The 144,179-nt window shown below is 39.2% G+C and overlaps 6 protein-coding genes across 17 annotated transcripts; 3 read left to right on the top strand and 3 right to left on the bottom strand.

Moving 5' to 3' along the window:
* Nucleotides 1-14,431: 14,431 nt before the first annotated feature.
* On the bottom strand, nt 14,432-16,479 carry LOC105044123 (geraniol 8-hydroxylase). Its single transcript, XM_010921916.4, has 2 exons — nt 15,276-16,479; nt 14,432-15,198 (listed from the first exon to the last, which is right to left on the bottom strand). Exons 1-2 carry the CDS (start codon nt 16,167-16,169, stop codon nt 14,590-14,592), a joined length of 1,503 nt encoding a protein of 500 aa, XP_010920218.3. The 5' UTR covers nt 16,170-16,479; the 3' UTR covers nt 14,432-14,589.
* Nucleotides 16,480-23,262: 6,783 nt separating this feature from the next.
* On the top strand, nt 23,263-35,950 carry LOC105044122 (transcription initiation factor IIB). 4 transcript variants are annotated; one of them, XM_029264244.2, is made up of 7 exons: nt 23,270-24,366; nt 25,150-25,174; nt 29,015-29,144; nt 29,225-29,355; nt 29,537-29,625; nt 35,058-35,147; nt 35,218-35,950. In XM_029264244.2, the coding sequence occupies exons 1-7, from the start codon at nt 24,014-24,016 to the stop codon at nt 35,360-35,362; spliced, it is 963 nt and encodes a 320-aa protein (XP_029120077.1). In that variant the 5' UTR covers nt 23,270-24,013; the 3' UTR covers nt 35,363-35,950. The 4 variants fall into 4 exon arrangements, with proteins under 4 accessions (XP_073111535.1, XP_073111534.1, XP_029120077.1 ...); XM_010921915.4 differs by having other exon boundaries at nt 23,278-24,366; nt 35,058-35,134; XM_073255434.1 differs by lacking the exon at nt 29,537-29,625 and having other exon boundaries at nt 23,263-24,366.
* An 8,683-nt stretch (nt 35,951-44,633) lies between these two features.
* Nucleotides 44,634-51,402, top strand: LOC105044121 (uncharacterized). 4 transcript variants are annotated; one of them, XM_073255436.1, is made up of 16 exons: nt 44,634-44,761; nt 45,741-45,961; nt 46,181-46,416; nt 46,583-46,640; nt 46,960-47,099; nt 47,218-47,377; nt 47,509-47,809; nt 47,941-47,995; nt 48,076-48,157; nt 48,264-48,321; nt 48,405-48,510; nt 49,276-49,572; nt 49,804-49,887; nt 50,004-50,437; nt 50,553-50,778; nt 50,928-51,402. In XM_073255436.1, the coding sequence occupies exons 2-14, from the start codon at nt 45,817-45,819 to the stop codon at nt 50,379-50,381; spliced, it is 2,100 nt and encodes a 699-aa protein (XP_073111537.1). In that variant the 5' UTR covers nt 44,634-44,761; nt 45,741-45,816; the 3' UTR covers nt 50,382-50,437; nt 50,553-50,778; nt 50,928-51,402. The 4 variants fall into 4 exon arrangements, with proteins under 4 accessions (XP_073111537.1, XP_073111540.1, XP_073111539.1 ...); XM_073255439.1 differs by having other exon boundaries at nt 46,184-46,416; XM_073255438.1 differs by having other exon boundaries at nt 44,722-44,792.
* Nucleotides 51,403-53,509: 2,107 nt separating this feature from the next.
* Nucleotides 53,510-61,546, bottom strand: LOC105044120 (transcription factor bHLH121). Its single transcript, XM_010921913.3, is given in 6 exon segments — nt 53,510-54,365; nt 54,718-55,242; nt 55,338-55,465; nt 56,419-56,540; nt 61,215-61,238; nt 61,240-61,546. Coding segments are annotated over 6 exon segments (1,056 nt in total). The 5' UTR covers nt 61,338-61,546; the 3' UTR covers nt 53,510-54,206.
* Nucleotides 61,547-66,229: 4,683 nt separating this feature from the next.
* On the top strand, nt 66,230-78,373 carry LOC105044119 (translocon-associated protein subunit alpha). Of its 6 annotated transcripts, XM_073255444.1 has the most exons (10): nt 66,230-66,422; nt 68,870-69,031; nt 69,119-69,184; nt 72,461-72,549; nt 75,881-75,958; nt 76,079-76,154; nt 76,236-76,282; nt 77,203-77,283; nt 77,600-77,671; nt 77,924-78,373. In XM_073255444.1, the coding sequence occupies exons 1-10, from the start codon at nt 66,359-66,361 to the stop codon at nt 77,972-77,974; spliced, it is 786 nt and encodes a 261-aa protein (XP_073111545.1). In that variant the 5' UTR covers nt 66,230-66,358; the 3' UTR covers nt 77,975-78,373. The 6 variants fall into 6 exon arrangements, with proteins under 6 accessions (XP_073111545.1, XP_073111547.1, XP_073111541.1 ...); XM_073255446.1 differs by lacking the exon at nt 77,203-77,283 and having other exon boundaries at nt 66,238-66,422; XM_073255440.1 differs by having other exon boundaries at nt 66,239-66,422; nt 76,079-76,282.
* Nucleotides 78,374-135,372: 56,999 nt separating this feature from the next.
* LOC140857104 (uncharacterized) lies at nt 135,373-137,287 on the bottom strand. The gene is made up of 2 exons (XM_073255447.1): nt 136,947-137,287; nt 135,373-136,740 (listed from the first exon to the last, which is right to left on the bottom strand). Exons 1-2 carry the CDS (start codon nt 137,128-137,130, stop codon nt 135,725-135,727), a joined length of 1,200 nt encoding a protein of 399 aa, XP_073111548.1. The 5' UTR covers nt 137,131-137,287; the 3' UTR covers nt 135,373-135,724.
* Nucleotides 137,288-144,179: the final 6,892 nt, after the last annotated feature.

Genomic DNA, 144,179 nt, shown 5'->3' on the forward strand with positions numbered 1-144,179 from the left:
AGAGAGCTTGTTCGGTAACAGGCTCCCTCTGCTTCGGAACTGACATGTCTTTGAGTCGGTGGAAGTCCTCCCGGTCGTCCTCCTCGACCCGGCTGTTGTCGTTTGCTTCGGTTCGGGGCACGCCCCAGTGGGAAGGGAAGCCCCAAGGAGAAGGAGATGAGATGAAGAAAAATTGGTTCTTCCACCCATGGATGGAAGATGGAAAGCCAGTAATGAAGGAAAGACCCTTCCAGGGGTTGAAGAGCCACCACCCTCGGGCCTTAGGGTGGGGTCGGAGCACAAAAAATGCCCGGAAGAGCGAGATGCGAGGGTTGGTCAGCAGAAGCTGACACAACAGCGCGAAGCTGATTATCAGTCGGACGGAGTTCGGCGCCAGTTGCGCCGGACAGAGTCCATAATAATCTAGCAGATTCCGGACGAACTCCGAAATCGGAAGCCGAAGACCCGCGCGGAGATCTTCGACCTACAGCGCCAGTTGGCCCGACGGAGGGCTGTTAACCCGACCGCCAGCCCCTGGGGCGGAAAGTTGAAACTGCTCCGGGATGCGATACTGCTCCCGAAGCCGATCAACGTTCGGCCCCGAAAGCGAGGAAACCTCAACTTCCGGAGTCGACCGAGAGTCATCGGTCGGATTTCCCGATCGAGCTCTCCGAGACGGATTTTCGGCCATCGCACCAGAACCAAAGGAAAAGCAAAGAAGAAGGGGAAGGAAGAAGAAGAGGAAGGAAAAAGAGGAGATCACAAATCGGAAATGGACCCTTTGGGGAGCAGGAGGAGAGACGACTGCCGGCGACGACGGAGAAATCGCCCGGACAGAGTTTCTGCAGCAAAAACGTCAAGAATGGGGTCTTGGGTACGGATGGTCCTATATATATAAGGCCGTCCGACGGCCGAGATGCTCCCGCGCCGACCAAGGTCTCACGGATGTGCGACACTTGGCGGCCTTCGGGCCCTCCCTTCGGCCCGATGATTCGGCGCGCCCATCCCGGGACGGCCGCACCGTCTACATTTAATGCGAGGGGCGCCGCCCCAACCACCTCCAACACGTGGCGAAAGAGGCCACGGTTCCGAATTAAAGCGCCCGCGGCGATTCGCGTTCCCGATGGGACGCCTGATAGTGCCCCGCGCTCCCAGAATCGGCGCTGGGCGACGATTTGCGTTCCCCAGAAAGAATCGTCCGGCGCCCGACCACCTGACGCCGACGTGACACCTGACGCCGACGTGACACCTGATGCCGACTGGACGCCTGACGCCAGCGGATCGCAAGGCATTCATGGGACGCCTGATATCGCATCAACCCGCGGTACGGTCGGAATCGGGCACACGGTGATTCCACTCCTTGTCGCCCAGCGTCGCTGTCCAAGCAATGGCATCGGCCAGCTCACCGTCCGACTCAGGAGTGGAGGGGGGCAACTGTTGGGGAATACCGACCGACCCACCATCCGACCGACCCACCGACCGACTGCCGGAGGGTCCGACCGACCGACTGCCGGAAGGACCGACCGACCGACTGCCGGAGGGACCGTCCGACCAACTGACTGCCGGAGAGACCGACCGACCGACCGATCGATTAACGGCCCCTTTCCGTCAGTGGATGTGTCGATCGGGTTTCCACTCTCCGGGCCGACTGAACCAAGGAGTCTGAGGGCCGACTCTCGCAACATGACTCGCTGACCGTCAAAGGGGTCCGAATCTCCACCCGACGCCACACAGATGGCCACCGACTTAGGGTCGGTCGACTCCTCCGATCGTCGTACAGCCGCCAGAGCTTGTCAGTCCTGACAGCAACATGCGGCACTGCCACCTAAGGGCATTATCCCACCTAGGGCATTGTCAATCCTAGTGATTTGACAGCCCCACGGCGATATGACACTTTTACGGCGACTCTGACAGTCTACAGTGAGTTGATAATTCCTCAATTGTCCGCGCCATTAATGACGGCGCCATATCACGCTCCACTATATAAATCGGGGAAGGCAACAGTGCCAGAGGGACCTCCACTTCGACTTCGAAACCACAGGCTTGCTCCCTCTCTCTCTCTCGATTGAGCTCTCTGTCTTCATTTCACTGTTGCCCAGTCACCTCTCTGACTTGACCGTCGGAGGGTCCCCGCCGGAGCTGTCTCCGGTCAGTGTGGACTTCTCTTTTTACAGGCGCTCGTTTCCCGGTGATCAGACGACGAGGGGATCGGCGCAACACCACCATTATTTTTCCTGCCGGCAGACAAAGCATTTTAAACTCCTATGCAGATGGTTTACTTTGGGAGCATTTCTTCTTTTGGAACGCAGCGCTGGGAGTTTGCTCTGCTTGATCTGTTTCTCAGTAGATATTTTTGTGCTTTGCCTGGATCTTGGTTTCTTTTTTCCTGACCCTGATGCAAAGGGCTGCAATCCCTGATGGGGTTGGGCTTAGATGTATTTTGGGCTTTCTTTTTATCTTTCTTTGTTCCCTGAAACCCTTGTATTACCAAAAAAAAAAAAAAAAAAAGCCACAAAACCGAGATGGTAGAAATATATCGTTATCATTTAGGATGCGCATCATTTAATAAGCTAGCAAAAGCAGCACAAAATTGGGCCCACGGACTTGTCCCATGTGAGCTGGCTGTTTACATTTGACCCCACATACACCTCTCGCACAATGTATGGTCACCGTTGTAACAGAATGGTTTATCCTTAAGGATAAAAAGTTCTCGATGAGAGGTCTATGGTGAGCCAGCCCATCTACAAAGATGACGTGCGACAAGAACTGAAGTAGAATTCATGACCAGGCCTGGAGATAGACCCACCAATCAATATCTACCAATACATTTGGATGGAAGGTGGCCTAGATTCACGCCTTACACGTCTCTATCACAATTTTGGAATCATACACGTGCAAAATTTTTGGTTTAAATTTGAAGTGATGGACAAATGCACTTGCAGAATCACTTATTATTGTTTTTATCTCTTCATTTTTTTTTCTTTAATATCCTGACAATATCGCCTCGTCGCCCGATCGTCGGGAAGCGTGCACCTGCAAAAGGAAGTCCGCACTGACCGGAGGCGGCTCCGGCGGGGACCCTCCGACGGTCAAGTCAGAGAGGTGACTGGGCAACAGTGAAATATAGACGGAGAGCTCGAGAGAGAGAGAGAGAGAGGGAGGAGCGAGCCTGCGTTTTTGGGAGAGACGGAGCGGATCCATCCCTTGCACTGTTGCCTTCCCCGGTATATATAGTGGAGCTAGGTATGGCGCCGTCATTAATGGTGCGGACAAGTGAGGAACTGTCAACTCACTGTAGGCTGTCAGAGCCGCCGTGAAAACGTCGTGTCGCCGTGTGGCCGTCTAATCACCAGGGTTGACCCGGCTCTCGACGGGACAATGCCCCTAGGTAACTGCGCCGCATGTCCGTGTCAGAGCTGACGACGTCTGGCGGCTGTACGGTGGTTGGAGGAGCCGACCGACCTAAAGTCGGTAGCCAGCCGAGTGGTGTCGGGCCCCTCCATCGGTCGGCGAGCTTCATGTAAGTCGGCCATATAACCTCGGGGTTCAGTCGGTCGGGATGGATACGCCCGACATACCCCCAGTCGGCGATGGGCCGTTGGACGGCCGGTGGTTAGCCGCCGATGGCATCCGTCAGTCGGTTGCCCCGACCGACGATCGGTCGGTCTGTCGGCCAGTCGGAGTCGTCCAACAGAGGCGGTCAGGCCGTCAGCCGATCGGGCGGTCGGGCCCTCCGGCAGTCGGTCGGGCCCTCCGGTCGGTCGGGCCCTCCGGCAGTCGGTCGGCGGGTATCCCCCAACAGTTGCCCCCCTCCACTCCTAAGTCGGGTGGTGACCTCCCGGACCCTGACCCACATTTGCAACATTTCGCTGGGGAAACTCTGTCCGAGCGATTTTTCAGTCGTCGCGGGCAGAGTTCTTCTTCGCTTGCGGAGGGTCCATCCGGTTCGTGGTCCCTCCTTCTCCTTCTTCCTTCCTTTCTTCTCTTTCTTTTCTTTCGGCCCCTGCATAATGACCAGGAAACCGACTCAGGGAGCTCGGTCGGGGAACCCGACCGACGACTCCCGATCGGCTCCGGAAGATGAGGCCTCCTCGCTTTCGGGGCCGAATGTCGATCAGCTTCGGGAGCACTATCGCATCCCGGAGCAGTTTCGGCTCTCCGCTCCAGGGGCCGGTGGTCGGGTCAACAACCCTCCGTCTGGCGATCTGGCGCTATACGTTGAAGACCTTCGCGCGGGTCTTCGACTTCCGATTCCGGAGTTCGTCCGGAATCTACTTGATTACTACGGACTCTGTCCGGTGCAACTGGCGCCGAACTCTGTTCGGTTAATCATTTCTTTCGCGCTGTTGTGTCAGCTCTTGCCGACCAACCCCCGCGTTTCACTCTTCCGGGCCTTTTTTGTGCTCCGACCCCACCCTAAAGCCCGAGGGTGGTGGCTCTTCAACCCCCGGAAGGGTCTTGCTTTCATAACTGGTCTTCCATCGTCCATTCACGGATGGAAGAACCAGTTTTTCTTTGTTTCCTCCTCTTCTTCCTGGGGCTTTCCTTCTCGTTGGGGTATACCCCGAACAGAGGCCAACGACAACAGTCGGGTGGATGCGGACGACCGGGAGGACTTCCACCGACTGAAGGACATGTCGGTACCGAAGCAGAGGGAGCTTGTTACCGAACAAGCTCTCTATGACGCCGGCTTAAGTCTGGTCCCCCGAATAGGTATCGCCCGATCCTCCGGCTTTTCTTTTTGTTCATCTTTTGGTCGGCTTTTGGTCCAGCCTTTAACTCTCTTGTCGGTATTGCAGGGACACCACCGAGGATGAGGCCGACGGATGCCGAGATTCGGCAGTTCGCCAAGAGGAAGAGGCCAGCATCGGGGGCCGGCCCTTCGCGTCCTGCAAAGAAGCCAACCCCAGCCCCGCCGATCGTCGAGTCGTCGGCAACCGACCAGTCGGAGCCGGTCATAGCTCTTGCGGCTCCGACGGTCCAAGTCGAGGAAAGGCCGACTGAGGAGGCGGCCGAGGGAGTATCGGTGTCTTCGCCTATGCGGGCGGAGCCGGATGACGTTCGGGAAACCGAACATCGTCCGGCGGCGTCCGTTGGTGCAACGGGAGGCGCCGGGTCAAACTCCAGCGTCCCGTCGCTGCCAGTCCCGTCGGTCGGGGCAACTGATCGGGGGAAAGCCCCGATGGAGCCCGCGGAGGAAGATAGGTCGGAGAGCCGCTCAATGCCTCCCGGCGCATACTACCCCGAGGGTGCGTCGGCGTTGGCCGACCACAACCTCGCGAGGAGGTTGTGCCAAGGGATCCTCCTTCCAGCCGACGTAGAGTCGCTGCGGTCCCGGCAGGTGGTCGAGATGCTGTCGCGGTTCTACCCGACGATGGTTGAGGTAAGCTTCACATCACTTTTTCCTTTAACTTAGAAATTTTCCGGGTGATGCGATTCTGACGAGGCTTTTTGGTCGGCAGCTGATCTTCACAATGTCCGAATTGGAGGCCGGGTACCGAAGGTTCGGCAACGTTCGGGCGGCCTTCAAGGAGAAGTCGGCGGCGGCCGAAGCCGAGAGGGCAATGTTGGCCGACCAACTCCAGCAGTCGGCCGACCGGGAGGCCAAGTTAGTCGACGAGGTCTCCCGACTTGGGTCCGAACTCCGGTCGGCCAAGAAAGAGGCCAAGCACAAAGGTCGGGCCGTGCGTCGTCTTCGACGCGAACGGGATGGCGCAACTGCCGAACTCCAAGGGGAATGCGAGCAACTTCGGGTCAGCTTGGGGAAACTCGCGGAAGCCGAAGAGGAGCTGTCCATCGCCCAGATCGACGCCGAAATGGCGAGGGTCGAGGCGGAGTCGGCGAGGCAGGAGCTCGCCCGTGCTGAGGACGAGGCAAGGTCGGCGAGGGAGTCGGCCGATCGGGTGGTGGAGGACTTCCGGTCCTCCGACCAATACCGGGAGGAGATGCTCGAATCGGGCTTCGCCTCATACCAGGTCGGGTTCGAGGACGGTCGGGACGCCGTCCACGCCTTGTACCGGAGTTGGACGTCAGCCGCGTCGTCCCGTCGCTAGCCGAGGAGGAAGGAGTCGAAGGAGAAGGAACGGAGGAAATGGCCGACCAGCCGTCGGGAGGCGTCATTATGGAGGAGGCCGTCCCGGAGCAGGTGCCGACCGAAGTCCTTCTGCCGACCGAAGCCCATCCTTCGGCGACCGACCCAGCGCCGCTTATGGCCGAGACGTCGATCATCCCCGATCCTCCGTCGGTCGAAGAGATCGACTAGGACGGATGATCGGCCCTACCGACTATCTTTGCTTCATGTTTTCTGAAAATATATGTAATCGGGCCTCGACCCGACTTTGTAATTTCTTTTCACCAATGAATGAAACTTCTTTCTTTCTCTTCTTGTTTGTAATGTCGACCATTGCTGCGATGTGGAACCCTAGTCACTAACTTAAGCAAGTCGCCAACTTACGTAAGTCGATAGGACTTCGACAATTTGTGCAGTCCCGAAGGTAGGAGGCATCCCGATTTTAGGTCGGCTTCGGGTAGTCGAAGTTGTCAGTCGGGTCCATTTGTTGAGTCGGGAGCCGATCGAACCTGGTAAAGGTTAGGGAGTCGGACTTCCGTAGATGCGTTTAGTCGGTCATTTGCGTCGCAATGTCGGGGAACGATAGTAAGTCGGGTCCCACTCTCCTGCGTCGGGTCCTGTATCCTCCGACAGACGGTAGCAAGCCGAATGTCGTTCAGCCGGCCGAAAGTCGGTCGGCAAGTAGTGGGTGCGACTAAGGTCGCATCGTGTGATAGACGGTGGTAAGCCGAATATCCCTCGACCGGCCGTAGCCTGGTCGGAAGTCGCGATAATAGTCGCGTGGGCTTTTAGCCTCTCATCGGTCGGGGCCCGATCGGCCTGTCGGTCGATGGATTCTGCCCGAAAATTCGACCGTAGAAGGAGTATGAACTCCCGTCGCAACAGCTGCATCGGCCTTTGGGCGGATGTGTTGCCGAAAGTCGAAGGAGCGTAACTCCTGTTCATAAAAGTCCGTCGGCCATTGTGAAGGTCCGACGAGTCGTCGAAGGAGTGTCGACACCTGTCATTTGTAGGTGCATCGGTCCGTGTAAGGGCCCGGTGTATCGTCGGCGCCAGGTCTACGTCGACACGTCGGGGCTGAGCGTCGATTGCTAGTCGAAGAGTTAGAACTCCGATTTTTCAAACTGAACTTGTATTCCGACAATGGAGTTACAAAATTCACTGATAATACAGCTTCAAATTGTCGGCGTTCCAAGTTCGGGGAATGGGTTTCCCCTCAAGGGTCTCCAGCCGATAGGCTCTCGGCCCGAAGGTGTCTGCAACCTTGTAGGGTCCTTCCCAGTTGGGAGCCAGCTTCCCTTGGTCCAAGGGCTTCGACACTTCTGCCTTCCTCAAGACTAGGTCGCCAGGCCTGAAGAGCTTCGGTCTGACCTTGGCGTTGTAGTACCGAGCGACCCTCTGTCGGTACGAGGCCATTCGAATTCGAGCCTCGTCTCGCAGCTCGGGGAGGAGGTCTAGGTCGGCCCTCCGACTCTCGGAGTTGTCCGGCTCTTGGTACTGCTCGACCCTTGAAGAGGGTAGGCCGATCTCGAGCGGGATCATCGCCTCCGTCCCGTAGGCCAAGCTGAACGGCGACTCCCCGATCGGGATGCGGGGGGTCGTTCGGTAAGCCCACAGAACGGAGCCCAGCTCGTCGACCCAGAGACCTTTGGCTTCGTTCAGTCGGGTTTGAGTCCATGGAGCAAGGTTCGGTTGGTCACCTCAACCTCACCGTTGGACTGTGGGTGCCCGACTGAAGTTAGTCGGTGGCGGATGTGGAACCTGGCTCAGAAGTCTCTGAAGTCTTGGTTGTCGAATTGCCGTCCGTTATCGGTGATGATGGTGTGTGGCAATCCGAACCTGAAGATGACGAATTTTGGATGAAGTCCTCCATCTTCCGCTCGGTGATCTGCGCCAAGGGTTCGGCTTCGACCCACTTCGTGAAGTAGTCGATGGCGACAACGATGAACTTCCTCTGACCCGACGTCGGTGGGAATGGGCCGAGAATATCGACTCCCCACTGAGCGAAGGGCCACGGAGCGACAATGGGAGCGATTTGGCTGGCCGGTTGGTGCTGAATATTGGCATATTTTGGCATGGCTCGCACCTTCGGACCAACTCTGCCGCATCCTTCTTCATGGTCGGCCAGTAGTAGCCTTGTCGCAAGACCTTGAAGGCTAAGGACTTGCCCCCCAAGTGATTCCCACAAATTCCTTCGTGAACCTCTCGGAGAGCGTAGTCGGCGTCGGTTGGCCCCAAGCACCTGAGCAGAGGGAGGGAGAACGACCTTTTGTAGAGTCGGCCGTCCATGATCACATATTGTGACGCTGACCATCGGAGTCGCTTGGCCTCCGCGGGATCTTCAGGACTGGTCCCGTTGGTCAGGTACTGGACGATCGGGTCCATCCAACTTGGTTCGGACGTTAGCTGCTGCACCTCTTCGACCCGATCGATGCTCGGCTGCTGGAGATTTTTGACGAACGTCCGACCCAAAGAGTCATAGGCCGATGTTGCCAATCTGGAGAGAGCATCGGCGCGGGCATTCTCCGTCCTGGGGATGTGGGAGATCTCGAAATACTCGAGGCGTGCCACGAGGTCCTTCACCTTCTGAAGATACTTGACCATGGTCGGATCTCGCGCCTCGAAGTCGCCCTTGACCTGCCCCACGATCAGCTGAGAGTCGGAGAATGCCCGGAGGCTGTCGATGCGCAGCTCCTTCGCCATCCTCAAGCCCGCGAGGAGTGCCTCGTATTCGGCTTGATTGTTGGAGGCCTTGAAGTCAACCGGAGGGCGTATTCGGTGACTACCCCATCCGAATTCGTGAGCAGGAGCCCGGCCCCGCTTCCCTGAGCGTTGGAGGCTCCGTCGATGTGGAGTACCTAGGTGGAGATCGGGTCTGGCTCAGAGACCGAATCTCGTCCCGGGCCTTCAGCTCCCGACCCTCGGTCGGTCGTCGGGCATTCGGCGATGAAGTCGGCCAAGACCTGGGCCTTCAAGGCAGGCCTTGGCCGGTACTGAATGTCGAACTCGCTAAGCTTCATCGCCCACTTAGCGAGTCGTCCGGATGTGTCGGGTCGGCGCAGTATGGCCCTCAGGGGCTGGTTGGTGAGTACCACGATGGCGTGGGCCTGGAAGTATGGTCGAAGTCGTTGCGCGGAGACGGTCAGGGCGAAAATCATCTTTTCAGTCTCCGAGTATCTGGCTTCGGCACCGTGGAGTACTTTGCTGGTGTAGTAGATGGGCTGATGAGTTCGGCACTCGTTTTCCCGAACAAGTACCGAACTGATCGCCTCGGAAGATGTGGCCAAGTAGAGATACAAGGTCTCCCCGACTTGCGGCTTTACGAGCAGCGGCGGGGAAGTCAAGTACCTTTTCAGGTCTTCGAAGGCCTGTTCGCACTCATCCGACCAAGAAAAGCCGTTCGCTTGACGCAAAGTCTTGAAGAACGGGAGGCACCTTTCAGCCGACCGGGAAATGAATCGGCTAAGAGCGACGATTCTTCCGTTCAGCTGTTGGACCTCCTTCTTGGTGTTCGGATGACGCATGTCGAGGATCGCCTTTATCTTCTCAGGGTTGGCCTCGATCCCTCTCTAAGAAACGAGGAATCCGAGGAACTTCCCTGAGGTCACCCCGAAAGCACATTTGGTCGGGTTGAGCTTCATTCGGTGTCGTCGAAGGGTGCAGAAGGTCTCCTCGAGATCCTGAACATGGTCCGGGATCTGCGTGCTCTTTACCAGCATGTCGTCCACGTACACTTCCATGTTACGTCCGATCTGGTCTTTAAAGACCTTATTGACGAGTCGCTGGTAGGTGGCGCCGGCGTTCTTCAATCCAAAGGGCATCACCCGATAACAGTAGAGGCCCTTGGGAGTTACGAATGCGGTGTGCTCCTCGTCTTCAGGCGCCATCCGGATCTGGTTGTACCCGGTGAAGGCGTCCATGAAGCTGAGCAGTCGAAATCCGGACGTCGCATCCACCAGTTGGTCGATCTTCGAAAGTGGAAAGCTGTCTTTTGGGCAGGCTCTGTTGAGGTCGGTATAGTCGATACAGATCCTCCACTTCCCGTTGGCTTTCTTGACCATGACAACGTTGGCGAGCCAATCGGGATATGTGGATTCTCGGATGAAGCCTGCTTCGAGTAGCTTGTCCACTTCTTCGTCGATGGCCCTCTGCCTCTCTGGGGCGAAGGACCTTTTCCTCTGTCTCACCGGCTTCATCGTCGGGTCGATGTTGAGTCGATGAGTTATTGTTTCTGGAGGGATGCCCGACATATCTGCTGCCGACCAAGCGAATATGTCGGCATTGGCCGTCAGCAGCTCCGCCAGTCGGTGACGTTCGGTGTCGGGCAATTGAGACCCGACCCAAACTTTTCTGTCGGGATTTTCTCCAATCGGGGTTGCCTCGAGCCGCTCGGCGGGCGAACCCCGTTCTTCCTCCTCCCTTTGGTCCAGTTTGTCGATTGTCAGAGGATCCTTCGTCCCGTCGCTTTGGGCGGAGATTTGGAAGCATCGGCGAGCGAGCTGCTGATCTCCGCGCATCTCCCCGACTCTGTTCTTGGTCGGAAATCGAATAAGGAGATGGTACGTCGAGACGATCGTCTTGAGGGCGTTCAATCCGGGTCGTCCGAGTATGGCGTTGTAGGCCGAAGGAACTTGGGCGACCGCGAAAGTGAGGAAGACCGTGCTTTGCCATGGTTCGGTACCGACCGTCACGGGCAGAGTGATTTCTCCTTCTGTCGTGACGGCATCTCCGGCAAAGCCGATCAATGGCATGGAGACCCTCTTGAGTCGGTCAGTTGACAGTCGCATTCGGGAGAAGGTCGAGTAAAACAAAACATTTGTCGAACTTCCATTATCAACAAAAATTCATTTTACATCATAATTGGCTATTGTCGCCGACACGACAACAGCGTCGTCATGGGGAGTCTGGATGTCCCGAACGTCGTCTTCTGTGAAGGTGATTACGTCGTCCGGGCGCGGCTTTTTCGTCGGCTCCCCTCCTGTAGACGTCCCCGGTCCCAGCCGCTTGGAGATCATGTTGATGACTCCGGCCGTCGGCTGGTTAGTCGGCGCCTCTTCAGTCGGCTGGGGGCGTCGATCGGCAATCGGTTGGGTCGGCGGACCCTTCCGGAATTTGTCGAGATACCCCCGACGGATGAGATTTTCGATCTCATCCTTCAACTGGATGCACCGCTCGGTGTCGTGGCCGTGGCTCCGATGGAACCGGCAGTACTTCCGATGGTCGAGGCCCTTTGCCCTCAAAGGCGGAGGCCGTCGTAGGTATTCTTCTCCCTCAATCTCCATCAGGATCTGCGCACGGGGAGCGGAGAGAGGAGTGTAGGAGTCATACCTGGGACACACCGGCCTCGGAGTCTGCTGCTGAGGTGGCTTTTGGATCCGTCGGGGTGGAGAAAGCCGACTATCGGTCGGGGGCCGGCTTGGTTCGGCGGGCTCCCGATCTTTTCTCCGCTTCTCCTTCGGGCCTCTGGGCTCGGCCAAGCGTCGGTCGGACGCCCCTTCGTCCGCGCGCATGTACTTGTATGCGCGCTCCAGTAGCTCGGCATATGTTCGGGGGAGGGTCTTGTCCAGAGAATAAGTGAATCGGGACGCTCTCAGGCCCCGCTTCATGGCTGAGACAGCCATGTCTTCGTTGAGGTCCCGGACCTCGAGCGTGGCCGCGTTGAATCGTGCCACGAAGTGTCGGAGCGTCTCGTTTTCTCTCTGCTTGAGAGAGAAAAGGCTGTCCGACGTTCGCGGCGGCTTTCGGCTGGTGCTGAAATGGGCCACGAACGAGTGCTCGAGCTGCCCGAAGGAATGGCTACTTCCCGATCGGAGATCGGAGTACCAGGCCCTGGCAGCCTTGCGGAGTGTGGCGGGGAAGCCGATGCAAAAAAGAGCGTCGGTTGCCCCTTGAATCGTCATGAGAGCTTTATAGCTCTCGAGGTGGTCGACCGGGTCGGTGGAGCCGTCGTATGGCTCCATGTGCGGCATCTTGAACCGACTGGGAGTCGGTTCGTCGAGGAGCAGTCGGGAGAGAGGTTGGGCGGTCTGGAAGTCGACGTCGTTCGAAGATTTCTGACCGTCCGTCTGCAGTTGGGCGAGTCGGCGGTCGATTTCCTCGAACCGTCGCTCGTAGTCGTCCGCTCGTCGATGCTGGGAGACCCCAGGGGTGGAGCCTCCGGAAGATTCTGACAGAGAGGCCGACGGTGTGAGCGGCCGCTTCTCCTTCCTTGCCCGTTCCAACGGGGAAGGGGAGGGCCGCTGGGACCGTCGGTCGTCGCGCCGTGGTCGTCCCTCCTCCTCTCTGTGGGAGCGCCGCTGGGAGCGCTCGCACGGAGGCGACAGGGATCGGCGCGGTCGGCGGCGGCTGCTCCTGGAAGGCATAGGTCGGGCAGCCGGCTGCTGCTGGAGGCTTTTGACTGCGTCGGTCAGTACGGTCATCTGCCGTACGATGGCCGCAATATGGGCCTCCGTGGTCACTGCAGGGCGCGGAGAGCTAGGCTCCGCCGCCGGTGGTGGCGGGGAGGCCTCTTCCCGGCGGGAAGAGCGCCTGGCCGACCCAGTGACTCTCGATCGTTGAGCTCTTGTTTTTGTCATGCTGTCCCCTACCTGGCGCGCCAATCTGTTGCGGCCAATCGCCTCGTCGCCCGATCGTCGGGCAGCGTGCACCTGCAAAAGGAAGTCCGCACTGACCGGAGGCGGCTCCGGCGGGGACCCTCCGACGGTCAAGTCAGAGAGGTGACTGGGCAACAGTGAAATATAGACGGAGAGCTCGAGAGAGAGAGAGAGAGGGAGGAGCGAGCCTGCGTTTTTGGGAGAGACAGAGCGGATCCACCCCTTGCACTGTTGCCTTCCCCGGTATATATAGTGGAGCTAGGTATGGCGCCGTCATTAATGGTGCGGACAAGTGAGGAACTGTCAACTCACTGTAGGCTGTCAGAGCCACCGTGAAAACGTCGTGTCGCCGTGTGGCCGTCTAATCACCAGGGTTGACCCGGCTCTCGACGGGACAATGCCCCTAGGTAACTGCGCCGCATGTCCGTGTCAGAGCTGACGACGTCTGGCGGCTGTACGGTGGTTGGAGGAGCCGACCGACCTAAAGTCGGTAGCCAGCCGAGTGGTGTCGGGCCCCTCCATCGGTCGGCGAGCTTCATGTAAGTCGGCCATATAACCTCGGGGTTCAGTCGGTCGGGATGGATACGCCCGACATACCCCCAGTCGGCGATGGGCCGTTGGACGGCCGGTGGTTAGCCGCCGATGGCATCCGTCAGTCGGTTGCCCCGACCGACGATCGGTCGGTCTGTCGGCCAGTCGGAGTCGTCCAACAGAGGCGGTCAGGCCATCAGCCGGTCGGGCGGTCGGGCCCTCCGGCAGTCGGTCGGGCCCTCCGGTCGGTCGGGCCCTCCGGCAATCGGTCGGCGGGTATCCCCCAACAGATTGATTATGTGATATCAATTAGCTTTTTGTGCTTATTATTTCCTTTTTGATGCTGGATCATTCTCCTTCTAGGTTTCTGTGCATAAGAAATTCATTCAGGCTTTGCTCCAAATTGCATACGAACTTAAATTGTGAGTCCATATAGAATTATTTTCTTATCCTAACTAATATGACTAAAATATCTTAACAAATGGCACCGAAGGTTTGGGCCATTTTGAGGCGATTTGACTGTTGGAACTTGCTTGTTTTACATCTTTCATATGGAACCAGACTGGGCCTAACTTTTGTGCTCTTGTGTAAAAGCCCAAGCGTTGATAACTGCCCCCTAATCGTTGCGCTAGAACTAATAGCCATTTTTCAGTCTAGTCCAATTGTTGCTAGGGTTTTTCTTGAAATAATGTGTTATTACAACTACTCTTAGCTTAAGTAATGAAAAACATGTAATAACAGCAAATTAACGTTCCTTACTTGGAAATTTTCTTATATAATGGTTTTACTTTCTGTATTAATATATAAAAAATTATCTATAAATAATAAAGAGATCAAATAAATTTTGTTAGTAGTATTGAGGGTGCCAACTATTATAACTGATAGAGCTATTATTTTGGATGTCAATGACCAGCATTTGGATCTCGCGTTTACCTCAATCTCAGCTAGGCCTTTTGCTGTCCTACTCAAAAAATACAGCAGCATTTTATTAGTACTATATAAAGGTTTTTTTATAATAGAAAAGTAGCAATCTAATGGCCATTATTTAACCAAATAAGTTAACCCTAAAATATCAGGTTTGGCACCTCTGCGGCATGTGTAATTCTGCTCTTATTTATGTTCCTTGTCATCCATTAATTTGAGAATAATGGGAAAAAATTCTTAAATTAATGATTAATTCTCACTTGGTTGTTTTACTTGAGAACAATTCGAATAATTAATAACAAGATCAAGGAATAAATAAGTTTGGAGCAAAAGGTACAATAAAAACGGATAGTAGTTTAAAACTATTATAATGCATGTTTTGGTGAACATTGTTCCTACAGCACACTTTTGGTGGGTTTAGTCGACCTCAGAAGAAGTCTCTTTAGGTAATGACCATACTCTGAACTGGTTCAATTCTTAGATTGCCCTGGTTCAGCCGATGGAAACTGCAATGGCCCGGAGAGGGACAGCCTTGGCCAAGGTGACCCCAAAGCTCTCCGTCATGTCCACGTCCCTCGGCCCCATCCCATCGGGCAGTTTCCACTCAAATTTTTGGAGCAACGAAGCCAGCATCAAATGCACCATCCGGAAAGCCAGCGGCAATCCTGGGCAAATCCGACACCCTGCGCCGAACGGAATCAGCTCCATGTCTCGGCCCCGGAAGTCCACCTCCCTCTCCAAGAACCTCTCGGGTCTGAACTCATTTGGTTCCGGCCACGCCTCCCCGTCCCGGCCAAAGGCCCACACGTTCACCAGGACACGCGTGCCCTCCGGCACGGTGTACCCATCCAACTCCACCGTTGATTCTGCCTTCCGGGGCAGTAGGAATGGCACCGGCGGGTGTAGTCGAAAGGTCTCCTTGACCACGGCTTGGAGGTAGGGGAGCCGGCCAATGTCCGACTCTTCCACCTCCTTCTCCCTGCCAATCACTCTCTCAACCTCGTCGCGGGCCTTCGCCATGCACCTTGGGTTTCTCAGCACCTCCGCCATCGCCCATTCCACCGTGCTCGAGCTAGTGTCGGTACCGGCAGCAAATAGGTCCTAGCACAAGAAAAGCTCTTCATATTGAAAGAAGTAAAAGTTTGACACAAATAAAGAATCAACTTAAACGTGGTTACCATGAACAAAGATTTCATGACTTGTCGGTCCATCTTGAAGTTATCTTGCTGCACTTGGCGATGGAGGAGTACCTCCAGGAAGTCCTTGCTTGCTTGTTGTTCTTCTTTGCTCTGCAGTCGTCGGTTGATTTGTTCGTCAAGGATATCTTGCAGTTTCTCGAAAAGAGCCGTCAAGCGGCGCCGCCTGCCTTGCAGGTCTATTGGGGCGAGCCGTGGGAAGAAATCCGAGAGGTTAGAGCCCCCGGCTTCCTTCATTATCTCCAGCACCACTTGCTTGAATTCTTGGGAGGACTCCGAGTGTAGATCGACGAGGTCAACAGAGAAAATAGTGCGAGACAGCAGATTGAGCGAAGTTGTGAACACCACTCGCCCGATATCCACGGGCAAACCCTTCAGGGAACGGTCGGATATATAAGATAGCAATTCTTGTACTTTTTGGCGCCGGAGGGACTGGTGGGCGTCCAGTGTTTGGGAATTGAAAAGCTCTGTGTTGCAGATCCTGCGGAGGCTCCGCCACTGCTTGGCTGGTGGCTGCCATGCGACGGAGACATCGGCATGGCCAAGGGCACGGACGGCATCTGGAATCGAGCGGCCGGAGAAGACCGCATCCTTCATCTGAAGCACTTCTCTAGCAACCTCGGGGGAGGACACGACTATGGTGGTTACTTGGCCAAGGCGGAGGGTCATAAGAGGACCATAGGTCTTTGCGAGCCGGGCCAAGGATTGATGGGGCTTGTTGCCGATCTGGAATAGGCTCCCCACAACGGGGAGCGGCCTGGGTCCGGGTGGGAGCAGGGTTTGGGAGTGGGATCTGTGTCCTGCTACTAGTGCGAGGAGGCAGAGGAAGGGGAAGGTCACCGAAATCCATAGCAGCAGCATACCGCAGAACTCCATCTACGGCAGCTCCTCCTCGATTCACTTGGTTTCGAAATAACCAATATTAGATGGGACTGTCCGCAGTAACACAATTTTAAGTGATGGAAAGGGTTCGACGGACGCTGCGTCTCCCGTTCAACGAACCAGGAAAAGAAACAAATGCATGTAAAGCGTCCGGTAGGGCCCGTGGACGTTGTATACGTTTCTTCCGCGGACAATGTTTCGTGTGCGTTCGCGAAAGGGATACGCCGCTTGGTGGAGAAACCGGAGATTTTCTTCTTCGACCGACGAACTCCCAATTGCAGTTTGAGAGAAGTTTGTGCGCGGGAGTCCCGTGGCACTGCTCCTCCTGTACATGGAGACAAATGTTTAAAATTTATCTCCCATAAATGAGTATTATGAGTTCATTTTTAAAAAATCTCATGCATCTAATTGGACGAAAAAATCATGCATATCATGAAGCATCTTTAGTCACTGTCCGGGCTCCAACGGACAGTCTTATATGCAAGCAGTGACGTCAGGCTGATCTCGTTGCTTTGATAACCATATAATAGATTTTCATATGCATGGACTTATATATTTGATATAAGATATAATAAAAATAATATGTAATATTTGATGAGAGGTGTTGAGGTAAATCCTCATCACTTATCCGACGAGTCTTCTTTCTCGTCTCTCGACCGACTAACTATACTTTGTCAAACCAAGCTATTATGGTTCAACCCGACTTCGATCAAAGGACCTCATCCCAATCAGCTTTCGACCAACTAGGATCGACGATATGTGGCCGACCAAAAGCAACAGACTCAGCTGAGTCGGTTCTTGATTGATCTAATTCGATACACAGTCTACGCATAACCTACGAGCCAATTGATGATATTCGACATATAACCGACTACCTATCTGGTGTCCTAACGATTTAATTGACGACTGGATAGCACCGTTCAATGGACTCATTCGGCCTATTACCGAGTCCAAAAGTACGAACGTCGGTCGGGCAGCTAAACATCAAGCGTATCTGTCACGCTATCTCATTGGGTCATATCAAATCCCGTCACCCAGAAGCAGTCAGATCCTGCGCTGCCAGCTACGCATCGTGATAAAAAATTACCAAGTCATTAATTATGCCCACAAAGTCATTAATTACACTTCATGTGCAATAAGGCACGTAGCTGCAGCCACCTGCGCACCGAACGAAAGGCACGCCCATCGTCAAAATCAATAGGACGGTCTGTACTATTTAGTACGGTCAAAAAAACTCGAAATGGATCTTCTTTCTCTCTTCCTGACCTTGATCTCTCTATAGATAGAGGAAAGAAAGGATCCTCCAGATATGCAATGCATGCTCCAATGCTGAGACTCTGCTCCTCTTTCTGTTGAGTAACATCTCTAACTTGAGCATCGGAGGATCCTTATCGGAGCAACCTTCGATGAAACTTTCTTTGCAGATCTCACACCCTCGACGGCCCGATGCTCAATTAAATTTCGGCTGCTTCGGGTCATCATCAATGCACATTATAAGTCCTTGTTCTTATCCTCGACCATCTCTTTTGTACCTCCTCTTCGATGGATAAACTTTCTTCTCCGATTTTCTGCCGCACAGTGATTATATGTAGTGACTCGGCTCTAGACCAATCATCTACCGGAGACAGGCCGCAGCAAGCAAAATTCAAGAAGAGCGGCTATCTAGTGGCTTCCAATATTCGGAATGTGAGAAGAGTAACTGCACCATCCAAAATATAGGGATGATAGAAAAAAAAAATAATTACCATGCATAGTAATAATGGCCTACGCTAAAACTAGCAATGGCAAATATCAAATATAAATAATAATACCTAGCTCAATAGTTAATAAAAACCACTTGTAAGTATCCGTGGAGGACTTCTCATCTGAACACCAAAATTCATGATTTTTTATCCTTTTTATTCTCAATTAAGGTAATTTTTTTATACATCCCATGTAATGCAGCTTCTTAGCTACAACCCTTCTCTGAATGGATAAAATCCTAGCAATGGAAGTCCTTAGAGGTTCGGAATAATACGATCCACTATTTACGTATCCTTTCTGATCTGAATTGGTGGCTTGCTCGTGTATTTGTCCAGCCAGTACCTTGGTTGGTCTCTTCTGTTTGAAAAAGGGATCAACAGTCATGTATGCTTTAAGTATATTTTCTAAGTAAGATATTTGACAATTCTTCTAGTCAAATTCTTAACAATCATTATTGATTTCGAATGTTTTTTGATTCATCTAATCCATTTTGATTGTATTATTATTTTTCGTGTAATATGTTGAAGGAGAGGATAGAAACAAAGCATGGGTCTAAACAGCCGATGAACTTAATGGCTCCGTTCATATGCTTAGCTTCTTAATATCCTCATATTTTCTGCAGCCATCATTCACTTCTCAACCAACTTGACTACACAATCATGCATCATGACAATAGGCAATGTGGCTTCAATTTTTTTTTCCTACTTATCAATCTCAGTTTTGCTCCTGCAATTTAACCCAAAAAAAAAATGTTTGAATTACTGTAAACTGATCGGGCCAAAAGCAGAGCAAGGCTGACTCACATTTTAGTGCATGATTAATGGTAGCGGTTTATGGTAATTAATTGGGACATTTTCAAAGAATGATGGAGATTATACTACAAAATATTTTTTTAATTAAAAAGAATAATAACACAAAAGAACATTAAAAAAAAATCTGAAATGGTACCTACCCGTTGGTGGAGGGTTTGATCAAATCAATCCGCCCGATGAGGGAGTGGAAGTCGAGGCTGATAGGCTTGTAACAAGCATTTTAAAATATTTAAATCCAACAAAGAAAAATTTCAGAAAACAAGGCTGATGCGGATTTTAGCATTAATGTATCGGTTCGTCTCAGTATCGGCCATTCACCGATACGGGCCGCGATATGCCCACCACTAACCATGCCGCACTCTGATTCAATATAGTGAGGCCCGTCTCCTAGACGGGTTCGGATTGTGTCTTTTTTTCCTGAACTACGTCCAATAAATTTTTGCACAAATTTCAAAGCATATATTGTGCAATCCAACGATTGATGTAGGAAAATAACAGGAATCATTCTTCCGTGTGAAAGATACAACCCGAACCCCTCCTAGGCAGGTTTATCTGGAGGATGGCTCATTCTATGAGAGCGTCTCGCTTCTCCGAATTCTCGCTCGACTCTCTTGAAAACAGAGATGGGCAATGGACTGGATGCCTATGATACGGCCCGATCCAACACAAGATGGGCCGTGTTAGGCACGGCTCATTAGCTACAGTGTCATGTCATGCCGTACCGTATCTGACATGGCCCATAAAAAGGGGGCCGAATTGGACTCGAATTTTCTGACCCACGATCCAGATCCGACATGGCCCATTAGGACCTAGATCGGGATGACTCGTGGACCAAACACAGCACGGCTTGCGTGCTAGTCCAGCCCCCTTGAAACGGGCCGTGCCATGGCACGGCCCATTTGGATTGTGGGTGCGAACGTGGGGTGCAAGCGCAACGATCGGAAAAGGCAGAGAGGGTTCGGGAGGGGACGGTCGTCCACGCCGCACTCGCCGCCGTCCGTACCACACCCACAGTCCACCTCTAGCTCCACGTGACCATCACCCTCCCTCTCCTTTTCTTGGGGCCCGATGTCTGTCCGCATCAAAGCCGCCCCTCTCCCTCTTGAAACCCCCTCCACCCTCCTCTCTCTCTCTTCACGAGGCATCTACCGCGGTCCCATCCCACCATCGTTCACCTCTAACTCTACATGACCACCACCATCCGTCCCCTCTCCTTGGACTCCGATGTTCATTTGCATCAAAGCTGCACTCTCCTCGACCCCCTTCGTCCTTCTCCGATCGCTGTGCCCGCACCTCACTTTTGTAATGAACTGAAACGGATCATGCTGGATCAGAAACGAACTGTGCCAGATATGACTCGTCACCCACCGGGTCTCAGATCGTATCGGACTGAGGCCTAATGCTAATCATAACATGCCTGATACGACCCATTTAATCTCAGCTCCGGTGGACTTAGGTCGGGCCATGCCTTCACTATTTGATAGAGAAATTCTTAATGCATCGCGGGCAGTGCAAAACGTACCTACCGTCTATGATGGTTGGCTCATGGAGCCGAGAGACGGCGTTGGAAATTTTTTTTTTTTTCTTCCGGCTTTGCATGTGAGCGTATCATCACAGGCGCGCTGTTCTGCACCGTCCACGGTGCACAAAGAATTTCTCCTACTTGAAATCCTCTCCTCCAGGTTCTGGAACTACGGCTTTCGCTCGCCGCTTCATGGGGCCTCAGCAACCCTTCACCTCTTTCTCCCTCCCTCCCTTTGAAGCCTTCTTTCAAGCACCTCCCTGCTATTCCCGCAGCTTGTTGCGTGGTCCCCTCGGAAATCCTCGGACCGGAGCGGAGCTTGGCTCAGGAGGATGTTGTGATTCTTGGCATCGAGATCCGCTCCGATGGTACCGCCGCGGCCGTTGTAAGTCTTTCAGCCATTGTGCTCTCTCATTAGTCATTTCTGGTCCGTCCGTTTTCTTTTTGATGCTTTCTTTCTAGCATTGCTTCACGGTTTAATCAGAGTATTTTTCTGATGGATTTCTTGCTTCTAATGCCTTTTCTTTTTCTTTTTGTCTCCAGGTTGGAGGCAAAAGGAAAATTCCGAGTAAGGCCGTGTCTTCCCAGTTAAGGGCTCGTCCCTTTGCTAGTAATTTCCAAAAGAAAATTCATGTATTGATGAAATTTTGGAGTTTAATAATCGGTTTTCTTCAAATTTGTTTGATCGATGACTTTGGTCAATGCTTGTCTGAATTTCTGAAGGTAAGGGCTAATCCCTTTGCTAGTTGTTGTGCGCACGTGTCAAGCAGGTCGTCGGAGTCGCACGCTCCGTCCACGAAGTATTGCCCGCTTTGGCTGGGTCCGGACCGGGAGCGTGCCCAGTGGTCCCCACCGGGGGTTGTCCCCCAGCGTCACGCAGACGGCCTCACGGTTTTGTCCTTGGTCCTATGGGCAAAAGGCGCCTCGTGAAGGAAGGTGTGCTCGTATCCCTCTTAAGCACATGCACACACCAGAGTTGCCCGATGTGGGACTATTAAGGGAGGTCCCCCCACGGCCTGCCCACAACAGATGCCCCCACTCTGGAGGGTGCAGGTGTTGAGCGACAGGGGGCGGGTTACCCCTACCTGGCGCGCCACTGTTGTGCGCATGTGTCAAGCAGGTCGTCGGAGTCGCACGCTCCGCCCCACAAAGTATTGCCCGCTTTGGCTGGGTCCGGACCGGGAGCGTGCCCAGTGGTCCCCACCGGGGGTTGTCCCCCAGCGTCACGCAGACGGCCTCACGGTTTTGTCCTTGGCCCTATGGGCAAAAGGCGCCTCGTGAGAGAAGGTGTGCTCGTATCCCTCTTAAGCACATGCACACACCAGAGTTGCCCGATGTGGGACTATTAAGGGAGGTCCCCCACGGCCTGCCCACAACACTAGTAATTTCTAAAAGATTCGTGTATTGACGAAATTGTTGGAGTTTAATGATCGGCTTTCTTTGAGATTTGTTTGATCGAGGATTTTGGCCGATGCTCGTCTAAATTTCTAAAAAAAAAAAACGACATATTTGCTGGTCGGTATGCCTCTGTCTGTCTTCTCTTTCATGTTTCCACGTCGCTGTTAGGAGGTATTTAGTAGCATGTAATGGATTACATATAATTTTATAATAAATAATCAAATTATATTGTTTGTTTTATTATTTTCATAGATAATGCTGCATTACATATAATGCAATATTATCTCAAAAATATGTAATCTGATTGTCTATTAGGAGGTGGCTATATAATTATATGTAATCTTACAATTCTCCAATCTTGCAATAAGATAATTTCAAGAACAAAATATTTTTATTAAAATAAATCAAAATAAATTATGGATAGTCCCAGTCGATAAAAAAAGAAAAAAATATATAATGGATAATGTCATGAAAAATAATTGGTCTCAAAATTAAGTTGTCTCTCTAGAAAATAGACAATCAATAAGAAAGGATGAGGGTACTTTGAAAAAATTAGCTTATATTTCATGTAATTTAAATTGTATATCAAATACTGCAATGTAGGATTCACTGTAATTTTACAACAATATTGCTGTACATACCAAACACTATAATATAGGATTTTATGTAATTTTATCAGATAATCATATTTCCTCTGCAACCACATTATCATAGCAATATTTTCTATATAATGCACTAAATACTATCTTATTGTGATTATTATTGCATGAAGATACCAAGTATTATGGTTACGTTCCAAATTTCTATTTTCTTTTTATTTTGATAGGTTTCTTAGTTAGGTGAGACCTCAAGTGGCTTGGACCTTGTAGCCGCTGGTAGGAAGAAATGAAAAGGATGATTCAAATAATTGGCATGAGGCTTCTAGCAAATGATTCAGGTTCTCTAAAGACGATGACCCTCCATGCCGGACTCTTTCTTGGGTACAACAACGCAGAAACTTGAGGGGATAATCTTCAAATTGATTAAAAATATTTGCCCTGTACTTGGAGAAAATGCGCCCTTCATTACAAAAGACAGTTAAATATTAAAGACCATCTCTCTCAATGCAGTTAATGTAATATCCTTCTTGGCATTTCCACCATGGTCATGCTCGGAGGTGAAAACCTGAAGTAACTTGAATAGTAGTTTTAGACAAAGGATCGAAAAGGATAGCAATAGCATTGAGCGAGTATGTAGCCTTTAATATGAAATGATGGTGAAAGGAATCAGAAAATTGATCCGATAGGTTAGGGCCTACGGCCTTGTGTTGAGAGATTCATTTTCTGAATGATAATTTTCTGCTGTCTTATTTATTATTTATTTTACTGCTGTATTGTGTTCTAAGATGCATGTCCTAACTTCACCTCGGGAGATAATGTGACGCTTGTCTTTACATAACTGGCCTTGGTTTATTTAGCAGATAAAGTTTCTTTATGACCTGGTATACGGACATTATCAGACTCGATTATTTATCAATTGCATCTTGGTGTTTTCGCATTTTATTTGATATGCCTCAACAAACTTTGGTTATAAATTCTTGTATCAGGGAAAGATCATTCCTCACCTACACTTGATATTCAGCACGAGTGACATGATCATACAATATATTGAAGCTACCAGTTAAATCTGAAAATTTGGCCCAACTTAGTTATGACGTGAGATCTTAGGCGAAGTTCCTTCTTCCATAATGAAATATTTGAATCAGAATCAGATCTATATCTGCCGTTACATCACCTCCATCTGCCATTGCATTACTATTCGTGAGGTGGATCGCTGTACTTTGCTTGCTGGTTTCCTTCTCTGCTGTAGATATTTCTTGTATATGGGCCTCCAATACATCAATGGGGTCCCGATTTTGGTCTTCTGTCTTATTTTTATGTAAACATTTTATGTTCCTCTTAATCTAGTGTTTTATCTTCTTACCCCCACCCCAAAAAAAGGAAAAAAACAGAATCGAATTACCGAATCAAACCAAATTTGTTGGATTAAATTCAAGAAATTTTGTAGGTAGACTTTCGGTTCAGAAAATCGATTTAAATTTGTTCGGATTCAGACACATCTCCAAAGTCCAAATTGATCGAATCCAACATCCGCACACTCCTAATATTATCCCAAAAAGCTTCCGAGAACCGCATTTCCGTCCCTTATCCCTGCCTGCCGGTTAATGTCCCTCATCGGCTGCACGGAAGAAAGAAAGAGAGAAAGATTGCAGGAGAACTTGAGCCGGATCGGTGAAGGCAGCTTCCGAGGTGGTGGTAATCGCGCGGATCAAAGGAGTAAAAGGAAGAAGCGAAAGAAAAAGAGAGAAAGGGGAGAGAGAAAAAATGGCGGACGCATTCTGCCCGGACTGCAAGCGGAGCACCGAGGTGGTGTTCGACCACTCGGCGGGGGACACGGTGTGCTCGGAGTGCGGCCTGGTGCTGGAGGCCCACGCCATCGACGAGACCTCTGAATGGCGGACCTTCGCCAACGAGTCCGCCGACAACGACCCCGTCCGTGTCGGCGGTCCCTCCAACCCGCTTCTCACCGACGGCGGCCTCTCTACAGTCATCTCCAAGCCCAACGGCGCCCAGGGTGACTTCCTCTCGTCCTCCCTCGGCCGCTGGCAGAACCGCGGATCCAACCCCGACCGCTCCCTCATTCTTGCTTTCCGCACCATTGCCAACATGGCCGACAGGTCTTTTTCTAGATCCAGCTCCCCCTCATCTCCATCTACTTTCTTCTTCCTCTTTTCTTTTTATGGTCACTTCTTGGATGCTGTTGGGTTAGGTATCGACTTCGACAATGAGAACGATTACATGGGTTTGTGAAACTCTATTGTACATGATATGTGTGTTTGGGAATGAAGAAATGGATCGAAGAATTACAGATCTCTGTAATATTGTAAATCAACAAATAATGGCTAATTTCTGAACTGTAGATAGGATTAATCACTTGCATAATCTTAATTTAATACAATGACTCTTTTAATTATTAACTGAAATACATGACCTATGGTGGACGACGGGAATATTGGCAAAATCAATGGCAGTTTTTTTTGGGTCTAATGAAATGAAGTACTTTGTGTGTATTTTGTATAAAACTTGAAACAATTGGCTGTTTTCTTCTAGAGGGTGGATCAATATGTAAATGAGACACATAAATGACTGTAGGTGTTGAAAAAATTTGAACAGAAGTAGGAAATGTTTGAATGTTTTGAAGAAAATATTTGTTCCTCAAATGTCTTCTTTGCCCATCGTTATAAATTGGGTCATGAGCACTAGGTTTGTTTTATAGAAACCGGATAAACAATACTAACATGCCTTATGTTGATAATATTAATTACATATTGTTATCTGTAAGGGCATGATATACTTCTTTGGTTTCTGAAAAGATAAATTCAAATTGCCTTATTACATTTTATTTTATATTTCAAGTTCATTGTTAAAGCTGGAACTGATCTAGTGACCTTTTCTTTCAGGTTGGGACTTGTAGCCACTATCAAGGTACAAAACTAACCTGCATATGGATATGGTCGTTATTCTAAAGTTTTTATAAGAAAACAATAATTATTTCTTTGAGATGATTTTTTTTTCTTTTTTTTGAAAGGAAAGAACATGGTTGTAAGGTTGATTTTATTTCTTTATTGCTATTAGGCTGTATAAATCACATTGTTATTTTCTTAACATACTCTTGTTGCTTGGTCCTTCTGTCTTCTTTAGTATCAAATACTGATTTCCCATAGCTTATTAGATGTCTTTCTTTTTTTTTTGTAAGAAATATTTCTTCCATTTTGATTTTCTGATATTTTCTAATGATATTAATGGGAATGTCTTTTGGATTTTCTCCTATATCCTAAGATTTTTGCTGATTTATTTACTCTTTTCTTTTTTGCAAATCGGAAGTTTTATGTAGAGACTACTTGTTTCCATCCGTTCATTGGTAGTGAGTACTAACTGCTGGATTCTTTACTGACAATTAAAATTTATATGAAAATTACATAAAACATCTGAACCATGGAAGCTTAAGATGGAACATACAAGCCTTATCCTATCGGCAAGGGTTAGGTTCACAAGTCACAGCATTAGTCCATTTAAGTTCGTCAATGTTTTGCAGCCAGCTTCTGACTTGATAATTGCCCTTTGTATGTCCATGCTAAACTCTTTACCAAAGCAACAGTAGGCAAAAACAATGGCCTTAAATGAGTCCTTCAATACAAGTTGATGAGATCTAAATTCCACCTAAGGATTATGCAGTCCAGGCTCATGTTATTAGGGATAGCTCTTCAAGATTTTTGTAGACTTTGGAAGCAGTTTTGATGAAGAAGGAAGAAGGCAGGATTTGTTGCATGGAGATGCATTGCATTCTAACTTTTAACTCATAAACAAAACAGCCTAATCGAAACAGTATTAATAAATGTCTGACTATTCTTGGATGTTCAATGGGTTTCCATTGGCCGTCATTGCTTTTTCCTTCTCTTTGTTGTTTCTGTGTATGAAGGAGGGGTTAATGTGGTGGGTTTGACAATTGAGTATTAATGGATGGAAAGAATCATAAGATTTTTTAACACTTTTTAAACACCTTTTCATGTCTCAAGTTAGTGCTGCTATGCTAAGAGTGTTTGGATGCAGAACCACCCTTCCTTACCTTTGGACTTAATATTAAGGGAATCTGTCCTCATTATGGAGGATCTAGCTTAGTCTTAGAAGAAATGCTAAGGACAAGAAATGTTTAATTAGTACTGTGTTAATTGATTATAATCATTTTTGACAACAAACTGGCCATAATAGGATCTCCTCAGGCATGGTGGTTATCTTTCAGAAATTAAATCAGAAATAGGACCACAGGCTATGATAAGCAGATACCCTGTAGTTGATAAAACTGATATATCTGTATGTAATCTGACAGCATGTGTCTTTATGGTGCTTGACACCTGTAACACTGTTCATATTATATCATGAAAGTTCCATTCTTCTGTTAATGATGATCTAAATTGTCCGTGGGTTGGTGATATCAGGATGATGATAGAGACATCCTACTCTACTAGGAAGGATGTGCTTCAATCTTGCTTTGAGTGTTTAGTGTTTCTTTATTAACATCAGAGACAATTCTAAAGGATAAATTGTTGCCAAGGATAAGTGGTAGTCGCCAATGTTGTTAAGATCAGGATTGTACCATAAATTGCTTAGGAATCAGATCAGATCTCAGATTTGTTGCTTCTTTTCTCTTTGTTTTAGCATTTAAAAGTAAAGGATAAAATAATTTGACAAAGAAGAAGTATCATTAAATTGTAATTTGAATAAGTAATAAATAGGAAGTTCATCAGTAAGTATTGAAAGCATATTGGAAGTTGTATCTTCATTTTCAGTTAGCAAATCTTCTTCAAGGATGTCAGCGCCTAGGCAAATTCATAGTTACTTGGAAAAAGGTTCTCATCTCATCCAATATATTGATTTATATTGGTATTCGGGGCTCACGAATATGAATCAACCTATATCTTGACAGCAATTTTATTTGTCTCATGAATCAATATATTTCCATATACTGGCTAATATGATATCAAAATATTGGCTCAAATTTCCTACTCCATTTTTAGAATTTTAAATTACTTTTGAATATTAAATTTTTAAAACCAATACTTTAAATGGAAGTTAATCACTGGTTTATTAGCTGAGATTTCAATATTTTGGTTCCTAGTGGTATTAACTTTTTCTGAGACTAAACCAAACGTTTCTCAATTTCGGCAGTTTTGGTTGGTTTTAGCCTAGTTTTAGTGACTTTCGCCTGACTGAAACTAGCTGTAGATGCTTCATTTAAGTATTATTTTTGTATTTACAATTATATTTAGGTTATTTCTTTATTTTAGCACATTAGCTATATAATATTAATTTTCCACAATTTTCTTTCTTTGCTTGAGTTACAAAGCAAGATAGATAATGAATATAACCTTGATTGACCAAGGTGTACGAAAAAGGCCCTCGTTATAGCTAATTACAAAGACTAATTTGAACATCTAAATATGAGACATTTCAAAGATGTATCTCTTAATATATAAAAAAGATACATTCTCAAATTACATGCAAATGATTAAATAGCCACATAACTTGAAAAATATTAGAAGCTCAACATATTTGTGTGTCCTATTAGAAAATGAAAAAGATTTGAATGCACTTGGCACTAAAAGGTTTTACAATCGATAGTTATAATAAATTTTCAAACATCCAAGATCTAAGAAAGAAATTTGTACATTATATATAATATGTCTGCAACAAAAATTAACGGTATACTTATGCAGTTATACTCATATGCTATACTAATGTCAGCCTATGATTATCAAAACTAAACAAATAAAGAATCTGTATTAGCAGAAAACTTTCTGACATGTTATCTGGTAACTTTTTCTTGGGTTTTGTTTTTCTACTTTTCTTCAATTTCTCTTAGAATTTTTATCCAATCTTTTAGGCTGAAACTCTGAAACTTGGAGCAAAACTTCCAAAATCACTAAAAAATGCTGAAACCAAAACTCCATAAACCAAGGAAAAACCAAAACCCAAATGTTTTCAAATCATGGTTCCTACAATATCGACCATAATATCAGAAATCTTTATATCCTAGTTTGCCAGAATGTCCATTGTAGCCACGATGTTGTGTGATCTATGTAACTAAAAAACTCATGTGGAAGGCAAGTTACAAGCATGAGTAACTATGAACTTTGTTCATGTTATTTCTTGCTATAATTACATCTTCTACTTAATTCTTTTAGTTTTACCTTCAATTTGCTAATTGAGATTCTTAGCGTTCAAGCTTTTGTAATTCTAATTGATGGCAAATTTATCATCACCAAAATATAAGGTTAAGCAAAAGATCAAACTATCTAGGCAGACCTCTGATTCTTCCAAGAAGTATAAATTCTAATATATCCATGTGACAGGTCTTGTTAATGTACATAGGTTCATTTAGATGAATGCCTATCCCTTGCTGAATCTATGCTAATATTATGTGCAGTATAAGTGACCTGGATAAGAGTGGTCCCTGTCTTTTCTGAAATTTATAAGTTTTATTTCCATCCTAGAAATTATTATCATTAAAGATCTATCGTGTACATAATCTGCTACTCAATGGAAGTAGTGTCAGAGTATATTTGTGTTTTTGTTATGCCAAACTGTAACTTTACTAGTTGTTGTTGCTGCAATCATTTGAAGACTGGTTTGTGCTGTATTTGTACTTGGCTGGAGGATAGATAATGGTCAATCGTGCGTGAATGCTTTGACTAAGGTGCCCTTAGGGGGTTCATGTTGTTGGACTTTATCATCAAATAAATGATTGTAATGACTTGTTCTATAAAGGATAGAGCTAATGAGATATATAAGAAAGTGGAAGACCTGAAGTCCATTAGAGGACGAAATCAAGATGCAATTTTGGCTGCTTGTCTATATATTGCTTGTCGTCAAGAAGACAGACCTCGAACTGTAAAGGGTATGGCTGGAATCTTACACTAGTCTCATTTGAATGTATTATGGTGTGTAAACTTCCTCAAGTCTTGTATTTTCAAATAGAAATCTGTTCTGTTGCCAATGGAGCTACAAAAAAGGAAATTGGCCGGGCAAAAGAGTACATTGTAAAGCAGCTTGAAGTTGAGATGGGTCAATCAATGGAAATGGGCACTATCCATGCAGGAGATTTCCTGGTCAGTTTCAGTGTTATACCATATCTTCCATTGGCTAGATTTTTTTATGTACGACTCATGTTTTGCCTTTTGTTTTATACATAGCCTTTTTTGTAGTTAAGATGTCATATACCCCATTTTTGAAATTTGTAGTAGCCATTTTACTATAGTTTCTCAGCTTTGTTATCCTCCAATTTTGCAGCGGCGTTTTTGTTCACATCTTGGCATGTCAAATCAGGCAGTCAAGGCTGCTCAAGAAGCAGTCCAGAAGTCAGAAGAGCTTGATATAAGGTGCATATATGGAAAGTTGATTTGTAGAAATTTTTGACAGTTGCCTTTCGCTTTATGATTCCCTTTTTGTGGTCTAGGCGATGTTCCTGATGGGATTTTTTTTAAAAATAATATTTTTTTAATAAAATATTCCAAAAATATGGTGGATCGGAACTTATTTCCCAAACTACCGTCTACATCGAAATCGGGGGTTCAACCTCCGATTTCATGGCCACCGTGGCATGTGACGTGGCATCGTTGAAATTCTGGGTTGAACCGACGATTTCAAAGGAATCAAAAGTCTTGGATCCCACGATTTCTTCATCCCTTTCCTTTTTTTTCCTGCGAACGAAGGGCGGAGGACACGCAGGCGTTGTGGCGGGTGGGTGGCGTGGGCGGAGTTTTTTTTTCTATTTTTCTTTTTGCGAACGGAGGGTGGAGGACCTTCGGGCGCCGTGGCAGGTGGGATGTGCAGGCGGAGGACCTGGCGGTGCGCACTAGGGGGGGACTGCGTGTGGATGGGGGGCCGTGGGGGCGTGGAGGAGTAGCGGCCGGGCGTAGGAGCCTTTGGTGGCAGCACTGCGGTGGGTGGGGGGTGCGGACGGAGTTTTTTTTTTTTGCGAACAGAGGGTAGAGGACTTGCGGGCGACACAGCAGGTGGGAGGCGCGGGCGGAGGACCCGAGGGTGCGCACGGGGGTGGGGGGCACCACGTGCGGACGGGGGGCCGTGGGAGCGCAGAGGAGCAGCGGCTGGGCAGAGTTTTTTTTTTTTTTGTGAACGAAGGGCGGAGGACCCATGGGCACGAGGCGGGAGGACCGCATGAGAATGGGGGGTCGTGGGGGTGCGGAGGAGAGCCGGCTGTGGCGGAGAAGCCGCAGGAGGAGAATGGCGCTTGGGGGAGGCGGAGAGGAGAGGCAGCCCAGTGGAGGAGCTGCCGAGGGGAGGGGGTTGGGTGTGGAGAAAGCCGCAGGAGGAGAAGAAGAAACAAAAAAAATATTATTTTTTAATTAAGATCTTTGGTCCAAAGGAAAGTCTTTAGCATGGCACTGTCGTCCCTTCTCTCTTTTTTTTTTTGGGTGGGGGATTTGAAATCGTCATCCCTTCTCCTTTTTTTTGGGAGGGGGTGGGGGATTTGAAATCGTGGTCTGAAGCCGCGATTTCAAGAAAACATTGCTTGAGGCCAAGATTTCTATGCAATCGTGGCCTCAAGCTCTCCTTTTTTTTTTTTTTGTAGAAATTGTGGCTTCAAGCTCTCTTTTTTTTTTTTTCATGGGTGGGGGTGGGTTTGAAATCGTGATCTGAAGCCACGATTTCTTAAAATCGTGTCTTCAAGTCACGATTTCAAGAAAACGTGGTTTGAGGCCATGATTTTTTGATACCACATCGTTAATCAAGTTGGCCGTGAAATCGTGGATTCAACCCATGATTTCACACATGGCACACGCCAAACGGTATATTGGGAAATATGTTCGCATTGGGGGTATTTTTGGAATTAAATATTAAAAAAATATTTTTAAAAAAGTCCGTTCCTGATGTATCACACAATTTTCCTGATTGGTCTAACTAATCTCATAATTTCTCTTCTATGTGGCAAGCATCATCCTTGAAGTCCTTTTCCCTCTTCTGAACTGCCCTCATCATAAGTTTGAGGATGCTTTTTAAACCTCTTGTCTATCCAATTGTTTTGACACCTAGCAAGCTTTCTACTGTCTGCTTCTACAGTTGTGCAACTGAAGGGCTTTGGTTTGACATATAAGGCCTTAAGCCTGCCTAGAAGCATGCTATCCAATGACAAAATTTCGTGCTTTATGTGAATAATTTTTTTTTAGTACCTTGAATGTTTTCTTATATTAAAAAATTTGAATCTAGATGGTAAATTCATATATTGCTACCATAATCAATTACAATATTTATTGAAACAGTCAAGATACATGAACATTGATATACTTTGGTGACTATTACGATCTGCCAACTAAATACTCATCAAATAATTGGCATGGCAATAAATGCGCTATACCAATTTAACGAGTCAGTACGTAATGCGGCAATTGGACTCAAAAAGGCTGCTTGGTTGGCAGTTTTATCAAAATGGTTTTATTGAATTCCTAATATGAGTGAGGTTTATAAGATCGCCAACTTTTAGTTGCCTTTCATGAGATCACCCTGAATTGCGAAGAAATTGATTTGTCATGAAACCTGAAATGCTAGTTTTCTAAATAGGTTGGCCCCTTTCTATTTTTCTCCACCCTGTAGGAACTATGGGATCACCCAGAAGATGCCTTCAGCATCCAGGGGTCACAGACCAACCATAGACCCTGTTCAATCTCTAAAAGTTGGCCTCTTTCTGTTTTTGATGAAATCTGTTTTACAGATATCGTAGTTTATGATCAATCAAAACTTACAGGCAATTAAACAGGCCCCTTCTTTTGTTCATTTTACTGAAAGGAATTCTCATTTGTAAATTTACTTAATGTTTTACCAGAAATAATTTTTTTTCTGCATGAAGCATCTTAAACTGTTATATATGTTGCTTGGTTGGGTACACTGCTAACTTTCTAGGTGCTTGGGTCGATATAACTTCATGAAGCTGCAGTTGTCTAGGATTTCAGAGCCTTCAAACTCATTAAAAGTAGCTCTGCCTCCACTGGTGCTTATGCTGCACCATGTGTTACATTTATTCATCTTTTGATTGTCATAACATCATCAACCTAAATATTTGATTCATATGTCTAGAACATAGATTGTGAAACTGAAAAGAATCCGTTCTTTTTAACTGGATGTATACAAATATGAAAGGTCTTAAAATGAAGTCTAACTTTGTAAACATCAAAGTCGCAAACTGTACTCCTATTAATCAATGCATTGAGAATAGTTACTACTTACTAGAATGAACCTTATTGAAAACATCTTCCTGGCATTTGCTTTCATTTATGCTCAATGATGTCATTTTGCAAAATCTATGGACCTTTCTGAAAGAAAATCCTTTGGATTAGACTATGCAGGTGTATGGAACTATAGGTACATCATATCCACCTTGTCTACATCTCTGTCTTTGTTGTGTCCAGTTTTGCACTGGTTGAACTCGAGCTTTTGTAAATTGTAAAAGAACACCGTGCTACAGCCTGCTATTACACTATTTTAAGTTGGCTAGACCATTGATATGGCTTTCAATTTCCCTACTCAAGTTAGATACTAGATAATGTTGGCATTTGTCTTGGTGTTGGTGCCTTGTAGTCAAAGTCAAGTGCACTGCTTTTTGGTCATGCTAACTTGGCACAGTTGGCAGGATCAAGTGCCATTGATCCAATTAGGATAGGTGGTGTCAAAGCGTAGCTAAAGTGCATTATTAGAAGAATCTTTTGGTGCAGCGAGTGTCTTGTCTTAAACTTTTATCTTACTTTTCATGATAGCTCAGAGTCTAGATTCTTTCTTTGGAGGAGATTGGAGCAAGGATATGCAGAGCCCAATTGTTTCAAAGAGACATGTTTGACATGAGGAAACATTTGATGCCATAATTGTCAGTTCCTTTCTGGCATTGGTTATGGTGAAGAGAAACAAAGAGCCTCAATATTTGAAGATGACTGACTGCTGGGGTGTTGACTGTAATATCCTACTGTAGATTCTGGGCTTTTAGAGTGTCATCCTATGTTTAGAGAACTTGATATAGAATCTTTTAGAAGCAGTCAAGATCCAAGGTTTTGTATATACTTTTCAAGGAATGATCCTTCGGGAGAAGTTTGCTAGAAAGAAGCTAATTTTTTTTTTGGTAAGGCAAAAGAAGCTAATTTTGAGTGGATCTGAACGTTTTGCCTAAACGAATATGATGCTTAGCCTCCTATGCAACTTCTTGTGGATTTCCTGGTGCTAGTTTTTTTTCCGCTTAATAATCTAGGGCCGTGAGTTGGAGATGTAGTCTTGGGTGTCAGATGGGTTGGTGTTAAGACTTTAAAGATGCTAAAAAAGAAAGTTTGACATGCTATATGCTCTGAGATTTGGAACTCGAGGAATGAAAATATCTGTTTTGGGAAACAAAGTGCATCAAGGGAGTATGAAGAAAGTAGTTGTGATGCTGGTCTTGGGGCTAAGTAAGTGGTTTTTTACTAGCGTGAAAATGACTCAACTGGGACTTTCATCGCTATTTGTGTTTGTTTATTTTCCTTTTTCATTATTGTACTTGCCCTTTTCTTTTGTTGGATCCACTTCTTTCATTTAGTCTTGTCATGATAATTTAAAGGTTCCATGTTATCTCTTTAGACCTTTTCTACCCTTGATACTTTTGAATGGATACTTCTGCCGAAAAAGAAAGAGGTAGAGGAATTGTTGTTATATGAAATCTGTATCAACCAATTCAGACCTAATAATTCACAATGCAAAATTTATACAATGATATCCAGACACTACAACTCACAGGGACTTTGATGTGGATGAGTCACCTCATTTTTACTAGGCATTGGTTAATAGTGTGATTCACACTATTTTGAGAAATTTTGTAGTGATCTTATTCATGTCGTTATTGCTGAGATTGGGATAATACTACAGATTGTAGTATGTGGATGACAACCTCCACCTGATTTTGCAGTAGGTAACATTGCTGACAGCTGCAAGTCTGCAGCTATCATAATCCAAATCCCTGAACTGTTGACTTGTCTAATAACTTGATGTTGCATCTGGTTTCATCTCTTCCATATTCTTTAGTTTTGTTTGGTCAACATTTTATCTCAAAGCTGATGTGTGTCGGACAATGGCATTGGTGGATTTTACACTGCCAATATAATCATCTTTGACATCAAGTAGTTCAGTTATGGTCCAAGACATTGCGTTTACTGATAGTTTATCCAAATTTATACATTTTCACCAAGAAGCTCATCATATCAAAGTTAAGCGTTGGGCTATGAAGAAAAGCATACGGAGCTTGCCATGCCATCTTAAACCAGAACCCCTTAAAACTTTTACGTAGTGTTTAGCAGCCATTTTGGTATTCCTGGAATAGGAATACCAATTCCCCAGAATACCTATTCACCATCTCTATTCGAATTTTGTGTTTGGTTGGAAATTTGTGAGGCCCACCGGAATTATACATTATTATTTCCTAAACTAGAATAAGGTGAAATTATTTCTCATCATTTTTCTAGAATAAGATATTCCATGGTGAAACATGGAATCGCTTAAACCAGGTGCAGGGGAATAAGGTGCAATTAATGCACCTTTGACCGGAATTGTAAAACCCACGGCCCCCCTGCCATTTCATAGTGTGTTTGGGGGAATAAGGTGGAATAAGCCCTTATTCCACTTTGAGCTTATTCCTCTTTATTCCCAGCAACCAAACGCTACCTTAGAGATTGTTTGTCTCGTATACTGTTATTTTGCTACAACTGAAGGAATTTAAACTATGAATATGTTCCTTGCATTTCTAATAATTAATCAGGATTTGCAACAACCATTGCTTTTGCAGGAGGAGTCCTATATCAATTGCAGCAGCTGTCATATACATGATAACTCAGCTTTCAGAGGCGAAGAAACCTCTAAGAGGTTTAGAAACCATGTCATTATCATCTGTTATATCAGTGTGTTGTGTTGTCATCATTGAGGGTGCTAACAATGATATGTTACAGATATCTCATTGGCTACAGGAGTGGCAGAAGGCACTATAAGGAATTCATACAAAGATCTTTATCCCTATGCTTCGAGGATCATTCCAGCCTCATTTGCCAAGGAGGAAGATCTCAAGAATCTCTGCAGCCCATAGTTCATAATTAACCAGTTGTAGTAGGGCTACTTGAAAAATTCATGACTGGCAGGTAGCATGGTGTAACTGATGCATGCCATTAAAAGTGCTTCACTGCACCACTCTATTTCCTGTGCCAGTCCTTGCTACATGGTGATCGTTGGGATGGTAGATGGAGCTCGCCTTTCACCCGCTGAGCCCGTGTTCCATACTGATCCCTGACTGCTATGGGAGACTGCCGCTCTCAGCGGGGAATAGAGTGGTGCTGGGAAGCGGTACCTTTTGTATTTATACAAGGAGAATGCTCACGTTCTTGAAGATGGACCTGTGAATGGATTTCTGGAACGAACTTGAAGGAATAGTTTTTCTTTTGTTTTACTTTTCACTTTTTTCCCTGCTCAACGTATGAACAGCTTTCTAAAGCAACCGAACCATGTGGCTGTGTATAAAAATTTGATTGCCAGTCAGTCTGCGAAGCCTCTGATACTAGGCTAGGGTAATGATAAATTTATAACCTGTGATTTAATAGCTTTTACCATGCAATTGAGCTTGAATCATTGTAATTATACGAGTGAATCATGGTAATTATGCAAGTGTTCGACAACTCTCTGTATCTGAGCGTTTAATTCTTGAATAATTTTCTACTTAAAATATGAGATCGGATATCATGTTCTGGTATGTTGTTGCGATTATTCTCAGGGATCTTTGGTTAATACAAAATTGGCGTTACGTGTTCGTGCCAGCCTTTTATTGGCAGGCAATTAACACCCAGCCTTCTTCAATAATAGTTTCTGGTTTTCGTTCTACTATGGTTAAGGTAATTCTTGTGGTCATCCGAGTATGGTGACAGACCCCATTGCGGAGCATCAATTTGAATGGGAAAGTTTTCCATTTTTTTTAACTAAAAATGATGTATTCATACAATTTTCATGTGAATGTATCCAAAAAAGAGAGAAAAAAAAAACATTCCTAAAAAATTGAGGGACCGATTCTAGATAAGTTTAAAGAATATCTCTGCTATGATCAGCAACATAAGCAGTCATCTAGTTAGCCGCCGCATTGGTTTTTTCGAAATATGATGAATAGTGAGGTCGATGCAACTCTGCAGCCAAGTCGCAATATCTTGCAGGAGAGGATTTGTAGTTCTATTATCTTGCAGGAGAGGATTTGTAGTTCTATAGTCAGATCATTATAGTGGCTAAGTTCTTCTTGATAAAGAGACGGTCGGCATGCAAGGTCTGGTGTATATAAATGATTTTAGCCCATGCTACAAGGAGTTCTAACACTACCAATCTGCTCTTTCTGACCGCAACAAGGTTCGAACCTAATCCTCGGATTATAAAACCAGTATCACCCCGCATGTCTCTAACACTATCATCGAAATTAACCTTAACATTAATCAGGAGTGAGAGCTCTCAGGAAATGAAAACTCGTTGGATCGCTATACGAGTAGAATAGGAGTCTCAAATTTCTAGAGGCTTCGAGGTCATTTTCAGTCAATTCCATCGTCGAGATGAAGGTTTTCTCCAAAGTAATTCTTGTCGGACACCATCTGGACTCAAACACCATTCCGTTCTTCACCAACCAGATATGCTAAGCAATGTAAGCCACTTAAATTGCAATCACTTTGGTCGCCTCACTCCCAATACTCTACCTTAGAAGTTTTAGGAAAGTCTGGATCGAAACCCCAATATGAACACATCGATGATACTATCCGGTCAGATACTACACCTATCTAGCCATCAAATATTGAAAGAGGACATGCTCTACTATCTTATCCCAGACAATGTAGGATGGATATCTAGTCGGATGATCTAAGCTTCTATCCTTCAAAAAAGCTTTGGTCGGAAGTTGATTCCAAATCATTTTTTATAGGAACCGACTCATCTTTGGATGTATTTCTATCCTCCAAATTCAGACGCCTGATGGACTCTTGCCGAAATAGATTGGTTTGAGTACCGTCCGTGTGCTTGGTCGGAGCGCCGTTTCTCTGCTGTGGGTTCCGGTGCTAGCAGCGTTTCCCGCGTAGAGGACAACCGCTGGCTGATGAATAAAAGGTCCTCCTGCCGAAGGCAATGGCGAGACACCTCACCATTGTTTCCATGGCAAGCAAGAAAATCATCGGCGAACGTGGAGCCCTGCTGTTGGGCATTCCTGTTAATCTTTTGTACTGCCACTATAAAAGATGGCTGGTGTGGGAGCAATTGGAAAGGTTCAACATTAGTTGACTGTTTTTATTTTTTGACTGAAAATTTTGGGTTGCCAATTGATTTCGTCTGATAAGATTGTCATACTTGTATGTGGTTATTACTCTTGTAGGTTAATTTGATATTAAGTGGAGAGGTTAATCCCTATCCTTTCTTATCTGATATCCATCCTGTTGCGGCCAATCCCCTCGTCGCTTGGTCGCCGGAAACGAGCGCCTGTAAAAGAAAATCCACACTGACCGGAGGTGGCTCCGGCGGGGACCCTCCGACGGTCAAGTCAGAGAGGAGACTAGGCAACAGTAAAAAAAAACAAGGAGCTCAGCGATGAGAGAGAGAGAGCTAGAAAGGGAGGAGTTCAGGAGTTTCGAAGAGAACCCCCCAGCGTTGTTGCCTTCCCTATTTTATAGTAGAGCGCGGCGTGGCACCGTTATTAATAGCGCAGACAATGGGAGGAGTTGTCAAATCACCGGAGACTGTCAGAATTACCGCGGACTGTCAAGTCGCCGTGAACTTGTCACATCGCTGGGGTTAATCTATGTCCTTGGTAGGACAGCGCCCCAAGCCCTTGGCGATCGTACAGCACGCCCTTGGCAGATCAACTGCTCACTCGGCTGTACGTCTTTTGGACGAGTTGGCCGACTATGTGTCGGTATTCGGTCGTCGAGGCGTTGGGTGATGACCCGAAAGCACCGTCAGCTGATCGGGTGCCTTACGGAAGTCGGGCGTCGGCTGCCACCCTCGTCATAGAGTCAGTAGTATAGGTACAGCCGGTTGGTCGGGAATAGTGTGAGACTGTTCGATCGACATAGCTTCGACCCAGCATTGTCGGTAATTATCGTCGGGGTCATCTGTCCATCGGTCGGGTCGGTCGTCGTTGGTCAGACCATCCCAAGGATGAGTCGGCATCGGTCTCGTCGGTCGGTGAGTCGGCATCGATCGGTGGGTCGGCATCGATCGGTGTATCCCAACAGTTGCCCCCCACTCCTGAGTCTGATGTCGCATTAGCCCGCGTCACCATGTGGGCAGCGGCCTCGGGCGAAAGGAGTGGATTTCCATCACATCATACCCCGACTCTGCCGACGTCATCAACGAACGATCCGATATCAGACGTCTCATTAGGAACGCAAACCGTCGAAGCCGAGAAGGCGACGCTGGTGGAGCAGCTGAAGTCGTCGATCGACCATGAGGCCAGGCTCGAGGAGGAAATCTCCCGGCTCACCGATGGCCTGGCTGCCTCGGAGGCCGAACTTCAGTCAGTGGGACGAGCTACCGACGGTGAGGCGGCCCCTACCTCCAATGCAACTCCGACCCCAGCGGGTGCTCCGGTCGCTTCCGAGCTCTTCCCGATGCAAGAAGTCGATTCCGGCGAATAGTCGGGGTGTCCGTCATTTTCGTTTTTGATACTTGTAATCGAGCTTCGGTCCAATTTTATAAGTCTATTTTCAATTGAGTGAAATTGAAGATTTTTCAACTTTTTCTTCTGCATGTAGTCCGGAATGTATGTTTTGCCGAGACGCCTCCGAGTGTATAAGTCGTAGGTCCGACATACCTCGTTAGGACGTTCGGTGGGATCCCACGTAGTTAATCAGGACAGTCGGCAGTACGCGCCATGATAAGGGCAGAGCAAGCTCCGATCGTAGACCGGCATCCTGACTGTTGTATAGATTGCGTCGGATCCAATAATCGAGAGTGTGTGCCGAGCGTCCGTCGCCTAGACCCGGGTCGGGAGTGCATGTAGAGTCTTGTGTCGACCGACCTCCGGACATAGCTTGTTGGCACGATCACCCTGTAGAATCCAAAAGTCGAGTAGTGTCCAACGTATTTGACTAGGATAACGATGGCAAGTCGAATATCCGTTGTCCAGCCCTTGGTCGGACGTGTGCGTCGTGATGTATGATAAACGGTGGCAAGCCAAATATCCTTCGATCGGTCGTGACCAGGTCGGTACGTCGCGAATGTGACCTCGATTGCCTTGGCGTTTTGCCCTCTTTAGCCGAAGCCAAGTCGGCAAGTTAGCCTGTTGGATTCGATGGTCGAGAGTCGTTCGACGTAGTCGGGTTGCTCATCGATTGTAGAAGGAGTGTGACTCCCGTCAATATAGATATATCGGTTCTCGTAAGAGTCCGATGTGTCATCGACTGTAGAAGGAGTGTGACTCCCGTTAATGTAGATATATCGGTCCTCGCAAGAGTTCGATGTGTCGTCGATTGTCGAAGGAGTGTGACTCCCGTCAATATAGATATATCGATCCTCGCAAGAGTCCGATGTGTCATCGACTATCGAAGGAGTGTGATTCCCATTAATGTAGATATATCGGTCCTCGCAAGAGTCCGATGTGTCGTCGACTGTCGAAGGAGTGTGACTCCCGTCAATGTAGATATATCGGTCCTTTGATCTTCGCCATAGAATTTGATGTGTCGTCGGTGATCGAAACGTAGATTGAGCCGTTGGTTCGGCGATCGGCGATCAGTTCGACGACGGAGTCATAGATTCGACGATCAACGATCAAGCCATTGGTTCGACGATCGGACCGCATTGGTCGAGGCCTTTTGCCTTCAAAGGCGGAGGCCGTCGCAGATTCGGCGATCAATGATCGAGCCGTTGGTTCGGCGATCAGACTGCGTTGGTCGAGGCCTTTTGCCTTCAAAGGCGGAGGCCGTCGCAGATTCGACGATCAACGATCGAGCCGTTGGTTCGGCGATCGGACCGCGTTGGTCGAGACCTTTTTCCTTCAAAGGCGGAGACCGTCACAGATTCGGCGATCAACGATCGAGCCATTGGTTCGGCGATCAGACCGCGTTGGTCGAGGCCTTTTGCCTTCAAAGGCGGAGGCCGTCGCAGATATTCCACTCCTTCGATCTCCATCGTAGAATCTGTGCACGAGGAGCGGAGAGAGGGGTGTAGGAGTCATACCTGCGATGCGTCGGTCTCAGACTCCGTCGTCGGGGTAAGACCCATCTATCGGTGGGGGGCCTGCTGGGTTCAGCAGGGGCCCGACCTTTCTTCTGCTTTTCCTTCCGGCCCGTGCCCTAGGTCAGGCACCGGTCGGAAGCTCCTTCGTCTGCGCGCATATACTTGTACGCGCCCTCCAGCAGTTCGGCATACATTCGGGGGAGGGTCTTGTCCAGGGAGTAGGTGAATCGGGATGCCCTTAGCCTCCGTTTCATGGTCGAAATGGCCATGTCCTCATTGGGGTCCCGGACCTCAAGTGTGGCCGCGTTGAATCGCATCACGAAGTGTCGGAGCGTCTCATTTTCTCTCTGTTTGAGGGAAAAAAGACTGTCCGACGTTCGCGGTGGCTTCCGGCTGGTGCTGAAGTATGCCACGAAAGAGTGCTCGAACTGTCCGAAGGAGTGGATACTACCTGATCGAAGATCAAAGTACCAGGCCCTGACAGCTTTGCGGAGCGTGGCGGGGAAGCCGATGCAAAGGAGGACATCGATCGCCCCTTGGATCGTCATGAGAGCCTTGTAGCTCTCCAAATGGTCGATTGGGTCGGTGGAGCCGTCGTAAGGCTCCACATGCGGCATCTTGAACCGACTGGAGATCGGTTCGTCGAGGATGAGTCGGGAGAGAGGTTGGGCGGTCTGGAAGTTGATGTCGTTTGAAGACTTCTGACCGTCCACCTGGAGCTGGGCGAGCCGACGGTCAATTTTCTCGAACCTGCGCTCGTAGTCGTCGATCCGTCGATGCTGGGAGACCCCAGGAGTGGAGTCTCCGGAAGAGTCCGAGAGAGAGGTGGACGGCGCTCGCGGTCGCTTCTCCTTCTTCGCTCGTTCCAGCTGGGAGGGAGAATGCTGTCGGGATCGATGGGCGTCACGCCGCGGCCGCCCCTCCTCCTCTCGATAGGAGCACTGTGGCAGGTGCTCCCGTGGAGGCGAAGGAGATCGGCCCGGGCGTCGGCGGCTGCTCCTGAAGGGCATCGAACGTGCCGTCGGTTGCTCAGCCGGTGAAGGCGGCAGTCGGATCGGTTGTTGCTGAAGGCTTTTGACCGCATCTGTGAGCACGATCGCTGCGATCTGCGCCTCCGTGGTCACCGCGGGGTGTGGAGAGCTAGGTTCCGCCATGGGGAGTGGTGGAGAGGCCTCTTCCCAGTGGGAAGAGTGCCTCGCCGATCCGGTGGCTCTCGACCGCTGAGCCCTGGTTCTTGTCATCTCGGAGAGATTCTCCAGACTCTGTGGAGGTCGCGTGCCCCCCCTACCTGGCGCGCCAATCTGTTGCTGCCAATCCCCTCATCGCTTGGTCGCTGGGATCGAGCGTCTGTAAAAGAAAGTCCACACTGACCGGAGGTGGCTCCGGCGGGGACCCTCCGATGGTCAAGTCAGAGAGGAGACTAGGCAACAGTAAAAGGAAACAGGGAGCTCAACGATGAGAGAGAGAGAGCTAGAGAGGGGGGAGTTCAGGGGTTTCGAAGGGAACCCCCCAGCGCTGTTGCATTCCCTATTTTATAGTAGAGCGCGGCGTGGCACCATCATTAATGGCGCAGACAATGGGAGGAGTTGTCAAATCGTCGGAGGCTGTCAGAGTTGCTGCGGACTGTCAAGTCACCGTGGGCTTGTCACATCGCTGGGGTTAATCTATGTCCTTGGCAGGACAGCGCCCCAGGCCCTTGGCGGTCATACAGCACGCCCTTGGCAGGTCAACTGCTCACTCGGCTGTACGTCTTTTGGACGAGTTGGCCGACTATATGTCGGTATTCGGTCGTCAAGGCGTTGGATGATGATCCGGAAGCACCGTCAGCTGATCGGGTGCCTTACGGAAGTCGGGCGTCGGCTGCCACCCTCGTCATAGAGTCAGTAGTATAGGTACAGTCGGTCGGTCGGGAATAGTATGAGACTGTTCGATCGACATAGCTTCGACCCAGCATTGTCGGTAATTATCGTCGGGGTCGTCTGTCCATCGGTCGGGTCGGTCGTCGTTGGTCAGACCATCCCGAGAATGAGTCGGCGTCGGTCTCGTCGGTCGGTGAGTCGGCGTCGGTCGGATCGGTCGTCTTTGGTCAGACCATCCCGAGGATGAGTCGGCGTCGGTCTCATCGGTCAGTGAGTCGGCGTTGGTCGGTGAGTCGGCGTCGGTCGGATCGGTCGTCTTTGGTCAGACCATCCCGAGGATGAGTCGGCGTCGGTCTCGTTGGTCGGTGAGTCGGCGTCGGTCGGTGAGTCGGCGTCGGTCGGTGTATCCCAACACATCCCATTCCAGCGGCCCGACTCTTATCTGAAATTGAATCCCCAATCCTTTCCGGTTGGTAAATACTGTCCGAGCAAGTGCTTGACGGTTTATCTTGTTAAAAAAATAAAAACTAAATTTTTTAAAAGAAATAAAAAAACCGTTGGCATGCCCATTATATGAACAAGTATCTTGGTATATTGTTGGTTTACATTAGCTAAAGTGATGGAATACTATGCAGTGATGAGTGTCGCATGCTGGTACATAAAACCATGGAAACAATAAGGAAATATGGAATATGACTTGATAGCTGAAAATAAGAATAGTGAACTGTGAGGACCTATACAAATATATGTCTAATCAAATACTGTTTGTATAATAGAGGGATCTTGGATACTCACGCAAGGCAAGAAATCTCGATATTAAATAATTTCTTTTAAGCCGGGCTTTTTGGATAAGATCTTTGATTGGACCTTTGTTATAGCTCATATGAACATGAGGACACAGCATGGGCCCTTTTGGGCTCAACTACAAGCCATTATCGTGTGTGCTCACCTTCTTGCATATATTTTTGTGCGATGTCCTGGATCGATACAAAAAAAACGGATAAATGCACGTGAGATTGTCAAAGAGCATAGCTTTAATCAAGAATTAGCTTGATCAAGATTAGCGAAGATGAATTTTGACCTTGAAATCTACTCCATCGGCAGCAAATTCTCATGTGATAACGTGAATAAGCATGATCATGCTTGATTTCATGTTGAACGTTAGCCTTCTTCAAGTAGATCAACTCAATCCAAATTCTTTGATGCTGTTGAACTCGAAAGCTAGACCAAATTAAGCTTGAATTATACTTGAACTTGGTAATTTGCTATTGCACTGATTTTTGATTTCAAATAAATGATTATATATATATATATATATATATATATATATATATATATATATATATATATATATATATATATAATGTGTGTGCGTGCACGCGTATGTATGTAGGTATATATATTTTTTATATGTAATAAATAAAAAAATAGATCAACTTGATTAAATCTACAAGGTGGGTCGCAAATGGATTATGTTTAATTAACTTGCTCTAAGTTGCAATGCTATATTGATCCTAATGCCCTGCTTGCTATGCTAATATTTGGTCCATGGCTATAACTTAGTTATCTCTTGAATCTTCAATAGCTGCTACAGGCAAGAAGCTTGACATAAATGAAGCAAGGTAACAAATTTAAACAACAATTTTCCTCCATTAGAAAGAGAACATGAAATAATGCTCTAATTGGGCCTTATGAACCCTATCTATAGTGTGTAATCATCGACTTCCATTTCTCTATTTACAGCTAGCAAGAAAGATTAAGTTTGTATTTCTATTTTTAAAATATAATTAACAGGGTTCTACATGAAATTCATATTAAGGACACACCTTAGATGTTACATGCACAATTGCAATATATTGACCATGTACAATTATAATAGAAAAATAAGTTAGGGTAAGCAAACGGGTTGGGGTCCAACCCAAGTGGAAAGGATATATCTAGCAACAAGATAAAATGCCTTCGGTAAGGGGAAAGAGACGAAAAAGAAAAGCGCAAGGTCTTGGGCACACGTGGAGTAGGCGATCGGCCATCCGTTACCCGTGCCCGGATGAGTGACGTGCCCTTAACCGTTTCAATCAAAACAGCAGGGTCCATCAGAAATTATCAGACGGCGGAGAGAAGCCAGCGGTGCCGCACGAAAAGATCCGGACCGACCCAGCGGCCGCCGGTTGCGCGGGGCCGACGTGGACAAACACGTTGGACGCCGCTGCGGACGGTCCAGTGTGGATCGGACGGCTCGGAAAGAATGAAGCTTGACAGCCGTCGATCGTTGCTCGTTCTCGAGTTATAAAAGGCGAAAAATGTGGGCGACGGAGAGAGGGTAAGCCGTTTCGGGAAGCAGATAGGCACCGTTTCGCAGGGCCGGAAGCTTCGATCTTTTCGTTCGTCTGAGCTCCTTGTGAGCTCTCTCTTTCTTGCAGCAAAAAGGAGTACCTTTTTTCTTGGGTTTTAGGTGAGAGAGGGAGGTGGTTCCATTCTTGAAGGTGTTATGATCAGGAGTATTCTTTGTTTTTGCTTTGCTCTAATCTGTATTTCTTTTTTTTTTTTTTTTTTTTTTGTTTTGGTTTCGTTGGCACGAGAAAGAAAGAAGGGATGTTCTTGTCGAGTGGGTCGATCGGTGGATTCTTTGTATCTTCTCTTGTTTTCCATATCCTTTCCCATCTCTTATGACATCGATTCTTTCGGGTTTTGGAATTTTCGTCTATTATCCTACTGGTTTCTTTAATGGCTTCATTGTTTCTTCTTCAAATTTCTGGTCTTATTCTCGGATTTGTAATATCTGAGGGCAATAAAGAGACTAGCTTTTTCCTTCTGATTTTTTGTTTTCTCGGTTTTCTTGTGATTTATAATCTGAAATATGGGGATGGGGGATTCGAGAATTAATGGCTCGTTTTTACCTTTTTCTACCATATTGGAGAGGATCCACTGAATGTCCTGCATATTTTCCCCCTCAATCTCTCTCTCTTTCTTTTTTCTCTCCCTCTATATTCTTTTGTTAGTGGTGGTAGCAGAGCCCAGATTCTAGAGTCATCTTTCCCTTTAACCCGGGCCTTTCGTCTGCCTCTCTTCAGCGTTGGTATCTGGGTTTCAGCGGTGGAGTCGAGATGATAGCAGAGAAATCTATGTGCCAGATTTTCTAAAATTGGATGGAGTTTTCTTTCCTGGGGAAAAATCTTTAGAGGAGACAAAAAAGAAGCTCTTTATTTCTTCTGCCAACAATAGAAAGAGGCTAAAAAGAAAGACTTTCCTTCATGCAATTCTCTCTCATTACTCCTTGTCGGGCATTTCGCTTTTTTTTTTTTTTTTTTTTATCTCTTTCCCTTCCTCCCTTGAGTCTTTATCTCTCCCTCGCTCGCTTTATTGGATCCTTGATATCTCTCAGATACACTACACATCCCTCACTTATATTTCCTCTTGTCCTGTGGCCGCAGAGAGACAGAGAAGAGGAGAAGAAAGAAAGATAAAGAGAGGAATCGGTGAGTGCATGTGGATGTGGGTTAAGAGGATATGGACAGCGAGAGAGGTCGAGATTTGAAGCGGGGCGGCAGCTCGGGGGGTCAGTCTTCGCCCGCGAAGCGACAGCAGACAGTGTTATCTGGACGGATCGGCAGTAGCACCAAATCCATCTCTCCCATTTCCTCCTTTCCCTCTGGTACCAATCCTAACTAATTCCCCATCATCCCTTTATTCTCCCCACAACAACCCTCTTACCTAATTTAAACAAAGATCCGATCTTTTCTTGATTTTCTATATAAAAACAGGGAAGATTTTTGCTGCATCTTCCTTTTATCCTTCCATTGGGTTTGATCGAGATTTTTCTTCTTCTCCTGCGTTCTTGTTTTGATTTCTGAAAAAAAAAAAAAAAAAGAAGAAGAAAAAGAAAAAGTTGTAGTTTTGAGTGGTAGCAGTTATGGCGGCGACGGAGGAGAGGAGGAGAGCGCGATGGAGAGATGGAAGAAAGAGAAAGCCAAGGCTTTTGGCTGGGGCTCAGGCATCAACCAAGAGTACAGCAGGACTGGCGATAGAGGAGGCATCAGGGGCTCTGATGGAGGAGAGCAACCTCTTTCGCGCCCGCCGCTTTCTCGGAGTGTTGGACTTCAGTCAAAGGTTCGTTTCTTTTTCCCCTGCCCCTTGTGTCAGCGGGGGCTTGCCATCTTTTAGCTAGCGTTTTTATTTTGTTTTATTTATTTTATTTTCTGTTTTCTGTTTTAATTATGATCTATTCTTCTCCTTTTTCTTTCTTTCTTTTTTAAAAAAAAAACTTTAATTATAGGCATCTGAGGATTGCAATGCTGTGGGTCCTGCTGTGGTGCCTAGGAAATTACGTTCAGGTATAAAGAATTCGGATGAAATGCTTCTGGGTTCCTTTTGTTGAAGTACCATTTTTTTTACAAAATAATACTGAATAAATAAAATTATTTTCCTTATATGTAGTATGATTAGTATCTTATTCTCCTTTTTTTTTTTTTTTTTTCTGGTAAATAAAAGATGACATTGTGAATCCGAATCTGGAGTTCCCACTTCCCACTTTTTGGTCCTGAGTTGGATTAGACTTTTTTTTTTTTTTTCCATGGTCATTATTGGAAAGGTACCGATCTGATTGAAGTGCCATCAATAGGACTTATGTTTGCTTACCATTTTCAACTTCAGCGATGAACAAACGCACCAGCTTATCAGCATCTCCGCCGTTGCCGGATTTGAAGAACAAATTATCAGCATCTCCGCCATTGCCATATTCGAGGAACAAATGCAATGCCTCCAATGGTGCGAGGAGATGTAAGAGAAACCAGGTTGGTTATTGGCATGCTTCGTTTTCTCTCTCTCTCTCTCTTTTTATTTATTTTTTTTCATGAAAGACTTACTGTCAGCTTGTGGCTCTTGACAACTTCTGGCCTTCTGTTTAAGTAGCTAAACGAACCAGTTACCAAAGATGAGGAAGAAGCTGCTGAGATATTGTCTGCATTGGCTAGTATGATTTCTGATGGCAGGCCAGTTAAGATCGGTGAGGATGGTAGAATGCCGGAGGAGAATTCACAGACAGCAGCAACTATTGTTTGTCATTTAGAAGGTTGGTAAATTCAACTAGAATCCGTATCTTTTGTATTTACTTTAAAGTTGCATGGTGCCTAGGATTCCAAAATAACCCTTTTTTTTTAACCCAAAAGAAGTTCCTGCTCCATGTTATATCTGATTCAACAGCTTCAAAGGAAGTGAGTACTGAAATTTTGCTTCCAAGCACCGGTCCTGTAGCCACAAATCCTTCTTCTCAGATAGAGGAGTCAATCGCAGAAACTGCAAAACCTGAGCCTTCTGCTTTGGAGCAGCCTACTCTTACCAGTAGAAACCAAGAATTGGGTCCAGGATCAAATGGAACAGCTCAACCTGATTTTCAAAGAACACCTCCATCTAGGAATGAACAGGCAAAGAATTCAATCTTAAGGGATTCTTCAAACTCATCAAATCTCTTGGAAGCTTCTCTTTATTCTTACTGTGGGAACAGGTTACACTGTTTAGTGTGTATTGTTTGTTTTATTTTTTTAAAAAAAGGGATTAGCTGGTTATTGCAGTTTTTTTTTAAAAAAAAAAAATTCACCCTGGTTTCGGTTTCTGTTCCCGTTGATTGACTTGCAGATCAGCACAATCCAATGCCCTTGCGTTGCACAAACCAGAGATTCGTCCTTGGCCGGTAATATTTCTATACAAGATCTGATCATAATTTTTATTGCACATTCATAAATTTTTGAAATGATACCCCTTTTTTTCCAGTTTGGATCTGCTTCAGCAGAACACCAAGTGTGGTCTTTCTATCAGAAAGCTGACAATCCTACACATTATATGCATGGGGAAGGTCATCGTTTTGTACCTTGCTAAAGACATTTTACATGTTGAACTCATTAACCGTGTTTTATTACGATGTGCTCCTCTCTTACTGAATATTCCAAAATCTTGATCAGCTACAAGTCATGCTCTGCAGCCTGGTTTGCCAAGCGGTGGTAATGGAAATTTAGCAATGTAATTTTTCACCCACCTGCCACTCTTGATGTGGAATCCTCTGGTTCCTTAGAATGCCATCTGATTTAAATTTACCTTTTTAGGTCTTCTTCCAGTAAAACTGCTCTCTGGCCAGACTCTGCTACAGCCGGTTGTAGAATTAGTTCAAACGGAGTAAGCTCCAATGGAAGTGGCCTTCCAACTGGAAAGGTGTACCACGACCCCCTTGTCAATGCTCTTTTTACTATCGCAAGAAAATGCCTTTTTACCTGTATCAGTGGTCAATACCAATTGTTGATTGTCTTATCTTGAAGTTAATATGCCTGATGTACTTCTCTTGGATGGTGTTCAATCCTGCCTTGTTTGAGTTTGTTGGTAATTTTACACTTTACAGGTGGTGTTATTTTTCTGTCTGCATGACATATACCTGGTGTTGCTAATAGGTCATCAGGAATGCATTCACTTGTGATGCATGAAATTGGGTGGATGAGGACCTTTACTTCTTATTAGAAGAATGTCTTTGTCTATATTATCTCGAAATATGCAATAATGATGAGCGCTAGATGGTATATACCAGTTTCCATCTGGATCTGGATATAATGAAAATGAGCCTGCACCATGTGAGTTGGGCCCTGCATGAATTTTGGGACGAGTTTTTAGTTGGGTGCTCGTGCAAGCTTTTGTTGGAAGGGAATTTGTTTCCTTGTAGGCCTGAAACCTATCTAAATATCCTTAATTTATGTCCCTGAGAGTTATGTGTTTAATGAATTCTTTTGTTGCACAAGTTTTTACTGACTGGTAGCAAATCTTAAAAGTGTATTTCTTTAATGAAAGAGGTATTCCTATCCCCACTGTAGTTGCTTATGATATTTGGATACAATCTGTGTATTGTTCTGCAGCTTCTTTGATTAACAATGTCAGCGCACAGCAGATTTCATTATTAAAAGTTTGAGTTTGTTAAATTTTTGGGTGCAGCTTCCACAGGTTTCAGCTGATAGGAGATCGTCATGGAAAAGGTGCACGACTCACGTGTACGTAAGCCATATCATTCAGCGTTATCAGAAAACAGAAATAAAGCATCAGTTTCCATTCCTGACTAACCAATCAAAATCCAAAGAGGGAATGAATTCTGATGTTCAAGAATCCAATGAAGCAATGGGGATAAGTAGTCTGAACAGCAGGACATCTGGTGGAAATAGTGGTTCCATAATGGAGAGTACAGACGAATCTAGAATTCAAATGTTATCTGGTTCCTGTATGAAGCAGCAACAGGTATTTGTCATTCTTCTGGTTTGTTTATCCTCTCCTCAATTTCTTGCTTGTTCTGAATGCTGAGTCCTGAGTCCTGTCACTAGGGTTTTCATGTGTGTGGGCACATGCGTGTATGTGTCAGTGACTGTATTTTTGTGTGTGCGTCTTTTGGTTGGCCACTAGTGAAATTAACCACCTCTATAAGGGGGTGCAATCATCTGAGCAGCTTCACATTCTTACCTCCATTTTCAGGCTCCACATCATTCCATTATGCCGGTCTCCTTCTCTCAGGGTCCTTCCCTGTGTCCAGACCAGCTTGCAGCCATGACTCAACAGGTGCGTGCATGTGTGCGTGTCGTTGTTGCTTTGGCTGTCATGAAAAACATGTTTTGGATCTGTGTTTCCTCTGTTTTTTGGATTTTGTAGCTGTATGGTTTATTTCTTTTTGACAGCTACCACACCACATTGGTAACTCACTTTATGGACACCATGGACCCCAAATTGTTGTTGCTGGAGGCAAAGTACAGCACATATGGCAAGCAAATATAGCCCAATACAGACCGTCTCTTGGTATTCCCACATGGCAAACCATGAGGCTGCAAGACCCATCCCTGCTTCCCTGTGCTCAGCCTCCGTCCACATTTCCTCAACCTTCCAGAGAGATGCAGGTTAGATCCTATCAATCTTCTAGTTCACAGGAGCTACAAGAGCTCTTGCCCATTCCCTCATCATCATCATCATCCTTGAGAGCTAAGAAGCCACATGGTGGTGGGTTTGGCACTGAAGGTGCACCTCAACTGCAGCTGCTATGTCATGCCCAGCGCATGTAAAGACAATTATAGTGATGGATGGCTCAGATTGGTTCATTGTTTTATTCATTCAAATGGTGGGTGGAGCATATTGTGTTTCTTCTTCGTCACCAACTATATAAATTTCTTGTCAGTGTTTGCTTCACGTGAAATGGCATTTCTAAACTCCAGAGGCTTTTTGATGAATTTCAGAGAATCACAGGTTCAAGGGGAAGATGTAATGAAGATATTTTTCCCAGAGGATGACAATGACATTATACCGGCCATGCTGTGTGTAGCACAGCGGCACTCATCTGTGGTGTATCGGTACTCTCCCATTACTTGATACATGTAGGAAGAACGTCCTGTACCCATAACATGTTATTACATCTAACAAAGCAGCCCCTCCGACCCCAAAGAATAAAGGAATTAGATGAAGGTATATACTGGAATGAAAAGTGAGGGAGTTCTTTTTAGCTTACGGTTTCCAATATTTTTACTGAGTAGTTTTGAGTGTAAAATATTATGTGATTAGGACTTCAATAGTTGTCCGTAGGATAAAGTGGATTTCTGAAAGGTGTCTTGCAGGTGTCTGGAATGCCGCTCTGCCATGTTGATTTTGGTTCATGGCACAGCAGCTGCAATGGAAGCTGCTTAAATGGAGCCCGGATTCTCTGGTACGCGGTTCCCTTCACTGTTTCACCTGTGCGCCGCAGCAGCGGCACAGTGAGCCAGTGTGCATGATCCCCATCGCCCTATTGTTGCAGTGCATGGGCATGAGCATTGCATGCACAGCAGAGAAGCCACCGTCGCTAAGGCAGGGTGGCAAGTGCTAGCCTTTGTCGATCAACATACCATATTGAGAGCCATTGCTGGCACAAAGTACTAGATCGGTACTGCTTTTTATCAGCCTAGTGGATTGAATGGTTGGTTGGACAGCACGACACATTTCGGTGTGATATTGTGATATGGTGTATATGTTGCTGCTGTTTGGTGCATCGTAGCAATAGAATTAAATATTTAATGAAAGATTTGGTTGGGGAGATGCTAGCATTTTTTATTTTTTTTAAAAAAAAGAATAAGAGAGGCCCATCGTCCATAATTATCTAGGTTCATAGAAATTCTTTGTGCACCATGTGCGATGTAGAAAATTTGATGTGAAGTATATTATTTCATTCTATTGGATCACGTAGCCATCACTTTCTAACACGTATTAAATATCTGCAGTTCTATTTTTTCATTTAAAATTTTGAATGACGATAATATTTTTTTTAAAAATTATACTGTCTTTCTTTAAAAATTATGATATTTTTTTATAAAAATTATGAAATTATGATATCTTATATTGATATTATGGCATCCTGTTGAAATTATGATTTTCTGTACAGCATGTCATAATTTTTATGAAGAAATATAATAAATTTTATAAAGAGGTATCATAATTTTGTGAAGGGATGTCATAATTTTTCGGAAGAAAAAGGATATCATAATTTTTAAAAAGGGATGTCATAATTTTTAAGAAGATATTTTCATCATTCAAAATTTCAAACGAAAAAAAAAATGGTGGCTACGTGATCCAACAGGGTGAAGCAGTGCGCTCCACATCAGATTTTCTACACCGCGGGTGGTGCACAAAGAATCTCTCTCTAGGTTCAAGTTTATTGTTTATAGGCCATTTAGAAATTATATCTAGAATCTTTAATTGCACTTGCAGAGTAGAGGGGTACGATTGTTGGAGCAATCTCAATTCATAAAGGGGATGTTTGGTTCGTAACTGAAATCGAAATGAAAATGAAAATCGAAATGGTTTGGAATTGAAATCGGAATGGTCAAATCCTCTGAAGCATTTGGTTCATGATCGGAATCGAAATTGGAATGAAAATTTGAATCTATAGAGAAGAGTAAGGATTGAGTTTTATATATATTGAGTCATTCTTATTCCATCTTAGAATCGAAATGAAATTTTTTCCAATCAAATGGTTGGAATGGGAATCATTCATTTTGATTCTGATTTCAGACCCCCCTAATCAAACATCTCTGAAGTGGAATCAACATTGTTCCTAAAATGATTATTTAGCTTGGACGTATCTGTAGCATCTGCTAGTAGCATGCTCAAGTGGGTTTGGATCTAAAATCAGGTATATAAACCATCTCTGATCTGCTAGTAACAAAAATGCTTCCAAAAATTTACCAGATCCACCATTGCTGAGGATTGTTTGTCTGCACACAACAGTAGCCCGTAGCTTTGCTCCAAAAGCAAATGTCATTTGTGGACTCCATGCATTTAAGGGGCAAAAGGGACAGATAACTGCCCATAAAACCCCGCGCTCACAGCAGACTCTAACCAAAAAAGTGTTTTCCCTGATGACTTTAAATAAGGATGCGGTTTAGCGTGCAGGTTTCCTCACCATTTGATCGCACCAGGAGACGTGGAACAGCGCCAACAGTCCCAGCAAATCTCATCCGCACACAAGCGGCAAGGTCCGTAAAATTAGCTACGTCCTCAATAACCACCAAGACACATGTTACGTTTCCCCAACTTTAATGCGGACGTGGATCCGACATGATGTTCTAGGTGAGTGTCTTGATTGTAGCACCTGCAAAATTTATGCCGCCTGCATATGCTAGAGGTTTCAAGCTTTGACAACTACTAAGAAATTAAAAATCAGAAACAACTCATTTTGATTTAAAGTTCATCATCTTTTTTTTTAAAAAAAAATAAAAAAAAAGGTTCAACGTCCTTAAAATGAACAATCTTGTAAAGATTTTCTAAGAGGGAATAGGATCGCAAAGAGGCCAGAAAACGGATAATAGGAAATTCTTTTAACAAAAAAAAAAGAAACTCGATTATTACTCGATATGACCCTAATGAAATATTCACAAAATATAGTCATCAATATAAACATCTTCCTGTAAAGATCACTTTTTTCAAAGATTACATTAAAATTTACTGAGGTTTCGAGTGAATAGAATAATTCTACCAGTCATTGGTGAAATAATCGTAGTAGACCCAGAACCTGCTTCGCCTACCCTTCTTTACTCCAATAAGGATAACCACAGGGTAGTGTATAGTGTTGCAGCAAGCACTGCAGAAGATACTTCAATGCAAAATACACGAGTGAATGGCACATTTACTCGAACAAGCGAGCCACAGCATCTGGCATGTTGCATTAGCACAGAAACAGAACTGAGTATTACGTAGATAATTATATGTAAACAAACAGCTGGGGAACATAGTGATAAACACGATTAGCCATTTACAAAATAAAATTACAAACAAATTGCCTATTCTTAAAGGTTCTGGATATGTTTGGAGTTTCCTGGCTAGTTCAACCCGCAGCCTGGGACCGCTGTAATGTTAGCCTGATCAATGTAACTTTACTCGTGAATCATTCTATTTCTGCCTGATTTTTTTGAAAATCTATGTTGCATTAAAAACATCCAGAGCATTCGAGTATCATGACTAAATCTCTGGTCGGATCTTTCTGCATGCATTCAGTGTCCCCAAGTTAGTTCTTGGAGACAAGAATACAACTGCCAGCAAAATTAAACAGGAAATCATCTAACAAACTGCAACTGATTTTGTAAGCCATCCGCGCTTTCACAGTCTGAATTACGCATGATGACTTTAGCTGTTAATGTGTAACTACAAATATTTCAGAATGTGAAACTGGAAAAGCCTCTTTAAATCAGCTGCAGTTCATTTGATGGTTTTCTTGTTGATCTTGCCAGCAGTCATACACTTGTCTCAAAAAATCAACTTGCGAAACACAAAGCACACAGCAAGAGGGCCCCACATCCAATGCTATAGTCATCATACCAGAATTTGCAGGCAGCAAACCAGGATCATCTGCAGACCAGAAAGTATTAATTTTTAGATACTGAGCTATCTGCAACACTATTGGAAGAGCTGTCTGGCACAACACCACAGGAAGAACATCTGCTTGAACTGCTCCCATCAGAACAGCCACTTCCCTTCCTCTCTGATGGCCATTGCTTCCCTTTCCTTACTTCAGAAGACAAATCCTGCATAACAAAGACCTTTACTAAGTTTTATTTACTTCCGATGCTTTGTTGAACTTGTGATGCTGTATGGGTCAGAAAGCCACCTTTCTTTTTTTAATGAATGAAGGTCGGTTATCATAAGTTCTTTTAAGGCATTTCATTTTGACTTATTTTGTATCATATGCCATTCATCTTTTTTTAACTCCTGAAAAATCCCAGAAGCTGTATTTCCACTAGATGAGAGGATGCAGACTAGAAGAAAGCATTATGGAATTGTAATAGCTTCTTTGCCCGGGCCACAATAACCTATAATTTTGTGAAATAAGAATGCAGATAGTTTAAACACTGTAGAATCTATGAGATGGAAATGAACCTGATCATTTGCTTCTTTTGAATGAGAAGAGGGGACAGCAGATCCAGGAGTCTTCAGTTCTAGCTCTGTTGCAACATCACTAATATCATCACTTCTTTCTCCACAGCTTCGTTGCTGCCGATCAGATGATTTGCTTCTAGAATCTTGTCGGCTTCCACTATGAGACTTGTTACCACTTGGGTGTGGATGTGGAGGGATGCATTGAGTGGTAGGCTGTTCAACTTGGACATTGCAGGGGTGAGCATATGGTCCATAGGTCGAACAAGAATTTGGAATGGTTCCAGGGTTCTGATTCCGGAAGAAAGGATAAGGCTGTAGTGAGGGGTGAATGGGGATTGGACCGGATGGAATTGGAACTGGCATCGGGAATGGATATGCAGGGGGTGGGCCCATAATGACTGAAGTGTCCATTGCAGCCCATGGATACAAAACGCGAAGCCTTTGCTGATACCGAGCATTCAGATTATCAATTTCCGACTTTAAAGCTGCTTTCTCTTCTCTGAGCTCATTCTTCTCTTGAGTCAACTATGAGGGCAAGCGTATGATATAAATCATGTCAGAAGAACATTTGAGACTTATACAGCTTAAACTTTATCATTCCAAATCAAGATGACTGTTACCTCATGTGATTCTTCAGAAAGTGAAGTATATTCGGCTTTCAATCTGTTCACCTGGGCAGTCAAGTCTTTCAGCATCTGGATCGTATCAGCAAGGATGGTTGCCTTGTCATTTTTTGGTCGATCTGGGTCTATATTTTTGGAAACAAGTATGTTATCTTTCAGAAATATATATAAATGGACATGCAAAATGTACCTAGCTTAGTTGCAGATCACAAATTTAGCAACAGTCAACTGCATTGTCATGTGAAACCTCCCAGCAATAGAATCTTTCATAAGAATGGTGTTCATTTAAAACACAAGATCTGTAACCTACAGAAATTAAGAAACAATGATTCCTTTAAGGAACTGCAAGAGGTTTCGCAGTTGTCTCTATGATGTGGCAATGTTGATACAACATTTCTTCTGTTTAGAATTGGGGTTCATATGAGGGATGGGAATAGTTGAAGGACATCATCTGCTTTACTTTATGATAATAATGTCAAAGAAGATGACTTGTGCTAACTTATATAATTAAAGTTAAATGTCTTTCCACTAACAATAACTATTCTGTGAGGGAAAAACACAAGAAATATAAAATCTATTCATTCATTCTCCATTGGAATCAAATATAAGACTATCATGCATAAACAGCCTTATTTATTGTCATTTATTCTTCCAAACAACACATCCTCAACTATATATTTCCACCCACAGCATGATCTCCTTTTCTATCTTACACTATGTAGGAATTCAGCCCCATTCATTGGCCCCTAATCAAAATCCCTCTCTTTATTTTCCACAATTGACTGTTCATTTAGAAGAAGAGGAGGCCTCTATCTATATTTAACCCAGTCAGTTTGTAAATTGAAAGATTCTGTAACTATTGGGAAATTGCAATAGCAAAACCTAGATTTCAATTCCTACCTCTCAATTGTTAAAGAGTTCTATACAATTTGATTTCCCTAAGTGGATGAACAGATAAAATAGAAAAGTTGGATAGCCCTTCAACACCAGATAGTCTTCCTTTTATTTTTGTTGGCCTATAGTTCCACATATATTTGGGCATGCATTTAAGTTTAAATGCCCAAAATCTGTGGTTTACCTAGCGCATTTCCCAACTCCAAGAATTGTTCATTTAGTCGATCCCTCCTCAGTTTTTCACGGTCAGCTTTCTGAACCTTTCGTGCAGCAATCGAATCCTTTACATCTTGATCCACCCTTTGACTGCAAGATAAAAATCAAACTGATCGTCAATGAAAAGACGGGTGCACGCACAAAAAATAATGTAAATTCCTTGTACATAGGCATAAAAAATCCATTGATATGACCAACAATTATTGAATTAGAGAATATTATGAAACCAAATCAACCATATAAACCAGGAAATCATATTATCGCACACCAGCAAACAAAATCAACCATGTAAATTGGGGTACATATTATATTTAAAAAGAAAAATAGCTTCAAAATAGAAGCTACAAATGTTGTTATTTTTCTAAAACAATCTCAGCACAAACATTCTGACTAGTCAAACACAGTACATGAAAACAATCTTTGCAAGGGAGTTTTCTGCATCTTCTAGAATGAAATATAAGCATTAACCAAATGCAGTTCAAAAGCATTTGCTAGTATCAGTTGGACGTGAAAATAACCAACATCCTTCCCAAGAAGGCATTAAATTGAGGCATACATTAAAATGTCTAACACCTTGTGATTGCACTTAATAAAATAAGCAATTGGCGATCAAAATAGCATCAGGCATTGCTCAAGAATATGTCAAGACAAGAGATATCTAAAAGACCTGGAGTATGTCAAACCTGGTTAAAACCACTCGAAGAAATCAGATCACAGTAAACTTAGACAAGCCCCTCAATGCTTTTATCTTACAGTTGAACTTCGCAGAGATTGCTGTGATATGTTTCAACAACTCTGAGCAACAAAATGGAATGATTGCAAGGGATTTTGTATGGATTCAAATTATCTTGACTTCTTAATAACAAACTTCATGTCATTGTCCAATTTAACATTCAAAGTGATATATCAATAATTCCTTTCATTAGCTAATACTCACAGAAAAATTATATAGATGGATACAATTCATGTGTCAATGTTGATTGTTGGAGATGAAACATAGATAACATGCATACTTTGTACCATTCACATCCTCATTTCATTTTAGATATGAGAATTTCATCCACCATATCAGGCATTTCATGGTCTTGTTATATCTTGTGATTGAATTCTGCCATGCAATAGAAATATCATTGCATGCAAGACCTTAAATTCAACACAAAGTTCAATCCCTGCCTCCATCATTTTAAAGCCTGGCATAGCTTTACCAACTTGCATGTCTCTAAAAAGCTCCTACATGAGTACATGTTTATCATGTCATCATATCAAAGATCCTCGCTCATCTGATGCCAAAAAAAAAAAAAGATTCATATATTTATGATGCAGCTTTATCAATTCATTATACATCCAAAGTTTGCATTCTTTAAAAACAACCAAAGCCCATCACCATCCCAGCCAGCGAGCCCAAGTCCCCATCATCATAGTGCTCAAGGATTTCTAAAAGGATCAACATCAAGCACAAGACATCAGAATTCTTTCTTGCATTAACAGCTCTTTTCAAACAACTGATACCATTCATTTTGTTACATTAAATCACATCAACAAGGCTAGAAAATTGGAGACTGATTATCAAGCAAAGATTGACATCCCAGGTTCTATAAAAAATAATAATTTCGAAAATAGGCTCCAAAACTCATATCTCAGATAGTGCCTCCATCTTCACACAGCAATTTGGTCCTATGCCTAACTACCTCCTGGATAAGTTTCCTTCTCCATCTTCCCCTCTGTCACAACTAGAATTCCCCTCACTCTAATCTTATCTCTAAACTGAATCAAGTCATGTTTAACTTTTAATTATCATTAGAATCTTTAGTGGACAATGCAGACTCCAATTGACCAAGATCCAATCCAACCAATTTGAGCACCCACTCCTCAGTAGTTCATGTTCAGCAAGCCATTAATTAGCAGAAGTTGTCGCCCATCCATTGATATCGTTGATGCCAACAATGATAACCTTTTTATCACCTTGTTCTTTTATAGCCCAATCATCCATCTGTTGGAATAACCAATAGCAATGCACATTAACCTTCTACATAACATCTGATGAAAGCTTTCATCCACCCATTTGACCCCTAAGGAACCCCAATACAAAAAGCTATCCTAGCACAAAACCTTTATCATTTCTTTCAAAAGGGATATGCCCAAAACGCACTATAGTGTCCCCTCATTGCAATCCTTTTCCTCTATCCCTTCTAAGCTCTTCTAAAATTTAGATGCATCGCTTGTCCTGTTCTCCATATCCTCCTTTTTCACAATCAAATCAGGTACTAGCTTTTGCACAAGCTCTCCAACTCTTCCAAACAACCAAACCACTATGTCATACTAAACTATCACAACAACAATGTCCCATGCTTTGAGCTAAGGCATGTCTGAAATGATGCACTCCATCTTGTCCTTTGACACACTCCCCTAACCTTACGCTTTGTAGAGATTGAAAACATATCATTTCCTACAATGAAAGAGAATGCTTCGTTCTATATCTCTTGCCAAAATCATGACTCTTGTAGTCATTATTGGCCATGGGCTGCAAATATTCTTAGGTCAAGATTCAAGACAGTGCCATTTGCCTCGCCAAGATTGCACCACTAAAAGTAGGAAATAACATAGTGTATTTGTGATTTTGTAATTTCAATTATAAATAATCATATCTATTTTTTCTCCAAGACATTGACCAGATGACTTTGCTAACACACAAGTGGAGCACCCCTTCCTTTTCTTAAGAGGTTCAATTTTTTGAAGGTCAGCTCTTTCCTTATTCTCCCCATTAATCCAATAAAGTTAGAATCCAAGTTCATATTGCATGTACCTGCATATGTTTGAGCATAATTAACATCGTTCATACTCGTCTTTGACTGTCAATCTCTAAGATTCAACATATTCCTAAGATCCAAATGTATTCGTGCTTCCATAAACCCAAAGTTGTGATGTTTATTTAGTTCATCTGAAAAGCTTAATCCTAACCTCATGTTAAGGCTAAAGACACCAACCTATGCACTTGAAAAATGAAGCTCAACTTTGACATGGGAGAACAAAATGCACTAGCAACTATAACAATAGTAGTCACCGGTATTTATGCAAGCAATTTGCTAATGAAATTTGATGCTCCATATATCAAGCATACAGTAATATATTAAGAGAGAAAGCTGTATCACTATCACACCATGTAGAATGCCAAACAATGGAACAATGGGAAAGCTGCATGCTAGTTGAAGGACTTTGTCAAGTGCCATTAAACATGGGAATTATAATTGGCTTTAAGCATTTCCATTTGAGGAGTGTGGTCATAAAGTTATGGTCAAATAGTTAAGGGGAAACAATATGAAAACCTGATCATGGAATGCTGAGATCATATTGGATCTGTTCTTCCATAGACAGCATGAATTTATTTTTCCTTGTCATGTTCTCTTTATCCATGACTATAAGCATGATGGGTTGATTTTGCAACTCAAAAGAACATAGTTGCAAGTACAAATATTGACACATCATAAAATCTCCAAGACCTTAAATTAGTTCCTGGAAAACATGATTGCAAGACAGACTTTTTAGGTGGCAGTGGATCTAAGCAAGGAGTCAACTTTGGTACATCCCTTGACCTCAGAGAGAATTTCATTGTGACATCGACCTCTGATGTATCGATTTGACCAATGTGATTACACATTACTCCTAACCTCTATGGCAATGTTTGAGAAAAGTATTTGCTACAACCCTCCACCTTAAGCATATAGTCATTTATCTCTCTACCGTAATTCACCTTATCAAGATTTCATGTTAAGCAACTAGGCAGAAATTTCATAGCCATGTTGCATAAGGTAGTGCTCCAATCAGTATAGGAGCTTAATTATGACTATTTGCTAATATCAGAAAAACAAGACTGGACTATTATAACTCAAATTTGAATAGCAGCCCAAGCCAAGTACTCTAAACTTATCCTAGCTTCACAAATTAAGACTTCCTGACCATAGTTGATTATTAGAACGGTTTACCAATGACATTTTCTCTAAGGTAAAACTAAGGGCAGGAGGTTCATATTTGGACACAATGAAAGCCTTCCACAAGGACGTGGCACTAACTGTGAAAACTCCACCCCAGAATCAAGCCTCTTGAATGGCAGCACAACTCATGTTTCTATGCTCTCATATCTCAAGACTGGACTGGCAACCGTGAAACGAGGGTAACTGATCAACGTTGAGTCGGATCATAATTCCTCAACAAATTCGGTGGCATGTCCAGGAATTGAAGTGATAAGAACCACGGAGCCAAAAAAAGGCATCCAAGCTAGATATATGCGTGATTATTTGGGAGTTGAGATCCTCAGACATTTCATTAGGGCACCTACCAGCCTCTTGTATCCCCCACTTCTCCTCCTTTAATATTCTGGTTCCCAATATTTTGTTCCCTCCATTTCGGTTCTTGGACCTCTTTTCTTCGGAATTCTCAAAACGAATTGACAACTAAAGATTGAAAGAATTATTAATCTCGCCCCAAATTTACCCATTTTCCTTTCTTCTCCCTTGCGTCAGTTTCCTACAACATATCTGCACTTGAAACAAAGAAAGCACGTTCCTTGCTCCTAGTCTAGATCCCCAAACCGAAAAATTCCAAATTACAGCTTATTCCAGAACAGCTCGCAACATGAAAAGCACGAAGGTTCTAATCAACTTGGGAGGCATAGGTGGTCACAGTCCAGAGCTCATGGAACCAGATTCAAATAATTAATCAGAGAAGAAGGCATAAGAGACAGAGAATACAAGTGGGACGGACACCAACCTCGGATCCGGCAACCGAGCGGGGTTGGCAGAGGTCGTCGGAGGCGCGATGGAAGCCGTTGTCCTGGAGCTCCGCCTGGGCCGGGTCCGGGAAGAAACCTTCAGAGGGCTTCCATTGATCCATTCACACACACCCTAGGAGAGAGAAGAAGAAGATAAGCGAGAGGATTCTTCTCTCGCCGTGTGCCAATTTCCTTGTATCGTGCCGAAAGGAGGCGAGATCGCCGGGAGTTAGGTCGGAATCTTGGAGCGGGGATGGCGTACTCCCGGAGGGATTGCTCACAGAATGCGATGGTAACCCGTGCCTTCCACGAGTGCGCGGATGATATGGAACGCAACCATATCTAGATTCCTTATTAAAGTCGGACCGGTGGATTCGGGTGGGTGCTGGGTTGGCCGCCTTGGCCCACTTCGAAGGGAGGCTGGCCGGGGTAGACGATGGGTTTGGACCGTGAACCCAATGCGCACACGAACAAAGCGCTAACTAGTTTTTTCGCTGCCCGAAAATGAAATTTTAGCATCAAAAGGGCAAGACGCCCGGCCAATCCGATGAAGCTCGACTGGATTGGACTTCTCTGTTTCGAATGGGGCGTGGCGTATGGTACGCAAAACGGACAGTGGGAGGCGCGATGAGGATATGCGATGGATGAAGTCCTCAAGACCAAAACCCCCGCACAATCCGCATTGAGCTTGGTACACTCCGCTCCATGCATGCGCACCATGTGCTGAGGGCTGGCAGCTGGCGGGCTTTCTTTGGCTGGACCGATTATTTTGCGTCAGACCGCAGCTTAACGCTACGTATGTGCCAGGGCTGCTCGATTTGATAGGGTTTAAGAAACTCGGATGGAATGTCGGTCCGAAACTGATGTAGCGGGCCAAGGCGGATGAGATGGAATGTCGGTCCGAAACCTCTCTGCTCCGCTAGAGAAACTCAGTACTTGAGGTGTAATAGTAATAAGTAAACCTTATAGTGTTATATTTTAGGTAATTTTATTTTTGCTGTGTGCAATTTGGGATGGAGTGGTCGGCATTGGAAATTTCAGCATTCTACTTCCTTCAGGCTGCTTGTTTTCCAGATCTTGTCTGTGAAAAAGGTAATTTTAGTTCAAAACTGACTCAACTAGGCCAGTTATTAGTTTGTCTGGATCATTAGCTCCAACTGAATTACAACTTAGCAGCGAAATATTGGAATGCTTTGAATGAAGTCTAATTAGCTCCACTTCTTTTTGTTTTGTTTTTCAAGAAATAAAAGTGAATGAATTTAGCATGTGACTTAGATCGCATGCGCCTTGACCAGCAAAGCATGAACACTTTAGTAATAATTAACTTATTGTAGATCCGTGTATCCTTGCATAAAAGAATGATTCATCTTCTTTGCAATGTGCATCATTGGATTGTGAAATAGCTGCTTCAAGATCTATGCAGGTAGGTGGCAAAATGATGTTAGATTAGTTTGAGATATGTGCAAAATGTGATCCAATGCCTGATGTCATAAAAACGGATCAGTCATTACTTTGCACAAAAGATACAAATCAAATCTTTTATTGTAACCTTTGTATGACTTCCATATCAAGGAACTGCATTAAACAACTATGCTCTGTTACTGCATTATTTTGGTCCAATATCCTTCTGTTCTTTGCAGCCCTCACTTGTACCAAAAAAACACAACTATGCTTGGGCTGAGGAATTAACCATCCATTCTTATCTCCAACTAGGTTTTGCTTCGGTACTGCTACTATTTTATATTTACTAATAATCATATTTATTACTAAATTCCAGCTCTTCAATTTGGAGAACGACAGCAATGGTAATTAATTTCTAACTTGGTTCATCCAGTTGAGAAATCAGGCAAGTTTTAAATTCAAGAAACAACGTGATCTCTCATCAATGCCTTGACTTATGGAATGGATTAAATTCTACTGATTCATTGGATTCGTACAAGTGCATCTAGCGTAAGTCAACCACATCCATTTAATTGTTAGAAATATGGGGAACGAGAGAAGAAATCAAGTTGCCGTTAGACATTGACCCGCCCAAATCAAAAAAAAAAATACATTTATAAGTTTCAAAGTTTTAGTTTTCAATATTTTTTTGAGCACAATATATCTAATGGGTTGGGTTCATTCAGGCCTAAGGCCTAGATAGATCATGTCAGCATATGACTTATGACCCAAAAAATGGGAAAATAAGACAATAGGGTAGCTTGGACGTAAATCATCAATAACTATTCATAGGTACTTTAAAAATGATAGCAAAAAGGAAATCCTTACATGGATGTCCTTAATTAGGTCTAGTGGCAGAAAAAGTTGCATAAACTCGGTCCTAATAGATAGTGTGCTAATTAGATAGTTTTGGTCATTAACCTTTTTTTTTTTTTTTTTTTTTGAACTAGATTTATTGACAAAACCTCACGATGATTTATTTTCTTAACATTTTCTTATTGTTTAGCCATGTTGCTATCATTTGATAACACTCCACCACATTTAAGTTTTATTTAATTAAAATATTTCAAACAATGATTGAGACACGGCAGATAGGATTTTGAGGTTCTTTTTGAATAAACAAGGTCATGAAAGAATAGTAGTAAAGTATCCAGCCCAACGCACACGCATTGGCACCCTCTGGCTTTGTTCAAGAAATATCAAGTTTGGTATCTTTCTGAGCTTGTTCAACACAGAGATGAACAATGAGCTTGTTAAAGAAATATTAAGTTTGGCTTTGTTTCACATGTATCCGCCCCACGCCCCGAACACAGGCATCTATATTGGGTCATCTTAATTTCTATAAATGAAATCTCAGAGGATGCAATTTAATTTACAGATACTTCCACAGTAGTAGATCCGGTAACCATGTAGCAATGGATTTAGCTGACGTTTTTTTTTGGATAAAGTGGCAATGAAACGGACTTAAAATACTAAAGAGCATACTCAATCGGAAAGGACAAAAGATGGAAAAGGAACGAACATGCGGACCAACTCAAAGATCACGAAGATATGTGAAGCCAACCATATCCCTCTACAAGATGGATTTTAAGTTGGGGGGATGCACCAAAATTCAGAGAAGCGTGTCTCGATACTAACGAATCTGCTGTATAGTTGGTCTCTCTAAATACATATTGTGCTGAAAAATAATCATATATATATAAGACAATCCGAGCAATGTCATTCAACACATACAAGAGATTATGATTCCGATTTATAGAAATCTTTTGAATCCATCCTATTACAGTGTCTCCTTTCAAAATTAAATTCTTGCATCCGACTTAGCTAGCTCATGCTTTACTTTAATCTTATGATGCATATCTTGTAATGAATGAGACTTGCCACGCATTTCCACCACCACTTGGACCACTAGGTTTGTATGACCATCAGAAATTGATGTTGTGCAGGTGTGGGGAGATAGGTGGTGTGAATCGGGGCTCAAATATTGTTCAGCCACCTGTGCATGCTTTATGTCTATGCGTGAATTCTGAGGCAAATGGTCTTCTCTCCTGATTATACTAGTAAAGTTATCCAACGTGGATTGCCAGGGATATAGAATTAGCAACTCAACAAAGTTAACAGCGTATTGTTTTATTTTCAAAACATCTTATCATGCTTCTATTGCATGCGTAGTTTGATCATTCTCTTGTTTTAATCGCATTTACTCAAAAGTTAAGTTCTCTTCTTGATCTGGATTTATCACTTCTCTTAATTTGTATCCATCTCCCTCCTATGCATCACAGATTGGATGCTAGCATTTATTGTTGTAAATTGATGTATCTCAAACCTTCATCCATGAATTGGAGTCGACATACTATTTCTCATTTTATATATCACCCCATCCTCTTTCTTTTATCCTCTTTTTTTTGAGTAGAACATTAGCCCTTCATTTAATATGATATATGATCTGCCGCTTTGTTATTTTATTTATTTATTCTTTTTTTTTTTGCCTGTGCCATTCAGTACCATATTGTTAAGAAAAAAAAATATTGAGGGATATGAAACAAAAACATGTTCTTCTGTGACCAAGATACGTAGGAAAAAATGTATCTACTCTCTCGCTAGTTGTGCGCGTCACAGGCTTTACGATACTTGGCATGTAGAATAGCAAACAAAGATAGCAAAAGGGCAGGATTAGGTTGGATCTGGTCATATTCATATCTAAATTCATAGCACAATCTTATACTCACATGTAACAATGGACCCCAAAATTAATTAGACATTAGATATGGCATTGAATAGTAATTGATTGTTTATTAAGTTATTTAGTGTATTTTGAATTAGAATTATGCACGCCTCCTTTGCAAGATAATTAGCCAACTGGTTGCCTTCTCTCAAGATACGAGCATAAGAGAAGTGAAATAACCTAGAGATCATAACCTTTAGATTTCTAATAGCAAAAGGGGAGTTTTGCTATGGATCCTAGCAACCACTGTTGGAGAATCTCCTTCCATTACAATATTGTCAGCCTGCACCCATTGCGTAGCTATCCTTAAACCATGCCAGCAGCAAGCATCTCAACTACAAAAACCGAGGTAGTTGAGATAGGGATCTATCGATGCTACAATCAAGACATACCCTAACTAATTTCGAGTAACAAATCCTTCTCCAACTCTTGGTTGACGCACAGGAGCATCAAAATAGTTTAATGAAACCTAGTGTGGGGATGCTAGCAAACAACCAATTCTGAGAAGGGTTCTGCAAAAATTTGCAGAGTATGATAAACCTAGATGCCAGTTCCATGCAACCTCCTTGTTAATTTCCATGTATCTGAATCATTCATTAACGAATCTCCAAGCAGTTTTAATCATCTTCATTGGTTCCGTGAACTTGTTCTGAAACGGAAAGGCCAAGGAAGAGGGGTTTCCACGATTTCACGACTTAACCCTACTAAAAATATATGCGTCTTCGCATAAACTCCACATATATTCGGGCTTGACTTTGGAACCAAGCTGGACCAAAGTCGAAGATTATTTTGGATCGGGTTCGGATCGAATTAGTGGACTACCGGTCCACGTTGCCTCCGGAGACTTCGTAGTCCACACGGCGTTTTGAGGGGTTTGGTGAGCCATCGGGAGGATTCGTGGGCTTCCAAGTTTCTCCATCCCACCCGTCGAGCACCTGCTCTGCACTCCACCGCCTCAGTCGCTTTCCCCAGCCAGCCATGGGGCTTAGGGTTTTGCTCCTTCTTCTCGTCGTGCTTCTCGTAGCGTCTCCAATCCTCGAAGGTATCTTTGCTGATCTCTACGTCTTGTTCGATTTCCGTGTCTTTTTCTTGATTTTCTCCCGACCCGCGATTCCTTTCGTTCCTCTCTCGACTTTAGCATTCGTCGGTCCCGATACTTTCATTAAATCTGATCTATGAGGTAGAGTTAGGAAGTGTGTGCGGATTTGCTGTGGTTGGTGGATTTCTTTTTGACTGGTCATAGCGTTTTATCTCTCGTCTCCATCTCACCTTCCTTCATTGTAATGTTGGAACTATTCCTTTGTTTCAATCAAAAGCTCCATATTGTATATCTGACTGAAAGTGGTCGGAGTATCACATGGGTTAGCATGTGAAGAGTAACAATTGCCCTCTGCATGGCAAGATGGATTTTATTGAGGGTTATGTGGTTTCTGATCTTTTGGATGAGGTTGAGTACAGTTTGAAAACGAAGACAAATCTGAATGAGGTTGAACTTTGCATGATGGATGAGCATGCATGGTTTCAGATGATAGACTAGAACTTGATATTTTACAATTGTTGCAAACAATTCCCTCAAAAAAAAAAAAAATTTGTTGGAAACAAGTTGGTTTCGAGAGCAGGAAATTTTATATTTTCTTATTAGTTTTGATTTTTGAAGGCTTACTCTGTGACTAAATGCCTGCTTTCTCCCTGGTATATGGGTCAATTAATATCTATTGATACCTGCACTTTTCTCTATAAAAATTTTTCAAAACATTTACTGATTCAGGGTCAAACTTCAGAACGTCAATTCATCATGCCTGCACCTTGTTGCATGTATTTTTACTCGTTGTTCAGAGATCGAGTCCTTCTTTAGTTCCATGATTTGGATTTGATCTATACATGAGCATGATCGGGCTATGTATTTGGTGTTTAGTTCCATTACGGTTATGGTATGATATGGTTTTAAAAACTGATTCTGGTTTCTGCACGGGTCACAAGCCAGCTCTGTACTGTCTGGTTATCTGCTGATGACTGACAGATGGCATGATCTTGTCATGGCTTAGCACAGTTGGCACCTCAATTCTTGGCTTCCGAAAGACTAACAATCATGAGGAGTCAAGATATATCTGGAGTATCCAGATAGCGAAAAATACTGAAGATGTTTTTCTCAATAATTTTATTGAAAATTAGATATCAAAATGCGATTTCTTATGTCCAAAATTTTTGGCTTCAAATTTTTGATGAGCTTGTCAGGGTAATTAAAGAATTGTAAATTCTTGTGCTGCTTTAAAAGATAACTTGATAGTCGTTTCTTAGAGGGAAGAAAACTTGAAGAAGCAAATTTGACAGATAGCAGAAGGGACAGGCTGCATGGTGGATTTAAAATGGTTCTATCAATCACTTAGTTGTTAACGCATTTTTTTCCTGCATGTCCGATACAAAAATCAGAAGCCTAGCCCTGTCACCTAATGCGCCATGTCATTGCCAGATCTGAGCACCATTTCCTTCATGACTGTGTGCTGCGGATCTAAGTCCAACTGTTGACAACAGGGACTAGTGCATGAGTCAAAGCATAAGATCTGCAGAATTTCAGAGGCATTTCTTAAAAATCTATTTGTTATGAGGACTACTTTGGCATAATTTATTCACTATCTTAGTGCTAGATTATTGGTCATATGAATCTTACGAGCAAAACAATGATTAATTGTGTCAATATGGAAGTTCAGGATGACTTTTATCAAAAGACATGCATGATTAATTATGTCAATATGGAAGTTCAGGATGACTTTTATCAAAAGACATGCATAATAGGACGCTCATACATAACTGGATTTCCCTGACAATGAGAGTTCGGTGCTTTATGAAGCTATGATTTCTGTATTTGAAGCTTGAAGAGGAGGATGTATAAGAATACAAGAAATTGCTTTCTAAGTGGGATGAAATTTCTTATGTTTGTTTTACCCACAGGGTTGAATGACGATTGCTCCCAAATTTTGGTAGATATTTCCAGATAACTTTTGCACTCAAGTACATATTTGCTTTTGTGTATTTTCTGATGCTCTTGTAAATTATGAATGCATTATGAAATGGAGGCTGACCACAAGTTGCTGCATATAAGGAAAGCCAGTGAAGGAACTGAATATTTGATTATAGATACCTTTGCTCTGAAATTTTATCTCTTATATACTTGCATAAATTAAGTACTTATATGTTATATCTATATAACTTTTTTCTTGACTTCTGAAATTTCCACGCTTTTGTAACAAAGTGAATTTGAAAAACAGAACCGCCCAAAAACCTGTTCTATTTATTATGCGATGAAATAGCTGTATTCTCCTGATTCTTAGTCTCCAATATTTTATCATGGGTGCCCAAGTTTGCACATGAAGATGGCTTCTCCTGCGAAGTTGATTAATTTCCATGTTTGTTCATTTCTGACTGGTATTGATTTCTCTCACCAGTCACCACTATCCATATTTCGTCTCTAACTGGTATTTTACTTTATAGTTGTTAAATGTCAGTTGGATACTAGTGATGAAGCAACTGAAGTTGTTGAAGGAGGTGATCTTGGCATAGTTGGTGATGAGTTGCAAGACTTTGGTGATGCATCATTCAGTCCAGCCCCTGGAGTAGACACTATTTGTGTTTTTCCAAAAAATGCTGCACGGTGTAAGTATAATTTTTTACATGACTCAGAATTTTTTATGCTTAATTCTGTTATATTTGTTTAGAGTGTCATGAATTGTCAATATTAAGTTTCTGTGAATGCAGTGGTTCCTGCAGGGGAAGAAACTGAATTATTGGTTGGAGTTCATAATGAAGGTATTTTTTCCTATTCTCTTTATTTTTGGTGTCCGATGCTCTCAATTTGTTAATTATTATCACCAGTTCATCCTGTAGCTGGCATTCTTTTGGCCTGTCATTTTTCAAATCAATCCTATATATAAATGTTGATTTCACTATTGCCAAATAGTTCAATCTTGATTTTACTATTATTAAAGTGCAAAACTGACAGTTTACATATGGTTCCCACTTGGTCTTTGCTTTTTGAGATCATAGACTAGTGCAGCTCAACTCAAACTATACCTATAACTATTATCATTTCATACTTTATTGATATGAAACATTTGTTCATTTAATAATGACTATCCTGTTGTTTGGGAAGCATGTGCACTTAACGACACATGATGCTTGTGTTGAATTATTGTGGCTGGTCAATGCACATAAAAACATCCTCAAACTATAAGGAACCACTTAAAGAATCTTGATTTTTTCCACTTAATTTCAGACTATATTACAAATTTAGGTTTTTCTAATTTCTACTAAATTCTGTAGATACATTTTTTTAAAAAAAATTATCTTGCTTGTGTTTTAGGAGCTTCCATTTTGATTATTGGTTTCTCAGACTACAGAACTTCCTTTTTTTATTTTTTATTTGGTGGTCCCTAACATTGTCCTAATAAGATTTGAGGAGCAAGTATTTGTGGGTTTCATTGTTGTAAGGCAATAGCCTAATTGTATCATCGCAGTCGGCTTATAGTCCTCTGCTTGAGATGTGAAATATAGCACGTGATAGGATAATCTACATGCAAAATAATATGAATCATTGCTTGAACTTTCATCTGAAACTCTAGAACTGAAACCAGCATGTTTCGGATACGGTCACAACTGATTTGAAAGTACAGAGAGTTTAGGACTTTTGGCTGAAACTAAGGGCCTCTTTGGCATTGGTGTTGTTTTTATGTTTCTGTTTCTCAACAAATTAGTTGAATACCACATGTAGATTGATCTTGAAGGCTGCATTTGCTCAAAACTTCTTCTATCCCCTTTCTTTTATTCTCACTTGTTTTGATTGCAGATTTTTTATACCAAAAGCTCTAAAAATTTTACAAACAATTTTTAAAAAAATAGAAGGGTTTCTTCTTATATGTTGTTCGGTCTAGTTCAATTTTCTTTGATTTTTTCCAAAACAAGAATAGAAAACAAAAGAAATAGCAAATGGGTTCTAATTTACAAGGCCAAATTATTGTATTTATTGGCTATATGCTAATTTTAGTCATTTCTTCATTTCTGTACATTTTGGGAAGAATTTTCTCAAGATGAAGCGAAGGTTTTTACAAGTTTTGAGAAGTCTTGGAAATATTGCAGTGCTAGGTTACAAAGAAATTTGGAGAAAAAAAATAAATGTTCTAACAAAAGTTCACTTATCCCGAAAATGTCATGTCATTTGCTACCACCCAAGCATTTTTTTGGATGAGAGCAAAATTGTTATATATTACAGTTGAAGCATGTTTTCTTTTCACAATTTTTATTTTATTATTGCAAAATGAAGCCATACACCCAAAGGTCATAAACAATATAATATAAGAAGTGCTGTCATAACACTGTATAACACTTCATACTCTTGACTTATCCTACCCTTTAATTTATATTGTTTCTTAATTTTTGTTGACTAATATTCTTGAATTTTATTATTTTCAACCAAAATCGCCAAATGGGAGCCAAACTTGTCTAACCAAATTTGTCGTGCTGCTATGAGACCAATTGAGGAAATTTGAGAGACTTGCTGCTCTGTAGGCTTGATGGAAAAGTTTTGATGAAGTGGAAATCAATCTCGGTGTGCTTTAAGGCTTCATTCTCTTTATTGGATAACTTGATTACAAAAAGGTTTGAGCAGCAATAAATCATTATAGTAACTAGTGGCAGTTGATGCTTTAAGTCTTTAACACCCCCCCCCTGGGCGAATATATAAGATGAAGAGAATCAAGGGACCTTATTGAAGTTATCCAACCTCCACTGCAATTATATAGTGCATTGGCTCTTAGGAAGGTAGTAGTGAATGTATCTGATTGTTTTATTTATTGAAAGACATGGCAGAAGACTTGCAACAAAAACTAGATCACAGGTCTTGACGCAATGGCAAGGTTGCTCCATTTTGATCTAGGTGTCATGGGTTCCAAACATGGAAACAACCTCCAGGAATGCGGGAATAAGGTCGCATGCATCTAACTAACCTTCCTCAAACCTCGCAGCTGTGCACTAGAATGCCTTTTTTTTTTTCCTTTTCACTTGCAACAAAAACTCAGGCTGCAGCAATTGTTCTAGTATGGAAAATAAGGATATGGGTGCAATAAATTAGAACTTAAGTGAAAATAGTGATATAAAAACAGCATATATTTGAATGATTAATAAGAAATCACTGAAAACATTGTGATCTCAGTTTTCTTGGTTCACAACAACAATATGAGCGGATTTTAAGTGCATGTTATAATGATTCAACTGTAATGTTATGGAAAAAGAAGAAAAGAAGGAAAAGTAGATTGTAGTACAGTTCCTCCTTGGTGGCTTTCTTTATGAATTATTACAAGAATCACAGGACTCTTGATAACTAAATAATTAGTCTCCTATATGAGTGCCCAAAATTTTACCTGAATTGCAATTTCAGATATCCACTGAACCCCATATCACAGAACACCTAAAACCATCCAAAATTAAATCCTAATTACTTCAGGATTTTCCCAATCCAATATCTACCTAAACTAGGGCCTCTACATATGACTCCTCAAAGTAGGACTCTAAAACCAATACTAAAAACTACCCGAAGAAAATATCTTAAAATTTAATCTAAAAATTGATATGCTGTCTGGGGGGGCAAGGAGTTCTTTGGATTTTCAAATTGTGGCTGTTCATGCATTGCTGAATTTGACTATACTGAAACTTCTTGCTGCTGGATAAGGGCCTGAAGTGCCCCTCAATGCTGTCAATGAAGCTTTAGGAGCCTTTCACCCCTTAAGATCTAGCTTAAAATGCTTTTAGGCCTGAGTTTTGCAGCTGTCATGACCTTGTGCTCAAATGAACAAGCCTTGGTTATCTGCATTTCACAGTATCTTGAATATATATTATATTATCTATCCAAGAGCATGTTTTGTGTGGATTATATTGCATTCTCCATCCATTTTGTTTTGTGATTATATTGCTTCATTTAGTCTGTTTTGCATTGCGACACGCTACCTTGTGATGCACATCTTTAATAACATTTAATCTCTTGAACCTAGTTTTTGCTGATTGGATTTTGATTATCTTCTGGATAATCTTCAGGTGAATCAACTTTAAAGGTCATGGCAATAAGGGCTAGCCTTCATCTTCCTTTTGATCATCACATGTTTGTCCAAAATCTAACTGTGCAGGTGAGCCTACATACATACTTGAGCTCCTGGTTGCTTTTGTTATGGTGATTGTTGTGATTTGTGGATCTTCATCAGTTTCATTGGTATAATTAGCGACAAAGCTGAGATGAGTTACTTTTTAAATAGAGGATTTTTTTTTTAAAGAATAAATAAATAAATCTGACCTTTCCTATTTCTTTCTTATTCATATCTGAGAGGGAGTGGAAAGAAACATATTAGATAGCAAAATGCAACTGATAAATTTTAAGATCTATGCACCTGTGTATGTGCATTATGTGTGGTGGTTGTTATGGGCAGTTGCTTGGGCCAATAGGTGATTTCCTGGGCAGTAGCCTGGCTTTAGGATGCCCAGGTGATGACCACCTAGACTGCCATGATATGGGTCATAAGCTGGTGGTGTTTTCCCAAGCAAATGCATATTGGTATACACATGCTGCACATTTTTTTCAAAAATGTGATACTTAAATCCTTGTTGAAGTGAGAAATATCAGATTGATCTGAAAAGAAAATCAGATGGCTGGACTGTAAGTTGGATTTGGCATATTTCAGATTTAATTTGACCTGGGAATGACTGGCACACTTGACTTATTTGAAATATAAATTCTTTAAATTAGTTAGTTTAAAACATTTAATTGAGGCATTCTTTTATTGATTTTTTACATTTGTACATGATACTATAGTATGTACGTGTGTCTTGACATACAGAACAGGGGATAGGAAAGGAGAGGAGGTGCTAGAATCATGCCAATAGGATTTGAGTCAAAATTCTTTAGTGTAGAACAGATAACCCATCATTTAAATTAGGAATGCACAACGTTAATCACAATCTATAACATACAAAATGTTTGAAAAATCTATACAACACTTACATTGTGCTATTAATGTATAAGCATAGACCTTGTTTGGCATGGTTGCTAGTTTCTGGTTGTCATTTTTTTTCAAGAGTACAAAAACCAAGGTAGAACAGGTGTTTGGTAACTTGGTTTCTATTTTCAGTTTTCTGAAAATTGACAACCGGTTTCTGGAAATTTTGAAAACTAAAAAAAAAAAAAAATAGTTTTGACTTTTTTAAAAGTGGCAACCACCTACCACCACCCAACCACCCACCATTGGCCACCATCACCACCATTGGCTGGCACCTCCTCCCATGGCTGGCCATCACTAGCCACAACTTGCCAGCGGTGGCCATTGCTAGCCACCGCCCATCACCCACCCCCACCCACCACCATTGCCACCGACCACTGCTGGCCACTGCCTGCTGCTGGACATTGCCGGCCACCCGTGCCATCAGTTATCACCACCGTCATCCACTGCTTTCATGGGCATTGTTGCCTGCTGCTGTCCACCATCATCATCATCTCCACGACCGTCACCATATTCATTGCCACACAGGTTTCAAGTTTTTGGTTTTCAGAAACAGATATTTGTTTCATTTTTTTGGAAATCTAAAAATTGAAAACTATCCTATATTTTTCACTTCTGTTGTTAAGTTGTAAGCGTAACTGCGTGACATATGTTTGTGCAACGAGTTGCTTGAGACTGTGCAATGCTTATGTTAAACAACAGTATCTAGATGCTAGAACTATTCATGATTTTGGATTTCTTTCAGTTAATTGAAAATTCTTCAATTGCCAAGGTGTTAGTATAAAGCAACTAACTTGGTCTATATAATGATAGGTTTGATACCAAACTCAACTAAGGACTCTATCATTGAACCAATGCTACGTATATGGGATAGATAAGCATGTTGACTCCATCAGATGCTAGGATCCTTCTGTTGGATCCAGAATTTAGATTAACGGACCTTTCAATGTGCCAACCTTTGTTTCACTATTAGTGAATGTCTTGCAGTTATTGCTGACTATCGATGGAACGCATGATGAAACTTTAATGGTGAATCTTCCAGTTCTATGTCAGGGAGTTACTGATATTAAACCTTTCTAGTAAAGATCATTTCATCTTGGGGGTTTTGCTATATATGCGTCTGTATATAGATGGGATCTGCTATTATGTTATCTTTTCTCATTTTTTAATCAATAGAGATTGGATAGAGAGAACAGATGTCAACCATCATTTGATGGAGGATATTATGGGAAGAATTACAGACTAATGGTTGGTAGCCATTTTTAAATCTCTATTATCAACTAAGTTTCTCGTCCCCAGATCCCAGCCGAACCTGTCCCCATTTCTGACCACTCTGCTAGCAAGCACCTCCATGCTGCATGGCCCATCCAGCACCTCTACTCTTCCATGCCGCATGGCCCAGCCATGCCTTCCGTCCCATGCTTTGTTAAGACATGACTTCTTCTACCACCACCATCCCCTGATTCCTTCCCAGCCTTTTCATTACTCTCAACCCCCTCCAGCAAGCAATATCTCATCCACGGCACCTCCTCTGCCGCCGCTGCCCCCATCGACATGTTCTCCACCCTTGCCATCAACATAGTGGCACTGACAGCATCAACAGTTTTTTACCTGGACCTACATTTCTACCACCACCAGAGGTGGAATCGTGGAGAAGGTGAAAAAGAAAGATGATAGAGACTAGGAAGGGGCATGATTTAAAGTCTAATTACAAGAATACCTATTGTAGTAACCTACATCATTGGTCATTCATCTGAAACCATCCAATTTTAAACAAACTGCTAGGTTTGCGTACTTGTACAGAAAGGCAATGTACCATAGCATTTGTTATATCTATATATATAACAAATAATTGATTTTTGTATAAATTATATGAGTTGTTATATAATACAAGAAAAAAGTTCCGAATTTTGTTTTGTATGGAAAGATGTGAATTTTTATGTGTAAACTCCCAACTCAACAGATTGAATCAAATCGATTAAGAAAAGTAGAAATGAAGTCCAGGACAAAGAGAGGAGAAAAAAAATATAATTTTGGTTCTTTAGATTATGTTTATGTAATATGTTTGTATCAAATCAATAGAGCAATAATCTTATGCATGGATATAGGCACACATATGTTCAAATAACATGAAATAATATATGTATTTAAACCTTCGATGCGCAAGGGTCTCCAAATCATATGATTTTTATGTATAAGTTGTTTAGAGCAACAACTCAATCATCGATGTTAGACCCCCATTGTCTGATCAGAACTGATTGGATTCAACTTAAAATCCCATTGGCCAGATTCCTGTCCACCCCTATATATATACATATACATTTAGGTGTGTTCGTGTGTATGCTTGCTGTATTAGATGCTGACATCTCATATGTGCATTCTTAATCACAAGTTACAGATCTTCAAATTTGTGCTTTAATTAAGTAGTTTTTGTTTAACATCAAGGTTGCGTGCCTTGTTATTGCAGGAGTTCTACAATGCATCAGTACCAGTTTCTGCTCAAGCTACATTCCCTTATATTTTTGCTGTTAGCAAATTTTTGCAGGTAGTGCATCATTTTTATGGCTGACTTGCTGTAATTCATATCTTTGGAATTATAATATTTTGATTGGCCAGTCTTGAATCTTGACAATATCTAATGCAATTTACATGCCTTGTACTGCAGCCTGGCCCATTTGATTTAGTAGGTACCATTGTTTATGAGATCGATCAGCAACCACACCAAAGTGTCTTCTATAATGGTACCATTGAAGTTGTTGAGTCAGGGGGTTTTCTCAGCATTGAGTCTGTTTTTCTTGTAACATTGGGAGCTGCTCTCGTAGGCTTTTTTGGTATATGGGCGTATGGTCAAATTCAGCACTTTTCAAAGGTAATTATTATCTAATGTGTATTTTATTATTTTAGATTTTCTTTTGTCTAACTTGTTTAAATAGAGAAAACTGGACAATCCACATTGCTTAACAATGAGTACTTACCATATTCAGTTATTCTTGCTGAACTTTGTTGAACTAGTTTTTCTTCCTGCATCTCATGTGCTAAATGAGATTTTTGAGGCTCAAGCTCATTCATCAAGTGGTTTCTCAAGCGGAAGTATAAAGCATCTTGATCTAAGGTAGCTGAGATCTGACAAGTGGAGTCAAATATAGGGATCAACTCATATTGTTGCTAATTTGGAGATGTATAATCCATGAAAGCAATTACAAAATATAAAAAAGTCTTCTTCTTATCCTCTGCTTCTTTTGCGCTCTCTCTTTCTCTATGAGGGGGAAGGGTGGGGGTGTTGTTTAGCTTGCAAGCAAGTCCTGGTGAATTTTTCTTTTCTTTTCTTTTTCTTGCCACAGCAGTGGGGAGGGGAGTCAATGTGCAATGTAGCTTGCAAATTATGAAAATGTCTCCATGAATTCTGTTCTTTATTGATGTCTCAGTGTGATAAAGTGCTTGTTTTGCTTGTGGACATTCTGTTCTTCAAAATCCTTATCCCTGAGTGAGCTGTAAATGTGGAGAAGAATGGGCTTCTTAATTGACCAACTTAAATTTGAAAATAACTTGGATATGTACCAGTCAAATTTCTGTATCAGATAGTATGTCTATTGTTATATGATATATTCAATACATGTTTGGTGGTGTCTGATAGAAAACACTTATTTTTGTTCTGAACATATGCTTTATTAGTATTTCTTTGTTTACTTCATATACATTGGTATTTATGGTACTATTTCTTTGCCTTGTAGTTAATGTTGGAGATGCCATAATTTTGTCGACATTAATAATTGTGTTTTATGTCCTCAGAAACAGTTTCTGCATCAGTGTTCTGGTATTCTAGTTTCTAAGTTTCCATACACTCCGAAATTCCCTCTATCAAATGCTGCAGTAAGCTTATTCACACACTAATATTTAAATTTGACTCAGTCCATTGAATTAAATCAGTATTAATGACAGACTACGCAACTTTTGATAAAAACTACCACATCGCTTGGGATCATCAATGAACTCTTAAAATTTTTAGAACTTTATGATGTTTTCAGCTATTGTGTTAGTCTAGGCCATTATGGTTTCTAAATTTTGATGGGAAATTCTTGTTTATAAATTTTTCCTTTTGCTAGCCATTGTGTTTAACTTGTTACTGCAAATTAATGCTTCTCTGGACATTCATTGTGGTCTTATTCTCACATTGTTGGCTACATAGAAAACAAAGAGAGCATCCAAAGTGGAAGTAGGCACGGGGACAACTGATGCTAACATGGACGAATGGTTGCAGGTCAGATATGAGTTAGTCCTTTCTAAATTATTTCTTCCTTCACATGTGACATCCCATGCTTGTCATTTTAAATTACTTTTGTATTTAGTGAAATTCATCACTATCTAGTTTTGCCAATTGAAGAACTTGTATTAGTGACAGATGGTTGTTTCCTTCAAGTCATTTGGTAGAGCACAGTGGCAAAGGTTAAGCTGATTTGTTTTGTTATTGCCATTTTTTCTTTTTTCTTTTTTTCATTTTGGGGATTATCAGGGAACAGCATATGCTCAGTCACTGTCAAACAAGTCAAAGAAGAAGAAGTAAAGTTTCTCGTGCACTTTCTTGAAAGGTGTGGATTTGGTGGTGTAACCTACAATTTACAGTTTCATAGAAGAGGGAGATAGCAACAGCTTCTGACAAAGCAAAATCTCTCAATCTGTGAGTGAAAATCAAATTTAAGGTGGTGCTTCACTGTTTGGCAGCTACTAACTGAAATCTGTCTTTGGAAAATGAATATTTGTATGCATAAGAATTTTTGTAGGGGTACACAATGTAGGCAGATCTTGGTAGTCAGTTCGTCTGATGAGCATACTATTTGCTGAAATTATCTGGCAACTCTAGCTCTCATGCGACATATAAATATTAAATGTGTTATATAGGAAGCTGAAATGTTTGAATTCTATCACTTTGGACGGTTTATATTTGCTTTGCAGAAAGCTCAAATATTTTGCCTTTGCTTCTCTTGTTCATTTTTGCCCAATGCTTTAGTACAGGCATCTTTTCTCTTGCCACGTACTCCGTTTTTCCCCCCACCTGGTAAGCATATCTATGAGATGTTTAAAGGGCTTTTTTATGGACCGGTCATTAGAATGTTAGATTTTAGCAGTTTGTTGGTGCCTACCCGTAAGAAGAAGAATGTTAGACTAGTTCATGCTGCAGAATTCTGGTTTGAACCTCTACTAATCTGTATGCTAACGGCCAAGGAATGCTTTGTCTTCCGAAAAGGGGGCATAACCAAACTTCAAAATGATTTATTTTTTGAGTGTTTTTAGAGAGACTCGTTGCTGCAGATGGCCACCTGAGATATGTTGCTTCTGTCTATTTTACACTCGGCTGGCATTGGGAATTCGTAACGGTTTAGTTGGGGGAATAAGAAACTGGTAAGGTTTTGTCTTTTGTTTTTGTTTTTTTATTGCTTGATGTGAAAAAACCTACTAAGGGCTATAATTTTTATTGTATCTTTGAAGTGGGGAAAGGCACAGTTTGTGATTACCGGTTGCCGCATCTACCAGGGTTTCTCTTTTTTTCCCTTTTTTTTTTTTTTTTTGGTGTGTGTGCAAGACACTGCTTTCCAGAGCCGCGAACTCCACGCCTTGCAACCTCTATTGTGCGTGTTTTGCTGAGAGGATAGCATTAATGTTGCTTATCTCGGAAATGAAAGCTCCAGCAACAATGTTGCTCATCTCGGAAACGAAAGGCCCTTGCCCGGTGTTTCAGCCCTGCATGTTTGGCATCTTGACGTGATACTGCCTGGCTGTCTTTTTCTTCTTTTTTTTTCCCCGGGAAGTGCAAGTAAGAGGAGCAAGGAACATGATGCTGTCTGTTGATCTCTCTGATGCGTGGTCGTGGGATTGTGCGGCATGAAGTATTGGTGAGAGCTATACCTTTCCAAGTAGCGATGTGGCGACTATCCAAGTACGAAGATCCGGACTCGATGAGATGTGCTGTGCACCGTGGATCCAGACATACCCTGAGAGGATGCTGATTGGGTGTTAGCACATACAAAGGATTTCCTTTTCTTTTCCCCATTTGTCTGTGCTAGTTTCTTTCTGGGTGAAGTCTAGCGACTATCTAGGTAGCACTAGAATGATATTATCCATCATACCTTATTCATTTTAAACCGAGATGATTCCGATGAACGATGCATGTTTCCCGAATTATGAGATGATATTTTTAAAATTTTGATTGACGTCCTCCATAATTATAACAATATCATGTCCAGTTGGCAGTATTTGCATGAGGATAGCATCATAAGCTTGCTCCATGGGTAGTATGTAATTCGTGCACTTGGTCTAAGCTAGGTGATTTCGATGGTAGCTTAGGTTGGTTTGTGTTTCCAAAAATCCAAGAAAAACCAAGATAATCAGAAAGCAGGTGTTAAATTAGTCAGCAAACTCAAGCAAAATTAGATTCCTGACCAAATCACTTTTATATAAACTTAGGTACATTTTCGAACACCAGATTAGGACACAGAACCATTAATCAAGGAAATTCCTCAAGATTAACCTCTATACCTTAGGAATTAAAGGATCGGCGAGAGATAACCGAGCACACCTGAACCACACGGCACACAAGTATAGCGAAAATAAAATCATTTTGTAGGGAAAGATAACTTGAACAAATGTAGAAGACAAAATAAATGAGAGATAATCAAGCAATAAAAAAGAGAAAAGAAAGTACATCAGATGTAACGTAGTTCGACCTAATTGTTGACCTACGTCTACGGGCAAGATCTTCTCGACGTTCTTTTATTAAATTCCACAGTATAAGGGTAAAAATTGGAGAAGAAATTAGAAGCTCACACAGACTCTCTTATACAAGAGAAAAACACGCTCTTTTCTCTCAAAAGAATCTCACACCTCTCTATATCTCATTGTAAAAAATCTCTCTATGCTCTCTATCTTCTGCTCTTAGCGTACTACTGAATCTCTATCGAGACCTCCTTTAAATAGAGCTCGAAAATAGGCCAAATTGCATAGAAATCGGACTCCCTTTCATTGTCCAACTGAAACTCTAAAGTCGGCCATCAGATCTCCATCGAACGGGTGAAAACGAGTGTCAAAAAATACCTAAAATACCTAAAACCACCATCAGCTGTTAGATCATCACCAGGACAAATAGGAACTATCCGATCGCACCGTCGGTCCATAAATCCCATTGTAAATTGCGAGAAATGCCTGGAAATTAGATGTCGGTCCACCATGGACTGCGAGAAACGGCAAGAAAACGGGCGCTCAGCCACGCGCCCTTCCGTGGACAGCGACAACATGGTGAGCCGCGCTACGCTGCGACCGCATGTCAACTGGGCCGGCCCACGTGCATGGGTCTGGGTCGGGCCTAGTGTGCTGCTGCTAGGCTTTTCTACATGGGCTTCAAAGCCATCAATTCTTTCACTTGAAGATATGTACTGAACTCCAAAGAACGTCATCCCTGGAGGCCTTGCCAACCTCCCACTCATCACGTAGCTCCAAGATCGAGAGAAGCTTTACTCCAATTGAACTTCTCTTAAGTCATCGACTTCGTCAACACATCCGCTGGATTTGCATCAGTATGAATCTTCAACAGCAAGACTAGACCATCATCCATCACATCTCTTACAAAGTGATAGCAAATATCACGTGCTTCATCCGAGAGTGGAATGCCGGATTTTTTGTCAAGTGCAATGCGCTTTGACTATCACAATTCACCTTCATCACATCTTGGTTCACTTTGAAATTTTCAAGAAGCCTCTTGAGCTAGATAGCTTCTCTACATGCGTGCACCATTGCAACATACTCTGTCTCTATCGTTGATAATGCTACCACTGACTGAAGCTTAGATTTTCAGCTTATAGCACCGTGGCCTATAGAGAATACAGCCTATGGTAGATCTTCTCTTGTTTCGATCACCTACAAAATCAGAATTAACATATCCAATGCACTCTAAACTCGCTAAACCATAATAGAGTGAATGATCGATCATCTTCCTCATATACTGGAGGATCTACTTTACTGTTGTCCAATGATCGTTATCTGGATTCGTTATATACTGGCTCACAACTCCCACTGCGTGTGCAAAGTCTAGTCTTATGCATACTATGACAAATATAAGATGTTCTATTGCTAATGAATATAGTACTCAGACCATGTTAGCTTTTTCTGCTTCCGTGCTGGGTGATTACTCGACTAACAGTTTTAATTGAATAGAAAATGGGATAGACACCAGCTTCGCATTCTGCATATTGAAGTGCCGTAGAACTTTTTCTACATATCCCTTTTGTGAAAGCCAGACCTTCCTATGCTTCCATCCCGTAGCACCTTCATTTCGAGTATTTGGTTCATGGCTCTTAAGTCCTTCATCTCGAGCTCTCCAGCTAACTGAATTTTCAGATCTAATATCTGACTCCTGTTATTTTCTACGACCATCATATCGTCGACATACAATAGTAAGATACAAAAGCTCCCATCATCATAACCACAGAAATATGCATAATAATCTGCCTCTAGTTGATCAAATCCCAAACTCATAATAAAAATATCAAATCGCTTGTACCAACATCTTGGCATCTATTTGAGACCGTACAACGATTTGTTCAGCCGACAAACCAACTTCTCCTTATCTTTTTCGATAAAGCCTTCAGGTTTTACCATATATATCTCCTGCTCCAAGTCACCATGCAAGAAAATCGTCTTTACATCCATCTGCTTAAGCTCTAAATCCACGACTACCGCGATCGTCAAAATAATCCAAATAGCAATAAGATGAACCACCGATGAGAAGATCTCATTAAACTCAATTCCTAGCTTCTAAGCATAATCCTTCACCATCAAACGTGCTTTGAACCTCTCCACATTTCTATCTATATCCATCTTCACTTTATAGACCCACCAACATCCGATCGGACTCCTCTCCTTCGATAGAACTATAAGCTCCCAAGTTTATTCTTTCGAAGTGACTCCATCTCCTCCTCCATAGCATAATGCCACTTTTCAGCATTGGTAGACTCACAAGCCTCCCTGTATGAAATCGGCTCGTCCTCCTCCGTCAAAGCAACATAAGCACAAACATGATTAGCAAAAAAAATAAAAGAAGTGACATAGTCATCGTACCTGATAGGAGTCTAATAACCCTCCTAGGCCGCTCGAACTGCATTAGCAGTTCTTCCGATGAGATAGCATTCTCAAGTGATTACGGAGACTCCACGCTCGGTTCATCATCAACTACCTCATCATTTACTTGTGCTTGCTTTGCTTCCACCTCATCGCCTGCATCAAAGAACTTAATAGAAGTAATGACTTCATCATCTTGCTTTTTTTTGGTGCCTTGAAAGGATTCTTCATTGAAAATAATATCTCTACTAACAATGACCTTGTGGGTAGTAGGATCTCACAACCGATATCCTTTTACTCTTTTAGCATAGCCAAGAAAGATATACCTTCGAGAATTCCTATCCAATTTTATCCTCTTCTCTTTTAGGATTCACATATATGCATTACATCCAAAGACACGAAGATGAAAAAATTTACTGGCTTGCTGCTCCAAAGTTCTTCTAAAATTTTCAACCCAAGTGATTTTATCGGTGCTCAATTGATTAAGTAATAAGCCGTGCTCATAGCCTCTGCTTAAAATCTCTTGTCAAATTTTGTAGTACTCAACATACTACGGATCCTATCCATAAGTGTTCTATTAAACCTCTCTGCCATACTATTTTGCTGTGGTGTCCTAGAAACTGTAAGTTGTCGTCGAATTCCATACTTGCTATAAAACTCTTCAAATTTTTTAGAGTAATATTTTTCTCCATTATCAAAACGTAGGTATTTAATTTTGAAATCTTTTTCATTTTCCACCAGAATCTTGAATTTCTTGAAGATTTCAAAGACGTCAGATTTTCACTTTAGAATATATATCTAAGCCTTTCGAGAATAGTTATCAACGAAGGAAACGAAGTAGGAACACTTGCCCAATGATCTATTAGGTGACTCCCAAGTATCTTAGTGGATTAACTCAAAAAATTCCTTACTCTACTGTTGTAATAAAGAGAAAAAGATCCTTTTTTATTTACCATAGATGCAATTTTCACAAAATTCTAGTGGCGCTAACTTGTACCCTGAAAGAAGCTCCTTATTTGATAATAATTGTAGCCCATACTCACTCATATATCTTAAACGTTGATACCAAACCATCGGAGACACCATCTTTGCATTTACTACGACCACCTCTTCCATCTGAATCTCATCCATCAATTTATAAAAACTACTTATTTGTACTCCTTTTATCACCACCAAACATCCTTTGGACACCTTCAATTGATCTTTCTCTCAGACAAACTTTAAGCTTTGCTTGCAAAACTTTCCAAGTGATAGTAAACTCTTACGAAGTATAGGAACATGCCGTACATTAGAAACTATCCGAACTATACCATCAAACATCTTGATCCGAACATCTCCCACTCCAATCACAGGACAAGTTGTATTGTTATGCAAATAGATAACTCCTCCATCTCATAGTTTGTATATATGAAACCACTTCCTAAAAGGAGTTATGTGAAAAGATGTCCCCAAATCCAAAATTCAATGATGTGCAAGCTCGGATCTCTCCAATGCCGTCAATACATCCCCATCATTTGAAGTAGCTGAACTAATTTCACTTTCTGCTAAATTGCCTTGGAAGTTTTTCGATTCAGATTTTGTATCAACTCCTCTAGTCCGATAATTTTTCTTTACATGTTCTGATTTTTCATAATTCCAGCATTTCACCTTCTTCTTGCCTTTGAATTTAGATCTTGTCTTCCCTCGATCACCATGTTCCTCTCAAAAGACTTTCCTCATGCTATCATGGCCTCTCCCAAAGAGCTTTCTTGGCTAGATTTCCATCTTATCTCCTCTATAAGCAATGATGCCATAATTGACTCCATCTTGAGGATTTCAACATGACTCAAGTTCATAATAAGATTATTCCAAGACTCCGACATAGAACAAAGTAGAATGCTAGCCTTCTCTTCATCTTCAATTCTGACATCTAGGACCGCAAGCTTGTTCACAATGGAATTAAATACATCTAAGTACTCTTGAACTGATGTCCTATCCTTCATTTTAGATTGTATAATTGTCACCTCAAATAGATTTTATTCACCAAAAACTTTCCTTCATAGAGATTCTTCAACTTTTTTTCAAATTCCTTTTGTAGTAGTCTCGGCTTCGATATTGAACAATACTGAATCACCCAACGTCAAATAGGGGTTCGTCATTGTCAGCTTGTCTTTCTCCTCATATTGTCCACCGTCATCTCTTGAGGTTTGCATTCCTTTCCTTGCAAAGCAACTTCACAACCATCCTTGATCAATACTGCCAGTATCTTCATCTTCCAAAGTGCAAAGTTTAATATCAAACCTCGGTATCTCATATTTTGTTATTATCACCTTATTCGTCATTGTTTCAAAACAAACCAGCTACAAAAGAATCTCTCTGCTCTGATACCAAATTAAAAGGATTGGCCGAGGGATAACTGAGCACATCTCAACCCCGCGGCACACAAGCACAGTGGAAATAGAATCATTTTATAGAGGAAAGATAATTTGAACAAATATAGAACGTAAAATAAAAGGAAGATAATCAAGCAATAAAATAAGAGAAAAGAAAGTACATCAGATATAACGTGGTTCGGCCTAATTGTTGGCCTATGTCCATGGGCAAGACCTCCTCAATGTTCTTCTATTAAATTCTATGGCACAAGGATATAAACTTGGAGAAAAAAAATTACAAGCTCACACAGACTCTCTTATACAAGAGAAAAGCACACTCTTTTTCTTAAAAAAATCTCATGCCTCTCTATATCTCACTGTAAAAAATCTCTCTATACTCTCTATTTTTTACTCTCAGTGTACTATAGAACTCTATGGAGGCCTCATTTAAATAGAGCTCGAAAACAGATCAAATTGCATCGAAATCGAACTCCCTCTCATTGTCCAACTAAAAACTCTGAAACCGGCCATCGGATCTCCATCGAACGGGCAAAAATGAGCGTAAAAAAATACCTGAAACAAATCTGAAACTACCATCAGCCGTTGGATCATCATCGGAACAAACAGAAACCGTCCGATCGCACCATCGCTCCATAAATCCCACTATCAACCGCGAAAAACGTCTAGGAATCAGGCACTGGTCCACCATGGACCGTAAGAAATGGCAAGGAAACGGGCGCTTGATCCATGTGCCCTTCCATGGACTGCGACAACGCGGTGAGCTATGGACATCACACTGCACGTCTGCTAGGTCGGCCCACGTGCGTGGGTCTAGATCGGGCCTGGCACACTACTGCTGGGCTTTTCCACGTGGACTTCAAACCCATCAGGAATAACACATAGCAAAAGTTACTTCAAATCCCGTACCCCAAAAAAAAAAAAAAGCTCCTTCAAATTCCATATTTCACACGTGGCATCTTAGACATCCTGGAAGCAGCAACAATGGAGATCTTGGCCCCTCCTGACCTCCATCACCTGTTGCTTGATGCCACTCCATCACCAGTACCTTCTCCTCCTGGCCTGTTCAAGTGGCCTTTTGCTTAAATCCAGAATCCACATGAAGACCGAGCAAAGAATGCCAGGGAGATGCGACCCATATCGTTCTCCCTCGGACGTCGGCCTAGTGTGGCAGATGGTGCGGCTCGGTATAACAAGATCCGTGCTTTTGTTGTTGCTATTTTTATGTGCCTGTAGCATTAATGTTTTCGGGTAGGAAAAGAGAGACGTCGCAGGGCTTGAGTAAATATTCGTTACAACGGTGATACCACATCAAACTTATATATAGGAAGCCAGTCAAAAGTCGAGAATTGATGGGGCAGGATGGGGTATTATCATGAAAATCGGTGAAATATACGGCAACCAATGAAATGCAAGCGTTTTCGTTGATTTGTTATAAGAATATTTACTCGCAGGGCTTGGTCGCTTCCAGACAAGCACATTGCTCCCCTACAGCTGCCTACGAATTAATTCCACCAACTCTCGAAGTTATGATATTCTTCTCACAACACTTGTCGACAATTGCAATGGATAGGGTAACCATCGAGGCACACTCCTGTAATTTTACAAGGAAGGGACGTATGATGTTTGTCCCAGAGATTTTGTAACTATATTAATATGCCGAACCAAATTCTGAGTTTGATAAGCTAGAAAACTATTTTCTAATTTCTATTGCAATCAAAGGTTTCCAAATTTTTTGTCAATCATATAAGACTCTATTTCACCTTACGATTTTGGAATACAACCGGCGCCTAACTTAGATGAGCTGGACTTCTTTTCCTGGTCCGTTAAAGCTAGATTGAACCTTCATCTTCGAAAGGAAAACTATCTACTTGTATCCCAAGCGTAGGTCTCTTCAAGTCGTTTAGAAAAAGTGGAGGGCAAATTTTAAGTTTGCGAGTAGAAAGCAAGAAGTCCTTGAATTATTACCATTACCAATCACACAAGCTCACATAAACACGTGAAAATCACAAATATTCATCCAATACAAATGGGTGACGGTCACCCTGCCCAAGACTCGAAACAATCTTAAGGACGAGCTTTATTACACCACTAACTGATAAGGGAAATCCTCAAAACAGGAAGGGTAACTAACCAACCATAAAGTATCAAGAAACGATGCCACAACTAGCTTCCAAATTTGTTTTCGTTATCTGGTACTCCTTGACTGGTGGAAAGAATTAATATTGGAGGCTTCTTGTTGTAGAATTTTGGCTTGGGAGGGAACTGGAACTTTGGATGAGGATGTAAAAGGGAGGGAGCTTTGGAAAAGGAGGAAGTGGCTTCTTGTGACTAGGAGGGAATGGGGTATGGATGGTATAAGGGATTGGAGGTGGCTTGGGGATTGGAGGAGGTTGTTTCATGTGGATAGGAGGGAACTTGAACTTGGGGTGAGGATGGTACAAGGAGAAATATTTGCTTCAAGGGAGGTAGCTTTGGAATTGAAGGATGTAGCTACTTGGGAACCGGCGGGCAGGGCTTCTTGGGAGGCGGGCAGGGCTTCTTGGGAGGCAGGCATAGCGGGGGCATGGAGGCGGCCGGGCATGGTTTCTTGGGAGCCGGTGGACATGGCCGAGGGTATGGAGGCGGGCATGGCGGTGGGCACGGCGGCGGGGATGGCGGGGGGCATGGCGGCGGGCATGGAGGGACGCATGGCGAAGGGCATGGTGGCGGGCATGGCTTCTTGGGAGCCGGCGGGCATGGCTTCTTTGGAGCCGGTGGGCATGGCTTCTTGGGCAGGCATGGAGGCGGGCATGGCGGGGGCCATGGAGGCGGGCATGGCGGGGGGCACGGCGGTGGGCATGGCGGGCATGGCTTCTTGGGAACCGGTGGACATGGCTTCTTGGGAGCCGGTGGACATGGCTTCTTGGGAGCCGGCGGGCATGGCTTCTTGGCCGGTGGCGGTTTGTCGACTGAGGTCGGTGGCTCTTGGAGTGTACGCAACTTGGGAGGGGGCTTGAAATGGAATGCCGACGTGCATGTCGATGAGAATGACAGTTTCCCCGCTGCCACAACAAATGTGTGTTTTCCACTCTCTTAGATTTTAGCACGATCTTATATCGGTCCACTCCATTATTGTCAGGGCAAGGAGCTTCTGAGTTACTGAGGAGCTGCGCAAATCACTCATCCTTCGGCTCCCCACCATCACGGAGGATGCCGCTCGGTAGTTGTACGTCGAAGCTTCCACTCTTGCCGAGCAAACCTACACCTTTGGTCTCGTAGAACCCATTGCCAGTTTTGCATTGGATGGCTACGTGAAGCCCTGCTTGAAGAAATTAATGCACCAAATGTTACACTTTATCTGTTTGAAGTGATCCAGTGACTTGATTAAGATGTTAAACTAGCACATTTATAATTTTAACATCTTAGCAAGGAGCAAGGTGTTCCGGGAGCTCGATCTCATTAGAAGCTGTTAGGGGTATTTTGATGTTAGCCGAAGACATGGAGGACTTTTGGACCGGATCTGACAGAGGCATTAATTGCCTCTTCTTCGCATCCTATCCCCCCACAAGCAGCATAACAAGACAGTAGAAAAAGAAAAAAAAGAGAGGTGGCAGGGAGAGACACCTCCGCATCCTGCTTCAGCTCGCAGATGCCAGTGATCTTCATGCACGTCCGACCTCACTTCGTCCTGATCATGACATCGACCTCCATTGTCAGTTCAGCTATGACCCACGAGACTTTTTATAGCCCGATATATATCCATTAATAAATAGAGGTAATCATGCTCCAACGAGCCCCTCATGTTCTTCAGCTGCCAGCTTATACCATTAATAGGGATAGCCCCATGCGCCATGAAACAACGTTATCAGGTACGGCTCTCGAAGATATTTAAGAGAGATAAAATATCTTGACAATCTACTCCCAAGTTTGACCAGTGATTCCTGGCTCGGACTGCAGATCCATACCTCGGCCAAATCGACCTTCAGCCCAGAGATGGCCCTTGGACTTCGGACACTGATCCAAAGATTGCCACAGTTTAAACTTCTTTTTCAAAATTTTTTGTCAATCTTACTCCTAATTGACCTCGGAGCCATTTACTATTACAACTCATCATTCTGAAGAGACCGACCCTCATCTAATCCCACCGACCCGTGTCCCCCACGTGGGGTCGGACCACATCAGCCACTTGGAATTCCACCGTTGGCCCCGATCTCAGCATTCGTGCCAAGCTTGCTATCTACCCTTAAGACCCATTCCTCTCGATCCTTGGCCTGGTTATCACCAGCCAAACCACTTTGTGACCTCAGTCCAAAATCTCCAAATGGCCATCGCGTCAGGCCATTAAAGATGGCGATTTATTATGATGATGGCAATTAGTAGGAGGTCTCTTTGTGCTTCAACTGTATCATCCAATTTAAATATAAGAGCAGATATGAATAAAGCCTCGCTATTTCCAAAGCTCTAATGGTCAATCCATATAATAAATAAGAGTGGCTCCCACTTGCTATAAGATAACGCTATCTACCAACTTTTAGAAAATCAAAAGATTAGACGTGATTCTCAAAAGTATCATGAGGGGCAAAAAAGTCTTTTATGATCTTTCATTTTTTTAAGGCTCCAAACTCATCCATAAAAAAGTAAACAAGGGATCCAAAAGATACGCCTCCTCTCTTTCTCAAAAAATACTTCTCTTTTTCTCTTGTTGCGAGAAGTCTGACTTGAGTATCGAAGGATCTTCGTCGGAGCCATCTTCGATGGAGATTTTTCTTACAGGTCTGATTGCCGTCGATCCACCGGACGTCTCGCCGCTCCAGCACCTCCGATCCAAGACAGATTTCATCCGCAACAGATTATTGCTAGAGGAAGAGGCCGTGCCCATTTTTGGAGAAGAATGCACACAACCTATTACAATATTGTCAAAGAGAGCGTCCTTAAGGTGTCGTAACGCTGAGACATGCCCATTGACACAAGTTTTGGTCAGAAATCATTCTTTGTATTAGTCACTGAAAGCAGTCTCGCAAACTCTCTCTGCCGGCTTCTGGAAGAAGCAAGGCTTAAGAACGAGGGGCATGCGATCACGATCAGAAGAGGAAGCAAGCTTCAAAAGACTTATGCAAAATTTTTTTGATAAGAGATTCTTAAGTCCTCACCATTTATTTTATTTTTTTTTTTTGAAAAAATTACAGGTCTGTGAGTATCAAGATCAAGGCTAAGGCTGAAGTCAGAAGTGAGACTAAGACCGAAGTTAGAATTGAGCCCGAAGCCGAAGTCAAGATCAAGGCTGAGGCCGAAGTCAGAATTGAGGCTGAGGCTGAAATCAGAATTGAGGTCGAAGTCGAAGTCAGAATTGAGGCTGAAATCAAAATTAAGATCGAAACTGAAGTCAAGATCAAGGCTAAGCCGAAATCAAAATTAAAACTGAGGCTGAAGTCAGAATCGAGGTCGAAGCTGAAGTCAGATTCGAGACGAACACTATAAAAAATAATCTTTTTACGATGAAATTATTTATGATGAAAATATTTTCATCGCAATAATACTATTTATGATGAAAAAAATATTCATCATAAATAATTTACTATTTACAATGAAAATAATTTTTCATCGTAAATAGTCACATATCAGCAACGAAAAAAAATTTCATCTTAAATACTTATTATTTACGATGAATATTTTTATTATAAATAATATGTTATTTATTTTAATTTTAAATTTTTAAATATTAGTAATGAAAATATTTTAATCATAAATAATTAAGTATTTATGATGGAAAACTTTTTTTATCATCAATAATTTATTTGCAACAAAAATATTATCATATCAATATTTGAAAAAAATGAGAAATTTAAAAAATTTAAAAATTATTTATTATTTATCATGAAAATTTTTTATCATAAATAATTAAATTTTATCATAAATATTAGTTATTTACGATAAAAATATTTTCATCATCAATATTTTAAAAAATTAAAAATTTTAAAAAAATAAAAATTACTTATTATTTGCGATGAAAATTTTTCATCATAAATAATTAAGTATTTTGATGGAAAAAAAATTTTATTGTCAATACCTAATTATTTATGATGAAAAGATATTCGTTGCTAATATTTAAAAAAGTTAAAATTATAAAAATTAAAAATTATTTATTAGTTGTGACAAAGCTTATTAGTTGTGACGAAAATTTTTCATCGTAAATAATAAGTCTTTACGATGAAAAAATTTACATCATAAATACTTAAGTCTTTTGAATGAAATGAGCTATACATTTATTTGCGACATAAAATTCATCTGTTCATCACTGTCACTATTACTAGTGATATCAATGAATCTTTCTGATGGAGTGTCTGTCTTAAGCTACATAAGAGGAGCCTTATTTCATGCAGAAATCATATAGTTAAGCAATGTATTTTAGTATGACTTCTACGATCTCGAAAGATACCACGCTTTCTGCATCGATCGATGCTCAAATATATCTCTATAGGAGTTTCAATCATGAGAAGACAAATAATATGAGCACTCATCTTCCTAGCAATACAAAGTATAAATATGAGCTTGTACTTTATAATATAACTTACACTACTCGCAGATCTGCTTTTATTCTGGTTAATTACTCTTTAATGCTCACATAATTTTTTTGAATTTCTCAAACTCGATCTTCACATGCAATATACGAGTTTCTGGACCTCTAACTTTCTATCTCTATCCTATCTTCTAAATCTCAATCTTGATAGATTTCTCTCGTGATCTCAGAATTGTTATGATATTCTCGTACTCCAACTTTCAGAATAAAGACTCCAAGAAGAAAATGAGTTCTTTGGAGATCAAAAATCTCAAAACTATCAATCTCCCATAGTGCCCATTTCATTACGAAAGTCAAAAAGCTGTTCTTATAACAATTATTAGTGACATAAATTAAATTTTTTATCATAATTATATTTTTTATATAATTTATTTTAAGATTTTTTTTAAAAAAATCATAAATTAACTATTTATATAATTTTTTTGATTAATAAAAAATTAATTTTTTTGATAAAATTATTTTAAAAAAATTTTTAGATCAAAAATTTTTTAGATTAAAGAAAATTAATTTTATTTTTCATCATGAATATATTTTTAATACCATTTTTTTGTTAAATTTTTTGGATGGAAAATTTTCTTGATGAAAAAATTTAAAATTAATTTTTTTATGAAATTATTATTGAAAATATTTTTTTACACTAAAAAAATTTGAAGAAATTTTTTTTAATTATTAATGACGTAAATCAAATTTTCATTGCAAATAGTCTTTAATTTTTTTAAAAAATTTATTAAAAAAATTATTTACAATGCAAATTTATTTTTTTTATCGACAATCATATTTTAAAAATATTATTTTAATCAATTTTTATGAAGAGAAAATTTGTTAATAAAAAAAATTATTAGCAATAAAAATTTTTATTGATAAAATAATTTTAAAAATAATTTTTTTATTTTTGAAGAAAAAATTATTAGAAAAAATAATTTTTTTTGGATGATATTTATTAGCAATGAAAATCATATTTCTGTTGCTAATATCCTTATTAACGATGCATATTTTTATTTTCGTCATCAATAATTTATTTCATGAATTTTTTGGATGAATTTTTTTTAGAGAAAAAATATTTTAGTGAAAAATTTTTGGCAGGCCTTATTGGTGATGAAAATTACTTTTTCATCGTGAATAAGCGTATTAGCAATAAAATTTTTATCGTTAATAGTTTTTATTTATTACCGATCAAGTCGATGTCGCTTCCCTTCTCGCGAAGCCTCATAACCCGTCTCCCTCTCCCTCTCTGGCTCCGCCGTCGCTTTATGGGCTCCGCCATCGCTTTCACCGACTATCACGGACAACTCCTCTTCCCCCTCAAGTATGATCTGCCATCGCTTTTCATCCACCACTAGCCTTTTTTTTTAGTTGATCGGGCCACCGACGAGCGACGTCCGACACCCCCACTGGCATGTGCCAGTGGCCGCCATAGCACGAAGCCATCGGTGGGGGGGGGGAGGGGGGAGGGGGTTCGATCGTGGGGAAGTGGGGGCCATGGGGTGCGAAGGAGCGATGTCAATGGGGGTGGGGGGGAGCTGTGGGGTTCATCAGGGTGAGGAGGAGTGAGGGAAGGTGGGTCATAAGGGTCCGTCCGACGATGATGGGTGCGGGCGCAGGAGCCAAGGGTTGGGAGGATGGCAGCGGGGGTTGGGGGGATGGCGGTGTCTCAGAGGAGGTTTAGGTGCCATGGGTTGGGAGGATGATGGCATGGAGGGTCAAGTGCCCAAAGGGCAGAGGGGGTTGCAGGGGGCTGGGGGTCCAGAGGGTGGAGGGGGTTTCGTGGGGTGGGGGTGGACGGCCAGGGGCAACACAGGGTCGGGGGGTCGTAGGGTGGAGGGGGTGGCATGACAGGTGGGGCAAGGCTGTGGGTGGCGTGCTGGAGGGGGTGGGTGTGGATCAGCTGCCGATGGAGGAAGGTCGGTTGAGGCGAGGAGGGAGGAAGGGAAGGGAGAAATGAGGAGAAAAAAAAGAAAAAGAAAAAGAGAAAAAAATAAAAAAAGTGAAAAAAATAAAATATTAATCAAATATTTTATTATTTGATTAATAATAAAATATTTTTTATTATAATTTATTGTATATTTTTTTGCTTGTTATAATTTAATGCATATAAAATATTATGATTATGATTTAATATTTTAACTAGGATTAGCTGAATCTTTAGTGAATTTTTAATGTATATGAACTGTTCAATTCGGGATTCGAATCGAGATCTGATTCGGATCCGGATGATGATCTGAATTGGATTGAGGTCGAGATCCGGATCGAGATTCTGATCCAGATTGAGATTCAGATCGAGATCTGATCAAGATCCGAGTTGGGATCCGGGTTAGATCCGGCTACATCTCTTTATTTCTATTGAGAGATGCATGGTAGTGATTTAATGTATGGATTGATGTAACTTTAGACTTTCATTTAAGAGTCGATACAGGATCTCCAAAATGGACTCTGTAAATAGCTCTTGAATGTCTTGTTTAGGTAGTTCAAAAATACATCAATTTTTTATTATTGTCATGGTGTTTTTTATTCTATTGTGAAAAATTCCATCGCAGTTATCTCGTTTGTTCTTCGGATACATATTAGACGCGGTTAAAATATGATCCATCTATATCGCAGAGGGTTGGAGAGGACGGCGGCATTGCGGGGGGTGGACCGCAGGGGGTGGGTGAGGGTGGTGGCACTGTGGGAGAGGGGGTCGTGGGGGGTCGGTGAGGGCGGCAGGGGGAACCGACAGAGGGGGTGCGGGGGGTGAGGGCGGCAGCGTCGCAGCAGTAGGGGTCGAAGCGGTTTGGAGAGGGCGGCGGCGCCACGGGGGGTGGGTGACGGTGGCGGCACCACGGGAGCGGGGTCACAGGGGACAAGTTCGGGTGGCATAGGGTGGGTGACGGCGATGGTGCCGCGGGAGCGGGGGTCGCAGGGGTCGAGTCCGAGTGATGCAAGGTGGATGATGGCGGCAACACCGCGAGAGCGGGGGTCGAGTTCGGACAGCGTAGGGTGGGTGACGGTGCCAATGCCACTAGAGCGGGGGTCGCGGGGGCTGAGTGCGGACGGTGGGGGGTGGGTAATGGTGACGGCACCACGGGGGGTGGGACAGACCGCGAGTGGATGATGTTTAGGAAAAAAGTAATTTTTAAGAAAAAAATATTTAGAATAAAATATATTTTAGAAAAAAATAATTGTTAGAGAAAAAAATATTTAGCAGAAAAATATTTAGAAAAAAATATTTTTAAGTAAAAAATATTTTTAAAAAATAAAAAATTATTTATTATATATATAAAAGTTAGAATACGAATGGGATCGGGGTTGGAGGAGAGGGGGTTTAATCAATCCGAACCCAATCAGATCGGCTCTAGACCAAGCCAAATGTCTGTCCAAGCCCAGTCTGATGGCCAAACGGGCCCTATTTGTTTGGCTAGAGCCTGGCCTGAATAGTTTGGGGCCGAGTCCAAAGCCCAACCCGATGGACCTCGAGTTGGTTCGATAAGCCTCCTGGCGGCCCTACCCACTTCCAGCCTTATCTGCGGGACTATCTCCACGGTGCTGTTTTTGGTGAATTTGGAAGATGAGAAAGGAGCGAAGAATATTCAGCACGGGATTGGGTTTCATGTTATTATTTTATGTTAATATTATTTTGCATGCTCAACTACTTATAGTTTATTTTATATTTATTACATAAATTTTTTAGTATTACTGCTGAAATTTATAGATTTTTTATTGTTCCACTAGCACAATATACATTACTTTTTCTTATTATAATTTAATTATTTTGTGTGCTATTTTGTATACTTTTGCTTATTATAATTAAATATAAAAAATATTTTTATTTTAAAAAAATTTACTAAAATTTTTGATAAAAAATTTTTAATGCAGAGTTACTCTGTTTTGATAAATTAGAAATTCATCTCTGAATGTATATTCAAAGATGGTAGTTAAATTGCATTGAGCCGTAGATTCTCGTTCAAAAATTGTTGTTGATTGAAATCGACTCTTGGATGTCCTGTATTTAAATTTTTTAAAAAAATAATAATCTTTTTATTATTAATAGTTAATATTTTATTTCATTATGTGATAGTCAACAGTTATCTGTCCACTGTTCTCCGAGTATACAGTGGATAGGATGCGTAGGCACCATATTCACGTCGTATACTTGGAGAATCATGGGCAAATACTGTCAAAATTTTCACAATAATGAAATAAAATATCGATTAATAATAATAATAAGATTATTATTTTTTTAAAAGGGATAGGACCACACCTGTTAGTAATGATTTGAAATGGATAGAATCATGTATTTTTACTTCATTAAATTGGTAGCAAAAGATTTTCTGTGTTACCATTCAGTCTGTGTTCTTTAATGCATTCTATTTTGTATAAAATGATTCGTGTCTGGATCTGGATCGGAATTTGATCTGAAATTCGAATCGAGATTCGATCCGAAATCTGAGTCAGGATCTAGTTCGGATAAATACCACTGAAATTTTTTTTGTTGTTAATGGTTTTCGTGTTTATTGTTAGATGGATATCAACAAAAGTTGGATAAATGTCAGAGGTATTTTTTTTGCCTGAATATCGATAAGATTTTATTAAATTTGTGCGGTATAAAGTTGACAATGCTAGTCGGATAAAGTGTCCCTACAAGAGATGTATCAATATGGTATATCGTCATATAATACTTGTTGAGGAGCATCTGCTACATTATGGTATGGACATTAAGTATACTCGCTGGATATGACATGGGGAGGGTGATCCAAATGAAGTTGTGCATGACGGTGACGATGCTGAAGATGATAGTGATACTACTGAACCTGTCGAATATGGTGGTATAGGAGAACTATTGGATGATTTATATCAGGGTGTTTGTTCAAATATACGTATAAGTACTAGTGCATCTGAAGGTAATTCTGATCATGAACACAATATCTAGCTTGAGGTAGAAGGAACTTCTGAACAATTTGTAAAGCTTGTAAGGGATGCACAAGAGCTACTCTATCCAAATTGTGCAAAATTCTCCAAGTTAGAGTTTTTGATAAAATTGCTTCATATTAAAATCGTGAACCGATAGAGTCAGAAGTTATTTGATCAAAATTTGACATTAATTAAAGCAGCTCTTCTCGATAGGGAGAGACTTCCGAAATCATATTCTGAAGCAAAAATATACATTTAAAAATTAAGACTTGGCTATATTCTTATACATGCCTGCAAAAGTGACTGTATATTATTTTATAAGGATAACGAATAGATAATTAAATGTCTGAAATGAGGTGAGCCAAGATACAAAATCGATAATAGAAAAAGAAAGAAGATACCTCAAAAGATTTTGAGATATTTTTCATTAATTTCAAGACTTAAAAGGTTGTATATGTCCACAAAGACAGCTGAAGAAATGAGATAGCATCATGAGCAGCGGGTTCTAGAGAAGAACATACTTAACCATCCGACCGACTCTGTAGTATTGAAAGACTTCGATACAAAGCATTCGCACTTTATGAGTGATCCATGTAATATCCGGCTTGATCTAGCGACAGATGGATTTAATCTCTTTAGCAATTTGAGTACTTTCTACAACATATGGCCTGTGATGCTAATTGTATATAATATGTCACTTTGAAAGTGTATGAAAGAATCATTTATTTTTATGTCACTATTGATTTTAGATCTGAAAGCACTAGGTAATGAAATTGATGTATATCTACAACTGTTAATCGATAATCTGAAGGAGCTATGAAAAAATGGAGTACAGACATGATTCTGTGAATCGAAAAAATTTTAAGTTGCATGCTTTGATTTTATGGACCATAAATAATTTTTTTGCATATGAAAACTTATCTGAGTGGAGTACTGATAAACACTTAATTTAAGTCATTTAAAATAAAAAATTATATTTAATTTATTTTATTTATTAAGAATTTGATACTTCTTTTTATGTTTTATAGAAAAAGTGATCGCTGATACAAAGAGTCCGATTTGCAGATAAAAAAGACTCAAGTTTGAAGAAAATTGGACTTAAAATAAAATTTAAATAAAAGAAGGATGCATATGGTATTATGGAAAATGAAGATATTATGCAAGGAACCCAAAAAGGATATAGATGTCATTTTAAAAAAATAAAAGTTTTTTTTTGTAATTCAGAGCGTAAACAGCTAATGTCACGCGGCATGGGTTCACGCGGTCGTGCGGGCGTGGATGCATGGGCGGACGCGCGGCGCAACATCGCGGCAGCGGGTGCGGCATCGGGCGTGGCAAGCGCAGGACGGCGGGTTCGCGGGGAATTTGGCATGGCAGACACAGTGGCGAGGGATCTGAAAATTAAAGGAAAAAATTTAATTCTTGAAAATACTTTAAGAGAAAAAAATTATATTTTTTTTATCTGCTTGTGATCTTTCCATCTCATCCATCCATCTTTTAGTCCTTAGTATTTTCTTTAGTCCCACATCGAAAAATCATGTAAAACTCCTCCCTCCTAACACCTATAAAAAAATTTTTGTACTCCCATTGGAGGGGGAGCTCAGAAATTCTTCTAGAGCCTTGCATGGAGGAATAGAAATGGACTACTTCATGAGCGGCTAGGCTAGCAGGCTCGGGAGTGGAGAAGAAATTTTGTAACGACACAGAGTGGTTTATTATTCTAAACTTTCTTGTATTTCTTTATATGCAATAAAGATTATGCTTTTTATTTAAATCGTCATGAGTTCTTTATTTGCTCTCTTTCATATGCTTTTATTTATGCTTTTCTGTTAGATTAATATTAGGAATAACTTTTACTTTCCGGAGATGCGCCGTGATCTACGGGTACGGAGCATGCCGAGAAAAGATAGGTATTTTTTCTAAGATTAATCGCATCTATTTAATTAAAAAAAAGAGATACAACTCTACTAGTGCAAAATTAATTCAAAACTTCCGAGCTCTTTATTTTCTAATTACATCAATTTTAAGATAATTTATTTTCTAAATCAAAATAACACTTCTTTCTTTTATTTTGTAATCTCAACTTAGCCCAAGGTCTCCGAGGATACGATCTCGACTCATCCTACCTATATAGTGAGTAGAGTTATTTTTGGTGCTATCAACGACTACGCATCAAGTACCAAAGGATATTTGGTATGTCCAATATGCAATAAGGATGCATCCTCTTTACATTTAAAGTATGGATGAAAAATATGATTCATGGATCATCGATGGTTTCTACCTGGTAATCACATTTGGAGGATCCGTTACAATCAATATTTTAATGGTAAGTTCGATTGACGTCTACCACCTAAAGAGTTAAGTGGAGTAGAAGTTCTAGAATAACTTGAAGTCATTGAAAACATTCAATTTAGGAAAATATTGGATACTCGCATGCGAAAGGATACTAAAGCTGAGCTGAATTGGACAAAGCGAAGTATTTTTTTCGAACTACTATGTTGGAAGCAGCTACTACTTCGTCATAATCTGGATGTAATACACATTGAAAAGAATATTTGTGATAATATCATCGGTACAGTATTGAACATCTCAGAAAAAATAAAAGATAGTACAAAAGTTCGTCTTGATTAGTAAGAAATAAAAATTCGATCGGAATTACATTTAGTTCATCGAGATGATAGATTTTTTATGCCACCTGCATGTTTTCACTATTTTACAAGAAAAAAAAGAATTTCTGTAGATGGTTCAAAATCGTAAAGTTTTCTTATGCTTATGCTTCAAACATATCACGGTATGTTGGTAGCAACGATGGCAATATCTCTGACATGAAAAGTCATGACTCCCATGTGATGATGCAATGCTAGCTTCTTATGGTCATGCATGGCTATTTCGGTGGTGATGTTCAAACTGCATTGATAGAATTGAAAGTGTTATTCCGAGAACTGTGTTGTTAGAAATTAAAGATTAACTTACTTGAAAAGTTTAAGAAGAATATTGTACTCATTCTTTGTAAGTTAGAAAATATTTTTTCATCATTATTTTTTAATGTTATGGTGCACCTGACTATTCATCTTCCAAAAGAAGTTTTTTTGGTCGGATCGGTACATTATTGGTGAATGTATCCTATTGAAAAGTAAAAAAATTATATGCACTTTATCATATCAGTTATAAGATGTAAATATATTTTTAAAATTTAAATTTATTATTATTTACAGATTTTTGTGTACCCTAAAAAAGTATGTGCGCAATAAAGCACGACCTGAAAGATCTATAGCAGAAGTATACGTAGCTACGGAGTGTGTCACGTTTTGCTCGATATATCTTGACGATATCGAAATAAGATTCAATTGTACAGATTGTAACACAGATCGTGAATGGGGTGACAATGAACCGATACTGTCCATATTTAAACAAATGGTTCGACCCATTGGTGGAAGGAGATATGAATTTATGGATGTGAATGAGCTATCTAAGGTACACTTCTGCATTCTAAATAACTGTGAAGAAATTAAAGATTTCATTGAGTAAGTACCATCTTAGCATACTGTTTAATATTCTAAATAATTTTTTTATATCGATGTAAAATTAAAAATCATGACTTGTTGCAGTGAGCATAAGAGTATACTATCCAGAGAGAATAATATGGATACTGATGATCGACATAGGAGAGAATTTGTAAAATGGTTTGGAGACCTTATAAGTTATACTAGTAATACGTTATTTTTAATAATTCTAGAAATAATTATTTGATCCAATATAATTTTTTATGTTATGGTATAAATAAAATATAAGTATTTCAATAAAGAAGATGGTGCAACCGATGAGTTGTACGATTTAGCATGTGGTTCCAATCGAAGGGTTAACCATATGTATCTTGTATCATTGGAGGAATGAGATTTTACATAATTCTTTTTTTCCTTCTTGGTGATTATCGAGAACCAAGAGTATCCTCAGTCACTGTCAAACAAGCACTCAAACAAGAAGTAAAGGTTCTTATGCGTATACATAGGCACTGGGCCTTGCCTGGCACGGCATGGCCCGGCCCCATCCAAACCCATTGGGCTAAGGTCTAAATGGGTCATGCCAGGCACGGTCCATTTACCCCAAACCCCAACCAGGCATGACCCTAGGTCCCGAGTCTAGCGGGCCATGCCAGACACAACCTGTGGCCTGTCAGGCCCGCGGGCCTGATGGATGACACACGGGTCAGATGGGCGGTCTATTTTTTTTTAAAAAAAAAAGCAGCCCAAATGGTCGTGCCAAGCACTGCCCGTTTAAGGACATTACGGGCCAGGCACGGCCCGTAATAGCTAATTCAATTTTTTTTTTTAATTTTTTGATTTGGATAACAGCTAGTTTTTAGTTTTTTATCATTTTAACCTCCCTAACAGTTATAGAATAGCTAATTTTAGAGATAATCTGAAAAAATAAAAATATTAGGATTTCATAGTTCTACATTATTTATTTTTCCTGATCTAAGAGTCCTTAATTTCTTTTATTTCTCTCTCTCTTTATATATATATATATATATATATATATTGTAAAGTATGATTGGTAAATGAGCTTTATGAATTTAGAGCAAGCATTATTTTTATATTAAAAAAAAAAAAAGTCTCTCCAAACTGACGTCGGCCTCTACTTTTAGGCACGCCAGCATGCACATATAAATTATTATTCGGACTCCGTACCAGCTGTTATGCCCTAACTAGCCGTTTGGCATTTTTAAAATATTCGGCGACGGCTTCAATGGCTAATAACGAGCAGATCTGCCCACGTGCCATTTATAAACTTTTCTATGAGTTTGATGAATTCTTCCACTGCTTAAATTGTATGTTAAGAAAAAATATATATGTTACTAGATCTGCCTAACATCTTGAAAGAGGCCGAATATAGTTATAGATGAATTAAGTTGAGTTCAATGTATGATGAATTTATCGTGGCTAATTCTCTCGAGACCATCAAAATTTCCTATAATCAAACACATGAATTTCAAAGGTTTATGAGCCGGCAAGAAATCATCAAGGCTAGTACTAACTGGCTATTGATTGATTGAGGCTCAATAAACTATGTAAACAGATCCTTTGTAGGGGTGGATAAGGAGGGACATCCTCGTAATTGAATTTATCTTTGTAACCTTTTAGATTTATCTTTTAATTATTGAAGTGAGTCATCTCAATTTTTTCTCTCTTCCTCATTATATTCAAAGGTCAGACCTAGCCTCCCTCCCTTTCGTATACCATTTTGATTGTTATTAATAAACCGGTAGGGGTCCACGCCAAACCCCCTATCATTACAAAGTGATTTTTTATTTTACAAAAAAATCTCTTATCTATTTTTAATTTTACTCCTTAACTCTTTTATAATTTATAAAAAATTTTATTTTTTAAATTAAAAAAAAAAGACCGTGCCAGCATGCGAGCCGTGCCAGGTCTGGATCGTGCCTGGCCCGCGGGCTATGCCAGCCTAGGCCCTTATAGTCCGTGCCGGGCTTGGGCTACGAGCCGCAAACCCTCGATCTAATCCAGCTCCTTCTATTGGGTCGTGCTTGACACGACCTATTTTGTATTAGATCGAGTCATATAATAGGCAGTCCGGTCCGTTGCCTATGTATACTTATGCACTTTCTTCAAAGAAGTGGATTTGGTACTTCAACCCCCTCCAAAAAAAAAAAAAAAAAAAAAAAAAACAGATTTGGTGAGGTGACCTACAATTTACAGTTTTATTGAGCAGGAAGATAGTGACAGCTTCTCCCAAAGCTGAAGCTCTCGCGCTGTGAGTGAAAATCCACTGCGAGAGAGAAGGATTTTCCTAACGGACGAAGAAAAATTCCGTGCAACAAATAAAAAAATATTGGTTTTTTTTATGAATTTTGAGTTTATTGGAGGCCATTAGAAAAGAAAAATTTTATCAGAGAAGATGATGGGTAAATAAGCACATAAGAAAAAGTTAGCTATTTTTATGATGATCATCGAACAACTGAAAAAAATTATATTTATAATAAAAATTTATCCACCGAGAAAGAAAAAAACTTTTGTACCACAGTTTTATTTTACAAAGAGAATAACGGAAAATTTTGTCAATAAATATTTATTCATCGACCATGGTATAAGTCTCAACTTGTATCTAACTATTTTTAGGAATGATTATATTGACCAAAATAGATATGTTTCCATCTGATATAACTAATTGCTAGAATAATTTTTATCTGTGAAAGTTGTCTATTGGGAATGATATTTTTTAAAAAATATATATATCAAAATCATAATTTTTTAATATATTAAATAAAAGTTAATTACAAAAATTAATATCCAATCAACTAATGAACATTTGCCTGTTACTGCTAAAAAAGATTAAAAAATGCCAAAAGAGAAACATTTATAAGTATATTATTCTAATTGAAAACTCAAAACATCATTAATAAAATCATAGGTAAAGATATACATGATTTGATCATACCTCATAACAATTTATCCTATAATAGATATACTATGGATTGTTCACACGTATCAATCAACATAATTCTAGATACTCATATCTAACCAAATTAATAACCACCAAGAGACAATCTAAATCCCAATAGACCTAAAGAATAGTATTTTAATTGAAAACTCAGAACTTCATTAATAAAACTATAAGTAAAGATATACATAATTTAATCAGACTATATAACAACTTATCCTATAAAATATATATACTATTATAAATTGTTGATATATATCTATCAACATAATTCTATATACTCATATCCAACCTAACTAGGAACCCCCAAAAGACAAGCTTAATCCCAATAAACCAAAAGAGACTTCTATTTATATTTCTACGCCACTACAGACATAGAGATACCTAGAGCCGTTCCTCTACTCCTTGAGACAACTCCAACCGCATCCAATATCAAGCAAACATGTATATTAATCTCACACAATTCATGTAAACCTTAAAAATATACCTTATAAAATTCAAAATCTGAATATATATGGAGCAAAAAATAATATGCTATAGTTGGCACTGCAAACACATAAAAAAATGAAACTATAAAATATTTTGATGGAGATTAAAAATAATTTGGAGCGACGACTTTATAATATTATATACCTATCAAAAAAGTGATGTTTAATCCGATTGTCCCCCAAATTGCCTAGCTACCCGATTCATTAATGCTACAAGCTTTCCGTCCATGTCTTGCAACTCCATTTCTATCTCAAAATTTTCCTTTACATCATGTAATTTCCTTAGAACTGCAGTTTTGGCTATTTTCTCGGTTTTGCTCAATTCTTATCTCAATACTTTTAGTTTAACATTACGATTTATATCTTCAATCATGGTCCTTAATTCTTAAGCTCGAATAGATCGCAAAGTAGATTGAGTTGAACCCATTACTTTAAAAAGAAGATGTTTGTGCCAAAAACAAGTATAAATATATTCTCATCATCTAAAGAAATCACTCCCTTATCGTGCTGCCGTTTCAGTTCCTTTGCTTGTGCCGCATTGAAATTTACGTCCTCAAGCGGTTAGCATTGGCAAATCAATGGTAATTCCATGTCAATACTTAAAAAATTAGCAAGATATTTTTATAGGGTTACTACAAAGAGTGGATTATATACAATAAACTAAGCAGTCAGAAGTAGAGAGAACTCTATGCAGTTTGAGACAAATCAAAAGTAATTCAATCATATACCACTGTTTCTGGTGTACCCGTTGCCAGGCATAGTAGTTTGGGTTTCATCGGAATTTATCATCCCTAATTACTTTTAATGCTATAAAACTGAAGTGACATTGGTGTTAGGCATGACTGAACGTGACCATTGACACTCAAAACACAAGCACGTAATGTTTGGAAGCATCGGATCCAATCCCAGTCATAAAATCATCATGTTTTGTCTCAATCTTTTATGCTACACTGCTCTATTTAGGATAGAAGTGCCCGTTCAAATATTAAATGGGTTTCTGCTGAGGCCTATTCTCCTTCACCAGACGTGATCATATAGAAATCCTTGTTGTTAGGTTGCAGGGTAGTGATCAATCTTGGCTGGTCCACTGAAAACTGTGGGGTTTCGTCGTTGGATGACATGCCAAGGAGATGCTGACTCCCACGTGTCATGCACCGGTAAACAGCGAGACTTGTGGGGAGTCGTTCTTTTTGTGAGACCGACCTCATGAGACCAACCAACAACCCATGATAGTGTTGAAAATAGTGTTATGAGGCGGACACTGTGATGCAAAACATTGGAAAGCAGCAAAATGTCTGGCGTCAGGCCAGTACATCCTAGGCAGTGTATGACATGTATGTTGCCTAAGGAGCTTTGACAGAACTGCTTCACTAATTCACAATCTCAAAAATTCGATCTTCATATCAACCTCTAAGAGGCGCGGGAAAGCTCATATTTTCAGCATAATTCTTTCAATCCAAGATTACTATTTTATAGGTTGGATAATGTACGCATTAAACGGAATGAGCTACCGATCGATGGAAGAACAGACCAACCAATAAATGTCTGGCTTTTATACAGGTTGGTTGGTGGCTAGCTGCCATTGCTTCATTTCATTCTGACAAAGGCCGAATGAAAATATTAAAAGACATATCCCAATCATTCTTACTGTAAGCACGAGATTTAATTGGGATGCACGGAATGGTGCCGTGCCTGTTATCCTCTCTAATAAAAGCAAAAAAGCAACTAAAACCTGGACATTGAGCATCATTCTATTGAATAGATAATGTATCTTAACCTGAGATGGATGGAATTGATTGAAACATCTTTTCTATAGGGAATGTTGGGCTAGAATTTAAAAAAAAACCAATAAACTAAAAGCCACTCGATATGCTAGCGCTTATGAAGCCACTCGATATGCTAGCATGTGCGGCTTATTGGCATTTACTTTTCATAGCTGTAATTATCTTAATTTTTCGATTCCCCTACTGAGGCTATGGACATCTCACTAGATACATTTGGACAAAATAACTCTACTTCCTCCCATATATTATAACTCTACAATGTCAATCAATACCTCATAATAGTCCATGTCCACTATGCCTACAATTTTCTTAACAAAAATTTTATTATTTTGAGTTACCCTTTCACTGTCACGTTGCATAGTACAAAATCTAAAGCCATTGATCTCGTAGCGCTCATAAATTGCCATTATTGAACCTAGACTATATGCCAAATATTCCAAGAGTATCGCTGAATTTAACATAGACTACTTTGGTCATTGCAATTAAAGTTAGATAGGATCTAAAAGTAAGATTCATCATATTGGAAAGATGCACACAAAAATTCAAAATGCCATAACATAGTCATACAATATTTGATTAAGATGATCTTTTCTTTGAAATTATCTTTTCAAGATTTATAACTTTAAGCTAACCCTCTAAAAAGTTAAATCGAGCTAAAATCTTATGATTTTGATTCTAAAACAAGCCAATCAAACCAAAAATTTTTTTAATCCATGATGAATTAGATGAAGTGACAAAAGATAAAGTTAATATAGGAGTCAAGATCTACCTTCTGTAAGATTTCAGTAGTTTTTCTTGATTATTTATATTGATCATATGTTCTAATGGAGATCTAGTTTGATTCGAACTAAGAGAGAAATCTTACTCAAATTATATAAGGGAGAACCTTATTAGCATTATAATTAGGGCTCGTATGTCTCAATTTATTAAATATGGAGAACCAATGAAAGAAAAGAAGATTTAAATCATACTTTTATAATTTTTCTCTCTTCTTTTATTTTTTTTGTGAGATTCAAGTTGAGTGGATTGAGAAAAATCTTTCTTCTCTCCAATCGGATCAAGTTGGTATTAGAGCATTGGTCTTCTGCATCTATGGGATCTTAGTTTATGATATAAATGTGCAAATAATACAAGCAATCAGAAGAAGGATTATCCATACTTTAAGTATATCGAAGGATAAAGACAAATATGACCGCTAATTATTTCTCGACGGATGATGAGATGAACAAGCATTTCACACAGCTAGAGGATAAAATGGCCCAACTCATCAAGATTATCCTCTGATTGGCCATACCTTTAGCACCAACAACTCCTGTTGCTAACATGTCTCTTACATCTGCAAAAAAAGTTTCTCTTCCAGCAAGGAGGATAAGTAACCTAGAGGAATGCAAAGTCTCTCTATTCAATCTTTTAAAATTAAAGCTCAAATCGAAATCCCTGTATGTAGTGAGATTGTTGGCATAAAAAAAAACAACTAAATAAATAGCTAGATCGGTTAGAAATCTATTTTAATATCTATGGATCCTCTCTAGTGTTTAAATGGTAGCTTTTATCCATCTCAAATTATAAACTGTGGTTGTACTTGGTGGAATTTGTACATAGGGAACAACAATATTTCTATTCTGACATAGAGCAAATTCAAAAGTCTAATTAGAAAGTAGTTCTATCCAATCGGCCATGAGAAAGAATGGTAGATTAAGTGGTAGTACCTATGATAGAAGTATGATCAATCTATTCAGGACTATACCATCAGGTTTCACAAGCAAGCAATCTTATTTGAAATCTCCATCGATGATCATGCAATCTTCATGAAGTATGTTAGAGGTCTCCATAAGAGCATCCTAAAGGAGTTGAAACCCTTAGTTGAAGATATCAACAAAACTAGTATGGAAGCCTTGAGGATTGAGAAAAAGAATCGACCTAGGGCAAGAAGGAAGAAAAATTTAAGAAAGATAGTAAAAAATCAAATTAGAAGAAAAGGCATAATAAGAAGCAGACCGACACGATATAGAAAAAATATTATGATCATTGAAATCTTTTGTTAGATTTTCTAGGTGATTAGCATGCAGATTTTTTCATCTCATGAAAATATACAGTGGAAAGATAAAATTAAAATAATTTTATTTTTATTCATGCTAGGATCTAATCCTACAATCACCTAAGGATCATTTAACATGCCATGAAACAAATATTTAAGATCTAAAAATAAAAATAGGGAAAAAAAATGATTACCTTAATCGCTATCCTTTTTCTTATTCGAATCAGATCCGACGAATGCCCGAGATTTCTGTCGGAGCCGTGCAAATATATGATCTCTGTCGGTATCCACACGAAGACGGTCTGATTGAAACACCAAGACCATCGGAGTGCTAGCACCTTGCAGGCCTCGTTCTTTGGCTTGGATCTAAATTTTTCTCTAGAACTCGAAGAAGAAGGCCGCAGCACGAACCCTTCAGCGCACTGATCTGATGGGATCTGAATAGGATGCCAAGAAAAGGAACAAGAAACTTTCTCTTTCTTCTTCTTCTTTCTCTAATCTCTCTCTCTAGATCTGATCTATGGAGGAGATATGGCATGAAGATGGAAGAAAGAAAGAGGAGTGGCATTGAGATGATCTCTAGCGGTAAGAAAGAGAGCGCCTTAATACATCTCGCACACAACACCCTCTCTTCTTATTTTTTTCATACAAAAATAACTCCTCAACACCCTATTTTGATAAAGATAAGATTTTATTCCTTATTTGAATCAAATTCAAAAGGAATTAAAATCCAATAAGGAAAAAGCATCCTTAAGAGGTGGGGCACCTTTCTTTTTCATGCATGCAAAGGGCGCATGTCTTCATATGCGCTCTCTCCCTTTCTACATGAAAGAAGAAAGAGAAACCCAGTAAAATATGGGTTGGCTTCCTAATTTGATTAGATTTCAAATTTGATTCAATTCGAATCCAATTTGAGCTCGATTCGAATAAAATTTGAAAAGACTATCAAACCTGATCTAATCAAGATTGCAATCTAAGTCCAACTTGGATAATTAAATTCAATTAGTCTTAAATTAATTCAAACTCAATTAAATTAAATCTGATTTAAATTAATTAGAACTTGATCCATAATTTAATCAGACCCAATTACATTGCAACACTTGCAATTAAGTCTCTTTACTAACAATTAGCAGTTACAAAATATGTAATCCTTACATAATTAATAGTTTCTTAATTCAATCTATCAATCCAATTGATAATTTGATTATGATCTAAGCTATTGATCAGGTCGTGCTCTTTTTGTATGTGATCCCTTAGATTCTATTCTGTGTGATAGTCAGTCATACCGTAATCTCCATCACAGTATCATTGAAACTCCTTTCGATAGGCTGGAACGATTCCAACTCAATCCAATAAGGATCGTTGATCCGAAAATAATCCTAGTGAGTTCTCACAATCTACTAGTGACATTTAGCAGCATGTAGTGACAATCCAGTAGAATAAAAATCTAAACTCCTAGGTGTAGTTACTGTGTGATCAAGTTTCTCTATCGAGAGTCTCGACAGGATGCAGATCATGAAAACTCGTTAAATCCTAAGCACCCGTCATATGTAAGACATAATTAGCTTGAGTCCAATTATAAATCCCATGAAATTTTTTTTTCATAATCATGCTGTTGTGGCCACAGACTTAAGGACTCATCTCTTAGGTCGCATAGGACTACTCCTCAGCTACTAAGATCGATAGATCCTCTATAAGCGTACTCCTACTCCTACAGTAAATCTACAGCAACCAACGAACACCGCAAGGCTCAAATGACTAGGGACTATATTTATGTGTTGTCAAGCTATAGCAACTTTACTATAAGCAGTCGAGGCACCACAGGTCAAAGAACTATTCACATAACTATCTCAGCAAGAAAGATGCTAGAAGTTCATTATGGTACTACATGAATCTCGTAATATTGTTTAAGGTGCAAAAAAAATGTTTCAAGTTGAACTGCAGTAGGTCAATTTGTAGTAGCTAAAGAGGCATATATGCTGCACCCATAATAGCTGAAGTTGTTATAATTCCAACTTCATGAAACTTAAGTTACTGAACATTCATGGCCACCAGCAATGAACCAGATCCCTAAAACTTGATAATTCTTTTTTCTACTAAAGTAGTTCATTATTGATGCACATTTTTAATTCTGCTAAGGGTTAAGCATATGTTGGAGTTCACTTCTTAACTACATTGTCAAAAATGGCTTGATGTATTTAGTTTTCATAAATAAATCAAACTCTGTTAAATATACTCTTCTTTTCCTTTCTAATGTTCTTCAACATATACCCTTGGAGCAATTAGACAAAATGTTTTGCTAAAGGTTCATGTGGTTCAAAGCAAAATGGAGTTGCAAGACAAAACATTAAGAAAGAAATTGCTTTGATGGAAGCAAGGATGCAACGGCATGCAAATTGCTAAAAGAGATTTGTTTCTGATGTAGTTCGTGTAACTATTAAGATGCATTAGTCGTATTGCATTTGAATTATTTCCTTGTGTATTGTGCATTGACAGATTTATGAATCATGCTTGCTATTAAAGCAAGCTTTCACTTGGTCTGAAATTGATTATAAGATAATTTGGCTAATTATAGGTTATATCTAGAATGTGAAATGTTGATGGGCAAGAGTTTGGGAGATGTATTTTGTGAGGTTTCTGTTTCTTGTGCAACTGAGCCTGATGCTCCATTGCTTGTAAAGGACAAAAGTTGAGCTTTAATAAAATATGCTGTGGGCACTCACATTGTTTGATAGAAAGATTATGTATGTGTCTATATCCATATATTTTTAATAGTGACTAAAACTCTAAAATGATATATATATATATATATATTGCAGATTCAGACTGGGGATATGATAGATGGTATAAGGAAAAGATAGAGATTGTGTTGCTGATGGCTTCATAAGTTGATGGACTCTCAGATTTTACAAAGTTAACTTTTTGGTATCATGAATTCAAGTTTATTTTTTTTTTGTATAGTAAAAGTGAGCTTAGAACTTATATATAAAGTGCAGGAGATCAGTTGAAACTTATTTATTCCATATTTTGAATTTTAGTATTTACTTTCTTTTATCAAAAATCTGATAGTGTATGGTCTTATTCTTTGAATTTTGATGAAATTAAAAAGATTATTAGGATAATTTTTTTGAGACTATCAATATATATGTTCAGTTTTCTTTAATATAATAGTGAAGATTATCTTATTTGTAGTTGTTTTATCTCTTTGAAGCTATTAGTCTTCATATATTATTCAGTGGTATATGATGCTTAAATAAGTTACCAATGCACCATTTCTATTTTTATTTATTATTATAGGTGATCCATGTTTTTAAATTGGACAGGACAATAATGTCTTAAAGTTGATTATATATCCACATTTTATTATTGACAATAGAGGCCCATGTATACCCATATTTTGGTAACTCCCATGAATTCTGATTCATGTATGTTTAGTTGCTCATATTTAATAAAGGAAGATGTACACTATGTCTATATCTACGTATACATGCTCACCTATGTTAGACGTTATGTAGGTAAAGCAGGGATACATATACGGAAAGAAATAACATAGGTATAAGCTACACCAACGTCAAACATACCCACATTTAACCAAACATACGTAGCAACATGGGTGTAGGCCTATCCCCACATTTTTTAGGCCTTAATTTATCCATGTATCTTTCACGTGGGCGTATCTCAGTTTTCTTGTAGGAGGAGGAAAAATTCTAATTTATCATTCAAACATAGAATATAATTAGTTACAAAAAATATTTTTTTCAATAGAATTTTGTATATAATTTTATAAGTTTAAAATCCATTTTCCATCATGAATTTTATCCAAAGGATATAAATCTTAAACATCCAAACTGACCCTAAGGGCCCATTTGGTTGGGATATATCAAATTGTAGGATAATTTAACAATTTTTGAGAATCATTTATTTAAAAAAATAATTATGAAAAAAATAATTTTATTATGTTTAGTTGGCAAAAAAATTATTTTAAAAAATAACACTAGAAAAAATTACTTTGTTGGGTTGGAGGATAGAAATATGATAAAATTTATAAATATATCCTTCAACATAAAATAATTTTTTTAATATCAGATTAGTATTGTCATCTCCAATTAGGTTTTATAAATAACTATAATCACATAGCTCTTCATATAATGTCATCTGCATCTTAATTTTTTTGTAAAAGCTTTTTATTGAATGAATTTGAAAACATAAAAATAAATTCAATGATTACATATGTAATTTTATTGGGATATTTTTGTCAAGTATGTATTACCATCATTAAAAAATTTATTAATTACTAATTTCCACATAGTATTTGTTTTACCCATTCTTTTTAGAAAGTAAATATGGAACCTACCAATTTTTTTACCATCTTTCTTTTTCATTTTTCATGCTAAATATAGTAATCTGATGTGGAATTCATTTTTCCATACCAGATTAACCCCAGCCAAATAGATCTTAAGAGAATTCAATTATATATACCATACTCATTGTACTAAAGAAAATATATAGAGACACTTGCAAGTGAAATTCCACCTATTCTAAAAATTATGATATTCTTCTCACAAGACATGTTGACTATTGCAATAGATAGGGTAGCCATTGAGGAAAACTCAACTTAACGGAGGAGATCCACAAGATATTTGTCCCTAAGATTTTATGAATATGTTAAAATGCCATGTTTTAATGTCAAATACTTAATTAAATTCTGAGTTTGATAAGAAAGAAAATTATTTCTATTCACTACAATAGAACAGGATATTAGCGATGCAAAAAATTTATCGCTAATAATAATTTTTTTTGATAATTATTATTAACGATAAAATTATGGTCGCTAATATTTCATCATAAATAATGACATCGTTGATAATTTTTACGATAGAAAAAAATTTTCGTCATCAATAATCGATATTACCAATCAAAAATTTTATCGTTAATTTTTTTTTCAAAAATTATTTATGATAAAAAATTTTAGTCATAAAAAATGATAATTTATGATAAAATATTACGTCACTAATAAAAAATAATTAGTAGCAATGAATCACATTCGTTGCTATTAATTTAATTAAAATTTTTATAAAAATTAAATTAAAAAAAATATTAGCGATATAAAATTTTTATGGTAAATATGATAATTTTTGACGTAAATTTTTATCACTAATAAATTATCAATTATTTATGATAAAATTATTTTTATCATTATTAATTTAATATAATTTTTTGTATTTTTAAATTTATTAAAAAAACTATTTACGATCAATTTTTCATAACTAATATATTTTTTGGTGACTAATATTTCATCGAGAATAATTTTATCATTAAAAATTTATACATATTTTTTAAAAAAATAATTTATAAATATATATATTTAATTTATATTTATAATATTTTTATAAATTAAAAATAAAAAATAAAAATAAAAAATTTACATAATAAATTTATAAATAAATTTTATTATTTTATTATATTAAATTAAAATTATAAGAGATCTAAAATAAAAATAAAAAGCTACATAAAGAGGTCGTCAAGTGTTAGCATCTATAGAAAAGAACGAGCTGGGGAAGGAGAGCGCTTAGAAGAGCTCGGACCGGCCTGCTACTGTCTCATCAGCTGCATCATCTGAATTATCTGCTCCATCATATGAATCTAGAGTTGCTGGTACTCATCGATGCATACAGTCAACTCATCAGCTCACTGCTCAGCCTACCTATGCACCTTCGCTAGTCGAGCATCGCAGGCAACATGAATGTCAGCCCTAGATGAGCGTGAGGATGAGGGAGCACTGATCCCATGTCCTAGACCCCTAACATAACAAGGTCTCATACCAAGCACATGATCACAGATCTCATCATCTGTGGATGCAGTCGAACTCTCAGAGGTAGGTTGTGATCTGATGCCTATCATACGGTCCTGAAATTTAAAGTTATAGCTATTTTAATTTCATACTAAAAATTAAATCATAAATGAAAAAAATAATTAAAAAAATTTATAAAAAGCTCCTGACTCCCCATCGTCCACTCTCCTGACCGTCGCTAGTGGGTCTGCTGGCAGATATCGATCTTACCAGAAAGCTGACACTCTCTGCATCTCTCTATAATTTGAGAATAATTAATTAAAATTTTTTTAAATAGTTAGAGAGTTAAAATATACTAATTAAAAATTACTTACCATCCACTCTATATGACGAGCGAACGATCTCGAACCCCCACAATACGATACGATCTGTCTCGTCCGATTCACGACGTTCTGGGCACATCATCTCTGTACAGTTAGCAGTCAAATTAGTAGGTAACAAACTGAATTTAAGAATAAATGATTCAATCATTAAACTCTAAAATAAAAATTTAGATGTGTAACCTGATTTATCGGATCTTCGTAATGCCGGCATATGAGAGCCCAATCATCCATAGTAATGCTGTCATAGGGCCACTACCACACTGCCTCCACTCTATGATCCTGCATCACATAGTACCAATATTGATGGATGCGGTGGCGATACTTCTTAAAATACAAACATAAATGAGCATCCACAGCTCACCACATGCGATTCTCCTCAAAATCAATAATATTAAATACAGTCTGCCAATAACAAATATTAGAAGAATATCATGCTAATTAAATATTTATAGTATAATTTATTTTATCTGTAACTGGGTGTAAAAAATCTCACTCTGAGCCCGTACAACGTAACACCAATCAAAAAACGTCATGGGGGCATAGCTGCGGTATATGATGTCCAACTCGGTCTGCCATGGTTCGCACCATCTTTTAATGGGCCTGATGTAGCTGGATGGTATCTCAATACGATAATGCTGTCCTGGGTGCTCGCATCTCTAATGCTCTAGAGTGAGGTTCTTTGATGGACCTCGCCCTCATCTCACTACTGATGGAGACTGACTTGAAACAATAATAAATAAATCATTAGTAAGATAGCTATCCAAATAAAAAAAATTAAATTTTATTATATAAAAAATATAATAATACTACTCGGATCTATCTCACTCGGATCTGCCTCACTCGAACCTACCTCACTGGGACTAGCCAGTGCAGGACCCTTTGGCAATGGAGCTGGTGCGACAGTGGAAATCAGTGAAGGCACCTTAGCCTTCGGGGTAGACTGCGAACGCAAACATCATCATCTATCTTTTAGTGCCATGCCTACAATTCTTGACATATAAATGAATATAATATTAAATAATAATAATAATAAATAAATTATATTCTAATAAATAAAATTATATCGCATACCATTATTGTAAGAGAAGATTGAACAAAGAATATAGATCTACTCATTAATATTCGTATTTTTTTCGATGTGTAGGTCCTCCTTTGAATCACAATAATCAACATATGTATCGTCTTCTATCTCATCGTCATTTATGAGCTGATCGTCGTCCTCTGACTTATCAAGATTAAATACAAAATCAGCTTCAACTTCATTGGACGGCAGATCAGTCCTATTCAAAGGAGCTGTTATAAGTTCTTCATCAACAAGAAGCTCGATTAAAGTTTGTTCTTCCATTTGAAAAGCTTCCTCTTCATGTAAATCTAAATTTTTATCCATCTCTAATTGGGTTGGTATGTTATATACGTCTCTAGATATTATTTTTTGTATGACATACCAATTACCTTGATACTTTAGATTTTTCAAATCTATTACTTATTTCGCTTGAGTTGCTAATATATACGGCTCATTCTGATATCATGTTCGTACAAAGTTTGCACTGATAAAGTGCGAATCGATATGAATATTGATCTTTTTATTGCTAAGATCCCACCAGTCATACTGAAATAAGAATACAGAATTACTAGACTCATACTTCAGTTCCATGATATCTATCAGTACACCATAATATTCAATCTCTTCTTCTCCTTCGTATCCTATCGTAGCAAACCCACTATTCTGGATCCATCATTGCATCTCAAGCTCCCTTGTATGAAAACTCATTCCTCCAATGATACAGGATGCATAGTGGTTAACCCTTTAATCAGAGCTATATACTAAATCGTACAACTCATCGGTCGCATCCTCTTTTTTATTGAAATACTTATATTTCATCTACAGCATAACATAAAAAATTATATTGGTTCAAATAATTATTTTTATAATTATAAAAAATAATATATTACTAGTGCAACTTACAAGGTCACCAAATTATTTTATAAATTTTCTCTTATGTCAATCATCAGCATCCATATTATTCTCTCTGCATAGTATACTCTTATATTCACTGCAACAAGTCATGATTTTTAATTTTACATCGACATAAAAAAATTATTTAGAACATTAAACAGTATGCTAATATGGTACTTACTCAATAAAATCTTCAATTTTTTCATAATTATTTAGAACGTAGAAGTGTGCCTTGGATAGCTCATTCACGTCCATAAATTCATATCTCCTTCCACCAATAGGTCGAACTATTTGTTTAAATATAAATAGCATCAGTTTATTGTCACCCCATTCACGGTCTGTATTACGATCTGTACGATTGAATCTTATTTCGATATCATCAAGATACATCGAGCAGAACGTAATACACGTTGTAGCTACGTATGCTTTCGCTATAGATCCTTCAGGCCATGCTTTATTGTATACATATTTTTTTAGAATATACAAGAATCTATAAATAAAAATAAATTTAAAATTTAAAAATATATTTACATCTTATAACTGATATGACAAAGTGCGTATAATTTCTTTACTTTTAAATAGGATACATCCACCGATAATGTATCGACTCGACCAAAAGAGCTTCCTTTGGAAGATGAATAGTCAGGTGCATCATAACATTAAAAAATGATGGTGAAAAATTTTTTTCTAACTTACAAAGAATGAGCACGATATCCTTCTCAAACTTCTCAAGTAAGTTAATCTTCAATTTTTGACAACACAGTTTTTGGAAGAACACTCCCAACTCAATCAATGCAGTTTGAACATCATCATCTAAATAGCCACGCATGACCACAGGAAGCAAGCGTTGTGTCATATATGAGAGTCATAACTTTTCATGCTAGAGATACAGTCGTCGTCATTATCCACACACCATGATACGTTTGAAGTATATGCGTCAGAAAATTTTATGATTTTAAACCATCTATAGAAACTCTTCTTTTCCTCACCAAATAGCGAATACAATGCAGGTAGTATAAAAAATCTATCACCTCGACGAACTAAATGCAACTCTGATCTGATTCTCATTTTTTATAAATTAAAGCAAGCTTTTATACTATCTTTTATTTTTTTTGAGATGTTCAATACTGTACCGATGATATTATCACAAATATTTTTCTCAATGTGTATTACATTCAGATTTTGACGAAGTAGTAGCTGCTTCCAATATAGTAGTCTGAAAAAAATGCTTCCAATATGATAGTCCGAAAAAAATGCTTCCAATATGGTACCCGATGTTTTTCCAAATTAGATATCTTCAATGACTTCAAGTTGTTCTAAAACTTCTGCTTCGCTTAACTCCTTCGGTGGCAGACGTCAGTTGGACTTACCATCAAAGTATTAGTTGTAATGGATCCTCCAAGAATGATTATCAAGTAGAAACCACCGATGACCCATGAAGCATATTTTCCATCCATACTTTAAATGTAAGAAAGATGCATCCTTGTTGCATATTGGACATGCCAGATATCTTTTGGTGCTCCATCCAGATAAGTTTTTATATACAGAAAATCATTTATGGTCCATAAAATTGAAGCATGCAACTTAAAATTTCTTCGACATATAGAATCATATGTCTGTACTCCATTTTTTTATAGCTCTTTTAGATCATCGATTAACGATCGTAGATATAAATCAATTTCATTACTTGGTGCTTTCGGATTCGAAATCAACAGTGACATAAAAATAAATGGTTCTTTCAAATACTTCTAAGGTAATACATTATATACAACTAGCATCACAGGCCACATGCTATAGGAAGTACTCAAATTGCCTAAAGAATTAAATCCATCTGTCGCTAGACCAGATCGGATATTGCATGGGTCACTCACAAAGTATGGATGCTTTGCATCGAAGTCTTTCCACACTATAGAGTCGATCGGATGGTTAAGTATGTTCTCCTCTGAAACCCATTGCTTATGATACCATCTTATTTCCTCAGTTGTCTTTATGGACATATACAACCTTTGAAGTCTTAAAATCAATGAAAAATATCTCAAAATCTTTTGAGATATCTTCTTTTCTTTTCTGTTATCGATTTTGTACTTAGGCTCACTGTATTTTGGACATTCAGTTGCATGTTCATTATCCTTATAAAATAATATATAATTTTATTTACAGACATGTATAGGAATATATCCAAGTCCTAATTCCCACATGTATATTTTTATTTCAGAATATAATTTTGAAAGTCTCTCTCCATTAGGAAGAGCTGTTTTAATCAATGTCAAATTTTGGTCAAATGACTTCTGACTCCATCGGTTCACAGTTTTAATATAAAGTAATTTTATCAAAAGATCTAATTTGGAGAACTTTGCATAATTTGGATAAAGTGGCTCTCATGCATCCCTTACAAGCTTTGCAAACTATTCAAAAGTCTCTTCTATCTCAAGCCGGATATTATGTTCATGATCAGAATTGCCTTTAGATACACTAGTACTCATGCGTACATTTGAACAAACATCCTGATATAAATCATTCAATAGTTTTTCTATACCACCATGTTCGATAGGTTCAGCAGCATCACTATCATCTTCAGTATCGTCATCGTCATGCATAACTTCATTCGGATCACTCTCTCCATGCCATATCCAGCAAGTATACTTCTTATCCATACCATAACGTAGCAGATGCTCCTCAACAAGTATTATGTGATGATATACCATATTGACACATCTCTTGCATGGATACTTTATCCGACTAGCACTATCAGCCTAATACCGTGCAAACTCAATAAAATCTTAAACACCTTTTCGATATTCAGATAAAAAAATATCTCTAGCATTCATCCAACTTTTGTTGATATCCATTTAACAACAAAAATAAAAATCATTAACAACAAAGAAATTTTCAGTGGTATTCATTCAAACCAGATCCCAACCGGAATTTTGGATCGAATCCCGACTCGAATTTTGGATCAAATTTCGATCCGGATCCGAACACGGATCATTTTATATAAAACAACACGCATTAAAGAACACAGACTAAACAGTAACACAGAAAATCTTCTTCGATCAATTTAATGAAGCAAAAATATATGATCCTATCCATTTCAAATTATTACTAACATGTATGGTCCTATCCCTTTCAAAAAAGTAATAATCTTATTATTGTTAATAGTCGATATTTTATTTCATTATTATGAAAATTTTGACAGCATCTCCTCATGGTTCTCCAAGTATACGACATGAATATGGTACCTACGCATCCTATCCATCATATATCCAGAGAATAATAGGCAGATAACTGTTGAGTACCATATAATAAAATAAAATATCAACTATTAATAATAATAAAATTATTATTTTTTCAAAAAATTCAAATATGGGACATCCAAGAGTCGATCTCGATCAAGATCGACTTTTGAATGAAAATCTATAGCTTAATGCAATTTAACTACCATCTCTGAATATATATTCAAAGATAAATTTCTAATTTATCAAAAAAGAGTAACTCTACATTGAAATTTTTTTATCAAAAATTTTAATAAAATTTTCTCTAAAATAAAAATATTTTTTATATTTAATTATAATAAGCAAAAGCATACAAAATAGTACATAAAATAATTAAATTGTAATAAGCAAAAATAATATGTATTGTGCTAGTGAAACAATAAAAAATTTATAAATTTTAGCAGTAATACTAAAAAATTTATGCAATAAATATAAAATAAACTATAAATAATTGAGCATGTAAAATAATATTAACATAAATAATAACGTGAAACTCAATTTTGAGGGTCCGATGGCTTTTTATTTTTTTTAAATATTTTTTACCTAAAAATAATAAATAATTTTTTATTTTTTTTATTTTTTTTACTTAAAAATAATTTTTTTTAATTTTTTTTTCTAAACGAGCTTTAGATTCGACCACCCACGGCCCCCGCTCCTACGACGCCGACACCGGCACCCACCCCGCATCGCCTGGATTCGGCCCCTGCGACCCCCACTCTCGTGGTGCCACCGTCGTCACCCACCCCTCGTGACCCACCCCCCGCAGCGCCACCGCCTTCTCCAACCCCCTGTGATCCGGATCCCAATTCGGATCCTAATTAGATCCCGATCTGGATTTCAATCTAAATCGAGATTTCGACCCAGATTTCGATCTTGATTCAATTTGAATCATGATCCAGATTTTATTTTTATTAATTAAATAATAAAATATTTAATTAATATTTTTTTTTATTTTATTTTTTACTTTTTTCTTTTCCCCCTCTCGTTTCTCTCTTTCCTTCCTCCCTCCCCGCCATCACCCACCCCTCTCCGACCGACCCCCTCCCATCCCCATGTCACCCATGGCCCCCTCCCCACCCCCGTGTCTCCCTCGATCGCCCTCCGACCCCATTCTCGCCCCCATGTCGCTCGTGGCCGCCCACCCCCACCCCTATAACCCCCTCTGTCGGCCGACCCTCTCCTCAGCCCCATGTCGCCCCCGGACGCCCACGGCCCCCTCTCCACCCCCGTGTCACCCCTGACCACCCCCCAACCCTATCTCCACCCCCATGTCACCCTCGGCCGCCCACCCCCACCCCTGCAATCCCCTCCGTCAATCGACCCCCTCCACGGCCTCGTGTCGCCTTGACCACCCGTGGCCCCTCCCCGCCCCCATGTCACCCCCGACCGCCCCCCGATCCCCTCTCCACCCTCGTGTCGCCCACCCCAGCAACCCCCTCTGCCCCCGATCCCCCAGCCCCCATGTCGCCCCTTGCCACCCACCCCACCCTCACAACCCCTATCGCCCCCGGGTGGCCCGATCAACCAAAAAAATGGTGGGAAGAACCCTTACCATCGGCGGACGGCAATGACGACGTCGGAGAAGCCCACGGCAATGATGCGGATGGCAACGATGATGGCCATGGTGGAGACGCACTCGCTGGCGGGAAAAGAGGGGGGAGAGCTCGGAGAGGGAGATCTTAATCGAAGAGAGGAGAGAGGAGAGAGGAGAGAGGAGAGTGGAGAGCTTGGAGAGGGGAGAGAGAGGGGGAAGGAAGAGGGTTTCGCATGAAGGGACGTCGAATTGACATCCAATTAATGTAGAACTATTAGCGATAAAAATTTTCATCGTTAATAGTATTATTACAAATAGAAAATTATTTTCATTGCCAATAATTTATGTCAAAAAAATTTCTCACTAAAAATTTTTTTCTCTAAAAAATTTTGCCTAAAAATAAATTATTGATGATGGAAAAAAATTTCATTGTTAATAAGGCTATTAGCGATGGGAATGTAGTTTTCATTGCTAATAAATATTACCCAAAAAAAATTTGTCCTCTAACATTTTTTTCTCAAAAAATTAAAAAAATATATTTTTAAAATATTTTTTTTGATGAAAACACCTTTTCATAGCTAATAAATTTTTTTTTCATTAACAAATTCTTGTTCACTAAAATTGATTAAAATAATATTTTTAAAACATAATTGTCGATGAAAAATAAATTTATGTCACAAATATATTTTATTAAAAAATTTCATAAAAAAATTTAAAGATTATTTACAAGTAATATTCATTTTACATTGCTAATAATTAATATCTTTCCAATAATAATTGCATAAAAAATTGATTTCAGATTTTTTCCACCAAAAAATTTTTCATCCAAAAAATTTAACAAAAAAATGATATCAAAAAAATATTCATGATAAAAAATAAAATTAATTTTCTTTAATCTAAAAAATTTTTGATCCAAAAAAGTTTTTCAAAATAATTTCATCAAAAAAATTAATTTTCTATTAATCAAAAAAATTTATATAAATAGTTAATTTTTTATTTTTTTAAATTACATACATAAAAAATATAATTATAATAAAAAGTTTAATTTATATTGCTAATAATTGTTATAAGAATGGCTCTTCGACTTTCATAATGGAGTGGGCACTATAGAAAATCAAAAACTTTGAGGTCTTCGATCTCCAAAGAGCTTGTCTTCTTCTTAGAGTCCTCATTTCGAAAGTCGGAGTACGAATATATCATGATGATTTTGAGATTACAAAAAAAATTTATCAAGATTGAGATTTGAAGAATAGGATAGGGACAGAAAGTTAAAGGTCCAGAAGCTCGTATATTGCAAACATATGAGGATCGAGCTTGAAAAATTCGTCAAAAATTATGGGAGCATCAAAACTCATATATTGCATGTATGCTAGAATGCGCTGTTTAACTATATGATTTCTGCATGAAAGGAGACTCCTTTTATGCAGCTTAAGGCAGACACTCCATCAGAAAGATTCATTAATATCACTAGTAATAGTGACAGTGATGAACAGATAAATTTTACATCATAAATAAATATATAGCTCATTTCATTCAAAGAATCTATTTATTCTGATCCATGAATATCACTTATTTTCATATAATTTTTTCATACAAAAAGTTCGATCTGGATCATGACTCATAATTATTTCTTTACTATGTAGAAGGATAAAAGATACATACAACTGCTACAAAAAATAGATACAGTTGTCTTACACAAAATTAGAAATTTAAATTTTATAATTTTTTTAACTTTTTAATTTTTTTTATATATTATCCATGAAAATATTTTCATTATAAATAAAAATATCTATGATGAAAATAAAAATTTTATCATAAATACTCAATTATTTATGATAAAAAATTTTACTGTGAATAATAAGTAACTTTTAATTTTAAATTACTAATTTTTTAATATTAGTGATGAAAATATTTTTATCATAAATAATTAAGTATTTATGATGAAAATTTTATTTTTATCATAAAAACTATTTATTTATAATAAAAAATTTATATCATAAATAATAAGCAACTTTTGATTTTTTTAATTACTAATTTTTTTAAATATTAATGATGAAAATATTTTTATTATAAATAATTAAGTATTTATGATGAAAATTTTATTTTTATCATAAAAATTATTTATTTATCATGAAATTTTTTTTATCATAAATAATGAGTAATTTTTAGTTTTTTTTATTTTTGATTTTTTTAACTATTGACGATAAAAATATTTTCATCATAAATAATTAAGTATTTATGATGAAATTTTTTTTCATCATAAAAAGTATTTATTTATGATAAAATTTTTTATCATAAATAATGAGTAATTTTTTATTATTTTATTTTTTAATTTTTTAACTATTTATGATGAAAATATTTTCATCATAAATAATCAAGTATTTATGATAAAAAAATTATCATAAATACTTGATTATTTATGATGAAATATTTTTATCATAAATAATCTATAATTTTTAAATTTTTTATTATTTTTAAATATTGATGATAAAAATATTTTTATTGAGAGTAATCTTATTATTGATGAAAAAATATTTTCCATCATAAATACTTAAACTATTAACGATGAAAATATTTTTATCACAAATATTTAAAAATTTAAAATTAAAATAAATAATATATTATTTATAATGAAAATATTCATCATAAATAATATATATTTATGATGGAATAATTTTTCCATCGCTGATAGGCAACTATTTATGATAAAATTTTATTTTTATCATAAATATTTTATTATTTATGATCAATTTTATTTTTCATCATAGATGCAATTAGTGGCGACGAAAATATTTATGTTGTAAATAATTCTATTACAAAAATACTCTTTTCTTGTGGTGATTGCAATAAGAGGTTTCCAAATTTTTGTCAATCATATCTTACAATACATTAAAAGAGAGTCCAGTGCTCTCCCAAAATGCCAAATGTCAAAGGCTATCTGTGCCATGTGTCCGCATTTGTCATTCCCAACCCAAAATATCGAACTCATTAGGTAGATCGGATCCAATCTCATGCGTGAAGTGGGAGGCCTCCCCATTCATAAGTGTGATCACTTTAAGATATGGATTCGATTCAGATCTACTAGGTGGACTAGATTTGCACTGCACTTGCGAAGTTAGCTCTTGCCAAACACTTTTTTTTTCTTTTGCATGGTTTTTATGACATTGCAAAAAGGGAGGGATGAAGGTCAAAATCTCCATTTGATCTCAATGTCAAGCATGTCACCATGAGGCCAACAGTACAGTCGACTAGGTGGTTTCCTTTGTGGCTGAGCATATATTGGAGTTCTTGGACTAAGATGCTGAGGTGCCACGAGTATTTCGGAACATTCACTACAAGAAAACAGTCTTTTTGCGATGAAATTATTTACGACGAACATATTTTCATCGTCAATAATACTATTTATGATGAAAAAATATTCATCATAAATAATTTAATAATTATGATAAAAATAATTTTTTATCATAAATAATCACATATCAGTGATGTAAAAAAAAATTATCTTAAATATAAATTATTTATGATAAATATTTTTATCATAAATAATATGTCATTTATTTTAATTTTAAATTTTTAAATATTAACGATAAAAATATTTTTATTATAAATAATTTAAGTATTTATGATGAAAAACTTTCTTTCATTGTCAATATTTAAAAAAATAAAAAATTTAAAAAATTCAAATATTACTAATTATTTGTGATAAAAATTATCTATCATAAATAATTAAATTTTATCATAAATATTTAATTATTTATGATGAAAATATTTTTATCATTAATATTAAAAAATTAAAAATTACTTATTATTTATGATAAAAAAAATTTATCGTAAATAATCAAGTATTTTGATGAAAAAAATTTTCATCATTAATACCTAATTATTTATGATAAAAATATTTTTATCATCACTATTTAAAAAATCAAAAATTAAAAAAAAAATCAAAAGTTGCTTATTATTTGCGATGAAAGTTTTTCATCATAAATAATTAAGTGTTTATGATGAAAAAAATTTACGTCATAAATTTTTAATTATTTATGATAAAAATATTTTTATCGATAATATTTAAAAAATTAAAAATTTTAAAAAATTATAAAATTTAAATTTTTGATTTTGTGTAAGGCAACTACATCTATTTTTTGTAGCAGCTGTATATATCTTTTATCTTTTTACATGGTAAAGAAACAAATATGAGTCATGATCTAGATCAAATTTTTTACATAAAAAAATCATATGAAAGTGGGTGATATTCGTAGAATAGAATAAATAGATCTTTTTGAATGAAATGAGCTATATATTTATTTACGACGTAAAATTCATCTGTTCATCGCTATCACTGTTACTAGTGATATCAATTAATTTTTCTGATAGAGTGTCTGTCTTAAGCTGTATGAAAGGAGCCTCCTTTCATGAAGAAACCATATAGTTAAGCAGTACATTCTAGTATGACTTTCACGATCTCGAAAGGTACCATACATCCTGTATCGATCGATGCTCAAATATATCTCTGTATGAGTTCCAATCATGAAAAGATAAGCAATATAAGCACTCATCTTTCTAGCAATGCAAAGCATAAATATGAGCTTATGCTTTATAATACAACTTGCACTACTCGCAGATCTACTTTGATTCTGGTTAATTACTCTTTGATGCTCACATAATTTCTCTTGAATTTCTCAAGCTGGATCCTCACATGCAATATACGAGCTTCTGGACCTCTAACTTTCTATCTCTATTATATCCTCTAAATCTCAATCTTGATGGATTTCTCTCACAATCTTAGAATCATCGTGATATTCTTGTACTCCGACTTCCGAAATGAGGACTCCAAAAAAAAGATGAGCTCTTTGAAGATCGAAAATCTTAAGCTATTGATCTCCTATAGTGTCCATTCCATTACGGAAGTCGAAGAGCTGTTCTTATAATAATTATTAACGACATAAATTAAATTTTCATCATAATTATATTTTTTATGTAATTATTTTAAAAAAAATAAAAAAATTATAAATTAACTATTTATATAAAATTTTTTTGATTAATAAAAAAATAATTTTTTCAATGAAATTATTTTGAAAATTTTTTTTAGACCCAAATTTTTTAGATTAAAAAATTAATTTTATTTTTTATCATGAATATTTTTTAATATCATTTTTTTGTTAAATTTTTTGGATGGAAAATTTTTTTGGTGAAAAAAATCTAAAATTAATTTTTTTATGAAATTATTATTGGAAAGATTTTTTTTGACTTAAAAAATTTAAGAATTTTTTTTTAATTATTAGCAACATAAATCAAATTCTTATCGCAAATAGTCTTTGAATTTTTTTTTTAAAAATTTAAAAAATCTATTTATTTCTTAAATTTATTTTTCATTGATAATCATATTTTAAAAATATTATTTTAATTAATTATTATTAAAAAAATTATTAATAGAAAAAAAATTTATGAGCGATGAAAAAATTTCAACGATAAAATTATTTTAAAAATAACTTTTTTATTTTTTGGAGAAAAAATTGTTAGAGGGAAAAATTTTTTTTAAACAGTTATTTATTAGCGACAAAAATTGTATATTCGTTGCTAATACACTTATTAACGGCGCATATCTTTATTTCCATCATCAATAATTTATTTCATAAATTTTTTGGATGAAAGTTTTTTAAAAAAAATTTTTTTTAGTGAAAAATATTTGACAGACCTTATTGGCGATGAAAATTATTTTTAGTAATAAAAATTTTCATCACTAATAGTTGTACATTTATTACATGTCAAGTCGATGTTGCATCCCTTCCGAGCTCTCCCCCCTCTCCAAGGGTTGGAGGGACGGTAGTGTCTCGGAAGGCAGAGGGGATTGCAGGGGGCCGGGGGGCCAGAGGGTGGAGGGGGTTTCATGGGGTGGGGGTGGGCGGCCAGGGGTGACACGGGGGCCGGGGGTTCGAAGGGTGGAGGGGGTGGCATGATGGGTGGGGCAAGGCCGTGGGTGGCATGACAGAGGGGGGTGGGTGTGGGTCAGCCACCGATGGAGGAAGATCGGCCGAGGCGGGGAGGGAGGAAGAGAAGGGAGAAACAAGGAGGGAAAAAAATAAAAAAAAATAAAATATTAGTTAAATATTTTATTATTTGATTAATAATAAAGTATTTTTTGATATAATTTAATGTATTTTTTTTTGCTGGCTATAATTTAATATATATTTTTTTTATAATTTAATGTATATAAAATATTATGATTATGATTTAATATTTTAACTAGGATTAATCGAATCTTTCAAAATTTTTAATTTATATGAACTATCCGATCTGGGATCCGGATCGAGATTCAGTTCAAATCTAGATCACGATCCAAAATGGATCGAGGTCAAGATCCGAATCGAGATCTCGATCTGGATTGGGATCCAGATCGGGATCTGATCGGGATCCGAGTTGGGATCCAAGTCATGGGAGGTTGGAGAGCGCAGTGACAGTGCGAGTGGGTCGTGGGGGGTGGGGGACGGCGGCAGCACCACGGGAGCGAGGGTCGTGGGGATCGAGTCCGGGCGGTGTGGGGTGGGTGATGGCAGTAGCACCACAGGAGCGGGGGTCACAGGGGTCAAGTGCGAGCGACGGGGGGTGGGTGATAGCGACAGCACCGTGGGGGTGGGTCAGGGTGCGGGTGGATGATGTTTAGGAAAAAAATAATTTTTAAAAAAAAATATTTAGGATAAAATATATTTAGGAGAAAAATAATTATTAGAAAAAAAAATATTTATCAAAAAAAATATTTAGCAAAAATATATTTTTAGGTAAAAAATATTTTTAAAAAAATAAAAAAAATTATGTATTATATATATAAAGGTTAAAAAGTGGATTGGGTCAGGGTCGGGGGAGACAGGGGTTAATCAATCCGAACCCAATTGGGTCAGCTCTGGGTTGGGCTAAATGTCTGCCCGAGCCCAGCTTGATGGCCAAACGGGTCCTATTTTTTTGGCTAGAGCCCGGCATGAATGATTTAGGGCCAAGTCTGAAGCCCGATCCGATGGGCCTCTTGACAACCTAACCCACTTCTAGCCCTATCTGTAAGACTGCCTCCACAGTGCTGCTTTTGGTGAATTTGGAAGATGAGGGAGAAAAAATTTGGAAGATGAGAAAACTCTATTGAAATTTTTGATGAAAAATTTTCAACACAAAGTTACTCTTTTTTTATAAATTAAAAATCTATCTCTGAATGTATGTTTAGAGATGGTAGTTAAATTACATTGAGCCATAGATTTCTGTTCAAGAATTGATCTTAATCGAGATCGACTCTTAGATATCTCATATTCGAATTTTTTAAAAAAGTAATAATCTTATTGTTGTTAATAATTGATATTTTGTTTCATTATGTGGTAGTCAATAGTTATCGGTCCACTGTTCTCGAGTATATGGTGGATAGGATACATAGGCACCATACTCACATCGTATACTTGGAGAACTATAAAAAGATACTGTCGAAATTTTCATAATAATAAAATAAAATATCAACTAATAACAATAACAAGATTATTACTTTTCTAAAAAAGATAGGGCCACACCTGTTAGTAATAATTTGAAATGGATAGGATCATGCATTTTTGCTTCATTAAATTGATGGGAAGAGATTTTTTTGTTACTGTTCAGTCTATATTCTTTAATACATGTTGTTTTGTATAAAATGATCCGTGTCTGGATTCGGATTTAGTCCGAAATTCAGGTCGAGATTCGGTCTGAAATTCGGATCGAGATTTGGTTCGAATGAATACCATTAAAATTTTTTTTATTGTTAATGATTTTCATATTTGTTGTTAGATAGATATCAATAAAAGTTGGATGAATGTCAAAGATATTTTTTTGCCTGAATATCGAAAAGATGTTCGAGATTTTATTGAGTTTGCACGGTATAAGACTGACAGTGCTAGTCGGATAAAGTGTCCATACAAGAGATGTATCAATATGGTATATTATCACATAATACTTGTTGAGGAGTACCTGCTATGTTATGGTATGGACAAGAAGTATACTCGCTGGATATGGCATGGGGAGGGTGATTCGAATAAAGTTGTGCACGACGATAATGATACTGAAGATGATAATGATGCTGCTGAACCGATTAAATATGATGGTATAGGAGAACTATTGGATGATTTACATCAGGGCATTTGTTCAAATATATGGATGAGTACTAGTGCATCTGAAGGCAATTCTGATCATGAACACAATATCCAACTTGAGGTAGAAGGAACTTCTGAATAGTTTGCAAAGCTTGTAAGAGATGTAAGAGAGCCACTCTATACAAATTATGCAAAGTTCTTCAAGTTAGAATTTTTGATAAAATTGCTTCATATTAAAATCGTGAACCGATGAAGTCAGAAGTCATTTGACTAAAATTTGGTATTGATTAAAGCATCTCTTCTCGATGGAGAGAGACTTTCGAAATCATATTCTAAAGCAAAAATATACATACAAAAATTAGGACTTGGCTATATTCCTATACATGCTTGCAAAAATAACTGTATATTATTTTATAAGGACAACGAATAAGCAACTGAATGTCTGAAATACGGTGAGCCTAGATACAAAACCGATAATAGGAAAGAAAAGAAGATATCTCAAAAGATTTTAAGATATTTTTTATTGATTTCAAGACTTCAAAAGTTATATATGTCTACAAAGATAGCTGAAGAAATGAGATGGCATCATGAGCAGTGGGTTCTGGAGGAGAGCATACTTAGCCATCCGATCGATTCTGTAGTGTGAAAAACTTCGATGCAAAGTATCCGCACTTTGCAAGTGACCCACATAATATCCGACTTGATCTAGTGACAAATAGATTTAATTTCTTTGGTAATTTAAGTACTTCCTATAGCATGTAGCCTGTGATGCTAGTTGTATATAATGTGTCATCTTGAAAGTGTATGAAAGAACTATTTATTTTTAGATCACTATTGATTTCGGATTTGAAAGTATCAGGTAAAGAAATTGATGTATATCTACGATCGTTAATCGATGATATGAAGGAGCTATGAAAAAATAAAGTACAGACATATGATTCCGTGAGTCGAAGGAATTTTGAGTTGTATGCTTCAATTTTATGAACCATAAATAATTTTTCTGTAAATAAAAACTTATCTAGATGGAGTACCAAAAGATATCTAGCATGTCCAATGTGCAATAAAGATGCATCCTCCTTACATTTAAAGTATGGACAGAAAATAGGCTTCATGAGTCATCGACGATTTCTACCTGATAATCACTCTTGGAGGATTTGTTACAACCAATACTTTGATGATAAGTCCGACCGACGTTCGCCACCTAAGGAGTTAAGTGGAACAGAAATTTTAGAACAACTTGAAGTCATTGAAAACATCTAATTTGAAAAAATATCGGATACTCGTAAGCGAAAGCATACTGAAGCTGAGCTGAATTGGATGAAGTGAAGTATTTTTTTCGATCTACTGTATTAGAAGCAGCTACTACTTCGTCATAATTTGGATGTTATGCATATTGAGAAGAATATTTGTGATAATATCATCGGTACAGTATTGAACATCCAAAAAAAAATAAAAGATAGTATAAAAGCTCATCTTGATTTGCAGAAAATAGGAATCAAGCCGGAGTTGCATTTAGTTCATCGAGGTGATAGATTTTTTATGCCACCTGTATGTTATTCGCTGTTTGGTGAGAAAAAGAAGAGTTTCTGTAGATGGCTCAAAATTATAAAATTTTCTTAATACTTATGCTTTAAACATATTGCAGTATGTTGGCAACAATGACGGCAATATCTCTAAATTGAAAAGTTATGACTCCTATGTGATGATGCAATGCTTGCTTTCTATGATCATGCATGACTATTTGGATGGTGATATTCAAACTGCATTGATTGAGTTAAAAATATTCTTCTAAGAACTGTGTTATAGAAAATTGAAGATTAACTCACTTAAAAAATTTGAGAAAGATATCGTGCTCATTTTTTGTAAGTTAAAAAAAAAATTCATCATTATTTTTTGATATTATGGTACACCTGACTATTTATCTACCAAAAGAAGCTCTTTTGACCGGATCGGTACATTATCAATGGATGTATCTTATTGAAAGATAAAAAAATTATACGTACTTTATTATATTAGTTATAAGATGTAAATATATTTCTAAAATTTAAATTTATTTTTATTTATAGATTTTTATGTACCCTAAAAAAGTATGTACGCAATAAAATACGGCCTGACGGGTCTATAGTGGAAGCATACGTAACTACGGAGTGTGTCATATTCTGCTCGATGTATCTTGATGATATTGAAATAAGATTCAATCATACAGATTGTAATGCAGATTGTGAATGGGGTGATAATGAACTGATACTATCCATATTTAAACAAACAGTTCGATCCATTGGTGGAAGGAGATATAAATTTATGGATGTAAACGAGCTATTCAAGGCATACTTCTACGTTCTAAAAATTATAAAAAAACTAAAGATTTCATTGAGTAAGTACCATCTTAGCATATTGTTTAATATTCTAAGTAATTTTTTTATGTCGATGTAAAATTAAAAATCATGACTTGTTGCAATAAGTACAAAAGTATACTATCTAGAGAGAATAATACGGATGCTGATGATTGATATAGGAGAAAATTTGCAAAATGATTTAGAGACCTTGTAAGTTGCACTAGTAATACGTTATTTTTAATAATTATAGAAATAATTATTTGAACCAACATAATTTTTTATGTTATGGTGTAAATGAAATATAAGTAGTTAAATAAAGAAGATGGTGCGATCGATGAGTTGTACAATTTAGCATGTGGCTCGGATCAAAGGGTTAACCACTACGCATCCTGTATCATTGGAAGAATAAGATTTCACACAAGAGAGCTTGAGATACGAACCCAGAATAGTGAGATTGCTACAATAGGATATGGAGGAGAAGAAGAGATTGAATATTATGGTGTACTGATGAATATTATAAAATTGAAGTATGGGTCTAGTAATTCTGTATTCTTATTTCAGTGTGAATGGTGGGATATTAGCAATAAAAAAATTGATATTCATATCCATCCATATTTTATCAGTATTAACTTTACACGAATATGATACCAAATGAGCCGTATATATTAGCAACTCAAACGAAATAAATAATATATTTAAAAGATCTAAAGTATCGAGATAATTGAGATATCGTATAAAAAATAATACCTAGAGGCGTATATGACATACCAACCCAACTAAAGATAGATTAAAATTCAGATTTACACGAAGATGAAGCTTTTCAAGAGAAAGAACAAACATTAGCTGAGTTTCTTATTGATGAAGAACTTATAACAACTCCTTTGAATAGGGCTGATCTACCGTCCAACAAAATTGAAGCTGATTTTGTAGTTAATCTTGATGAGTCAAAGGATGACGATCGGTTCATAAATGACGATGAGATAGAAAATGATACATTAATCGATTATTATGATTCGGAGGAGGACCTACACATCAAGGAAGATACGAATATTAATGAGTGGATCTATATTCTTTGTTAAATCTTCTCTTGCAATAATGGTATGTGATATAATTCTATTCATTAGAATGTAATTTATTTTTTACTATTATTGTTCAATATTATATTTATTTATATGTCAAAAATTACAGGTATGGCATCAGGAGATAGACAACGACGTTCGCGTTCGTAGCCTATCCTTGAGGCTGAGGCGCCTTCACCCATTTTCACTATCACACTAGCAGAGTCACCAAAGGGTCTTGCACTGATAGATCCCAGTGAGGCAAGTCTGAGTGAGGCAGGTTCGAGTGATATTATTATATTTTTTATATAATAAAATTTAATTTTTTTATTTGGATAGCTATCATACTAATGATTTATTTATTGTTGTTTCAGGTCAGTCTCCATCGATGGTGAGGCGAGGGCGAGGTCCATCGAAGAACCTCACTCTAGAGCATTGGAGATGCAAGTACCCAAGACAGCATCTCCATATTGAGATGTCATCCGACTACACCAGGCCCATTAGGGGATGGTGCGAGCCATGGCAGACCGAGCTGGGCATCATATGCCGCAGCTATGCCTTCGTGATGCTTTTCAATTGGCATTACATTATAGGACTCAGAGAGAGATTTTCTACACCCAGTTACAAGTAAAATAAATTATACTGTAAATATTTAATTAGCACGGTATTCTTCTAATATTTGTTATTGGCAAAGTGTATTTAACATTATTGATTTTGAAGAGGATCACATGCGATGAGCTGTGGATGCTCATTTATGCTTGCATTTCAAGGAGTATCACCATCGCATTCATCAGCACTGGTACCATGTGATGCAGGATCATGGGGTGGAGGCAGCATGGCAGCGACCATATGACAACATCACTATAGATGATTGGGCTCTCGTATGTCGGTATTACGATGATCCGGCATATCAGGTTACACATCCATTTTTTTTTTTTAGAGTTTAATGATTGAATCATTTATTCTTAAATTCAGTTTGTTATCTACTAATTTGATTGCTAACTATACAAAAATGATGTGCCCAGAACACCGCGAATCGGATGAAATAGACCATGTCGCATTGTGGGAGTTCGAGGTCATTCGCTCGTCATATGGAACATATGGTAAGTAATTTCTAATTAACATATTTTAACTCTCTAACTATTTAAAAAATTTTAATTAATTATTCTCAAATTACAGAGATACAGAAAGTGGGAAGCTTCCTGATAGGATTGATATCTACCAGCGAACCCACCAGTGACGGTCATGGGAGTGGACGATGGAGAGTCAGGAGCTTTTTGTAAGTTTTTCTAATTATTTTTTTATTCATAGTTTAATTTTCAGTATAAAATTAAAATAGTTATAACTTTAATTTTCAGGATCGTATGATAGGCATCAGATCCCAGCCTACCCTTAAGGATTCGACCGCACCCACGGATGATAAGATCTATGATCAGGTGCTTGGTATGAGGTCCTATTATATTAGGGGTCTAGGGCAAGGGATCAGTGCTCTCTCATCCTTATGCTCGTCCAAGGTTAACATCCATGCTGTCTGCGATATTCGGCTGGCGGAGTTATAAAGGTAAGCTACTGAGGATCGACAGTGAACTGAGCAACGAGCTAATGAGTTGGCTGCATGATCGACGAGTACCAACTGCTCCAAACCCAGATGATGGAGTGGATGATGCAGATAGAGCGGATGATGTAGCTGATGAGGCAACAGCAGACCAGTTCGAGCTCTTCCGAGTGCTCTCCTTTTCCAGCCCGTTCTCCTTCTATAAATGCTGACACTTGACGGGCTATTTATGTTACTTTTTATTTTTATTTCAGACCTCTTATAATTTTAATTTAATTTAATAAAATGATAAAATTTATTTATGATTTTATTTATAAATTTTTTATTTTTATTTTATAGATTACAAATAAAAATATTATGAATACAAATTAAAAATATATTTTCATAAATTATTTTTAAAAAATTATGAATAAATTTTTAGCTTTGGAATTATTTTTGACAAAATTTTGGTAAAATTCTATTAGCGACGAAAATAATTGATCGTAAATAATTTTTTTAATAAATTTAAAAATATTAAAATTTTATATTAAATTATTAGCAACGAAAATAGTTTCATCGTAAATAATTGCTAATTTAGTAGTGATAAAAAATTCAGTCGGCAATTGTCGTATTTACGATGAAATTTTTACGTCGCTAATATTTTTTTTATAAATTTGAATTTCATAAAAATTTTTAATTAAATTAATAGCGATAAAAATATTTCATCATAAATAATTTTTAAAATTATTTTTTATTAACGATATAATAATTTTTCACAAATTATTTTTTTAGGATGAAAATTTTTTATCGCGAATAGTTTTCAAAAAAAAAATATTTTAATGATGAAATTTTTTATCGATTATTGACGACAAAAAATTTTTTTTCATCGTAAAAAATTACCAACGACGTCATTGTTTACGATAAAATATCAGTATCGATAATTTAATCACTAATAATTATTATCAATAAAAATTTAATATTAGTGATGAATTTTTTATATTATTAATATTTTATTCTTTTTTTTTTTTTTTTTTTTGATCTTCTTGGTTGCGTTTGTACTCGTAATGCATGGGTGCCTTATTTTATCAAAAAAAAAATCAAATCCTCCGGCATGCACCCTCTTTTCTTCCTCCATCTTTCCGTACACAATTCTTGTCGGACGTGGCTAGCATGGCCGTCATCCCATCAGTATGGTGAGCAACGAGGGAGGCGTACGTGCTCGGATGGACGCCTCCTCCCCTATCTTTCCTCTTCATCCCTCTCTCTTCTCTCTCCCTCCCCCCCTCCCTCTCTCTTCTCCCTCCCCCCCCCCCCAATCTCTCTGTCACCCTCTCACTATGGTTGGCCGAAAAGGAGAGCCAACCTGTCCACCCTCCTCACCGATGGCTGCCTCAATGCCGACACCCACATCATTCCGTCTTTCAAAACTCTACTTGATGCCTACGACTTAACTAGCAGACATGATCTGATTTGAAATATTATTAAATCAAATCAATAAATTACTGTTTATCAATTTTACAAATCAAATCAGATTATTTTGTTGCTCAAACTAGACCAGTCTAGATGAATTATGATTTTAATTTAATTAATAATTTGATATATTATAATATAAAAAATAAAAAATTATAAAAAAATATATATTTTAATCAAATAAAAACTGAAAAATTGAAATTAGCAAAATATTCTAATGTAATCATGTATCTATAAATACAATGCAATGCAATGGTGGCAACGTGTAACTACTATTTTTATTTTTTATTTTTTAAAAAAATTTCTCATATTATAATTTATGATTTGATCTGATCTAATATTTTTACAAAATCAGATAAGATCATAAAATTATTTTATATAAAAATTATAAATAAAATCAGATTATTTTAATTTTCAAATCAGATCATACTAATAAAAATAATTTAGCCTGATTCAATTAAATTGTTTGAACCATTTTGTGAACACCCTAGTTGGGAGACGCATAAGGGATTCACATTCAACTAAACTAGTAATACTCTATTTCAACATACGATTTTGGAATACTACCGGCCCTTGAATTGGATGACCTGGTGTTCTCTTCTGTGTCCGGTAATAAGCTAGACGATCTTTCTTCTCCGAAAGGAAAACTACCCGCTTGTATCCCAAGCGTAGGTCTCTTCAACTCACTCAGAAAAAGCAGAGGGCAAATTTTAAGGTTACCAACGGAAAGCAAGAAGTCCTTGAATTATTACCATTACTAATCACACAAGCTCACATAAATACCAGAACATCACAAATATTCGTCCTAGACAAATGGATGACAGTCACCCACCCAAGACTCGAAACAATCTTAAGAGCAAGCTTTATTGCACCACCAAGGAAATCCTCAAAACAGGAAGGGTAACTAACCAAAACAGAGTACAAAGAAACGATGGCATCACTAGCTTCCAAATAAGTTTCCGGTATCGGGTGCTCCTTGACCGGGGGAAAGATTATTGGAGGCTTTTCTTGTAGAAATTTGGCTCGAGAGGGAACTGGAACTTTGGGTGAGGATGGCAGAAGGGAGGGAGCTTCGGAATTGGAGGAAGTGTGAATAAGAGGGCACTTGGGGTGTGGATGGTATAAGGGATATGAGGCGGCGGCTTGGGGATTGGAGGAAGTTGTTTCTAGCTTTGGAATTGGAGGATGTGGCTACTTAGGAACCGGCGGGGATGGCTTCTTTGGAACCGGCGGGCATGGCTTCTTGGGAGGCGGGCATGGCTTCTTTGGAACCGGCGGGCATGGCTTCTTGGGAGGCGGGCATGACGGGGGGCATGGCGGCGGGCATGGCGGGGGGCATGGAGGCGGGCATGGCGGGGGGCATGGCGGAGGGCATGGCTTTTTGGGAGCCGGCGGGCATTTCTTGGGAGCCGGCGGGCATGGCTTCTTGGGAGCCGGTGGGCATGGCTTCTTTGGAGGCGGTGGGCATGGCTTCTTGGGCGGGCACGGCTTCTTTGGAGCCGGTGGGCATGGCTTCTTGGGCGGGCATGGCGGCGGGCATGGAGGCGGGCATGGCGGCGGGCATGGAGGCGGGCATGGCGGTGGGCATGGCGGCGGGCATGGCGGGGGGCATGGAGGCGGGCATGGCGGTGGGCACGGCGGCGGGCATGGCTTCTTGGGAGCCGGTGGACATGGCTTCTTGGGCGGGCACGGCTTCTTGGGAGCCGGTGGACATGGCTTCTTGGGCGGTGGGGGACACGGCTTCTTGGGCGGCGGGCACGGCTTCTTGGGAGCCGGTGGGCATGGCTTCTTGGGAGCCGGTGGACATGGCTTCTTGGGCGGCGGGCATGGCTTTTTGGCCGGTGGCGGTTTGTGGACTGGGGTCGGTGGCTTTTGGGGTGTACGCAACTTGGGAGGGAGCTTGAAATGGAATACCGACGTGCATGTCGATGAGAACGACAGTTTCCCCGCTGCCACAACAAATGTGTGTTTTCCACTCTCTTTAGATTTCAGCACGATCTTAGATTGATCCACTCCATTATTGTCAGGGCAAGGAGCTTCAGAGTGACTGCGGAGCTGCGCAAAGCACTCATCCTTCAGCTCCCCATCATCACGGAGGATGCCGCTCGGCAGTTGTACGTCGAAGCTTCCACTCTTGTCGAGCAAACCTACACCTTTGGTCTCGTAGAACCCATTGCCAGTTTTGCATTGGATGGCTACGTGAAGCCCTGCTTGAAGAAATGCACCAAATATCACACTTTAGCTGGTTCAAGTGACCCAGTGATTTAAGATGTTAAAAACTAGCACTGCAGTAAGAGATGCACCAAGTATTCCACTCTTGATCTCGTTAGTAGCAGTTTGATCATAGTATTTTAGAGGTAAAATTATAAGAAGGCTTGTTATTTCAGTTAATAGCGTTGCTTGAAAGACGTACCTTTGAATGCTTCCTCGTTCTTGATACTTTTCTGTGCACAATCTAAGCATTCACTGTTGCCGATCACGGCAACGGTTCTTTCTGTCTGTGGGGTAGCACTGGAGAAGTTGGATGCCAACAAGACCGTGCAGAGACCCAACAAGAGGCTTCTTAGAAGTGGAGGAGATTCCTTGATGGGAGCCATCCACTTGTGGAAAGAAGACGAGGAATGGATGAAGCTGCCAGCTTCTACTTTGCCGGAGCGTTCAGAACGCACCGTGTCAGTTTATAGTTGGAGTTTTTACCCCCCATTTGGAACGAAGGATAGATCAGTAAAAGGATATATGGGCAAGAAAGGATGGAAAAGGGTGGGTAGATTTTCCATCCATCCTTTCATATGTTTGATAATATATGCAAAGATGGATGATCATGATTTTCTTTTTTATTTGACATAGGAAGAAATGAGAGGATTTATGGATGAATCTATAATTATATATTAAATTAAACTAAATTAATTAGTTTATGAATTAATTATACATAAATCTATTTCTTATTTGTTCCATCCATTTTTTATTATATCTCTCTAATTTAAAAGATTACAAATTGGTGAGTCAAGATGGATAGATAATTCTTATTTTTTATCTATTATTTTTAAAATTTTTTGAATAAAATGATGAATGAGGACCATCTACCACTCCAATACTATTTATTTTCTCTCTCATGATCTCAGCCGAATACAAGATAAAGAATGCCGACACTTTATAAAGTTTTTTCTCATGAGCCCACGAATTAAAATAAGAGAGCAACCTTAATAGCGATAGTTTTGGTGGTTTGCCTAATAAATGTTCCCATTGATTTAAACCTCCTGCCTCCCTTAATTCTGTCTTTTAGCAAGATTTTTTTGCTCCTAGGAAATGCCAAGTAGCCAAATTATGCCCAGAATTTTGTGACCCCTTCCACCCTATGATCATCTCACTTCATTCATCGATCTGACTATTTGGTAAGACTGTAAAGTTACATTTGGTAGCTGGCAATCTATATCCAAATCACTGACAATTTAAAAAAACCCCACCAAATTATCATATTTAGTATATTTTTTGAATTGGTAATCCAGATTATCAGATAATCCAAATTACCTTCTATGAGGTAATCTAGATTACTAAGAAAAGAGGTGGCTATCCATATTACCATTACCTTGGTAATCTAGTAATATTTTTTTAGGATAAAAATATCTTCAAAAAATCTCACGGTCTTCTTCCTCACGATGGGCAGCGAAAAGAGAGAGGGCCAAAACCGACACCCTCCTCTACATTTCCAGCTGGCAACGATCGGAATCCAGCCGATCAGCGGGCTGCCGTTGTCTCTTTGATGGCAGCCACCGGCAATCAAGGAGAAACCGTCGGTCTATTGAGATTCGGTGGTCTCCACATGGAAAGAGGGGCTACGGGGGCAACGTAAGTAGTCAACGGGCAGTGCGGGTGGCCACAGGACAGCACGGGGGACCACGAGGGTGGGATGTGGAGGACTGGCGATGCGAGCGAGGGCGACAGCATGGGTTGGGTGAAGACGACAATGGAGGTGGCTGCGGAGGACATGGGGTACAGATTCACCGAGGGGCCAAGAGACGGTGCAGAGGGTGATGCGGACGATCGGAGGGCTGAGCGTGTGCCGGAGACCCAACTACCGAGCGACCGGGGGCGGACGGCCAAGGGGCCGGGGGTGGGATGGCCAGGGATTAGGGGGGTTGTAGAGTGCGAGGGAAGAAGAAGGAAGAAAAAAAATAAAATTACTAAAAATAATTAATATATTATATTATATTATATATTATATATGATATATAATATATCATATATAATATATTATATATTATATTATAATATATTATATATTATATATATAATATATTTTAATATACTATATATTATATATTATAATATATATATATATATATATAATTTATTCTGAAAAATTAAAAATTTTAAACATGAGGTGTGATTTTTAATAAATTTGATTTAATACACTAAATGTAATTTAAAAAATTTTTCTCTCAACAGTGACAAACAGAGAAGCATCAGTTTCCGAGATCATATATGCTGCCCATGTTCTGCTCCAGCATATGGAATATCCAGCGAGTTCCTGCTTCCTGCGTTCTATGTTAGATGAAGAACCTTTTGACTTCGGCCTTGTGGTATATAAGGAAGCACCAAAGTATTTGCCTATACAAAATTCACTCATTCCTTTTACTGCTCGGAACATAGTTTGGTAACTCACCATTTTGAACCTGGTCATAGATATGTGTACTTTAGACGAGATCAAATTCGGGACAGTAAAAAGGACACTGTGAGTGACAGTACCATCCTACGGTTAAGTAGGAATGTGTCGCATTACTTATTGAGGTTAGCTGGACTCCAATTTTCAGTGCTTTTACTTTAAACGTAGGTCAGATTTGAGTTAGTCCTCTGTAAAGGGTTTCTTCCTTCAAATGTGACCATCCCATGCTTGTCATTTTAAATTACTTATCTATTTAGTAGAATTCATCAGTAGCTAGTTTTGCTCATGGAAGGACTTTGCGTTTCTACACCCCCACCGCGCGCGCCCCCCCCCCCCAAACAAAAAAAAAAAGGACTTTGCGTTCGTGACATATGGTTGTTTTCTTCAAGCCATTTGGTATACAACCGTGGCAAATGTTAAACTGATTTGTTTTGTTATTGCCGTTTTTACTTCCTTTTTTTTTTGGGTTGGTGGACGGAGAGCCCTTTTCTTAAGTAATATAAAAAAAAATTTAATTATCAAAATAATTTAAATTTAAATTTATTTATCAATTTGATGCAGAAATAATAAAACATCATTTTGAATAATATTTTATTATTTTTAAAAACATCATTCCAAACGACGTTTTTAAAAACGCCATATCATTTAGCACTTTTAATTATTCTCCCAAAAAAAAAAATAATAAAAAATAATAAAAAATTTTAAATTAAAATTTTAAATTTATAAAAAAATAAAAATTATAATTTTGATAAAAAAATTATCATTTCAAATTAGTATCCTCATTTCAAATTATCTTTTAAAAAAATTTAAAAAATAATTATAAAAAAATTAAAAATATCATAAAAAAATATTGAAAAGAAATAGAAATTATAATTCAAAATATTAAAAAAATAAAAATTTTAATTCAAATAAAAATCATCATTTCAAATTACAATCTCCTTTTGAAATTAATTTTTTAAAAAATATCATAAAAAATTAAAAAATTACTAAAAAAAGAAAAAAAATAAAAATTATAATTTTGAATAAATTTTTAAAAATAAAAATTTTAATTTTAATTAAAATAAAAAATAAATTTAAATTATTTTCTTTATTTAAAATTAATTTTTTAAAAAAATATGTAAAAAATATCTAAAAAAATCTTAAAAATTTTAAAAAATAAAGAATACCATAAAAAAAATGAGAAAGAAATCAAAAAAATAAAAATTATAATTTTGAATATAAAAAAATAAAAATTTTAATTTTAATTTAAATAAAAACTATCATTTCAAATTACTTTCCTCATTTCAAAATATCTTTTTAAAAAAATATCTGAAAAAAATTATTGAAACAAAAATAAAAATATCATAAAAAAAGAATTTAAAAGAAATATAAATTATAATTCTAAATTTTAAGAAAATAAAAGAAATATAATTCTAAATTTTAGAATTATAATTTATATTTCTTTTAAATTCTTTTTTTATGATATTTTTATTTTTTTTTCAACAATTTTTTTCAGATATTTTTTTAAAAAAGATATTTTGAAATGGAGAAAGTAATTTGAAATGATAGTTTTTATTTGAATTATAATTAAAATTTTTATTTTTTTATATTTAAAATTATAATTTTTATTTTTTTTAATTTCTTTCTCATTTTTTTATGGTATTCTTTATTTTTTAAAATTTTTAAGATTTTTTTAAATATTTTTTTACATATTTTTTTTAAAAAATTAATTTTAAATGAAGAAAAAAATTTAAATTTTTTTTTATTTTAATTAAATTTTTATTTTTATTTTTAAAAATTTATTCAAAATTATAAATTTTATTTTTTTATTTTTTAATAATTTTTTAATTTTTTTATGATATTTTTTTAACAAAGTTAATTTCAAAAGGAGATTGTAATTTGAAATGATGATTTTTATTTGAATTAAAATTAAAATTTTTATTTCTTAATATTTTGAATTATAATTTTTATTTCTTTTCAATATTTTTTTATGATATTTTTAATTTTTTATAATTATTTTTTTTAGTTTTTTTTAAAAGATAATTTGAAATGGGGATACTAATTTGAAATGATAATTTTTATTTTTATCAAAATTATAATTTTTATTTTTTTATAAATTTAAAATTTTAATTTTAATTTTAATTTTAATTTTTTTACTATTTTTTTTATTTTTTTTTGAGGGAGAATAATTAAAAGTGCCAAATGATATGGCGTTTTTAAAGACGCGGTTTGGAATGGCATTTTTAGAAACGTCATTCCAAATGGTATTTTTATTTTTTATTTTTTCTCATCTAGTCTACGTGGAAAATGGGGAGAAAATGGGGGGTGACGTGGCATGATAAAATACCATTCAAAATAATATTTTATTATTTTTATATCAAATTAGTAAATAAGTTCAAATTTAAATTATTTTGATAATTAAGTTTTTTTTTTATATTACTTAGGAAAAGGGTTCGGGGACGCGGGGGGGGAGGGGGGGGGGGTGTGATTCACGTGCGCTTTCCGCAAAGGAGTGGATTTGGTGGGGTGACCTACAACGGTTTCATTGAACGGTGGATAGCGACAACTTCTGACAAAGCTAAAGCTCTCGAGCTATGCGTGAAAATCGACGCTAAAGAAAAAAAAAAAAAAAAGGCTTTCCCAGAAGGAAATTCGGTAGAAAAAAATAATAAAAAACATTGATTTTTTTAATGAATTTTTTGTCTGTCGGAATCCGTTGGAAAAAAAATTGTCAGGAAAGAAAAAAAAACGATGAGTGAATCTGCAAAAAAAAAAAATCTTTATGATAATCATTGAGCTGTAAAACAAAAAATTGGGCCCTCTGCTTTAATGTTACGACAAAAATTTATTCGTTGGGAAGAAAATTGAGTTTGTTTGGTTTGATTGGGCCCTCTGCTTTAATGTTACAATTTTTTCTTGGTCTTGCATTTCTTTATTTGTCTCCTCAATTTTTTTTATATCATATAATTTCTTCTTAATGGTTTCAAGCCTTGATACAATAATTTGGGCTTTTTTCTCAATTTGTTCAATTCTTATCTCAGCACTTTCGGCTTTTTTGCTGCCTCATCAGATTTACATTTTCAACTATGTTCTTTAAATTCTAAGCTTGAATAAATTGCAAAGTAGATTGAGTTAGATCTATTCCTTTACAAAAAAGAAAAAACGATCATATTTATCTGGGCCAAAAATATCCATAAATATCTTCTCATCATAAATCATTTCTTTATCATGCTGCTATTTAAGTTCCTTTACTTGTGCTAATATTAAAATTTATATTTTCAAATTGTTAGGATTAGCCAATCAATGGTAGTTCCATGGCAATATTAGAATAAAATAAAAATCAGCAATACATTTTCAAATGATTACTATAGGGAGTGGATTGTATACCATAAACTAAAACAATCTGGAGCAGCTTCATGCAGTTTGACACAATCAAAAGTAGTTCAATGAAAACTAATGCACTTTGAGTATATATAACACTTTCTGGTGTAGGCCTTTAACAGGCCTAGTAGTTTGCGTTTCATCTTGGCTTCATCTGAGTTTATCATCTCTAAATACTTTTAATGCTATAAAACTGAAATGACATTAATGTTAGACATGACTGAACGTGAACATTGACACTCAAACCACGAGCACGCAATTTTTGGAAGAATCCGATCCAATCCTAGTCATAAACTTACCATGTTTTGTCTCGATCTTTAATGCCACATTAATTGCTCCATTAAGTCCATTTAGCGTATACAGAAGAGCCTATTCGAACATTGAAGGGATTTCTATTGGGGCCAATTCATCTAGAAATATTTGTTGTTAGGTAGTAGGACAGCGAGCAGTTTTTGCTGTGCCATTGAAACAGTGGCGTTTTTTCGTTGGATGATATGTACCAAGGAGATGATTACTCCCATGTGCCATGGGCTGGCAAACAGCGAAACTTGTGGGGAGTCAGTCTTGTGAGACCGACCTCACGAGGCTAACCAACAACCCATCATCCCATAACCGTGAAATCTCTAAAATGCCTTCTGAGCATGGTATTATCTGACAAACATCGTAATGCAACCAGCAAAATAAGTAGCATAAGGTCAATATCCTAGGCAATGTATGACATTTACCTAAGCAGCTGTTTGGTAGGAGATGATATTTCATATCATCCCAATGATGTGAACTAGATAATATGATCATTTTGTTTAGTGTTGCAAAATTACATCCAGTGATAAAGGATTCGATAATAAATTCAGTGATGGCATCACTGTCCAATATAGTGATACTATCGTCACATATATCCAGATGATTGCACATCATCGGATATTGGTGATGTACTGAAATTATTTTTGGGATAAAAATATCGCTAATCAATAAATTGGAAAAAAAATAAAATTTCTCATCATTTTTTTCTATAGATACCTATCTACTAGATGTCAATTTTATTTTTATTGACGGATTTAACTAAATAACATGAATATCTTTTATTTATTTATTAGATATCTATTTTTTTCTATAGGTAGATATGGTTAATTGATATGGACGAATCATGCTAAATCCTTCATGCTTTTCTTTTTCTCATTTTATTTGATGGGCTAAATCATTCTTAATGGGCAGCCCTAATATTGATGGTTAAAATTGGCTGAGCCTAGTCAAATCTGATTATATATAATATTATTACAATATCATTTTAATAGCTTCATCAAATAAATATCTATAATAATAATAATAATAATTTTTTAAATAAATAAATAAATAATATTATTACTACTGCTATATATTTTTTTGAGGAGTTGTGAATAAAAAATATTTAATTAAGTTGTAGAGTAATTATTATATACTAATGTATAAGGCTATTTATGGTATTTTATATATTATCACTATCACTATTTGGTGATATACCAAACACAATGAAGTTTTGTTTCCAGTAATATATCAAACACGATGATCACATATTATCCTGGTATTTGTACATCATCTCAGTATTTATATCACCCCAGTGATCATATCACTCTAATAATTACATCA

Source organism: Elaeis guineensis, chromosome 4 (genome assembly GCF_000442705.2).
Source record: "Elaeis guineensis isolate ETL-2024a chromosome 4, EG11, whole genome shotgun sequence".
Taxonomy (NCBI): domain Eukaryota; kingdom Viridiplantae; phylum Streptophyta; class Magnoliopsida; order Arecales; family Arecaceae; genus Elaeis; species Elaeis guineensis.

What these genes read in the sequence shown, in the direction of transcription:
- LOC105044121 (XM_073255436.1), top strand. Translation starts at nt 45,817, where the DNA reads ATGGACAGCGAGAGAGGTCGAGATTTGAAGCGGGGCGGCAGCTCGGGG. An exon ending in TATTCTTACTGTGGGAACAG is followed by an intron (nt 47,810 to 47,940) that starts GTTACACTGTTT and finishes ATTGACTTGCAG; the next exon opens with ATCAGCACAATCCAATGCCC. An exon ending in CAGAGATTCGTCCTTGGCCG is followed by an intron (nt 47,996 to 48,075) that starts GTAATATTTCTA and finishes CTTTTTTTCCAG; the next exon opens with TTTGGATCTGCTTCAGCAGA.
- LOC105044123 (XM_010921916.4), bottom strand. Translation starts at nt 16,169, where the DNA reads ATGGAGTTCTGCGGTATGCTGCTGCTATGGATTTCGGTGACCTTCCCC. An exon ending in TCATGAAATCTTTGTTCATG is followed by an intron (nt 15,199 to 15,275) that starts GTAACCACGTTT and finishes TTCTTGTGCTAG; the next exon opens with GACCTATTTGCTGCCGGTAC.
- LOC105044119 (XM_073255440.1), top strand. Translation starts at nt 66,359, where the DNA reads ATGGGGCTTAGGGTTTTGCTCCTTCTTCTCGTCGTGCTTCTCGTAGCG. An exon ending in TCCAAAATCTAACTGTGCAG is followed by an intron (nt 72,550 to 75,880) that starts GTGAGCCTACAT and finishes TTGTTATTGCAG; the next exon opens with GAGTTCTACAATGCATCAGT. An exon ending in ACATGGACGAATGGTTGCAG is followed by an intron (nt 77,672 to 77,923) that starts GTCAGATATGAG and finishes GGGGATTATCAG; the next exon opens with GGAACAGCATATGCTCAGTC.
- LOC140857104 (XM_073255447.1), bottom strand. Translation starts at nt 137,130, where the DNA reads ATGGCTCCCATCAAGGAATCTCCTCCACTTCTAAGAAGCCTCTTGTTG. An exon ending in GAACGAGGAAGCATTCAAAG is followed by an intron (nt 136,741 to 136,946) that starts GTACGTCTTTCA and finishes TTCTTCAAGCAG; the next exon opens with GGCTTCACGTAGCCATCCAA.
- LOC105044122 (XM_029264244.2), top strand. Translation starts at nt 24,014, where the DNA reads ATGGCGGACGCATTCTGCCCGGACTGCAAGCGGAGCACCGAGGTGGTG. An exon ending in CAGACCTCGAACTGTAAAGG is followed by an intron (nt 29,145 to 29,224) that starts GTATGGCTGGAA and finishes ATTTTCAAATAG; the next exon opens with AAATCTGTTCTGTTGCCAAT. An exon ending in TCCATGCAGGAGATTTCCTG is followed by an intron (nt 29,356 to 29,536) that starts GTCAGTTTCAGT and finishes CCAATTTTGCAG; the next exon opens with CGGCGTTTTTGTTCACATCT.